Genomic DNA, 140,193 nt, shown 5'->3' with positions numbered 1-140,193 from the left:
TCTCATATGTTTACCTTTTACGGGAAACCACAGTCTGCATTTGCAAATCCTTTTACTTGCCAAACTAACAAATATATATAATAATGTTGGAGATATTCCTCCCCTTTATGCTAATCAGGATTGTCCACTGCAAGAAGATTTTTGCAGCTGTGTTTATCTATGTTGCAGAGTTGAGGGAATTTCCTGCAAGTACCTGATAAAAGACTTATAATATATACATATAATTGTATCAAAGTAGGGGGAAAAAACTCATTCAAGAGATGTTTGCCCTCTGCATGTTTCTTACCAGCCCTCTTACTATTCCTGATCATATCACCGTGGTTAGTAAAAGATTATATCAGTTGGTTTAATAATTATTTTAAGGTACTTGATGACTTTTGCAGCCTCCTGAATCATGATGGCTGATTCTCCCTCCTTAGCTGCAGTTTTGTCATTTTTCACTGCAAGAACCAAACTGACTGGTGACCTTTTAAGGGACAGAACTGTTCCTTTAAACAAGGTGTGGATAGTGCATATTAAAAAAAAGACTGTACAGATCAGAACACCAATCCCTTGAAAAAAAACTTTGTAACATAAAACATGGAAAATGGATTTCTTTGCCAGTGTTCAGAGGATGTAAGCTGCTCCTGCAGGTGCTTGTTAAACAGAAGTGATTTTGGTGCTTCTATTCTGTCAGGTGTTTATTAAAACACATTTCAACATGTAAAAAATAAAATAATCAGTCAATAAGTTTTTATAAATTGTAGTCATGTATGATTACTGAAGGAGTGTGCAGCATTTTGTTTCATTTTTAGAGAGTGCTTTGTCATTATTATTAAATTCTAGCATCAGGTCCTGCTGCGGACTCAGGTCAAGTGGGATACTAACAAAGTATAGGAAAAGCTACAACTTCCGTTTTTGACTTCCAAAATAAAACTATTGGCAAGCCGGTGGCTTTATAAACCAAAGTACAAAAGACAGGGCTCCAGCGTCCATGGAGAACACGTGTCATGTCCATTGAGGGAGATGAATACATTTAACAAGAAAAAAAGCTGAAATGTACGTTTTGTTTGTTTGCTTGCTTGTTTTTATTTTGGGGGGTGTCCAGTGAAACTTTTAGTGGTTTTACTGGGGAAATTTGGCTTCAGTACCTTTTAAATTACAACAATAATATGATTACTGCTCTGACAAAGGAGATGTTCTAGTCTCTTCAGCTTTATGTGGCTTCAGCATATCACCATATTTTTGCATACAGCAGATTATAGAAGAACTGACTGAGCCAATTAGAAATCATATGGGTATAAGTACTATATGAAGTCGGTACATAAAATCCCAAACCAGTTAACTAGGAATTTGAACCTGGGATGTAGGAAAGGATGATACTGATGATGCCAAAGTCTTTGAGCTCTTAGCAATTAGACTAAGTAACTGTATGTAAGATCTGTGTTTTACCTGGTTTCCCATCAGGCACTTAGTGCACTTTGGCTGGTCTGAAGGGCAGAGTTTCCACAGAAATGCATTGAACAATGGGTTTATTGATTAATTGATGTTGTGTATTGTACGTGATGAGTAAAAGAGACGTGAATGTGGCTTTTTCAAGAATGGGCAAGGAGGTGGAGAACGTGCTGATAGAGATCAAATAGCTCCAAGAGACCAGATAAGAGACACAGTGAGGCTTAATATGAGTGTGTGTGTTTGTGTGTGTGTGTAAGTTTGTTGATAAGTGCAGTATTTATGATGTGCGTTGATAGCATACATATTTGAATTTCTTTATTATTTAAAAATAATTATAGTGTCTATAAGACTCAACATCAAACTATTATTTTAAACGTGTGTGACCTGTTTGTATTAAAGGAGCTACTCTAGCAATTAAGAATTGCACTTCAATTAAATTGGGAGACAAAAAAGAGATATTACAAAAAGAATGGTCAAAATTGAAGGAGCAGAGGGTGAGACAGGTCTATCCTTATTTCAAGTTCCTATGATGATTCAAGCTTCAGAATCACTGAATCCTACATTTCCCATAATGCCACCGATGGCATTGTTTTGTTTGACCCTCCCTGTCCGGAAATTGCCCACGTGTTTCAAACTCCACACCCTCAATTTGTGACACAGGCTTTGTTATGATGTGTATTCTCCTTACCAAAACTGAAACAGGATGAAAACATCACAATTATTTTTCCTCAGACGTTTGAAAGCTTCCACCAGAGCCCCAGAGGACATTTTACTACTTTTTTCATAGGATGAGTAGGCCTAGTACTCCTAGTGACAACTAAACTGACCTTTTAATGTGTAAAAATGTTCCTTTTTAGTTATCATATTTGAGATTAAAGGAATGTGTCATTTAATGTCAGTGTTTATCAGTATTTACCCTATCATAAAATTCAAGTTTCTGGCTTTACTTTGAAATCGTGACGCCGACTTCCGGTATGGTCTGTCTGACTTGACGCAGTGAGGCCGCTTGCTCAATGCAGACGGTGTGACGTCAGCCAGAGTCGGTCAGCTGGCTCCTCCATCTGAACAGCAGGGAGAGCCTCTCCCATAGGGAGACATCACCATCAACGCCCGAGCCTGGCCAGCAGCATCGGCGGCCCGCCGGAGAGGGGAACGAAACATGGGACAAACGATATTATAGTGGCGGATCGGGCGTCGGCGGGGATCGGGAGCGTTAGATTATTTATTTACCTATTTATTTATTAATTTATTTATTTCCCCTGCCAGTAATGGCTGGGGTCCATGGCTGCGGCTGCTGCTGAGAGGCAGGTGCAATATCATCGACGAAGGCATTTCGTTCCTCGGCATGGACTCAACGAGGGCCGATCCACAGGCCGGCCCGCTGCTCATCCACTGCTCCCCGGATCAGATGCTCCCCGCGGGAGGAGAGCACTAGCTGGGCCGCGTCTGGAGGCGATACATCGGGCTGGTGGTGGAAGAGGAGGGGGCCCTCTTTACATCAAAACATTAGAGTCTATATTCGAGCTCAAGGTTACACCCACAGCAACAGCCTGTTTTACTTAAGTGCATCGGCGCTGCTGCAAAATGGCATAAGTTTTCTTTATTAGAGGAAAGACTGATTAAATGTCCCCCTTTTTCTGCTGCTGAGGATCCAGACCTTGTGACAGTCTCGCCTTACAGGCCTGAAAACTGTGTGAGCGCAGCCTCCTCATCTGGAAAACACAAGCCGGCTCCAGCTGCCAAGATGATGGAGCTGCAGATAGACGAGGTGGTCTACCAGGACGACTACGGCTCCGGCTCCGTGATGTCGGAGCGGGTGTCGGGCTTGGCCAACAGCATCTACCGGGAGTTCGAGCGGCTCATCCGCAGCTACGACGAGGAGGTGGTGAAGGAGCTGATGCCGCTGGTGGTGAACGTCCTGGAGAACCTGGACGCGGTGCTGACGGAGAACCAGGAGCACGAAGTGGAGCTGGAGCTGCTGAAGGAGGACAACGAGCAGCTCATCACCCAGTACGAAAGGGAGAAAGCGCTGCGCAAGCAGGCGGAGGAGGTGAGTGATCCACCCGGCTCTGCCCGGGCCTCTAATCATCACAGCCAGCTTCATGGTGCTTCCTTCACAGTCACGGTCTGAACGGGAGGTTTCATCAGACATGTGACTCATGTTTTAGGCCTGTGACATGAGACTGCTGAGCTTATTTTAGCCTCACTGTGCTGCTGACACATTGTCCACACTGTTTTCTAACAAGCTGTTAAAAATAGTGTAACCCTAATAAAAAACAATAACTCTGAAGTGAATCATACAACAATAGTAGAGCTGCTTGTGAAGTACCCAAATAAAGATGTCCTCATTATGGCTCCACTGATGACCGGCCTTGGCCAATTATTTGATCCAATATTCAGCATTTTTCTGATTATTGGAATCTGACGCAGCATGCAGTCTGCAAAGTAACTAATAACTAAAGTTGCTAAATAGATATAGTGGTTAAAAAGTACAATATGTGACTCCAAAATGTAGCGGAGTAGAAGTTTGAAGCTGTAGAAAATGGAAATACTCAAGTGAATTACAAGCAGTGTTTCCTCTACATTCATCCAGGAGAGGTGGACCACCACAGCTGGATAGAATAGGATATTGAATTTTGTAATCTAGATAATAAAATGAAACAAAAAACGAAACACAAACAAGCAGAAGGCCCAGTGGCCTTTAGTTATAATCAAATAACTAAATACAAACAAAAGTGCTGCAATCAATTATAGCAAACCAAAACCAAAACTAAGACAGACAGGGATGGACATGGACCAAATACGATGATGTACCCCCTGCCACCACTGAACACAACTACAGATAACACGGACAAGTATCCCAGTAGCTTGAGTAAATCTACTTAGTTACATTTCATCACTGGAAGAACGTAGGTCTAGTTCCGACATCAGTACAAAGTAAAAGCATGAAGTAAAATACCTCACAGCTGGAGGAGCAGCAGAGTTTATCTAATGTGGTTTCATGGACATTGACCTGATAACGTACCGTTTCAGCCGAGACCTCGAGGTCAATATACAGTCACGATGTCACAGACAAAGGAATGTTTCTTTAGGAACTAGAGTAAATATCTACAGCACGAGGGCTGTCAAACACAAGTACATGCAAGGGAACAGTACTGAAGGGTTAAACTAAGGTTAGTCCAGACTGTCACAGCAACACAGTTATATGCCTGAATAACAGCATGAAGCTTTTCCACTACAACAACTGCTCATACTACTACAAAGTCTGCTTCCACTTCTATTAAATTACTGGACCTATCTCAGTTTTCACAATTACAGGTGTTACTGTCACAACTGCTACTTCTACCACCATTATTACCACAACTAACTGTGCTTCCTACACCCTAAATACTGATGCTAGAGCTAACAACAGTGACAAACACATTTCTGTTTTCACAGTAAGAAGATGTTAGTTTATGTTTTTCTGTTATAACACCCGAGCTTCCACACAGCACAGCTGTAGTCTCATGCAAATACATAACCATACAATATGCAAAGGACATGATAGCGTATATGCAGTATGTGGTGACAGTCAGCGAGGCTTTGACAGATGAAGGGTGTTGTAAGCATGAGTCTCAGTGGGCGTTTTCACTCGAAAACGCAGCGAGAACGAGGACACAAACAACAAGTGGACATCAATATGGAGCTATCACGTTACGGGCCAGACTCCACCTCCGGCAAATCTTTTTTTTTCACCCCTCTGTCTTTCTCTGACCTGTGTCACAGCAGCCGTGGGATCCAGCAGGCGACCATAAAGCAACTTTAATCCTCCTCCCATCCAAAGAGGCCTCAGCATATCACTGGCAGCCCTGCTAGTATCAGCTTAGCTCAGCTTTTAGTCTGTTTCATCATCTGTTCGCTCCGCTGTGTTTTCTCCCCATGACGCTTTTCTAGTTTGTTTTCACTGTAAGCTGTTAATTGAGAGAAGACTCGCTGGTTCATAGTAAAACGTCAGTGTTGTCATATTTAAGCCTATAACAAAAAACTACATCATTTATCGTAAAGATGTGGTTGCATTGTGAGTATTGGTACTTGAACAGGTACTGCAGGTAACAGGAGGCACTGAGCCAGCTGAGGCCATTGTTTTAATTGAAAGATGGAAACAAGTCCAGTCACATTTTTTCATTTATTTTTTTCACATTGATACCAAAACTGAAACTTAAAGTATTTGTATGATTACTTAACAATGAAGAGAAAATAGAAAACAAAACCATGCACCTTCAAGTGCTGCACAAAAAACAGCAGTATATCCGTAGTGAATGTATCTCAATACATCAAAACTCTTAATTATAAAACATGCATTTGCATTTTTCCACATAGTCTTAAAAACAAAATTTTTCATTCCAGTTAGACGCTGCAACACATTTCATTGTCTGATCCAGCAACTCTTTTCACGAGACAAGTGTAAATCTGTTAACTAGAGCTGCAATGATTAGTTAATTAATGAATTAGTCGATTGAAGAAAATTAGTTCTGTTTCGGTCATTTTCAAGTGAAAATAATCAATATTGAAAACAGCTGTTAGCTGCAGCACTTCTTTTTGGTATCCCTGCCCACTTTATCCAATCAGGACAGAGAAGTCCATTAAGAGGCGGTCCTGTCTGCTCGGGTGACACACAGAGATCAGGGGATTGCTAACTGCAAAACAATAAACAGGAAGTTAGCTAAAATTGATGACAACATCTACAGCAGCTTTCATTTTCTGTATCCAGGGAAGGTTTCGGAAAGTGTGCCAGCACACTGACGCAGGGGAGCGGCTGGCTTTTCTTCTGCTGACTGTCAAACAGTTCACTGAAGCAGTACTTTGCTCAGTAGTCTAACAAGCGTACATGTAGTGGTATTCTTCACTTCGAGACATTGTCAGGGATATTACGACAAAGTCCAGGACTTATTTCCATAGAGGTCCCAGATGTTCCATCAGGCCATCCTCAATATAACTAAGGAGACAGCCGTACAGCATCCGAGGTGGGAAACACACAACCACAATGTGTTACATCCCGACATAACAATCTACTAACAGATAACACATGCCAGTAAAAATGAAATAATGATACATGGATATTTAAAAAAAAAAAAAAAGATTTCAGTGTATCAAATTTACCATGACCTTATATGGAGATGTTATCTCGTAGTTTCTGTAAAAAGCTATCTTCCATAACAATCCTACACCTATTAATTGTTAAGCATCAGCCTTATTTATAGTATTTTTCAAAGTAGTTATTAACCAATTCAGACTGATACAGTCATCCACAGGACTGAAAGATCATTTGCAGCAAGCCGAAGAAGCCGATTTACGTTTGTGTTCAAATGAGGTGACACATTTGATTGGAACAAATAAACAGACTATTTTCTGACTATCAGAGGGGTGTAATGGGGGATGGGATGACGTGCGGTGGGTGGGAGATCACAGAAAATCAATAGTGCACAGAGCACACTGAGGGAGCCTGGCACTGTAACCTGATTTGTGCTTATGAGGAGCAGAGACAGAACAACAATAGAGAGAAAGACACAGACTGGGGTTTAGAAAGCTGCAGAATGAGAGAGTAAACGCACAGTCCCGATCGGACAGAGGCAAAGGCTAATAAGAAGAAAAGGCAGCGAGAGAGAGAATATCAGAGCCTGAGGAAAACAATAACACAGCCTCTCTCTGCAAGACACAGCAAAAAGCAGCTCAGATTACAAGGTTATTAGGCTCTGGCTAATGGTAAACAAAGCCACAACTCCCTGTCTGCTTGTATAGCCCTCACCAAGACATCCAAGATTACAGCTCTTAAGGTGAAGTTAACAAATTCAGCCATTTTGTAGCATAGGAATGATCCGTCACTGTGTATCACTACTGTGTGATCACAGTAAAAGATTGATCATCTTTGCGTTACCAGACCAAACACTTATCACCTTCTGTTTGCTTTAGTCGGTTAAAGACAAAAGCAATGATCGCAGATTGGACATCTCAAATCAACCTTTCCTCAAGGTTTTATACTAATCACAAGCAAATACAGAGTTCATATTGTGCTGCATGCTATTGTTTTCATGCTACTGTCAGTGTTTGCTTAGAAAGTGTAAATGGTTGGAAGTGTGACCACATTGCAGTCAAACGCACTTAGCTACAGTTTGTCAGGAAAGCGAACTAATGTATTAAAACACAACATTCCTGCCCATAAATCCATACGCTGTCCTTTTATAAAGCAGCACTATGTTTTCTAAGTCTCCGGTCACCAAACCACTACATACTGCATTTTAATAGCAAATACTCTGGAGATTGGAGAGGTTAGGTGTCAGTAGTGGATAGACGAGTGTGCTTGAAGGGCGTTACTGTCGTGCTGTTCCCAATCCAAGGAGAGAGGAGGAAGGATATTATTTCGTGACGCTGTAGTCTGCTGCTCTGAAAGTAGAACCACTGTTCTTCAATGCAAAACTACTATCAAACAGTGATACCACAGCAAAAGGATAAAAAGTACCAAGCACAAAAAAAAGGATAGTGCACATGAGATTTTATATTCTTATATTTGTAGCAAAGGTTATTAAAAAAAAGGCGTTCATTCAGCTTGGTAGTTGATATATTCACCTTTACTGAGTCACATTTTTTGTTATTATTTTGAAGCTTGTCTTTTTAAATGATCTCGCAAGAAGCGTAGCGTCTCTGCAGCATTTCAGTTCTCTCCTCTGCTCTGTAGCTGAAATGACTAATTGGTTCATTTTCCTGCTAAAATCCACTCTGCATCCGACAAACAAGTCAGAATTGTTGTTCTTCACAGTGTTAGATATCAGTAGTAGCTGTCGTATCAAGCTGTAGGTCACATACTGTAGCAGCTGCTTTCTGTTATGTGTGTATCTGCTGCATACTCCTGGCTCAGTGGTCTCCCGGCAGTCGGAGGGATTACAGTATTAAGACTTTGTGAACTTGCTGCACTGAAAAAAGGACGTCATTGTGAACAGCTTTAGAAAAAAAATACCCAAACAGGAAGTGTATTGGAGAAGCAGGCAACTCTGTGTTTGCCTGTTCTAGTTCCTCAGTAACGAGTTTATGTGTACATTGTCAGACCAACAGAGGTATTTTAAAGAGCTGCTGACAAACTGCAACCTTTTTGTAAAAGACAGAGCCTTTGAATACAACATGTTTCTCACCTAAACACTGTTTTTGATTTATGCAGGAGACTGCAAATTCAAAACAGTCACTGAAAGGTGATAAAAAATAATCACAGGACAACATTGTGTATTGACCACATGCAGAGTTATCTGAGTCTCAGTTGAATGTATTTCCAGCTGTGTTAAAACCAGATTTTTGTCTATGTGTCTTCCATCAGAAATTCATTGAATTCGAGGATGCGTTGGAAGCGGAGAAGAAGGACCTGCAGGTGCAGGTGGACTTCCTGGAGCTGCAGGGGAAACAGCTGGAGCTCAAGACAAAGAACTATTCTGACCAGAGTGAGTGGACAACCTTATCAAGAGCTTAACATGTTGAACATGCAGCTTTCCAGCTGTTTTCCTTCAGATACAAGATAAAGAAACAATAAAGCTCAGGAGCTGAAACCCTGGCTTGCTTTTGTTACTTGTCAGTACCTTTTGAATCTTGGCGCACATGTTTGATTGGCTGTTTGGTTTTGTATTCTTGCCATCTGCACTTGGCCTTTTTCTTGATGTTTATTTTTGTCAGGATTTACAGTGGAGTTTAGACCCAAATAGCTAAATAACTAATGTTTAATCCAGTATTTTAGCGAGCAACAAAACCTCTTGGCGTTGCTATACCTCATTCAACTGTCGGGAAATTATATTTCATTGTCAAAGCCCTCGTGTTTAATTGGTGACAAGTTATATAGTGAATTAGTCATTTGTAAAGGATTACAGCATTTGAATCCATTACTTTTTTTCTCCTTGCTCCAACAATTTTAACTTCTCTCTCTCTGTCTCTCAGTCACTCGGTTGGAGGAGCGAGAATCCGACATGAAGAAAGAATACAACGCTCTGCACCAGCGTCACACTGAGGTAAGATCAGCCCAACAGTTTTTCAACTGGAGTCCCAAAACCTTTAATTTGTAAAATCATTTCTTACAGTTCAAATCTATACCTCCAACATCTGACACACCGACTAGATTGTTGACATTATCACTCTCGAATGCTCCAGGCATGACCTCAATGCAGTATCATTGTAACGTGGCAGTTATAGTGCAAAAGAGACTTTAGGTAGGAGCAGAAATGTGGTAAAGGAGCATAACGCTTTGCTTTTGGCCCATTTCTTTACTGATTTTACATAGATTTTACATCGGGGCCACCGCAGACTATTTCATCAAATCCATGCAATGTTGTTTTACATGCTAATGTTTTATCCTACCTCTCTGTCAGCTGTTGGTTTCTGCAAAAACAATGGCTGCCTGGAATGTAGAGAAACACAATTGAACACAAGGCGTGTGCATTAAAAAGTGGGCAGCATTCAAATAAGTCTTATGTGATTTGTAGTAAATAAACAACAATATGCAAAAGCCCCAGCATGGTCCTTTGAGCATTTTAATCTCACAATCTGATTTTGGTTCACAGAATATTTTCCAACAGTTATCCAACATTTGGTAGATTATAGATTTTGTAATTAAATCACTCTAATCCTTACATGCACCTCATTTACTCTCATGTTTTAACGACAAGTGACAAGTTTTTTCTCACATCTTTTCTTGTCCTCGTGGTTCACAGATGATTCAGACGTACGTCGAGCACATAGAGCGGTCCAAAATGCAGCAGGCTGGGAGCAACAGCCAATCAGAAGGCCCCGGCTGTGGACGAACGTGAGTCGTTGTGTGCGTGTGTCCGTGTGTCAGGGGTCGCGCGTTTATCTTTAATCCTAACATTCATCCAATCCATCGTCTTGTTGCTGATGTTTTGTGTTTTGTCCTGAACATGTTAGGCTTTTCACGTGTCGACACGCTCATTGTGTTGACGCTGGTACTTGTTTGTCAGCAGCCATGATGAACAGCTGGTACTTCCCACTGACAGGAGAGGACAGGAAGTGTACAAGGAAGCCTGGCAGCCATTATGAGTCTTGTGGGAAATTAGAAAAAAAGAGAGTTTGGAGATATTTTGCCAGTTGAGCATGAAGCGAGACGAGGAGTGGGACATCTGGTGCCGCTTCTGTAGCTGAACTGCAGATTAGTCGCCTCCTGCAACATGTACAATATACCACAGTATCTTAAATATATAGTGAGCTACACTGTTGATACAAAGACATCCTAGTCCTACACATCTTCCTGAATGAGTCCAGTGTTAGCTCTCGATGGTTTGTGTTAGGATAGATTAACAAACTGTTGAAGTGGTTGTAAATTAAGACAATCCCCAAAAGTGCAGAATGTGAGTTTTGTGTGTTTTCATGTGTCATGGCATGTTTCTGTCTTCTGTCTTTCTCTAATCGGTGTCTGTCTGTCTTGCTGGCTTGCTCTCTGTGCTGCTGTTTGCACAGTCATCGCCACACATGGAGGAAAAGGTAAATCCAACAAGGTCCCACAGCTGCCTCCACACCTCCTCCCTCCCTCAGCTCCGCCGTCTAAACCGGCCTGCTTTGACTTCATAGTATTCCCTTACGCGTGTACTTTATCAATTATTGATGCCTGTGACAATATATTATCTTGAATGCATCAATAATGTTGCGTTTAACAATGAAGAATGATATAAGGAATGGTTCAGAGCTCATGATGAACAGTTTGCTCCATCTACCTTCTCCTCTTTCTCCCTCATGAGTTGCCAGTGTCTGTCTGCTTGCTCTGCTTGTGTTGCCTGTCTCTCTTCCAAACGTGAAACCATTATAATATGCAAAGTGGAGTCAGTTATATAGATTAAAATTAAGCAAAGAAGAAACTGGAGAAATTCTGCAGTTCTTTTTTTTGTAGGAATTAAGTCTGTACATGTCTGATGTTTCGTAGAGTAGCAGATATAAGTAGATGTGGATGCCTGCAGAGACAGTTACAGTCTCTGTTGTTCATATGGTCCAAAGTCTTCGCTTAGCTAATCAGGCTTACAAGGAACTAATTCCTGTACAGTACATTAAATGAATACCTTGTATATGATCCTGATTGGGCTGTACTGAAGGCCATTATTTCTGTTGCTTTATTATACGACATCATCTCCCTAAAAAAATGTCAAAATACTTTGAAAACTAATATTGGTAGAGCCGGAATAGGTCTTTTTTGTTATTATGGCTATTATTCAAATATAATTCATGGTTTCCCTTTGTGTGCAGCGAGTGGGAGCACACAGTTCTTTGACTGCAGTGAAAAAGGGTTTTTTTATAGGCGAAATGCCAACAAATATGGATTGAAGTTGAATATTTCCTCAGATAAATAATAAGTTGTACATTTTGGAAATGATTTTGTCTATCTTTTGTTACTGGAAATGTTTGGATTGCACAAGAATCACGCTAGAATCTAATTCTAGAAATAGTTTAATGCTAATAACGTTAGTGTAGGCTCATCTTTAATCGAATGTCACCGCTATGAATGAAGCTTCAGAGCTTTGAATCGTTGGGTGCAGCCCTAAATCAGATAGTTGTGGTTTTCCTTATAATGTAACCCTGTGTTGAGTTTTCTACCTGTTGTTGCCTATGTTAATGCTTTGAATGACTTGCATCAGTTTTCCTTTTAAATTAAGAAAAGCTTTTGAGAAAAATGTGTGTGGACTGGACTGCATGCCTTCAAAGCCCTTGTTGCTTCTAGTTGTCAGGCTTGTTAATGAGCAGTTTTGCCTTTACCCTAATATCCCTATCCCTGTCGTGTTTTATTTCCTTACTACTCAATTTTAATATGTCAGGATGTGGGTTTCATCGCAAGCATTCGCTGTTTCTTTGTGGAGTCATGTATGTATTTGTTTCTTCTGGGTGCTTGAGTAAAAACATACAGTTTTTTTCACTTTTGCTAAGAGTTAGATAAGAAGATTGACACCACGCTCATGTCTGCACACTAAATATCTCCTGGGCTAGGATGAGCTAGCCAGCTGCTGGTTGTAGCTTCATATTTACTGTGCAGACATAAGAGTGGCGTCAATCTTCTCATCTAACCCTCAGCAAGAAAGCAAAGAAGAGACATGTTGAACTGTTATTCAACCTGTAGTGGAATGTAATAAAGTACATTTACTCTAGTACTGTACCATTCCATGATACTTTATACTTCTACTCCATTACATTTCTGGGGGAAATGTATTGTTTACTCCAGTTCATTTATTTTACACTTACAGTTACTAGTTACTTTTAACATAAAAAAACATGATATTCCTATATGACATAATGTAGTACTGTACTACCCAGTAGTATACAAAGTATGTAAAATGAGCTCCACATTGATGAAACTCAACATTAAATTGTATTTGTTAGTGATAAAAGCAGAATAATGATACAATAATTTATGACACTTTAAAGGAGCCATTCTGTATAATAAGTACTTTTACTTTTGATTTTTCAGCTTTTACCTGTAATGGAGTATTTTCAGACCATGGTATTTCTACTTTTAAAGGAGTAAAGGATTTGAAAACTTGTTCCACCACTGGTTTCAACATTATGTTGAAATATCGACCAGGTTGTTTTGCACCTTGCATCTAATGCATGCCAGGTTGCCTGGACAAGAAAACTGTACTAAATACAATAAATGAGTAATCAATAATCAGTCTCACCTAAGAATCCACTTTTCTCTGTGTCCTTTCTGCCAGCAGCAAAGCGGAGCGGCCGCCGTCATTGAGCCTCTACCCCAACGTCGAGGGCATGGTACGTGGGGGTCTCGGGGGGGCTAGGATGATGCCCGGGAAGGACATCTGGCAGGTCAGCGAGCTCGGCCAGTCTACCTTCTGCTCCGCCTATCAGGTGGGACGGACAGTGGATCTGTCCTCCTCCACGACCACAACCGCAACCTGGGGTGTGGAAGGAGGGAGGGGCAGCCTTACTGCTGCCCGTCCCGCTAGCCACGCCCACATGGACCACCTACCCCCTCACGCCTGCTTGTGTCGCTCTAGAGGAAACTAGTTTTATTACACTGTAAATCTTAAAAGTCCAATTTGTTAGGTGTAAATGTTGACTCAAGCAAGCAGGGGTCCATATTGTTTTTCCATGGAGTTTTCTTTATAACTGTGATTATTTTACTGTGAGATCATGGAGCTTCTACCATACGTCCTCATCTTTTAGTTTAATTGTGCATTAAGTGTTTCCAAATGTCCCTTTAAAGAAAAAGTATGCTACTCATAATTTCATAGCATCAGTGAAAGAAACAGCAAAGGTAAGAGGGAACAGAGGACAGTGTTTTGATTCTTGTTGTGGCATCTGCTGTTGTTCAGCTCCTGAGAGCATACATGCAGGTTAAAGTGCACATTTTAGGAGTTATAGCCTAAATGTTATGTGATATTACATCATGTGTTAATTATAATGAGAATATGAAGACAAAAATAACTAAAGTTGTACCACAAAACATGGAGCTGCTTTTAAGAAAGTAAAGTCATAGTTGACTCTATCTGACTAGCAGAAATACAACGAGTTGTGCAGGTGTTATAGGTAAAAAGTCTGCCTCCACTATGTGACGCTCGTATAATGCTGATTGTCTCTTGTTCCCATGTTCTCGTCTCATGTCACCACTAAACATTAAGGAGGATGGATCAGAGTCCGACTCAGTGGCGGCCACACCCAGCAGCACGGGAAGCAAGTCCAACACACCCACCTCCTCCGTCCCCTCCGCCACGGTCACCCCCATCAACGAGGGCTTCCTCCCAAACGCTGAGTTTGATGCCGTGCGGCCCGGGAACCGCAGGAAAAGTGCCAAGCGGCTCAGCCGGAATATGGAGGTGCAGGTTTGCCAGGAGACCAGGAATGTCAGCATTGGTAAGAAGATGTTACTGAAATGTTTTCAGTCTTCTAAAGGTACAGCTGAAATGTAACTCTATGGTGTCTCCGTCATGTTTTCATAGGAATGGGAAGTAGTGATGAGTGGTCAGAGTTTCAGGAGATCATCGATTCTACTCCTGAGCTGGACATGTGTGTGGACCCCCGAGTGTATGGAGGAGGAAACAGGTACAAATACAAAGCGGCTGCATTACATGTACAGCAAAAGCAACTCAAAAGACTCTTAATTTACTATTAGGAATGACAAAGAAAAGCAGCAAATACTATTGTTGCAGCTCTGGTGTAATAAACAACCTGCAAAGACTTGATTGAGGTAATTCAACATCATGTTGTTTTTCTTTGCTGAAGGGATGTCGGGTTTTGTTGAGTACCCCTTTAACCCTTTCAAAGCTGTTTTTAGATGCATATAGTTTGCTGCTGTTTACCTGGTGAAAGTCACAATTGAACTTTTTATTTTGCCTCTTTCACTGCTGTTGTCTGACTATATCTAATGTGTGTTTCAGCCCCTCGCAGGGCATAGTGAACGAGGCCTTTGGCATCAACACCGACTCTCTCTACCACGAGATCAAAGACGCCAAGTCGGACATCATCGGAGATGTGGATGCAGGTGCCGAGCTGCTAGGTATGAACAGAACATAGATTCATCGACCCAAATACTTTTTTTTGGAGCCCTGAAGCTTGGCAGTGAAGTTGAAGCTAATTTTGCCGTCAACTCACTTTAGTGGTATCCTGAAACTGCAGCTTATCATCTTCCTGGTGGAAGTGAAGCTTCTTCTTCTTCTACTGCCAATCTGTGATATTACTCAGTAATATCAGATTAAGTGTAGATCCAAAGTAAGGGTGGATGCATGTGCCTGTTGCACAGAGCCAGCATTTGTATTTACTTTGCGTTACGGCAGGGCAGGAGCTCCATGTGAAGCTGTTTGACTGTTTTTGTTTTTATTTTACCCTGCATGGCTGAGGCTGCAGTACACGTCATGCCAGCAGCTCCATACAATCCCTCAGTGGCTGCACGCCCAACCTCAGCTGCCCATTCATGCAGTGTTATACAATGTTATTATTTCTTTTCTTTTCTACCATTTTTTTTTCTCTTTTCAAAGGTTGTGATCTTATTTTTAAAAGTTGAATTTGTTATTTTAAGAGATTTCTTTACACTTCTTCTAATTTTTTTATAATATGTAATATGTCCATTGTCAGTGTCTGTTTTGGGCCAACACAACTAGGTTGATTTGGGGTTTTGATACATTTTCCCCAATTTTTTTTACAACGGAAAAAAAAGGGACAAATGACCCCACTTCTTGGCCACCTGTTAACCTCTCACCGATTTTCTTTTTTCCCCTTTTTATGTGCTTCTGCTGGTGACATCCATAGGCGAGTTCTCAGGTGTGTATCTGAGCATGCATTGTTTTTTTTTCTTTTACTCTCTCGACTCCTCTCCACTCCCCAAAGTCCACAGCTAAAGTCTAAAGCATAAATCTCAACCAGTGTGAACAGAATAGACAAAAGTGGCATATCTGTTAGTTTAATTATTGATAAATATAGTGATTCATTTATTGCTTGGAAATCTACTTAATATCCATTCACACAGAGTAAACCTGTTGCATTCGTATTCCTTTAAAGTCACAGTGAAATTATCTAATTAGCTTTACCAGAATACACATCTCTTACAGACTGCCCAGTATATCCTAATGGTTCACAATGACCCTGCCAGCCTCATAGTCAAACAGGAAAAATATAATTTCACTATTTCACTGAGACTTTAAAATCAAACTGATGATGTTTGAATATATCAGGCCAGATAGCAGCTTTTATGTTTAGTTCTTTATCCCTGCTGCTCGTCTTCGAACCCACATTAATAAATGCTTATCAGCATCCTCTCTCTCCTCTCTTCCCTTCCTGCCCCTCTCTTTCTTCTTCTCTGATCTGTGGCTTCTCCATTCTTCTTCTTTTGCCTCCAGTCCGCGATGATTTCTTCGGTAAGGCACGCCCTGCCTTCGCTTACGGTCACATTTGCTTGTTATGTCATTCCCTGGCCTCCAGCTTTCATGTCCCTCTGGTTCCTCCTTTGTGTCTGTTTTTCTTGTGGCTTTATATTTACCTTTGCATCTCACCTACCGAAGATCTCCCTATTTATAGAGCATTAAAATAAAAATGTCTCTTTGTTCAGAAGGAAAACACTACTAGAGAGTAATGTAATGGTAAAGCGACTGTGAAGGAATCTGAATCAAGATCAACAGCCTTTGTGGTGAACATGATTCAACAGGAGTCAACGTCAGCTGGCTTTAAAAGTCCCTGAAGAAAATAAAGATAAATCTTCAGGCTGCTTTACTCACCACGTTTAAAGGTATAATTTGTAGAATATGGCAAGATATTTAGTTTGAAACATTCAATAAATGAACTAATTGTTAACAGAATGTTAAGCTGTGTCTTGTCATCCATAAAGTCATAGCCTTGATCAGAGCCCCTGTAAATCGCCTCCTTACTGTATCCTCTGTTGTCAAACTGACCTCAGTCGGTCTCGGAGGCTGTGTTCAGTCCCAGTTCAGTGTCCAGCTGTGTTCACTCTGACGTCAGACTGCCAAATCCAGTTGAACTGAGCCCCGTCATCCGTTTGGGCTCCCCCCTGTGATCTGAGGTCCCAGTCCAGACCACTGACTCCATGGTTTACAGAGCCATGAGCTAATTAGCTAGCCCGAGCCAAGGATAGCTAGCAAAGAGCAGCAGTTTTTGGTACTCTGGTTATTTGCTGCCCTTTATGTTTTTAAGCTACCTTCGAAATTCTGACCATATTCTACAAATGACACCTTTAAAGTCCAAGATATGAGTTATTTATCAAAAGAGATATAGATTTTAGGTAAAAGGTGGAAATTAGCAGTTTGTCATCCAGAGTGTTGCAGTTAAAATGGCCAGACCGAGTTACCTGAAGTAGACACAAGTTTTTTTTTCACATTTGCAGTCAGATTACATATCACTACACAAAACATTGCAGTGTTTTTCAATCCAGTGTTCACTGAGGATAATTTTCTCTGTAAAACAAAAAACACACACAAACCATCACCAGTCTTTTGTAATTAACAGTTGCCTTTTGCTGTTGTTTTGTTTGTTGCTATGTGTGTGCTTGGCTTAATGTTGCACAGTGCTTGCTGCTTGCACCTAAATATTTCAATTAATGTCTGGCAGTAATTAAGAGAATTAACTGAGAATTAACGGATTAAGATTTGATAACAAAATTAACAGGTTGAGCATGATATTGACACTGTTGTGGTTAAGGGATCAACTGACTATAATTCTGACTATAATGTGCACTTGTGGAGCTGGATATTGATTGATATCGATATTGATGTGATATTTAATGTTATGGTTGTACTGTGTCTACATGTTCTCATCAGTTAGCTGTGTAAGATACTCCAGAACTCCTCCTGGCTGTCTCTGTTTCTCACAAGACAAAAATGTTCAAAGGAGTCAACCATTTTTACAAATTTAACAACAAACCTTCCTTTTCAACCTGATTAGGCTTCCTTGTTAACATGCGTGCTTAAATCAATAATCTGTTTATTGGTTTTCATTTTATTTATCAAACCGGCCATTTGTGTAGGCTTTCTATCATTTGTTTATAACAGGCACTTACTGTAACCTGGCTGGTCTGACAGGCAGAGATGCCTCAGAATTGTATCGATCAATGGGTTTATTGATTATTGGATGCGGTGTATTGTGTGTGTAGAGTAACAGATGCGAATGTGGCTGTTTCAGGGATGGGCAAGGAGGTGGAGAACCTGCTGACAGAGAACAAACAGCTCCTAGAGACCAAGTAAGAGACAGAGATTAATGTGTGTGTATGTGTGTGTGTGTGTGTGTGCGTCTGTGTGGTCTTTAAAGCTACACTTGTAGTTTCCTGAAGATAGTTCTGATGTCTTACCTCCTGCTCTCTCTGCTCTTTGCTCGACAGAAATGCTCTAAACATTGTGAAAAATGACCTCATTGCCAAAGTGGATGAGCTGTCAGGGGAGCAGGAGGTGCTGAGGGAGGAGCTGGAAGCTGTGAGGCAGTCCAAGAACAAGGTGGACGCCAGAGTCAAGGAGCTGGAGGAAGAGCTCAAGAGGTGAAAATAACAGCAAGCTGATGGGAGTATGATGAGAAGGAAGACAATATGCTCCTTTAGATTGGTGATATAAAGAGAAATACATTTACAGACAACAATAAACAGGCCAAACACAGGTTAAATAAACAGCAATAAGGACAAGAAGTCTCATGCTCTACTAGCTTTAACTGTTGAGCTGTAATCCAAACCTTAGTGACCCAAACAAATGAATACGTCCTGAAAACAGACACAGAGGAACAGTAACGTGATCGTAAAAAACGGTCACTGTTGACTTGTCTGTGTATTAAAACAGAGTCTGAAAATAGACCAGGGTTTTTCTATTACGCAGACAGCATCTTGGCCACTTTTAACTTCTCTAATTTCCTGTATTGATCCTTCAGTAATCTTAGCTGAGTCAGTGGCGGGAGGATCTCTGTGTTCTGCTGAGTGTGCCCCTTTTTTTTTTCCTTGAAGGAGAATACATTTTAAATTAGCTCGCTGTCATAATGTCCTTTTTTAGTACTTTCTCACTATTTTCTGTGGATACAATAATGTCACCAGTTCACCCAACTTTCACCAGTGTGTTACAGCTGAGCAAATCATTTCATAGTATAATCGTACATCACTGTTGCAGCTTTATGGAGGAAGCTGCTCACGTTGGAAGAGGATGCATTTTGCCTGCAGTTAAAGCTGATGTGAGACTAACTTCTGCTGCAATAAAGTGCTAAATTGAGATTGTAAAACTCAACAGGACACAGCTCCTGCGGCCCAACAGCATCTTTACAACAGCCAATAAATCTTAAGGTACTTCAGATACACTTGAGGGTTTTGAGGCAAGACAGTTTTAAGTCGGAGAAGAGATCGACAGTAGTACATCTGGGATGGATGGGTGGAAAGAAGAGAAGATCAAAATACCTCTTCCACTCTTCCACAGAGTTCAAAGACCAAAACACAAGATGTTATTCTGGTTTCTTGATATAGTTTTTGTTGGTTTTTTTTTGCCAAGACTGCAAAGATAATCAAAAACGATCTGCAAGAGACCATGCAACTATCAAGTGATTATACAGTTAATTGAATATAGTGACGGCAGTTTGATTTCTGTCAGCTTCAAAGTTGTTTAGGATAAAAAAATCCTGACATGATAAGAAACACTGTGGGTCACTTGCTCTTCCTTTATTCATAAACATAATAAGCACTTAGTGAGTTTAATTGATAGACAGTCTGCAGGATTCATCTCTTTCGATTAAAAAGCACAAAACAAGACACATTCAGAACATCATTAATCTGACTTTTGAGATCAATATCACAGGTGAGGATATTAAATAAATTATTATTGAATTCCTTCTAGCTGCTTCAGTTTCAGGGTCATGGTATTGTGCATGCTGGCTCACTGTGACCTGATTAGAAATTATCCATTCTTGATTTTATTAATTATTAACACCTGTGCTTTGCCTCCTATGACAGCTCAAAATATTTGCAGCTCAAAGGCCCACTGCAGCTCCAGCACTATAAAGATCCCTCAGTGACTCACAGTCTTGGTTACCCTTTCTGTCCAGATGTTCACAAGCCACAGGCAGAAATAAAGGTTGTGTAACACTGCATTTTGTTTTTGTGATGAAGGTTACGAGCAGAAGCTCTCGGTGCATCTCGGGACTCTAAGGATGAAGGAGGAGATGATGTGAGTAAAACTGTTTCTGACGCACATTGTGAGAATCTCACACTGCAAAAAGACTTTTAACACATTTGCTGCACATCTTTGTCTCTAAATGTGTGCTTGCAGACCTTGTGTAATCAAAAGTATGTCTCTATGCTCTCCTCCAGTTTTCATCACCCATGCAGGACGGCGACATGACAATGACACAGCGGCGGCGGTTCACCCGGGTGGAGATGGCCCGAGTGCTGATGGAGAGGAATCAGTACAAAGAGAGACTGATGGAGCTGCAGGAGGCCGTCCGGTGGACAGAAATGATCAGGTACACACAGATTTACAGTTGAGATGGAGAACTGTAATGCCAAACTGTCTTTTTCTTATTTATTGCTTTTATACTTTTTATTTTTATTTATTTGCTATTATGTGATGTTGTACTTTTTCTTGGTTTTATTCTTTCAGTGACATTTTTGGATTCTTGTTTTAACTTCAACTTAACTTTTACTCAATCTGGTCTGTCTCCTGTTTGGCCTTTTTTAAGGGTTTTAAAGATAACCAGGTTTAAACCCAGCATACTAAAATGATTGGTGTGATTAAGGCCTAAATCGAGCTCAAAGTTCAACTAAAAAAGATCTGTATTAAGCTGAATATTGTGTTTGTAAACTTATTATCTCACAGAATAAGAATACTATGTTTGCAGTGTAATTACACAGAAATGCCCGACACAGTGGCTAAATTCATTAAAAGGTACTGAACCACAAAAGAAAAGCACTTCAGTCTCATTTTCCTTCGACTCACACCTCTCCTTGCTCTCAGGGCGTCCCGAGAGAGTCCTCCAATCCAGGAGAAGAAGAAGTCCACCATCTGGCAGTTGTGAGATTCTGCTTTTATTAAACTTTTCTACTACAGTACAAAAAAAACCCAGTTAATTTGGTCAAATGAAACCTCTTCCTTCTCCTCCTCCCTCTGTCCACCAGCTTTGCACGTCTCTTCAGCACATCGTCCAGCCCTCCGCCTGTCAAGCGGCCGTACTACAGCGTCAACATCCACTACAAGTCTCCCTCGCCGGCTGGTTTCTCCCAGCGACGCAGCCACACCATGTGTCAGATCTCCACCTCTAACCGCACACTGGAGTTCTTCCCTGAAGAGTGAGCAGCAGCAGCAGCCAGCTTACATCCCTTCACTTAACACTAAACCTGCACCCTTACCTGCCCTCACTCTGCCGGCCTGGTTGCTTGCTCGCTTGTGGCAGCTTGCAGAGTAGAAAGCTTCCAGTAGTTTTCCAGTATGCAGCATTTGGGATTGGTTGTTAATACCTTCATTTCCCTTGCAGACAAATCTCTTCATGCATATATTAAAGCAGATATCTTATCTTATCTAAATCATTGGGACATAACTGTAAAGCCTTTTTATGGCTATTGCACAATTAAAGAGATGATTTGGAAAGATAAGGTTATTTTAAATTCTAACTGCACAAACTTTTTCTTCCGTTTTTCTTCTCTTGTACATCTGCAGGCACAAACGCTAAAGATATTTAAAAACGTTTCATAATCTTTAATTTGGTGCGATCAAACACATCGCTTGGCTTGAGCAAGAAAAAATCTTAGTTCAACTTATGCTGGTAACAGCGGCTGTTGCTTTATTTTCCTTCCTCTCCTCTCATCTTTTCATCTCTTCCTCTCTTGCTGCTGGCTGGCCAGGCTGCTAACGCTTCGCTCTTTCTCTCTTCCCCTCCGTCCCTCCCCGTTGCTTTCAGACTGGCCAGTAATGGTGTTGCGTCTCTCCTCAGTGACTCGGCACTGTTGGCCCGCCGAGAGCAGCGGCGTGAACAGTACCGGCAGGTCCGTGAGCACATGCGCCGCGATGACGGCATCATGCAGGCCTGTGGCTGGAGCGTGCCGTCTCGCTTAAAACAGGTACACACACACACACAACCCCAACCTACCAAGGGCTGCACCTGGCAATTTATTTAATTATCGATTAATCGACCCGTTATTTTCACAATTAGTCGATTAATCGTTTTTTTAATGTCCAAAAAAAATGTGAAGAATGCTGGGGATGTTTTTCCAAAGCCTTAAGTGACGTCTTCGTATACTCGCTGACTTCTTCACAGGTTAACAAAGTGTGATATATGACCGACTTGTTTCTAAACATCATTTTCAGTTCAAAATCTTACATTCTTACATGTGAAAGTAAAGGGGATTAAACATTATCCTAGCAAATAACAAGCTATCGTACTCTTTCATGATGTTTTGATCTTTTTTTCTGTTTATGTTGTGAGAAGACTTGCAGGATTTTTGCTCATTGTCCACCAATTAATTTTCGATATGACAGCTAGAACTGAGCGGAGGGACAGCACACCTAAGACAATAAGAAAAATGTGCCTTAACCTTAAACAAACACCTGTAAGAATAGCAGCTCTCAGTCTTTCCAACGTTGGTTTCAAGCATAAACATAATTTAACAGCATGGCTGGCAGACCCTGTGCAGCTGGATCAGTCCAGATGGGCAGAGTGTGTCAGCAGGCAGGTGGTTCTAACTTTGGTCTCCCACAGACTGGAGGTCAGACGGAGACCGCTCAGGACAGCCCGCTGAAGAGACAACAGGCAAGTGAGACCGACAGAGCGCCAGCATGCGCCTTTATGGCTTCCCCTCCCTTTAAACCTCCCCCTAAAATCCTCGACCCCTAGATAGCAGTGGATGTCTAATACCAGACAAAACACTGAATACATGTTCAGATAATCAAGATGGCATTTTCTGTACTCTGCACTGTCAGCTCCATGTGAAAGTTCTTAATAAAATTAGATTTTTTGTAAATAAAAGATGATCTGAGTACAACTTTGCCGTGAAACGCAACTCTGGAAATGCATGAAATTTTTCATTTTGAGGCATGACATGACAAAACGTTTCTCACAGACACACACGAACACACACAGACCTTCTGACTGCGTCTCTCTGATAAACTCCCGTCTCTGTGGAGTTGATTTTATCTAATCCTCTCTCCCTCTGCCAATGTTGTTACAACGTTTTTAACCCTTTAACCTCTGTCTGTCTCAACCTGCCTCAACCTCAACACTGATGCCCTCATCATTTACTGACTCCTGCTTTGATCTCAGAGTTTCTTTAAAGGAAAAAATCCACTCTCTAGCGCTTAAAAGTTGCTGAGTAATGACATAAATTAGTCTTTTCTTTTTCTGGTGACAGCGTGATGTTGCATCAGGATATTTCCAGTACAGCTAAGATGGAGTTTAATAGGTGAAATCGGAAATAAGGATCAAATATTGGTGCCAAAATCAAAGAGTGGATTCTTTCTTGAAGCAGCAATCAGCAAAGATAAATCTAGTATAGAAGAGGCAGAGATGGTCTTTGGTCCAGTGGCATCCTGGGAAAAAATAGAAGTTATAACATCACAGCTTACTGTTTCCAGTGGATTTTCTCCGTTAATGCCTGCTGTGTATGTGCTGTACATGTATACAGTACATACACATTCTCTGAATGTTCCTGCTTTTCATTAGTGAACAGTAATTTAGGGGATTTTGATGGAACCAGACAATAATTCACCTCTTTGCTCACCTCCTGACCTCTTATCACCTCTGCTTTTAGGCCAATAATGAGAAGGAGGACAACCGCATGAAGAATGTGCCCGTCCCGGTGTACTGCCGTCCTCTGGTGGAGAAGGACCCCAATAGGAAGGTGACGACCGTTTTCTGTCATATGAACAACCGTAACTGTGCAGTTGGGCAATTTTACCTGATCTGCTGCTGCCTTTTAAGTTAGATTGAGTGACCTCTGTGTTTTAAAGGATTAGTTCAGATTCATTGAAAACTCACAATTACACAAACTAACCGATTTAGGCAGCTGTAGACCAGAAACTACCGTATATTCTGAATACTTCAGTACCTCAACAGCCAGTCCTCTACAGCGTTGGATGAGTCTTTGAGCCACACTGAGTTTAAAGAGCATTCTTGACCTAAGGACATGTCATAGTAGGAATTAAGCACTTAGTCCATCAAAGGGCACTTACAGGGACGGCTAGTGAAAGCAGAGGGTCAGTCAGGCTGCTTTGGGGTGACATTAGGCCAAAAATTCAGCATAAATGTGTCCCAAATAAGATTGCAAAGTCTCTTTGAGGCCTAATGCTTCATCACCCAACGTGTAGGGTAAACTGGTTCAGAACATGGTCTTTGTTTGTGAGAAACTCACAAGTGTCCGGGTGGCACTTCAATCCCTGATTACATATTTTTAAATTATTTGTGTGTGTGTGTGTGTGTGTGTGTGTGTGTGTGTGTGTGTGTGTGTGTGTGTGTGTGTTTGTGTGCGCACATGCTTGTAGTTGTGGTGTGCAGCTGGGGTGGACCTGACAGGATGGAGAGTCAGCAGTCAGGAGTCAGTACCGGCCAAAGCACTGTCAGGCAGCAGCGACCCCCTGCACGCTGAGGAGGATGGAGCGGGCAGGAAGAGCAGCCACAGCTCCCCAGAGAAGAGGAAGGTAGGCAGACTCGGCTAAAATGTATCACAGATGTGGAAGAATCACATGTCAGGGATACATTTTTAAAAAAGTTTCCATGGAGCATAATTCATTAAACCCCTCAGAAATACGATTTCTGTCCTTTCTCAGTTAGTCGTGATTGTGTTAAAACCCTGTTGCCTCCTCTCTCCCTCCCTCCCCTGCTCACCCAGTCGAAGGAGCTCCAGGAAACAGACACGATGAGCAGTCGAGTGTGGATCCTCACCAGCACCCACTCTGCCAGCAAGGTGGTCATCATCGACGCCAACCAGCCAGGCTCACTGGTTGACCAGTTCAACGTCTGCAACGCTCACGTGCTCTGCATCTCCAGTGTGCCAGGTGAAAGTTCCCGTCAAACCCCCCATAGTTCTTCTGAATCTGTATGTTGAAGGGAATTACTTTTTACTCAAAGTCTCTTATATTAATATTATCTCTGAACTATACAAAATAAAAATGCAAATTGTCATTTCTTATTTACCAGTGTTTAATATCCAGTTATCAGATTGTAAATCAACAGCTGTATCTGTAAATCGTCATCAGGTTGTTGTTATTAATTCAGAAATGTGTGTTAATATGTGTGTGTGTGTTTGTATCCAGCGGCCAGCGAGAGCGACTATCCAGCGGGAGAGATCGTGTTGGATCCAGGTGACGGTGGAGCAGGTGGAGGAGAGGACACCGGCAGCGTGGAGGGCATGCTGGCTGGTATCACTCTCGTAGGCTGTGCCACCAACTGCAGCGTTGCCCGTAGCAACTGTTCCTCACGTACCGACACTCCCATAATGGACAAAGGACAAGGTGGGCACATCCTTAACACTCCCTTCATCTTTTTGTTATCATAGAAATGCGTCAAACCCACCAGTTTGTTTATTTATTTCAATGCCGGTTGTGCTTCAGCCCCCACTGCTCCCCCCATGAACGGGAAGATTCACCCCGCCCAGTCAGCGGAGGAGGCCACCGAGGCCACCGAGGTTCCTGAATCGACGGCAGGCCAAACAGAGCTGGGACCTCCAGGACCGTTCACCGAGCATGTCTTCACCGATCCCCAGCCTCGTCCAGCAGACGGCTCTGACAGGTAGGAGCTACAAGCCCTGTCCTTATGAAGTCAGTCATGAGGAACGCATGGCTAAATAACTGTGTTTGTCGTCCGTCCACACAGGAGCACAGGTCAGTCCAAAGAGGAAACTTCTCACACTACAGAGTCAGAGGACGGAGGCGAAGACACCAAGAACTACACCAGCGTGGCCCCCACTATGTGGCTCGGGGCCCAGAACGGCTGGTAAGTCTTTCAGCAGAACTCCGCACAACTTCTGGAGACACACAATACATAAAACCCCACAGTGCAATCATTTCCGTACCTTGCTCACAGTGCAAACTTATATTTTGAGACCTCTTTAATTTTACAAGAAAAGATCCCACTCTGGATGGGAAGATTTCCAGAAAGAGTGCTTGTACCTTCCATCTAAGATGCACATATGACGATATATAAATATCATGACAATGCTTCTTTTGAACTCTGTATGCAGTCTGGTTTTGCTCTGGAGTATCTTGCCTCTGTTCTCCCTCAAGGCTCTACGTCCACTCAGCGGTTGGAAACTGGAAGAAGTGTCTCCACTCCATCAAACTCAAAGACTCTGTGCTCAGTCTGGTGTAAGTGCCGACGACGGTCAAAAAGCTAAAATTTTTCTTTGTGGATTTCAGTCACTCCAACAGTTTCTGTCTACATTCTTAATTGCAGGCATGTGAAAGGTCGTGTGCTGGTTGCCCTCGCTGACGGGACCCTCGCCATATTCCACAGATCAGAAGGTATTTTGTTTGTTTTTTAATATTTGTTTTGACAGAGCTAACATACAGCAAACTTCTAGTTGGTCCCAGGAACTAAGAAAAACAGCCTTGAGTTTCAGCGTTGCCATTATTTAGAACGAAATCACCAAAACTGTCTCCAGATGTCTTTTGTTTAGACTATATTAATTATTATTCTGTGTGTGTGTCTGGTTTTGACAACAGACGGCCAGTGGGATTTGTCTAACTACCACCTTATGGACCTCGGTCGACCTCATCACTCCATCCGCTGCATGGCTGTGGTCCATGATAAAGTCTGGTGCGGCTACAAGAACAAGATCCACGTCATCCAGCCTAAGAGCATGCAGATCGAGGTGAGTTTGAATCCAACAATCAGCCTTGGTCTTTCGTGTAGCAGCAATTTCCACTGACTATTTTTTAAGTGAAATAATGAGCTGATTTCCTGCTCTGTAGAAGTCCTTCGATGCCCATCCCCGTAGGGAGAGTCAGGTGCGGCAGCTGGCGTGGATCGGCGACGGTGTGTGGGTGTCGATCCGGCTAGACTCAACCCTGCGTCTCTACCATGCACACACACACCAGCACCTCCAGGATGTGGACATTGAGCCATACGTCAGCAAGATGCTGGGTGAGAGTGTGATATTAGGATATATTAGCGTTTAACTTGATTGTTTATGTGACATATCTGAATTTTTATTTTGTGTTTTGTGAATATTTTTGGTCCCCCTCTGTATTGTGTCAATTCACAATATAAGTTACACTTGTGAATTAGAGAAGGTCTAAACTGTACTCCTTAATTTACAGAGACCCAACAGTCCCCCATTAGCAAGAACTTGGAAACAGTGGCGAGAAAAAACTGGCAAAACAACAGAATCAGTGTTATTTTCTACATAACCCTAACCCTTTGTAATCACCAGCATTTTGATCGGTGACTTTAATTTAATTGAATAATTTTGACTCTAACAGACTCTGGTTGTACTTCACAGGCACTGGCAAGCTGGGCTTCTCTTTTGTGCGAATCACAGCACTCCTGATTGGTGGAAATCGTCTCTGGGTTGGAACTGGAAACGGTGTGATCATCTCCATCCCACTGACAGAGAGTGAGTTTCTTTTATTCAGCTTGCAACAATAGTGAGCGCCGTTTAAAATAAAAATCCAAACAGTGTCTGCCTGATGGTAACGCGTTTCTCCGTGGATTGAGCGTTTTGATACTTTAATAGTATTTATGTAGCAACTAGACCTGCTTTATAATCAAAGATCCAAGATCCCCTTGAGGCAAAGTTAATTATTTTGGAGCTTATAACCTTTATTGAGGTAGGACAGCAGTGACACTTAGACAGTAGGGGGGAGAGAGCGAGAGGAAGACATGCAGCAAAGGGTCGCAGGCCGAAATCAAACCCAGGCTGCTGCTGAGGACTCTGTACATGGGGCCCTTGTGCTACCAGGTGAGCCATCAGGTTGTTCCTTGTTTGTCTGTTTTGATGTAATTCAGCAGGATATCTCAAAAACTTTTCAACAGAAGTAATACGTTTTAGGCGTGGATCTGAATCCAGGAGCACCACCATGTGGTTACTCCACATTTTGTATTTAGATCACTAAATCATGACGTGTAGGACGAGGTTCTATTCCTGGATTCCTGAATTTGAGGCAAATGAGACATACCTCTGCACATTTTTTACTATTTAGATCTGAAAATGAGCTAATACTGTAGAAACTAACAGCAGCTTCAAACACAGCCTCACATACTGCGGTGCTGTTTATATGTATCCTTCTTTAGTGTACATCCTCTTCTTCCCTTAAACTCCCCGTCTTTCTTTCCACCTTCCTGTCTCCCCTCAGTGGTTTCACCTCTTTAATGACAATCTCAGTCATAACTGTTACTGTTACTCTCCTCTTTCTCCTCCACTCTCCTCCAAACCTCCTCCTCCTCCTCCTCCTCCTCTGATAGCGGTGGTCCTTCACCGGGGACAGCTCCTTGGTGTGAGGGGTAAGTGGGAGCGCTCCCTCCCTCCTGCTGTTGTGATCTACCTTTTCTCACCCAGTCAGACCTTTATGTCCTAAGACTAAAGTGTTCTGTTTCTTTAAGTAGTTAAGATGTGAATGGAGACACAAATCAGGCACTCAGTTAGTCCTCTTTTATCTGTGAACATGAAGCTGAAGGCCACTGAAAGCATTCTGTGTGCAATGATTTAATGTTTTACTGTTTACTCATTGGTTGCTTTGCATGCTATTTATAAATCAACAGTCATTGATGCAATAAATGACTAAAAGATCATTTTGTATGTAAGCAGATCCATTGCATGCAGGAGGTGTGCTTCAGCTGTCTTTGAAATGTTCTGAAAACACTTCTTATTTTCAGTTCATCTGTGGAAATACTGTATGTGGATTTTGTGGGTGTTTTTTCTGGATTTTTTTTTTTTTTTTCCTGCACCATGCTTCCAAATATGATTTGCAAAGGAAAAAATCCTGGTTGGTTAGTGTCTTACCGCTGGGTTTCTCCCCTCTCAGCCAATAAGGTTTCTCCTACATCGTCCAGTGGAGTGATCCACGTGTACGGTGACGACGGCTCTGAGAAGAGCACCGGCAGCTTCATCCCCTACTGCTCCATGGCACAGGCCCAGCTCTGCTTCCATGGACACCGCGATGCTGTCAAGTTCTTCGTCTCTGTCCCCGGTAGGCACAAAGCCCGTCTGCCTGTCTGCTGATATTACAGACTGTTCACATTTTCTAGTCTTTAACCTCTTTTGTTTTTTGATGTGTGTGTGTGACAGGCAATGTTCTGGCCACCCTGAACGGCAGCGTGCTAGACAGTCCGTCAGAGGGTCAGGGCTCAACAGCGCCACAAGAGACGGAGGCCCAGAGTGTTCATAATGTGTTGGTGCTGAGTGGAGGAGAGGGCTACATCGACTTCCGCATAGGTGAGCAATCGCACAAACTTGACACCGCACACACAGATTAGGTAAAGCTGTGTAGCGCTGAAAACACCCAAGCTGTGTCATTAGGGACACAGGGTGTAAAAAAGATAAATATCTGTATATTTAGCAAAATCTATTAAGACTTCCCATAAAATTTCAAAATACAATAATGAAAAGTTGATGTTTGTTGATAGCAGTGCTGATGTTGCTGTACTGGCTCAGTTGACATAATAAAAGCAAAATTCTATGTAAAACAAAACAAATACAATGTATGAAGTTGAAGTGTTGGTCTAGAAAATACAGAAAAGACAAAAATATACTTTAACATAATATCATCACAATAAAGCTTATCATTGGTAGAACAACTCTTAACTTGTGTGTTTCCCCAGGAGATGGAGAGGATGATGAGACGGAGGAAGGAGAGACCGCCGTCGTAGCTTCGCAGATGAAACCTGCCGTTTGCAAAGCTGAGCGGAGCCACATCATCGTCTGGCAGGTGTCTTACATACCCGAGTGACACCTGGATCTGCTTTAACACCTCACCCACTCATCTCCTTAAAGAAATCTCCCTCCTTCTCCCCCGAAAAGCTTCCAGCCACCCAAAACCTTGTAATTATCCTCCGGTCATGTAAAAGTTCCCCCTCTTGGCTCTAAAACGACCCTCGAAGCCGTATATCGTCCCCTTGTAACTATTATATCCCCTCCTGCCCCGTCACCTTGTAACTTTAATGCCTTGTAAGTACCTCCTCTGATCTAGTAATCTGCCTGCCATCCTGTTTCTGTCCCACCCAGGGCATTGTAACTATCTTCATGAGCCTTGTAACCCAGCCTCATAACTACCTCCCTCCTCTGTATCGATCTTATATTCACCCTGTAAGCACACTGTATCTGCTCCTATATTTACCTCAATTGTCCTGCATCTGCCCCAGAGTTACTCCTCCTCCTCTTCTTCTTCCTCCACTTAGTTTGTCATCTGTGAAACCTCCACCTCGTCTTAAAGCAAAGCCCCAACGTGCATCAATTGTACCAAAAGTAAAAAAGAACAGCAGGTACAGAAATTATGAATGACAACACTGACTTGCATTTCCACCAGAAATCTGTCTGATTTTTCTAACAGCCAATCAGCAATGCATATCCATTTGTGCCATGATGTGGAGCCTGTCTAAATGGAGTTAATGGATGCAGATGTCAGGTGTTTATGGATCAATCTTTGACTGTTTGTGAGAGAATTTAAATCCAATGAGAGCATACAGTACAGAAGTCTTGTTTTGGCTTTCAGATTGTAGTGGATGGTAATTGGGTTTGTGAAACACTTTAGGGTAAGTGAAGGTACGACGACGTGGAATAAATGTAAAGTTGCATCGAATTCAGCATAGAAATCTGAGCTTTTTGAGCCGTTACTTGAAATATTTTGCATCCAGTCCTGCAGTCACGTCATTTAAAGCGGTTCGATTATTGATGTTTGCTCATTTTCTACCCTGATTTAAGAAAAACCCTCTTGACTTAGTGTGCGGCAACAGACCCCAAAAGACAGGAAATATCTGGTGCAGCTGCCTGATGTAAAAGAGACATGCTGGAGTCGTGTGAACAAGGTTATTAAAGCAGTCGAAGGGGGTCAAGTGTAATGTGTCGAGGGTTCAGTCCGAGACTCCTCTCTCTCGTCTGACTGGCTGTTGATCAGACGGTTCGGTGTAAAGCAGGTGACCAGTGAAGTGTCGTCATCATGTGTACAGGGATTATTGTAAATCTCCAGACACACTGAAGCCCATCCTCTTTGTTCAGTATGGAAATTCATGCATTGATCTCTATCTGTGTGGATTAAATATTAAACATATTTGTGTGCTGAAAAAACGTACACTTGGTGTGTGGATGTCTTATTTTACAAAAAAGAAACATAACTGATTAAAGTTTATAATTTATTGTTTTGGACAATTTTCATATAATTTCGTACAGCATCATGGTATTTTAGAAAAGCCTGAATGTGACAAAAGTGGCAACTGGTAAAGTGACACTTTTGTCGAACAAAAGAAGACATTTCAGCGCCGTTCCTCTTTGATTTGAGCCTGAAATGACGTTTCAACACCATAATCAGAGCGATGTGCGTCTTAAGCTTTAGTTAATCATATTTCAAAACTTCTACCCTTTACATTCAAGTAGTCCCAAGTGATTTGCTTTAAACCAATACAGAATTTGAATAAAAAAAAAATTTAAAAAAAGGTACAGGAAACTGAACATCATGACTGTAACAAGGCAATAATTGTGTTAGTGTTGTTGGTTAATTCTTCCCATGTTGTTGGGTTTTCATTGCAAGGACTATTACAGGGGAAACATGCACATTTTGGCTGATCTTTCACGATCATGAAAACTGCAAAGAGTTTTGCAAGTGACAAAAAACAGGATATTTGCATGATGTGCAAAATTCAGTGAGAACTGCATCCAAAACAAGATGAGCTGGTAAACAATTTATGACATTCGGTGATTTGTGTAAACTTAAATACCTTACACACACGTTTCCTGTACTCTTAAATAGAAATGAGTGTGGGTTTAAATTCAACTATTCAACCTTATGAAAAATATGAATCGTGACCTTTTATTGCTCCACATTCCAAGCTTATTGCTCAAAAACTGTAAACATGATCTAGTGTTCTGCACTAAACAAAAACTACAATGGAAGAGAACTGTCAGTTTACTGATCAAGTTATTGCTCACTTAGTGCACGTCTGCTTTTTAAAGACATCTCACCTCAGTTAAAAAAAATGCATTTTATGAAAACAGCAGCAGCAAGACAGCAATGAAACGTCCTCTCCTGTGTGGCTACAAGCTACTAAAGCCAAAACAAAAATATTCATCAGAGGTATGATGTCATCCGTCTTGTAATGACACATATAAAAGAACACAGGATGGTGTGGTGCAGCACACGCAGACCTTCAGTTGTAGATCCAGTGGCTGCTGTTGTCCTCCCAGCAGTGAAGCTCGTTCTGACGAAACCACAGAGGGATTTCCTTCTGGGCGCTCTCCACCGAGTCGCTGCCGTGGATCACATTCCTGCAACGTCCACACAACCATGTTCAGGACAGGATCGACAGAAACTAAACATAACAAAAGCTGATCGACGCATAACAGAAAGGAATAAAAAAAACAATCCATTTATGATGATGATGGCTACAGTGACATTACTTTGACACTTTTATCTGCAAGTTTTCGAGTCGGAGAATTAATGAGACTAGTAAATTATTAGGAGAGAAGAAGAGGGATCTGAATCTTACCTGCCCACTTCCACACAGTAGTCTCCTCGGATGGTTCCAGGCAGAGAGTCTGCAGGGTTCGTCTCTCCCAACATCATACGTGCTGTCTTGACCACGTCCAAACCCTCCCACACCTGAACAAACACAGAAAATGGACATGACCAGAGCATGCAGAACAATACTGTCTCAACATGAGCTTCTTTGCTTCAGTCTTTTCATTTATAGATCTATAAAACAACAAGTGATTAGTCAAAAGACATCCAAATCTCTGAAAGCCTGTAATGTCATGTGGTCACGCGTGCAGTAGGGAGAATCTCACCATTGCTACGATTGGTCCAGAGCTCATGTAGCTGATCAGATCCCTGAAGAAAGGCTTACCCCTCAGGTCCCAGTAGTGATCCCTGAGAAGACTCTCAGATGCCTGACACACAAGAGAGACGTATTAAATTAAAATGTCAAAAATATAATTAATGTATTATATTAGCCACGATTATATATTTGGACCGTTTTGGAGTATGAAGGGAGAATAACAAGACAGACAACCCAAATACCTGCACAAGTTTGAGGCCCACCAGCTTGAACCCTCTCCTCTCAAAGCGGCGCATGATTTCGCCCACCAGTTTCCGCTGCACGCCATCTGGTTTGACAGCGATGAAGGTGCGCTCATTCACACCAGTCCAGCCTAGAACACACGGTGAAAATGAAGGTAAAGCCAACAACAATGGCCACCACACACGACCCAGAACAGCTTGCATGCACCTTGGTACAGACTAGGGATGCAACTAACGATTATTTTCACCGTCAATTAATCTGTTTATTATTTTCTCGATTAATACATTTTGTTGTTTGGTCCGTGAAATGTCAGAAAATGGTGAATAAAGTCAGCGTTTCCTAAAGCCCAACATGGAGTACTCAAATGTCTTGTTATGTCCACAACCCAAATATATTCAATTTACTGTCACAGAGGAAGAAACCAGAAAATAGTCACATATAAGAAGATGGGATTAGAGAATTCTCATGTTTTCCCAAACTGATTAATAAGTCATCATAATAGTTGGTGATTAATCTGATAGTTGACAATGTATGTATGTTGTATGTAGCTGACAGGTGAGTTGTGCATGCCTGTGTCACACTCTTCACCCTGTGGATACACACATCGAAACCATCCCATGCAGCAGAGCAAACACAGGTTTGAACTATACATGCGTCACCACAAATGTTGCCTGCTATCTGTTAGTTTTACGAGCCACTGATCGATTCACACATATCACTTTCAGGCCTCTGCCAGAAGACTTGCGTTGGAAAAATCTAGTCCCCTCACCCAGCAGGGAGTATGTATGAACCCTACACTTTCACAACACTTTTTTGCCACAAACCTCTCACTCTTAGCAGGCTGGATCTCACTCATTTTTTGCCTTTATTTCATCTCACCAGATTCTTCAATCCTCGCATGTTTAACCACCAAATCTCCAAGTTCTTGCAGATCTCTGCGTGACCTTTTTCTCGGCCCCATTGCAGCTCTCCTCCTGCAGGCAGCAGCCTATCAGCGCTCACAGGCTCCACATGAATCCTGGAGGCACCAATGGCAGCGCACTACCACAGGAGCTATTAATAGGACGATGAATCAACTTATTTCACAGTGAGGAGGACATATGCTGGTAGCTACATAAAGTAACGTTAGCCACGTCAAATGTAACGCTAGGGGAGTCACACGCAGACAGTTTGAGTATTAATAGTCACACTTCAAAGCCGAACGACTCTACTCTGCCTCTTTTTAGCATTAAATTAGTTATGAGCCCACTCAAAGTTACCGGAGGCTGACAGACAACATTGTTTCACCGGTTGACTCTGCTCCTCTTCTAGCTAGCCGAGGTCCGGTGAGTCTCCTGCTCACACATGGTGGAAACTGTGAGCATAAAATCCAGAGAGACACTCAAACTGAATGATACGTGAAGTACAAACAGATAAAACACCAACCTGACTGAAAGAAGTAGGCGAATATAGACAGAAACAGGCAGATCATTGTGGCCGGTGGACGGAGCACACTTGAGCAGGGAGGGAAGGAGGACGTACGCACGCACGTCAGCACGCACGTTGCTTAGGAACGCTCCAAAGCGCGGGCACGTGGCGCGAATCATGTGCAAAATGTGTGGAAGCCGAGAAAAGACAAAAAGTTAGAAACGATTAAATGAAACTTTGATTTATTATTTTGCAGAGTGTTGGTGATTGCCATATTTACTTTTGACATAGTGCTGCTTTGTGGCTAAGTCATTCATATGTATTTTAAAAATTAAAATACATATTTACATATTTCATTTCTATTCTTGTTTTTATTTCATAAACTGATTTTTCTTTTTTCCCCATCTCTATCTGCAGTTATTAATTTATATATTTTATATTTACACTCTTTGTGCTGTTGAACCACTTGAATTTTCTCTATGGACACCAATAAACGCTTATCTTTTCTTATTTTGTCTCAACTGTTTCATTAAATAATGATGCTCTGTTCTAGTAGCTAAGCCTTAACTTGCTGTAATACAATTTAGGCTACAGCTGTGCTGTGCTCCCAAATTAAAATGCAGACTGTAGACAGGTTTTGTCAGGCTTATATTTAGCACAGTAGTTAAGTGAGCTGTCCTTTGTAAAATCACGATAGGTGCCAGTTACGCTTTGATTCAAGTCTAATTTGGGTGATTAGCTAGATGTTAGCACTTATTAGAAAATTATTAAGTGCAGGAGACATTCCTTGCTCAATTTGTTGGGAAATTTGACAAGCCTGCATTCATTAAAATAGTTTGCCAGCTACTGTAGGACCAGAAAATGAACCACGGTGACATAACATTCCCTATAGACTAAATACATAGGTCACCCTGTGTCAGGGATGCAGCTTTGTAATTGTTTTGAGTGTTTAATCTGAGACCCGAACCCTGAGCATGGACATCAAGAACACTGTAGAAATATGAATGTAGAATCTTTAGTGACTCCTACAGTATTTAAAATGGTAGTACAACATTTAGCAACAAATGTAGGCTACTGCAGATTATTACAAGCTGACAAGCAGGTCCTTTTTTCTGGTGGAACAAAAAAGTTGATTTCAAAGTGTTAAAATATCAGTCTGCAGTCATATCTGTTAAGTGTTTACTGTTCATTCCCAGTGCTATAAGGCTGTAATTACCTCAAAGAAGTAGTCTATAAAGTACTCAATAAGGCAGGCACAAAGAATGACAATCCAGTGATCACAGCTATATTTGATCCCAAATTTTATATTTACCACATCACACAGATACATTTACATAGAGAGGCCTGCTTCAGATGAAAATAGCAGAGAACTGATTATCCAGTATTTAGCCAGACATTTAGGCGAGGGCTTCCAGTGTACTTGGACAGAAGAAGTTATGACTTCTGTTAACACTGATTTTGTCCAAAGTGTCCAAGATTTTCGTCTTCTGAACCAGGAGTATCACACCGCTGTCCCCTCTGTCCTCTGCCTCTGCCTCTCTTGTTCCTGCTTGTTGAAATAGTCTTTGTTGAGCAGGGTGTCCCTCATTAAAGGCAAAGCCGGCTCCTCGGCCAATACGCGGCCAAATGCTTTCTTGTGTTCGGCCAGCATCATGGCGCGGAGCAGGGGAGGGAAGGGGACGTACTGTACGGGCGGCTCAGGGAGTGGTTTAAAGTCCTTCAACTGCTGCTCCATGTATTTGGGAACCTGGCGCCAGTCATGGTACATCACCTTGTCCACCTCTTTGACCTCACTCTCCTTTTTTCCTGTGAAAGAAAAAAATGCAATATGTCAGAATGTTGTTTCAAAGTGTTTTTCACTCTAAATTTCCATTATATGTTTCACTCTTTTTGAACCCCAAAAAGGACACACAACATCAGTGTTGCGTTATAAACCAATAAACAAGGTCCAGGCTTACCTTTGTAGGTGAGGACCCCCCATGCTTTGCCATGATCCATGTTCTAGAAATCACAAGAATCAGGTGTCATTTGATTACAGATGCCAAACCAGTCATGTTTATCACTCAGGTCTGCACTTAGACTGACATCTCTCTCACCTGTGCCGTGTAGTCCACCTTGACCTTGGTGATCTCCCAGTAGCTGGGCTCTGGGTGGTCCTCCAGCCAGGACTTGCGGGTAAAGAGGCGACCGACCCCGAACATCCTCATGCCTGCCAACACAGAGAAGAGGCGACTCTCCCTGCGGACATCCTGCCAGGTCAGAACAGGCAGCATCTTCCCTGTTAGAGGCCGCCTCATCGTCTCATAGTCCAGGGCGAACTTCTGGGACTCCCGCGGCCGGGACTTGAGCTCCCGGTACGCCCGGATCTTCCGGGCCATTTCTGCTATGAGGCGAAGTCGCTTTTTCTTCGCCATGTTTGATGTATAGGAGCTGCTCCTCAGTCCACACTGGTCAGTGTTTGTTCTGCAAGAGAATACAATGATTCATGGAAGTTTTATCTTAAATTAATAATTGATAATTCACGTAAAGCTGCCATCATGGATTGTCAGTGGAGAGCATAAAACATGTTCTGGCCATGGACCCATTACTGGTCCTGATGGAACGAGGCTACCAACCTGTTAGCTACCGTTGATGCTAACAACACATTATACAGTCGCTTCGTACAATTATGCCAACAAATGTCTTTTAATTTACTTTAGATGAGATATCGACAATGCTGAAACTCCGCAAACACCTGAAATTAAAAATACCTCAATGTCCCACTTCCACTTGACCTCCGCAAGCAACGAACACTACTTCCGCTCACTTGGTCCGACCGCGAAGAATTCCGGGTGAATACGCCAGTGCCTTCTTTTGTTCCGCATGAGGTAAATTCAGTAGAAAACTGAAAACACATCAATAATTATAGCTACAGGTGCCGAGTAATTACATAAAATTGCTATTTAATAATCTTTAAATAATTTCTGCATAATTTCCAAATACGTGTTAAATCAAAGGCTAGTGCTTTGCGTTTGATGTAGTCTCCAAAATTGTCATTACTTTAATAAATTACAGTGTTGGCCTTTGTACTGATTTATATTATTAGTGAGGATTTTTGAGGTAAAATAAAAACATCTGGATAAATAGAAATAAAAGTGAAAAGGCATAAAACAAACAAACAAACAAAAACAGATAGTAAAATGTTAATAAAAAAATAAAAACACAAAATCCTGAGTTCAAGTCACTCCATAGCAGCACCATCGCCAAAACCCTCTAAAATGTTCCTATCAATTGGATTTTTTGATGTTAGATTTATTCTGCTAACTGTTCAATATAGCAGTTATATTTCTGTACATTTTATGAAGGTACAAGTGTTTCAGAGCATTCTCCACTCTGCTATGAATACAATAAAAATATAATTTTATATTGATTACATGTGATTTTTGACACACAAAAAAAGAATGTTACTTGTGTTTCAGTTGCTCATTTCACTCAGGAAATGTTGTACTCAAAAAGAAAAATATCATATTCCAAGTATTTCTAAGCTTTTTTCATTTTTCTACTGATTTAAAGTGCTGCTGCAATATTTTATGTCGAATGAAAAGTTTAAAAAAGCAATTCAAACTTAAAGCATTGAAGCTGACCCCTAAAGAATTTGACATTTTGAAATTTCCTTGGTACCAGTTTCCGTAGTAATTAATAACACATCCAGTCCTTTGTGCATATTTAGCATTCATTTATTTTCAGCTGAAAATCATGCTGATAAGTTATACAGAAAAAGGCGAGTAAAGGGCTTCACATACAGTATTATTAATATGACATGTTATAGAAGAGACACTTAGATTTTTTTTTCTATTTACAGTATAACAGTAAGAAAAAGTGCTTGGATGCATCGATGTGAAGACAAATACTGTGAAATAAGACAGAGAATTCATCTGCTGTACTACGGCTAACCTCTTGGTGGCTACATTACAAGATCTATAGGGATCAATCTGAGTGATCATTACACAACTGGACAGAATTAAGTGTGTCGTGTCACACTGACACTACTCAGGACTAATGAGCATGGTCCTCTGGTGCCTTCACCACTGTCGTCGTGTCTGCGCCTCCATCATAATATCCTAAAACACCCGTTACTTCTGAAAACCATCATCACATAAGATGCTTGTGTTGCATAGTACCTTAAGTCTTTGTGTGCATCTACTTAAACCAAGACCGTGAGGAGAGAAAGTGATCAAACACCGGTGACTGAGGCAGCAGTTGGCATACTGTTTAACTTCAACACCTGGGTCAAACACTACTTTAATATCTGTATAATTATGGTTTGTTACTCCAAAGAAACTAAAAACTAAAATTATTTACATATCTGACCCACGGGTATGATCCCCTCCTCAGTCATTCAAGATTAGTTAATACTTAAACTGATCTTAACACCACTCAGCCCATGTTGACTTGAAAGGTGACTGTAAAAATGTTTTTTTAAATGAGGTTCAGTACATCCACAGAACTGTGTCAAACCACTCCTGCAGCATAATCCACATTTTAACTGTCCTTTCATGTACTTGATATATTCTTAAATATGTAGTCATGACAAAATATGGCTGAATCTGCAGCTTCAGGCTATAGTGCAACATGTAAACTGTGATTTTAGCCATGTTTAAAAGAATATTGTTAGAAACACACCAAGCATATGCACAGAGAGCTGAGAGGTAAGCCATGCTGCAGGAGCAGTGTGAGAAGTTACAATAACTATATTGAAACTAATTTTCTGCTGTGAATAATTTCATGGGGAAACAAGGAACTTTTTACAGCAATCTATTTGGCCAACGGGCTGAGCGTTTGATACTAAAAGGTTTTTCTTAGAGGAAGAGATGGAAAAAAGGCCTTGGAAACACCAAAAGAACACCCTTGCATAAAGTACAAATGAGTTTAACATTAAAACTGTTCATAATCTCATATTTTTTCCAAGAAACTAGGAATTTAAAAAGTATTACATAATGATAAGGTGTAACAGCGATGGCAATTTACTGTGTGACAATGTGTGGCAGTCTCTTCTGAGTGACATACTGTCTCGTGATGAGATTTAAAAAGAGCTACACTAAATAACAATGTATACTGCCTTACTTACATCTTTTAGAAAATAGGAAATCCATACTTTAGTTCATAAGGATTCAAAAAGAGATTTTGAAAAGCTGGTGACAGATGGATGTTGCCATAAATATAACATATTCAACTTTTTTCTTTTTCTCAAGAAACAGGAATAATCTGATGAAAAATCATAGGTGCATTAGTTGTTCGGAGTATTTTCATTTTTGGAGGACTAAAAGTACATTCAGGTTCATCCCACCACCTTCTAACATTTCTTAAGTTTTTGATCTGTCTTTGCTTTACAGCTGTAACCTGTGTGTAAGAAATAAAGACTATGACCTATGGCGTGTCACTTCCTGTCTGTCCCACTCATGGGACACTCTTCAACTGATTCTCACTTTGGCAACCTAACAGAAAATAGCAGATGCCAGTAAAACAGGTAAAAGATTACTTTGATAATGCACTGATATCATTTAGATTGAGAACAATATACAATATCTGCATACAAGATGAAAACACAGAAAAAATCCAGTCTCTCATTTTTTTTTTTTAAAACCCCCTTTTTGTAAATATGCCACGATGACCATCAGAATTTGGCCACACATGACTTCAGTGTTAGACTGTACAGGCTGTCCCTGCATCTGCTCACTAATCCCCATAGACGCATGGCAACAAGTTATGCTTGCTAACAAAACAACACCACTTTTTTTCACTTATTACCGAAGCTGGTTTGGATACTGAATGTATGATGAGCATGAAGACATCTGAATGGCATGAGAGAAGATCACAGTAAAGACGTGCAGGCAGTAATACCGCCATCACAGTTTTCCTCCTACGTACCACTCCGTTACTTTCTTCACTACTGGACAACACGGATGTTGAGGAAAGTTTGCGGCAGGTAGGAAACACTAGATTAGATGCCTTAGGACAGTAACGTCTACCAGTGTTTAAGAGGAGGTAGGATTGGAGCCGTCCAGTCATGTCCAGCGGCATCTCTTCCTCTGACAGGCTTCGGGGTCAGACGTACAACCCTCTGAGTCACTCTCAGAGGACGACGGTCCAGCCAATGGGGGGACGGACAAGCATGAGGGGCGCTCAGGCTCTTCCGGGGTTTCCTCTGTGGCACCACCATTGAGACTGAGCACCCAACCCAGTTTGTTGTGGAGCAACTGACGAAGGCCTGGTGGCAGTGGCAACACGTCCAGGGTGTCTATACAGTCCGGCAGCAGCTGGCGAAGGCGAGCACAGCAGAGGTAGAGCAGGGAGGTGGGTGCAGAGCAAGATCTGATCACCTTCATGCTGCTCTTTGCTGCCGTGGAGCACGCCATCGGATAAAACCTCTTATTCTGTAGCTCTGTGGCAGCAACACCTAGATCAAGAAAACATAAACAGAGTGTTTATGTTCATGTGTGATATCTTACTACAATGACTTTCTGTGGGGTAGTTTGTACAGTCCCCACTAACAGATGTGTACACAGATATGCTTCATACATATGGCCATATGGGTCAGGTTCTCCACTTTGTTTTTATATAAATAAATAAATAAATAAATAAATAAATATCAAAGACATGATTCAGGCAAATTTTTAAGGTTCGTAAACGATCCAATATGCCAGACCAGTATCAGTCAGATGTGACAGATTCATGTCAAATACTTTCTTTGTCAATGTAATAAAATTCACATGCACTCATTCAAATCACACCACTCATGTTTAGTGTTGCAGTATTCTTGGCTTGCCCTCACATGAAAACAATGTTGACAGCGGGGTACAGACCGTTGCCATATTGGGCAATATTATCAGTAACAACCGTGTCAACATTGTTTTAATCCATCTTGTTAAAGGCTCATTGCAATTCAATTCAATACTAACCTATACACTTGCGATTCTTGAAGAAAGTGAGTGTGCCGTGCCACGTGTCCAGATGGACTCCGATGATGGATCCCTGTCCAAACCGGGAGGAGAAGTTCATCTTGTCTCCTTTATGATGCAACAAGCCTGTCAAAAAGAAGTCAAATATTGACTAGAAGTCTAACTTTTACAGTAACTATTGTGAGAAGTTACTGCTACATCATAGCATGTTGTGCTAAGCTTACCAGTGTAAGACAGACCCCAGCTGTCTGTATCTTTTCCCAACAGGCTGCAGAATGTGTGTCTGTATTTGTCTAGATTGACATCAGAAGTGCCGATGCCAACCATCTGTGAAGAAGTTAACAACACTTTAGAGACAAGAAACCCTTTCTCAGCATGAATTCATCTTTTGTCTCACACAAAACATTTGCTCTACCTTTGTATGCCTTTAGAAAAGTTCATTTACATAATAAGAGCAGGTCAACAGAGCTGAGGTTTACCATGTCTGTTCCATACACTGGGGACGTCATCTTGATTTCCCAGAAGTGCTGCCCTTCGGCCAGCTCCTTGGAGCCACGGATTGCTGCTGTACCACAGCTGTATTCAGAGTGGAAGTTCACTTTGCGATTGTCGCAGCTCAGTAATGTTGCTGTTGATCGGCTGTTGGCATCCCACACCCAATCAAACTCTGAAACAACAGAAGTCATTCCATTATCTCTTTATTCAAGGCTAACGATAAAAGAAACTGACATTTTACCTTCAGTCAACTAGCAAAGAAAAAACTTTATTCATATAATCTGTATGTGAACAAATCACAGAGCTCGGTTAAAGATAACAAAATTGTTGTTGTAACTGAAATAAGATCATTTAACATATCAGCTTATAATGAAATGCAGCAGTTGCCTTGTACCTTGGTCATCTTCCCCACAGTGGCAGTCTTTCACTTGGTGAAAACCTCGCAGGCGAGGGTTGTAGCTGGTGTCTGCCTGTGAATCGCAGCCACAGTAGGACTCTCCGGTGACAGGCACTGCACTGGGGACTGGAGGGACCATTACTGCTGAAAAGTCTGCCTCGGAGTCTGAATCACTGTACTGGAGAGCAACAATATAGATAGAAAGACCAAATGCAAATGTCAGCCGCACTTCTTATGTAACAAGACGGCGCTGCCTCTCATGTCAGGCTGCTAGAATTGGGCACTGGATTGGAAAATATATGCATCTCTGAAATTTGATAGTAAAACGCAGGCATTATGTTGAATTCCTTTCTGTAGAAACAATATTTGTGTTGATACAACGCATGCAAACAGCAGACATTAGTATCAACAAACACACACTGTTTATTATGGCCGTAGGCAAATAAGAGGCTGTTAGTTTGACTTGGCTTTCTGAGGTGAATTTTGCCTCCTCATGATGACACATCCAATCTCCTCCCTGGAGTGTAAACAAGTGGCATCATGTGACACCAACAAATCTTATCTGCTCAGAGCTGTAGGTCCGTGGAAGACAACAGCCACTGTATGCTTACCTCTAGGCGGTCGTAGCTCCATTCTTCACTTTCAGAGGCCAGCACAAGCGCCCGGGCATCAGCATCCCGCCGTATCCCACCCCAAACATATCGCCATGCACGACTGTTCCTGCTTCGCCTGGACATGGCAGCAACAGAGTCTCACCAGCAGAAGAGCCTGACAGTCGGATCAGGTTTCAATCCAGACGTTGGAAGACCAGCATCTGTCTAGTTGCTGAAATACAAAAAGACTACATATATACACATATACACACACACACATATGTTGAGAGGCATGGACACTGAAGACTTATGTGGCACATATAACCTGGATTGTTTTTTGTTGTATTTCTGGTTGTTGCTTCATGCAATCCGTGTCCTCTGAATCTAATAAGGTGTATGACATAATTTAGGGATTTCTTCATATTGTTAATCTCACCATTAACATTTGGCACATCCTTATGAGAAATATTGCCAAATGCAGTTTAGCCCACTGAGACACTTTTTGGGGCAACATTTTACCTTAACATCCCACGGACACCGACTCTCTGTAGGATGACAGTCACTTACACATCATGTAACTACTTAACTTAACAATAACTAGCAGTTAGAAGTCTAGTCCTGGCCTGTAGATCATTTCCATCATCAGTACAATTATTATTATCCTCTAATGTGCGATGCTGTTTTCCTACCTCGCTTCAGTTAGCCACCTAGCCTAGCTAACAGGGGCAGCCAGCGCTCGCACCATGGTTGAACGGCGCTGCATTAACATGTTAGCAGGCTATAACAAGGTCAGACTGCTGGTTACACATGTGTATACACCTCAACACACTGGGAGGTGTCACTGGCTATCTTGCGTTCACGGTTTATTACCCATGTCGTAAAAAAACGGTTGCCAGAGGCAGAACAACTTGGGCTAGCGATGCAGATTCAGACCTAGCATGAAGTAGCTAGTTAGCTTCGTTAGCTGCGTGCAGCTATCAGCGCTGGATTAAAGGATAGCGTTAACATTACCTGCCTGTTGTTCACAACCAGCATTCACGGGAAAGCATCGACAACACCGCAGAGACGTTGTTGCTTGAGGACACCTGCTGCTGGATCGTTTTCACACGACAACTGACTGAGTAGCTAGCGGAGCTTCCCCTTTTCCATGACCTACTTTACATTAGTCCGACCGTAAACAATAACAGGCAGGCAGTCTCTCTGCAGGAGCTCACAGCAAAGCCTCCTTCACAGCCAGGAAGTTTTCACTACACTTCAAACACTCCTGTCATCACAGCTACGGGATACTTACATGTTTTACTTAAGTAGAAGTACCAGTACAATGTCAACTCCATTACCAGTAGCAACAAAGTATTAAAGGATAGGTTCACATTTTTTCAAGTCTGTCTAGACACAATTGATCAGGTTCCTTTATGAATATTAAAACTGGTTTATCTTCCTCCTGTTCATATTGTGCCTATTAAATATCACCTCCTCAAGGACTTACACACTTGTGCACACACAAAAAAGAAAAGAAAGAAAAGTGTTCAAATGTCTGTGTGAAGCTAAGATGAGGCAGCAGGGTTAGACAAATGAAGTGGATATCTTCCAAAATATTAATTTGTCTTTTTGGTTTGAAATTGCCACTTTTTTGTTTTTGCAGTGGAGTGTTGAGGATGAGTTCAGGAGTCTTTGGGAATTAAGCTGCTCTTTAGTCTGGTGGTACAGCAGCAGATACTTCTGTATCTTTTGCCCGGTGGCAGCATGGTGAACAGACTTTGGCTGTCACATGTTATAACAGCCTTTATCGTACAATCTCATTGAAATGTAATACAAAAATGTTTATGTTTTTTCAATGTACATGTGGGCAACTGACTAATGTTTTAAGACAGACTGGAAAAATGACAAACCTATCCTTTAAAGTATTTCTAAAAGTAGAAATATTCATTATGCTGCATGCTTCTTTTCAGTTTTCTATAGTTATATTTGTGGTTGTACTGTATGTACATTACGTGTGTTTGATAGGTTCATCTATTATCATCTATTTTATAAACTTTTCATATATTTTGTGGGTAAGATCCTAAACTGAACAGTGAGTAGGAACTGTAGCTATAGTTAAATTGATGTAGCGGAGTAAAAAGTATGATACTGAAATGTTGCTAATGTAGAAGTATAAAACAAAACAAAACAAAATACATATACTTAATATCTCAAAATTGTACTTTAGTACTTGAGTAAATGTACTTGGTTACTTTCCACTACTGAATGTATTATATTCAATCATTATTACTGATATATTGTACACACTGAACACAAAGTTAGCTTGTACATGTGGGTATCTTTGTTTTAAAGGCATTTTATCATAAAACATTCTCCTCGCTTGCTTCAGCAGTAGCAGCAACAGATATTTGTAGCTCAGAGGATCTACAGGCTTGTTTTACATTTACATCATCACAAAGGTGCACAGTATCAGTCAAATTCATCCTCATTTGTCCTCAATGACATTTCAGATTCTGTGTTGGGCCGGCTAGTCAATTTTTCAGTTTGTGATGTGTCACTGGGCAAAATGTGCTCTTGGTGACACCTTTTGTATTGATACCGAATGAGTGAAGTGATTTTGAGTACTTGAATCACATCCAAGTTGAAGTCTTATATTGAGTGCTATTTATGAATTAAAAGGTAACAAGAAGTCTGTTGTGGAAGCTGGTCCAGGTACTCCGAAGTCCTGTTTCTTGGTGTTGCACACAGCTAGAAATTAAAGTATTTTATATACCTGTACACCATATAACGATTGTGTCTTTAGTTCACATTTTGACCACTGTAGCATGAGTTAATTAACTCAACATAAAGCAAGAAAATCTTTTATATCATTAGATTTCAATAGCTTAATGTCCACCTCAGGATGAACTGTGATAACTTTTATGATCTTGACTTTTCATCTAGCGCCATCAGTTCAATACTGAGCAGACTACTAAACTGATCCATAGGAAACAGTCATTGCTCTGTATTTAATCTCCGAACGTAATTAACCATTAATCACCCATTTTTCCATTAAAAAGAAATGCTTGAAACTGAAGAGAATAAATCTTGTTGCTGTGCAAGTTCAGTCATAGTATTAATATCATACAAAGAAATTCTCGACAGCGATGTTCTGGAGGAAGTTGAGTTTTATTTGGAAATCTGACAGGCATGGCTGAACAGTGAGCTCTCACCTTAAACAGAACAAACAAACAAAAACCAAGACAGCAGCACTACAGGTAAACGATACTAGTGTTTGAGAATGTCATATTAAACATAAACTGACTTGCACACATTATGCACTCAGGTCATTCACACGCACTCACGCACGCACACGCACGCACACACACACACACACACACACACGCACACACACACTGTCAACTCCATGTCATCATGTGGACATCCTCCATTAATAATCACACTACATCCAGAGGAATTCCAAGCACTTTGAACAATTACCCACAGTGCAATTAATCTAACTATACACAGATAATTTATATATTTTGATGTATATAGGGTATTCAATAAACATTATTCCATTTAGACAGCTTCAGTAAGTCAAAATCTTCATAACTTTCCATAAATAGTGAAAAAAAATATGTTTTGTCAGTTCCTCACCACTGTGATCAAAATATGGTCCCAGAAAAGAACATGAAAAAATAAAACACTAATGTGCACGATTCTTCAGCGGTCTCAAAACGGAGAATGATCAAAACCACCAACGAAAAACAAAACTCAAGGAGGGGGAGTGGGCAGAGGGATAAACGTTGATACTCACACTCACAGCACAGACTGGTTACTACATTTACAGAGGGGGTGGAGGGACTCTGGATCACTGTACAGGTTAAGATCAGACAACAAATTCAAGCAGACTGTCCACACATCATCCCACAACAACCAATACATCTTCATGCCCGTTCTGTACGCACGAGACCTGACACAACTGGATGGCTTTAAACAATATGGATAGATCACATCTACTGAGGGCACAGCTGTCAAGTCGACCGCCAACATGTTTCTGTTGCCATCCCATCCTGTCAGACCCACGGGGTGTAATGGAAGTAGGTGAAAATCTCCTATTTGTTCTTGCTGCTTTGCTGTGGAATGAATGAGATGGTGTTTGATGCAGACACTTATTTTGTAGATAGGATGAGGGCCACGATAAGCCCGTAAAGCCCCAACACCTCGGCAAAGATCAGGATCAGGATCATGCCCACGAAAAGCCGAGGCTGCTGGGCGGTGCCCCTCACACCTGCATCGCCCACGATGCCGATGGCGAACCCGGCTGCCAGACCACTCAGGCCCACGCTCAGGCCGGCACCGAGATGCAGGAAGCTCCTGTTGGAGGGGAACAAAGAAAATCTATTTAGTCATATCTTGGCAAGGATGCATTATGAATGTCTGAGTGTACAGATGGACAGCAGAGAAGTAGATTATAACGCATGAGTGGTTTGAGGCCACCTGCCTTCATAAATAACTTATGTCCATAATTTGTGCACAGGTTATCTTATTATCTCTTATTACATGCCAAATTCATGTCAAAACAATCATCAAAAACCGTCCCGTCTCTTCATGTAAAGTTTGAGTATCTTTGATGATTCGTCTACACTTCATTTTTCCAATCGATCAAGTCAGTTGGCAACAACCCCTCATCCTTGTCTTCTAGGTAAGGGAAGTGTGGGCCAACAATCCTCTGTAACTTGGTATCAACATGTGCATGCTAAACCACGCATGCGAACAAATCAAATCTCAAGGCTTTTATCAAATCCTGCTCCCTAAACTGAAAAAGACGTAACTGCTTACCCATCAAATTTTGTTGGAAGCAAACAGGACCACTTTTAAGTCTGAGGTAGGGCTGAATTATATGCAAAGAAAATCATATTTTGAGTATTCACATTTCCTGTCTGTATCTCTATTGTCCCTGTAAAATGAAGGTAAAATGTGAAAGAAAATAAAAACCTTAATATATAGGACTCAATTGCGTAAAGAAGTTTTGACTTAAATGTACCCAACAGTTTGAGACATAGATCAAGGTTGATTACTCTTCCAACACTGAGAATTTTTACAATGAGAACTAGATTTTACAGAAGCTCACAGAAGACGATTATAACGAGAGAGGCGTGAACGTGTGAACACTTCTCAGTTTTGCTGCGGTGTTAAACAAAAGCAGAAAACTGCCAGAGACACACTTGCAGACAGCGGAATGCAGCCTTTTTACTCGCCCTCTCAAAATATATCATTTCAATGACCCATTTCCATTTGCCTTTTTTTACAAAAACTTTCAAGATCTTGAAATGTTCCCCTCAAATTCACAAGCTTTCATGGATTTCAAGGACGTGACTTCCCTCACCAGACCTCCATATAAAACAGTTTACTACATTACCAGCAAAACTCAGCCAATAGCCTGAGATAGCAAATTTACCATTTAGAGGGTAATCAAACATTAAGCAAGAATAAACCATGTTTTTCTTTGTAAATGATCAAAACAGAGATAAAAGGCCAGTGAATATTGGTCTCCAGGTCATTGGGCAGCCTGAATTTAGCTTTACTTTTTTAAAATCCTGGCAGTTAAGGAGGTTCACAGTTAAGTGTATACATGTGCTTCGACTCATTAGCATACCAACTATGTAGCATAGCATACTTTTTTCTTCTCAATATACACAAAAAACCCATGAGCAGATATAACGAGTAGATGTAAAATCCATATTAATAAACTACTGTGTCAGAAGTTCATCTTACTTGTAGAGGGTGACTCTCTCAGAGATGTTGTTTGCTATCAGCACAGCCACCACCAGCCCGTAGATGGCGATGATGCCAGCCATGACCACGGGGATGATGGACTTCATGATGAGCTCTGGCCTCATCACAGACATGGCAGCGATGCCTGTGCCGCTCTTCGCTGTCCCATACGCTGCTCCTAATGCTGAGTAAGAGAGGAGAGAGTTAGTTCATCTGTCCAGTTGACTCAGTGTCAACTCCTTACTTACAAACGACTCCTGGCAAACCAGTCAGACCAGACAAGATGTGGATTCAGATGGAGCCGTGTGAGGACGATTAATCAAGTTGATCGATTTTAGCTCTCACAGCCGACACGCTCGATCAGAGACATGTAATAGACAGGATGTAACAGCAAAACACATTTGACTTCCTGCAATAAATAACTGAGAAATGAAAGCGATATATCACTAAAAAGAGCCGTACTTGTGAATCACACTAGTGTCTATTTTTAAGGACTCCTAACAAACCATTTCAGAAAAACATTTTAAAAAGTGATGCACTATGGAGGCCACCACACCCTGACCACTTCAATACTCTATTATCTGACTATTTTCATGACTAATGTCACAAATGGTAGCTTCTCGTAGGTTTCCCTTTCTGCTCCACTGTCACCTCATGTTTCACTGATGTCCCATCTGCTTAGTTGTCACATAGCCAGGTGTATGTCTGCCAGTAAATCACTTGTCTCATGTCTATTATTTGTCACCTGGAGCGTATCAACCTGTGCAGGCCGATTACTGATTATCATACATGGCTTTGATGGAAATAATAAATAAATTACACAACACGAATCCACCACTTCTCACTTGCTGCTGTGGGTGTGTTGATGCCGCTGAGAGTTATGTTTTTAGTGTATAGGCAATTGTTAGAGTGTTTTGTGTAAATAAGCAGCACAGCATTTTCTCCAATAATTTTAACAGCTGTGCACCACACAGCACTTTTCTTTATATTCTGGGAGGGAAAGGCTACACAAAAGAGCAATCCCTGAAAACGCAATAACCATTTTTTATCTTCCTATATTTTATGTAGCTCTTATTTGCATAAAAATGTAACTTTTGAATCCTCAAATTGCCAGTGCATCACAGACTCATTCTGCACAGCATTTGCATCCAATAGATTATGAAGGGGGTGGACATCGCATTTCTTTGCACTGGGTCTTCAGCCTCACCCAGATGTCAGATATTAGATGACTAATTGAGTTGCCCTGAGTGTTTATTAAGGATCGGCTTTCATATCTCGTTTCCTAAACGTTACATCACTGTTTCTACTTCATGCTGGGCAGACTCCACTGTGAACAAACAAACATCTGTAATGACACTATTACAGCACCCGGGAGGATTTTACTGAAAGCCACAATAATTTCTGACTAGTTTTGTAAATACCACTTTATACTGCTGTATCAAAGGGTCTCTGTAGGTGTGGGAAATTATTCCTAACATAACCTGACCAATCTTCCAATCGAGATGGTAACCCCAGACCCATTAAAGATCTCTAGACTGATCATTTTAACACATACTATGATCTTTCACCAGGCATTTTTGTTCCTAAGCCTGAATGGATCTTAACCACAGTACTGTCACATTACGAAATATAAGAAGTTTGTACAATGTGCACGATATCAAGGTTCAGAATCAAAAGGTTGAAATCTTGCAAATCTATTGTTACTATCTAGCACCGACCAAAACATTTAAAGAGAACAAGAAACTGCAGTATAGGAATGCTAGTGAGAACAGGAAAGTTTATTTTTCAACAATTACTCATCAACCAAATGTTTGCCATTTAAATTTGAAAACAATTATTAGCCAATATTAAAATACTGGATCATTTTAAAATCTCCAACATCAGTATTGCTATTAGTCACAGAAATCCAGGTTCGGTCAAACTTTTAGTTCTCTAGGCATTAAAACCTGGACTATAGTGGATCTTACCAGCTGCACGTAGTGAGAATACTGCAAAACTAGATGTCAATGTCAAACATTGAGTATGTATATTGCAAAACAAATTGCAGTGATGGTTTACTGAATTATTATTTTAATTATTTAGCTGGATTATCTTCTTCAGCCTGCTTTATGTTGCCTTTACACTAACGAAATCATCAAATACCCCTAAACTGAGCCCAGCCCCTCTTTTGATAAGATTTTAACTTTGAGATGTTTTACTACAGAAAGCTAATAAAACTGATGACCAATATTGTCACACAATCTGTCATTGTGCTACTTATTAATGAAAATGATTTATTCCTCTTTTTGCTGGGTACCCCATGGATGTTTGAAACACTTCAAATGGGCCAAAGTCTTTGTGCCGGATAGTCAAAACTTATATGTTTGTTTTAGTATACATTAATTTGGGTTTTAGCCAATGCCGATAACCAATAATTACCTGCATCTCATGGCCTATACCAATAAAATAACTGAAAATTTAACATTTTTGTGTTTTAAAAAAAAGTTTCTAACCTGAAGTTTACGCACTCCTGAGGGTAAAATAGGCTCAGATGTAAAGATGGATGATTTAATATTCTTTAGCTCCAATAAGATTTGTTGTGTTAAAACTCAAGTCTCACTGCCTCCACAGCTCAAGAACCCGTGCAGAACTTAAATTGAAAATTGCAAATGTGTTGTCATCCTCTTCATCTTCTCTGTTTTTTTAATGGTGGATCAGAACCAATACGAAAGCAATTTAGCTTATCATTATCTGCTCTATTTACCAGCTATAATTTCACTGATATAAACAGCCAATTATATAAATCCCCATTATCTGGCCAATCATTTATTTGCTCTCTATATATTGTGCATCCCTAGTATACATTAGGTACAAAACAGACACCTCTGACATAGACCATAACTGAAGAATAAAATAAAACCCATTTAGATTTAATTACAGATGCACTGATCCAGTTGGGTGGGTCCAGGAGGCAACCTCTTCACATTAAATTTCAAGCAGTGTAGTATACAGACTTTAAATCTAGGAAGGATAAAAAAGGGTGCTGGTATTGGATCGGTACTCCTCACAGCAGCCTTGAATCAGGACATATATAGTTGAAACATTGACTTTTTGTGTGCATCTCTGGATTAACTATCTTATTAATTAACATTTATGAAACAACTCTGGCACTGACTCAATGGACTTAACTCCACAAAAGGAAGAGGATTTGCACATCATGGAGAAAATAATCTGTATCTGCAGGAACATGCATAACCTGATTGACTTAACTTCACTACTGTTTGGATGTATTATCCTATTTCCCCTCTGACAGACTGGGTGGATCCTGCCTCCTGCCTCGCGTGCACGCTGACAGGCGGTGGTACATGAATGAATGGATGGATTTTCCCTTTAAATCCCCACACTGATCTTAAGGCCTTGATGCTGGCCCTCCGGTAAAACACTTCAATACAACTAATGGGGAAACATGCGCTGGATCCAATCTCAGGAAGAATCGCGCCGATGTTATAATTCATACGGATCTGGACCTTCTTGTCCTGTAAGATGACTTCATTATGACAGATTAGTGTCGGCCTGAGCGGGGCAGCTGCCACCTAAGTGAGGGTCTGCGTCACCAACCAGAAGCTACTAGCAAACAGCATTACAGCTATAATATGACAAGATACAACCTGGCTCAATCGGGAGGTAGCTAGCTATAGTGTTAGCAATGTGAAGAGCTGGTGGTCAGCAGCTTAGATGTCGATGCAAACCTCCCCCACCACCACCCCCCCGCGCCTTTGCCTCGCATCCTTGGCAGGTGTGTGTATGAGCCGTGACCGACTCAGCTAACACCAACACACTGTTTTTTCTCAACACAGTCCTGTGTTATCGTCTCTAACATCGTCGCAGGAATGTATCATCTGGCTAAGCTAGCGTGTCGTAAGCGCTATAATTACGCCAAAGGCTGAAATGTCAGATGAAGGAGCTGGTGTAGTTACCGCTGAAGACCATGGCCGCAGAGGCTCCCATCACAGCGAAGAAAGGCGAGTACTCGGGGCTCTCCTCAGAAGACATTCTCGCTCTTTTCTCGGGGCGATACAGCTACGAAGCAGACTATCTTCTTTTTATTCTTAGGTTTTCCCCTTTCCTACCGTCAGCTCTGGACAGGTTAAAACACTGGGAGGGGGCGACAACGTAGCTGCCAGCAAGAGCACCGGTGTAGAAGAGGAAAATGGCGAAACGGAAAAAGTCACATGATCAACCATGTCGGAAGGATCCATTTCTGTGGACACGGGGGTGCGCGACACAAATAGGCTTAAAACATCGACCCCTTGTCGTTTATTGCACCGTGAAATAATTTGTAGAAATTCTCCTAATTTGATTGTGATTTTCACAGAAAGTATGTATAACAGGGGTGTGTAACAGGCTGTGTAAGATTTAAGCAGTTTATAGTGTGTGTATTGTGGTATGTTCTGCTGCAAGTGCACTGACTGCAGTTGAAACGCTAGTTGTCACTACACGCTGGCGTATTAATTATAAGCTATTAAATAGTACAATCAAACATAAACATTGTTTTGCTCTGTAACTTCAAAAATACATCAACAAGCAAACAGATCAGAGTAGAGACGACCTGAGAGAGAGCTCAGGGACATAATGTCTACATCCACCATACATCCACCCTCCTAGCCACACAGCATGTGGGCCTGTCTGGTGTATGTTGTTTTCTCAGCATGAAATAACCTGACGGGGAGAGGTTAAGTTAAGACTACGTTAGGTTCCCCTCAGGAGTCAAACAAACTAAGATTATCCTGATTAAGTAACCTGGAGGCAAATCCTGGAGCTTCCTTTGTCAAGGTGACACTGTAAAATGGGTGTTTAAATGTCAGCTTAAAGGACATTTCACCTGATAATCACCCTCAGAACATTTTATGTTTCTTTTTGGCAGATTATATTTATAAATTGCATTTTACAAGATAATATTTGACGACTCAATTTTTAATACAGGTTAGTTCACTGAAATGTATATTTCTGTCACAGCATCAGCGAGTCCTTGTGGATGGAAGCCAAAAAGGATAATTCATATTTTGATCTTGTGAAATTATGATGATAAACAAATGATTTCACTGCTCTGTTGTTTATTTTATTTTGTGTGCATGTATAAAAATGCATGCGTACATCTGAATATGTAAACACAAATCTTACACATTCAAAGTTTGGGAATGTGCAATCAAGTTTTGTGCATGTATGAAAAAGTTTTGTGCACACAGATATAACTCACACAGACTTGCTAGAAATATTTTTTGTGTGTGTTATTAATATTTGTGCTGGAATATTTTCAACAGTGACCCTTATTTGCTTCCATATTCTTGATGGTAATCAAAGTTTTACATAATCTATTTCTTAGCCTTTAATAATCTATCTCCTTGAAAACGATCATGTCCAGTTTGCATTTTCACGCTCATATAGATTTGTTGATCCAACCTTTTTTTTCACTGTAGCATATAATTACATTGAAAGATTGGAGCAATAAAGGAAATGACGTATACAGTTGCATCACTTATCCTTCAGAATATTTAACCAGAGATCTGTTTATTGTGCAGCACAACACTGCTGACATTTTGCATGCTGAGGAAGGGCGTCTGCCCCAAGTATCCATGCATAAATAAACAATTTAATTGGAGTCCTGTCTTGCTCCACTGCAGCCACATGTCTTGTCTAAGTGTCCTGGAGCAAGGCACCGCAGCCTCAAACATTATTAATGAATGTAAATCAAAAACAGATACATACATTGTAAAATAAATAATTATCCCACAAGACTTACAATACATTAGATACAAACTGTACTATGTACTTAGTCTAAATCAAAAAATCTAGGCACATTATTGCAGTAAATGAATATTCTACCAAGATTACAAGCTTTATTTACATTCATTTGTCCCATAGGTTTGAGTTCTCTCCTCTTCTTTATGGTTTAAATCACTCCTCAGCTACAGTAGATTTATTCCCTGACTTTAAAAGCCTTGACAACAATACTAATTATTAGTTAACTCAGCACAATTTTAAATGAGAAGGATTTGCCTTGGTGAGTTGTTCTCCTAATACTTGACTGACGGGGAAATCTAAGTTTTAATTTCACCCCAAGCTCCACCTCCTGCAGAGGGCTTTTGAGGAATTGTACAAATTATCTTGGCGTCATCTCCACCATTTAATTTATTATGTTTTTTCCCAGTTGATGTTGATGTCTACACCTTGAGCCCCGAACTAGGACAGTACTCTGATACTTATGCAAGCATTTATATTCAGTACACTGGGGAAAAACATCTCATGTACTGTACCATGCAGTGTATTGGACCTTCTGCTATTACAGAGGATTAAAGAAGAAAAAATTAAAGCTAATATCCCTGAGTGCTACTTGTGTAAAGTTTCCCACTGCTTGTCACTCAGTAATGCTTTTAACTAGTACAATTGTGTCATGAGAATGGACTTAAAAATACATTCTCATACATTACAGATTTTTCAGGGATGAAGAGTGAGAGCAGAGCGAACAGCTACTGCAAACACACATGACTGTCAGCAGCCTCTCATTCATGTGACCTTCTCCTGCTCTGCAAGTGTAATAATCGTTTCTTTACAGTTAAAGGAACATATGCATTAACTTTAAATTTGAGAGAAGATACAGAAAATTGATTTATTGCTTAACTTTCTAGCTTTCATTGACAAAACTGATTTAATTTTCCATGGCTGTATATTCTTTATGTAGTGTTATTTTTACATTATTAGTTTCTAGGAGAAGGAGCCCTTATGGAAATGGTATTGTCATGCTATATTTAAGTTTTATAAACAGAATAATACATTTTAATACATTTATAAACTGTTTGCATTGGCCTAATGTAACCATCTAGCACTTTGATATAAATTATATACATACACTAGTTGGTTTTTTTGGTACACCTAAATAAAACAAAATAAGTGTAAAACAGAAGTTCTGCAATATATCCTACCATCATGAAGGTTGTAATGTTCACTTTATATTTAAACTTTTTTATAAAGGTTTACAGTTTCGTGGCGCAGTTGAACTGTAGTGAGTTGTAATAACAGCTTTTTTTTTTACTATTTTGTCGACCCCATGTATGTCAGTCAGGATAATAGAGTCGTTAAATCAACAGTTTCAACAAAGCTTTCACCAAATACTGAGCAATGCAACCTTTGTGATTGGACTCATCTGTTATAGTAGACTGTATTAGTTTATAAGCTATGCATACCTGATGAACTGGCAACTGAGAGTATAGTTAATTTAACATTTTATTTTTTCAGGAAAAAGCTTTTGGAATCAGATCCTCACAACCAAGTCACAACCAGTTAATGCAGTCCAGCTGCATGTATGGTTTGTGGCCACCTAATGTAAACATGGGTAATGAACACATTGACATACGATATATTTTAAGTAATAGATTTTTTATATACATGTTTTTATGTATATTTTGTGTACTCACCTGTATATAGGTTTTTGTAACAGCAAAAGTTCTTCTGTTTACGTACATTTTGTTGTCGTTTTAATTGTATTTCAAACTTGCTTTGGCAATGTACACATTGTTTCCTATGCCAAGGAAGGAACTTTGAATTGAATTTGGTTGAGTATACTGCACATTTACAGTTATCACAAAGTACAAATATACCTACAATCTAACAGTGCCCACATCTCCATCTGCTGGCCGATTTACTGACCAGTCAGGGCATCCTGTTGGAATTCTTCCTCTCTGTGAACAAGAGCTCTGCCAACATGCTTAAACTACACTGTCTGTAAATTACAAACTGAAACTGTGACCATGAGGACAGCTCATTACACCTTGTGCACCAGCAAGTGGTCATGGAAAGGAAGTTTAAATGCTGATTAAAAAAAAGTCTAAGTGACAGGATGGTCACTTCTCAAGTGGTGGAGATCAGACTTGAATGTTGCATTTGACCTTTGAGGGTAAATTAATTATCTCATTCTCAAGTATCTATATTTCTTTTGAAGTGGTTTTAGCGTTTATACAATAAAATATCACAAGCAAATGAAAACTGAACTACACAGTTTACATACACACTGTATTTTAATGAAAGATTAGGTTAAAATAATACACTTTTAATGGAAGAAGCAGACATTAAAATCACCATAAATATGCTACATAGTCCTAATCACACTTTAACACGATAGAGTAAATGTATCTGTAAGGGCAGCTCAGTGTTAGGTTAAACACAAACACATGTAGGATAGATCTCATCAGCATGAAGTGAAAGTCAAGATATCCTGGCTGTGCAGTGAAAACTCTAGATGTGAACCCCAGACATATCCAGCTCAGCATACGCTGCACAGACTCACAGACACACACACCCACCCACACACACACACACCCACACAGTAAAATGTATACCTGCAAGCATACAACACTCATACTCCAGATTTAAGAATTCTTGCAGAAGACTTGTGCGGCAGTCCACATTACTAATTCAACATCCTGATTGCCTTTGGCAAAATATGAACAAGTGTTACTGATCTTACATTAAAAAACATGAATTTCACTGATAAAAAACAAGCCCTCCCACTGCTAGAAGTATTCCCATACCCTTGCATCACTCATAGATGATCTATGGTTCAAACAGGCCTAAATACATTACTCATTTTGGGCCAGATATGTCTAAATGTGCACCTTAAAATCAAAAGGAAAACCAAATACCTTAGTCTGATGTATAATAAGGACAATATTTGACTTGCTCTGGCCTCGCCCCCACAGAGCGTGCTTCGTGGTCGCTGATAAGGGTTTCATCACTCAAACACACGCTTCAAAATCCAACATGCACACGTGCCTGTGTGACTACGTCTCCCAGTCGTTCACACACACAAACCCTGCACCCATTCAGTCCATGTCCCAGCACAACTAGCAATTGGGATAGTGATATCAGCAAATGTGTTGTTGTGGTCGCTGGAAAAACATGAAGAACAGAAAAAGATAAGGCATCACATGCTATTCTTGGCAAAGCCGTACAAAGTGAAAGTGTGGCACAGCGATGGCTCGTACGCGGGATGAGGAGGCTACATTGGAACCCTTTTAAGTCGAGGGGATGCAACTTTTGAAAGAGTCATGAAGAAAAGATGAAGATTTCCCTCTCAGTCCCAGCCGTTGTCCTTTATCATGTGGGACAGCTCGATGATAAACTTCCCCTCCTTGTACTTCTGACTCAGCTCAAAGGCTTGTTCCTGCAGAGGGAAGATGCAAAGGAGTTAATAGAGAATAGATTAAAGTTTTGTTCAAATCAGACTCCTACTATGGTTATTTACAACAGTTTTATAAAAAATTTATGCAGACACTCCAAAGGTGTCATTTTCTTCAACTAAAACAAAATGTAAAATTTCAAGGTAGTGTTTAAACTTGATACTATGTTGACTTTCTGGCTACATGATCACTCTTCATTGTGATGTGTAGCGTTTGCCAAATAAATACATTTTTCTTCTACAAAAAAATAGTAGCTTATTATAGTTTGAGAATAAGAGTGAATGAGTCTGTGGTTCCACGTGTGCTTAATCAGAAAAGAAACGCAATTTTAAAAATAATGTTGAAAACGTTGAATGCACAACAATGTCACCAAATATTGAAAGCTATATTTATACTTGTGCATTAAAGGATATGGCGTAGCTTCAGATTGTTGTTGTGAACGAAAGTAAACAAAGCAACTGCACAGCGGTGACCCAGCCACTCACTTATGAAACCAGGCTGTAACTCCGGTTTTATGGGTGTAGCTTACCAACGCTCGATATGAAAAAATGTAAACACAATTAGGGAATACAAGCAAAGCAGGACGTGGTTGGATCACATGTGGCACTTCCCGCTACTGTTATCAAAATACCATCAACCGCTGAAATCTGATGCTGAACTGTGAATCAAAACCTACACCATAGTTATGCACGGTGGGAACCACGTTGACCTATTTCATCGAGCATTGCACTGGTTTAACGGTGAATGAGCCAGCTGTTTATTTGCAGGTGGACGCACTTACATATTTCCAGCCCAGTGTGGTGTGACAGTTTTCACAGTAGATGTCGGCTACTGCGTGAAGTCCCGTGAGCAGCAGCCTCTCCTCTGCAGGACCACAGCCGACGTTCACCCTGAAAACAAAGGCAGTGTTGTTGAACAGCAGATTCACAGTTATTACTCTCCTTAACATGAAACTACTGTGACCCTAGACAGCAAAGGAACCACTTTCCTGTGTAGCCATAACTTATTTTAGGGGGGACAAAAGGCTAGAGCTCATGAAACAGTCATAGAGATAACACATTTGAAACCATTTAGAACAGAGCTTCACCTGAAGAGATTGAGGCTGGAATCTACTAGATGCAGATGAAGTTAGATGTGCTAAAGTTATTTAATGGGCTCAAATCTTCAGCTCACAGAGAGGCTGTGTATTTCTGCCCTACTAACCCGGGAACAGTGCGACTAAAGTGAACTCACCTCATTTCAAGGTCCATTCTCAAGCAAATCAAATTATCTGTTGACAATGTGGTTCGTGCAAACACACCTAATACTGGGAATTTCCTTTCCGAGATAACTAGAAGCAGACTATTTATAGACTGCTAGAGCACAGATTCAGCAGCTTTCTTGTGTCTAACACCCATTTAAGGGGCCATTAAACTTATCTGAAAAGATGTTGCTACAAAGTCAATACAAAGGAACATTTAAGGAAAGTGGTGTTTAAAACTGGGGCACGTATAAACGAATTGTAACACTTACTGATGCCACTTCTTTCCCATCTACACTGTAATTATGGTCGGACTGGAAACCTACGACAAGCACAGCCACAGCCACTTTGCACATTCAATGACCTAACAAGTAGTAATATTTAAAAATAAAATACTCACACAGAGTTGAAGAGGTAAGCTCGGCCCTGACTGCCTTGGAACGACTAGGAGACATGAAAGAAAAATAACATTAGAGAAAAAAAAGCTACATTTAAATATCAAATACAACATGACATCCATTATAATTCTTCCAGCTTTACAAAGTATTTCAGTTCTCCAATTTGTTTTATGTCAGTCCAATTTTTCCAGTGCAGCTACTTGTACAACTGTGTGAGAGCCATGAAGTGTTGTGAGTTACCTGAAATGATTATTAACAACAAACGGTGGCAGCATACACACCTTGGAGATAAGATCATCATGATTGGCCAGGTGGGCGCGGCAGTGCACACAGCTGTAGCGACGGTGGCAGGAGTCCAGGTAAGCCTGGAATGTCTTGGCTTTTGTTAGCTTCACCATGTCTGAGGAGGATGAGGGCAGAGGGAAGCAGAGTGGTAGTACATTGTTGTGCATGGATCAGTGATTCGGGCCATACAGGCTGACACCGAAGAACCACTGATTAAAGATTCATTTTGATAACATTTATAGCAGGGAGGAAGTTGAGGACTTTAGACACAGACAGGTTAACAGCAATAAAAGATTGCAAGGCAAATGCTTTTTTAATGCTTATATTTATGTGAACTGAATATTAAGGGTGGCAAGACATCTTAAGACAAAAGTCTGGGCTCAGGTAGAATAAATCAAAATTAACATTTAATTGATCAAGCTGATTTCAAGCTGTCACTACTTCATAATTATGACTTAGGAAAACAAATCTTTGACTAAATATCTCATAATCTGAAGACGTCTATATCTAATAAATTGTATTACTTTTCATGGATATATAAATGTCTTTATTTATAAGAAATGGACTTCCCCAGATTCAGACATATTCATCTTTATTGATAACTAAATTGCAGCTCAATGTGCTGCTACCTTCTCAGTATGCAGAGGCTGACCTGTAGTCAAGCTAACATTCGCCCATACTGTGTTGTTATTAATTACATAATTAGTTGAGACTAACGCAGGCAAACAGGTTAGGGCACAGCTTAACCAGCTTGCTTCCTGGTTCATAATAGTTTGCACAAACAATCCTCGCTTCATTAGATGCAATCTGTTAGCGTCAACCGATATACAAGCCCCTGCAGCATGTGCTGCGCTATTTATGCACTGTCCAACACTGGTGACCGTCTGTCAGTCGCTAAATCATCACACACATGGCCTCACACGGCCTGATACATCTGTCAGCTGCGAGAGAAATGGACCACTAGCTCTGACCTAGCTTGCGTGTTAGCTAGCGGGCTAGCTTGGCTGTCACAACACACAGCAGCTAACAGCAGCTCAGATGCGCATTGCAGGATATTTTCCAGCGTCCGACGACTTACCTGATAAAACCGAAACTCTTCACAGTCTACACAGCGGACCAATGCGACTGACGGATGGAAATCATCCGACGGTGAGAGCAGGTATGTGGTCGGCAGGTCGGCTCGGTCCAACAGTCGACCACGCGCTGACGGCTCGGACAATAAAGACAAACAGACAGCCTCTGGTTGTTGCAGCGGAGCCCGTTTACCCGCGTCCCTCGTTTGAATCCCTAACAGCCTTCAAAGTTCCTCCACTGCCTTCGCTAAAACGGGAGCTGAATTTCGACAATGCTGGCAGGCAGTCAAGATGACCGTGCTGCGGCCCCGGTGGAAGAAAAATGTGGTTTGTTTATGAAAACACGCAGTAGGAGGAAGTCTGGAGAGTGCAAAACAAATCCCCGTCGACCAATGGGAGGCTGCGGGTGACGTTTAGAATGTGGGTCAACCAATCAGATTGGACTTCACACGAGCCCTTTGTGGCTATCAGTTTGATAGTTAGTGGTGCTGTTAGTGTGTTATTATCACTCTGTGTGGGTTTAGGATGAATGTCCTTTAGATGTGGTGCACACGAACACACTGCAGGGAACAAAGTGTTTGTGGCTACGTGACGAGATTCAGGAAGGAAGTGGAGGTGGTGTGGTTGTTGTGGTTTCTTGATTTATTTGTGTTAGTGACTTGATGTTTGTATGTTGAACCCTGGAGCCAAAAGGCTACATTTTACTAACCCTTATTGATTCTTGCTATCACCCCCAGCATTTGATTATTGATTAATCAACTGTTCAATTTATAGTGATAGTGTGACATCTTCTTACTACATGTCTTGGTTTGTCTGGCCAACAGTCCAAAACCCCAAACATAATTCAGTTTACATTTATATAAAATGAAGACAAATAGCAACTATTGCATTTGAGAATATGTTAAAATTATTTAAGAAGAAGACACACTTTACTCATCCTCCCAGTTAAATTCAGTTATTTTAAATGAGAAATCGATTATCAAATAGATCAGATTAATTATCTATCCACATGTACATATGCCCAAAGATCCCAAATTGATTTGAAAAGACGTTATCCACCCTTGACACGTGGTCGAGCTCTTTTTTTGGTTGTTATTTTTTTGTTTTTAAACAAGTCCCCCATCTGCTTGAGTTGTTTCTGAGGAATGCTGCAATGCTGTTTTGCTGTGAAGCTCCAGAAATGTTGTTGTGGACTAGAAACGTCACTTTAAATTTCCATTGGCTTGAAGATGAGTAGATAACGACTGGATTTTCACTTTTGGGTGGACTTATCCTTTAAGGTTTTCAGTCCAAACATGTGTAATGTGAATTTAAATCCCCACCTAATGCCAAAAAACTCTTTGGAGCTCCAAAAACATTACTGATGACATTCCCTTTGTGTCTTCAATGCTGCAGGCCTGGTTTTAAGATCACAAGAGCTTAATCTCTGCTGGGTCACTTATTCAAACCTTTGCTCTTTGCATCTACTGTATTACAGACTGATCTACTTATAGTCCATTAACTTATTTGTCACACGGCAAGTCACAGCCGAGCAGGTCAGAAAAATACAGGCTTTGTTTCAGCAACATACTGGTTGATTATTTTCACAGCGGTGTGGCCGGACTTTGACCACAGCCTGGGAAAACGAGGACACAGGTGAGGCTTGCTGCACATGTAAACCCTCTGTTAATACTTACATGTGTAGTAGACTAGTTACTGTTTTTATACACAGATGCAAAACCTTACCTAGATTTGGCACTGATATGAATATAGATATGTTTATAGTTGTCATTAGGTGTATTTTTCATGTGTTATACCACAAAAAAGAAATTTAAAATCATAAACCGGTGTGAATTGTCACAGATCATTTATTTCTTAAGCCCAGCACTTAATCAAAGCATTCAAATAATGTCAGAAAATAACAGCAGACACAGTCAAAACAAAGTCATGCTTACGGTCTTATCAGGAGAAATGTGATGTCAGGTGACGAGGTCCCGCTGGTTAAATATAAACTCCAGCTACAAACACTAGACCGTCCTAGCACCATGTTTTCCCACATTCCCATCTGAAATCAAGCAAAACTACCAACAAACATCAATATCTGCACAATCTCACTTCTTTTGAAAACCAAACAAAGACCTCATTCAACCAGCTACCATCTCATTTCACTCAACACACACTTAAATCAAGTGTGGCTCCAGTTCACAGATTATAAAAGGATGGATTCCTTCCATAATACATCCTGATCAAATCAGTTTTATAGACACTCATCCAGTAATACATTCAAACTGTTCGGTTTAATACATTTTTCACCTCAATAATACATAGATAATAGAAATTAGAGAAGTTTGGCTCTGGAAAATCATCAAAACCAGTTACACTATCAATGCACCCATACACCTCCTATTCCTCTTTGCATGGGTCACAGCACATATCTTGGGATTCGCATTTCCCCCACGCTGTCAGAGCGGTTCAATCTAAACTTCACCCTAAAGACCATATTGACGCGGCAGCCATTTTCATCTGATGTCAAACTCAGGGTGGAAAGCTGAAATGTTGTATAGAAACATAGTGAACTGATGATTAACAACTGAAAACTCAACTTGCATTGAGGCATATTTCAAGGTGAAACAACATATTTGATAATCCATTAGCATATTATCAAATATGTTGTTTTACCTTACCTTGAAATGTAGCCCAAATGTTCACTATCATTCATCTTTTCTGTTGCTGACCAATTAGGAAGCACTGAATTAATCATAATTTGCCTCATTATGTTTATACAACTTGTAACTTGGAAGATGGCTGTATAACTTTTGAGCTCCCACCTTAAACGTTATAAACAATAAACATATTGGTTACAGGCATAATTCAATCAACAGTGATTAAGGATTGAGTTTAAATAGGTGAATGATTTGTTTTTTTGCATGGTGTCTAATATGATGACTAACAACTCTAACAGATGAAGAAATGAGTCGCTTCTTGTGTTCACTCCTCTTTCACAGTCTGTCATGTCATATCATGTGTGGATGTGTCTGGGGTCAATCCTGACTTCTGTTTCTGCTGAGGTAGCTTGACAGAAGAGTCGGATAGTCACTCATCACCCCCGTGGCCCCGACATCAAATGCAGTCTTAATGTCTTCCTCTTCGTTGCACACAAATAAATGCACCTGCAATTACAGATATAATAGTCAACTGTAATCATCTGGTCCTCTTCAACAGCTCAAAACACACACTCAGAACAGGTTTATCACCTTCATCCCTCAAGATGTGACCTAGTTTTAACAGAACTGCACATAAACAGGATTTTGTTCCCTACAGAAAAGGACATTTCATTTCTGTTTTGGGTCTCAGAGCAGTAAAACAGGGATAAACACAATTAATTGTTAGCTCTATATCTGTGATTGTTGTTGAGAGGACCTTTAAATGCATCACTGCCTCTCCCAAATCCAGAATAAGTCTTTTTGGATTTCTATTATTGGAGTTTTATAACAGTATCTTCAGCGAGTTACACCTCTCTGGAAACTAATGACCTCAACATACAAGTATTGATAAGTACTTCAGAATACAGTGATATTACTCAGTGTTACTATATTATTGAAATATACAGCTTACTCTAGTGGATTTATGTGCTCATTATCCATCATTATATGAAGGATTCCTTGTTATTAGAGAAAAACGTTCCATCTAGTTTAGGTTATTATTATTACACATACACCATGGCACAGACGACTGTCTCACACAATGTATTACATCAAGCTGAATTTTGGTGAAAGTACAGCTGTTTTGAGTTTGAGCCTTACTCCTAATATTGACATAATAGGACACAGGAAATCTCCACCCTCTGTTTGAATGTGGATAATGAGGGGAAGAGCTTTTCTTAGTCACAAGCGTTCAAATGCGGTGATGCCCTCAGCAGCTGACACGGCTACGGCATATGACTTCAATTGTTTTCATGCTCAAGCTATTCGGTGACCACTCACGGTCTGACGATGGGGGTGACCTCATCCCAGTAGAGATTACTCACATCAGGACAGAGGTGATGCATTCAAGAGGCTCTTAGTGGCCTTGTGAGCATTACTGTTTATCTCAGCTGAAATACTGAAGTGTGCATTTAACCATTAAGTGCTTCGGTTATATTACGTCCTACAGTTGATATAATGGGCAGTAACAAGAAACAAAAGAAAGTCCTTGTTCTCTCTCTCTCTCTCTCTCACTCTTCTTTCTGCATATTATTTGATGTTTTTTTCCTTTTACTGACAGATCCATGTCTTTTTGCAGTGCTCATTTTTATGTTTTATTACCATATTCATTGCTGTACACCAAAATAAAAGGCAAATTCCTTGTACTGTATTTGGAAACCTACTTGGCAATAAAGCTGATTCTGATTCATACCTGAATTCCACGGGCTGCAAGGTGGTTAAAAAGACTCTTCCTCATTGTAACTCTGTAATGAAAGCACAAATGAATACATGAATAATTCAGTTTTTACACAGACATCAGTAAAAATAACCCAGAATTAGATCTTTCTGCTACATAAACATCATTGTACCCCAAAAATGTCGGAATTCTGCATAAAAAGCACCAATCTGTGGATGTTACGTCCTCAGTAATGTTTTGAGTTTTTTGTTGACATGTTAGGTAATGCTGCTCTCATATTTCTACATACAACAAGTCAGTTGTAAGAGACACTCCACTCACTTTTCCAACAAACAGATGACCAGCCTGTTCCTCAGGATGCGCTTCTCAGGGATGAACTTCCTTCAACGCACAAAAAAAGATACAACAGACGCTGTGACACACTCATCTCACACCACACATAAGATTAGAGAAGAAGACTTGGTCACACTTTCTGTGAAGCCTGTGTCTGTTATGCATTATTATAACGCATTGCAAGTATCTTTATAAGCATGATAGACATCTGCATCATAATGAGCGAGAGCTTTTAACTATGATTATACAACGCGACAGGTCCATTATAATGCATGTAATGTAATGATACATTGTGTGCATATAGTTGTAAGCAATCATACATATTCAGAATACTTCATAACAATATTCATATCACATTATTAAAACTTTTATAATTACTGATGAGGTCAAGTGTCAATACTTTCTCATTGCTGCTCACTTACATTTTTGCAAGGATCAAAATGTATGAAAATTGTATGAAAATAGTTGTAATACGTTATAATCATTTTATAACACATTATAATCACTATTATAATGTGTTATAATGTGATTGCAAGTTACTGTAATTGGCTGTTGGATGCTTTAAATGAAGTTATGAAATTCCAGAGGAATAGGCAGATGTCATACATTATGAGCTGATTTTAAGTCACTATAAGTGGTATAAGTAATTATAAGTACAGTCATAATGCATTATATTTTATTATAGGCATGGGCTTCATAGAAAGTGCTACTGAACAAGCTGAGAAGGTACGTAAGACCTGTAAAAAATACACATAACACTTAGCAAAGACGTGAGGACAGCTGTGGTATCATCTCATCTGAGATGAAGAGCATCTACCTATCTGTATAATGACACATGCATGAACACACACATGAACTCAACATGCACACGCTCCTGCAGACACACCTGTTGATGATGCTCGGCAGGTAGAACTGCAGTAAACTCTCTCCCAGCGGTACAAAGGGCAGCAGGCCGGTGTAGAAGAGAAGCAGCAGCAGCACACCTCGGTTCACAGTGAAGCTGTACGGCATGGAGTCGTTCTACGAGTTTTTAAGACAAAGTTAACAGTTTAATTTCACCTGTTTAGATCAAGCAATCACTGCGTTAGAGGGGATGAAAATGTCACATAGCCTGTGAATCAATAGTTAAATGATGCAAAAGAGACTCTGTCTCCCTCAGGTGGTTCATGTACCATTGTGCGGCATTTCTTCATGATCCTGGAGTTCACAGAGGCCCAGACTGTTATCCCGTCCCTGTTGTAGCTTTTCACCAAGTCTGACACCTTCACGAGGACAAGAGAGGGTCAGGGGTGAAATGATGAGACATGAATGTGTGTCAAATCAAAAGCAGAAAGTACAGGAACCGAGATAGAGACATAGACACGTTGCAGGAATTGCTGTTTTAGAGTGCAAGACATGGACTGCATCATTATTACACCGGAGGAGGACTAAATATTGGAAATATCTTGAGTTGAAGATTAAAAAAATGCTCACAGGCAGGATGCATTTCCTTAAAAACTGACAAACTGCAAAGACAACAACTGAAACTGCTGTGGCAGGAGTTTGTTTGTTTTTATGTGTAATGTACTTTTTCTATCAGCTGGCTGTTGTTCTCTTTGATCTCGATGCTGACAGGCATCTCAGGGAACTTCCTGAACACGTCCTCCAGCAGAGCGAACTTCCTGTCAGCACCGCTGCTGTAGCGACCTGTAGGAGGGAGAGGTGAAAATGAAGAACATACACACACACATACACACACACACGCGCTCGTGTACACACACTCCCACTGACCTACTTCTTTATTCAGTGTCCTTTTGTTAATGATAGAGAATTAGAGAATGAGAGGAGGATCTCACCTGCATAAAATGTCACCTCCAGTCTCTCCTTATACAGGGGCAAATCCTAAAAGAGTTGACAAGTAGAGAAAAAGGTTTGTTATTTATGAAGTATTGAATGAAAATGATACTGATTATGATAACCGTGACAAAAAATGTGCATCCACCTTGGCATATTCTAATTGTCAGCCTCACTCAGTTTCTGATATTTTGGCTTTGCATGCAAATCTTTTGCACATTTGACGACATTTAACAATTAAACCTGAGCAGATGATTAACCTGAAAAAGTTTGACCCTAAGATGAGAATCTCGTCTGAAGAAATAACCAAGTCAACCATCACTACTGTCGCAGCATGACCTTGTGACCTTTGTCCTCCCACCTGTAGGTTGAGTGAGGAGAGGGTGACATCGTGGCCCGTCTGCCTCCGCAGATTTTCGTCATGTGACACCACCACGTGTCCGTCGTGTGTCAAGTGACAGTCCAGCTCCAGCATCTGTGTGCCCTGGTCCACCGCACTGGAGACAGGTGGAGAAAGGTTTTTTTTTGTTTTTTTTTAAATGAAGATACACACATTCGTTACTTGTACAGTGAGAAAGCATTTGTCCACGTCTCTTTAAACCGTGAGACAACATGTGCAAATCTCTTAAAATACTTGGTGTGGTGTAATCATAAGCACGCAATAAGGGACTGAGCAGTGTTGCTTAGTTACTATTCTGCACATATTTTGTGTCATTCACTGCATTTTTAGACAGCCCTGACATCCAGCCTCTTTGATACCTCAAATACTAGGATTCACATTTTCATATTAAAGGTATATCTTTGCAGATTTGTTAACTACAAATTCATTGTCCTGGCAAAACTAGTTTAGCTTTCGCAATAATCTCAAAGAGACAGTTTATCAGACAACATCCAAGGCTTGCAAGTGGGAACATGCTAATTCCAAGTTGCCGCTCTGTTATCGTATATAGTGAGAGACATTTCACGAAGTTGGATATTAAATTCCCTCTTAGTCCCAGTTGAACACCAGCTTCCTGATTGCTCTATCTCACTGTCAGTCAACATATCAAGATCTCTGGTCTGTATGGAGCAAAATGAGCAATCAAATCATGTTTTTATATGTGAAATGCTCTTATGTTTAATGATAAGTAATGTGTTTACCTTAAGTTGCCTTTAGATATTTGAAATCTATGAATATTATGTGTTACTCTTTGTCCTGTTTTCTGACATCAGGGACGATGGAAACAACTCCCTTGTCTTCTCATTCTCTTCTTCTCTTCTCTTTTTTCTCTTTTACAGTTTAAAAACAAATTATCAAAATTGAAGCCAGAGACAGAACCTTTTTTATTCCACGCATTCTTCCTCCTTTTCCAGACGTGCCGCCTACTACACCCATATTGCAACTTAGGCCACTGAGTGACATCACTGGAGGTAATTTATCAAATGACATGCAGCTTCCTCTGGAGCCACAAACTGCCTAATACTTCTTTTTTCAACATATGCCATAGTACTCGTCAAGACCTGCAAACACACTTTAATGGGTACAATTAGTGGAGTTACCCTTTTTGAGACAGGAGTGGCACACAGAAGAGAAAGTGAAAGGGTTTCATCCAAATGCAAGCTGTCTTTTTCATAGCTGGTCCGAGAACAGCAGTTTGGTACTCACTGTGTGAACGCCTCCATCGTGCTTTCTATCCTCTCTCCACATCCTGGTGGTAATAAACAGAGGGTTGATGACAGCAGCAGAGTCACAAGTGAACAAAAAAAAATATAGGGAAAAAAAGGCACACATGGCTACATCTCTTGGCTTTTTGATCAAAAACAGGGAAAACACACAGATCCAACAGCATACAGTAAGCTCCTCACCGTAGTCACATTATTTAAGATTTTGCCAGATCACAGTAAGTCTCACTACTCTGCAGCACACAGTGAGGTTAGTGATCAGAAATCTGCATTCTCATTAGTTTTTGTTGACTTTTTACATCTTCATTTGAGGAATTAGCTGCAGGTTAATATTGAGAAAACCGACTAAAATAAAATGAGATTCCAGTTGGAAAGAATTCAGCTTCACCTCCTAATCAAACATCTGTGCAGTCATGAGTCATGGGAGAGCTTTTGTGTTGTTTCATTAACTAGCAGGGTGCAACTAGGGAATAAAATGATCCTTTAAAATGTGGTTACACAAAAACACTTCAATAGCAAACATCCTTCTATCCCCATTGCTACTCTCGACAACCTGCAGGACATCATGGCTCCCCTCCCTCCAAGGCAGACCGCCAGTCGTCCCCTTACCTCCTCTGTGTGAGATCTGTGTGCAGTAGAAGGCTGTGCGTTTCCTCCTGTGCAGAATGAGTGGATTCTTCAGGAGGTACACCGAGGTGAGAGTGTACCCACCCAGAGCTGGGAGGATGAAGTACAGAAAACTGCTCATCCTGCCCCGCAAACACGTTCTGTGAGTCCTGACTGAGTCTGCAAGGTCCCAACGCAAAAGCAGTGACCAAATACAACCTGCGTCAGATAATAAAGCTCTGACAACAATCCCCCTTTGTGAACGGCTTCAAAAATTTGACTGAAGACAATCTGCTCTCTGTCTTTCATAGAAGATAAGAAACTGGAAAGACTGGTGTGACTTCAGAAAGCCTCCTTCTTGCTCACTCTTCAGAGCAGTAAAAATGAGTTAATGAAGCACCAGCTCATAACCCAGAGCTCACCTCACCTCTCTCTCTCTCTCTCACTGGCCTCTCCCCTGCCTGTGGCAATAATATTTCACTCTCTTCAGAGGACTTTTGTTAAGCTGGGATAGTGGTGGCTTTTTGTTGTTCTACCTGGGAGCTGCATGTTTGCCAACACCTGTTCAAGGATTTCTTTTATTCTGCTTCATTGTTTGCATTTTGAGAGGAATGCATCACTGGGAGTGCAGCCGGATTATTAGCCTGTGTGTGTTTGACAAAGGGGACGTGGTGTGTGAAGATATGTAAACTCAACTCTGACCCATAAGGCCAAAAAATATCATAACAACCGCATGTCTAGAGGCATGTATGCTCACTATACGTACAGTACACAGTCAGCAGAGTGTAGGTCTGTATTGTTCAGCTTCAATAGCAAAACTGGAATGTGACAAACAATGGTGCGTCATGTCGAGCCGCCTCTGAAATGTTACAACAAGCCTGGTTTTGACCAGAACAGAGAAATCTATTCACGGCAGTGTGACGTGACTTTCCAGCATTTTCTCACTTTTGCAGGTGTCTCCTTTGGACATACAAAGAATGTGGAAATCCCGGTCGCTCTGACACACAGATCGTGTTCAATGTTTGGATGCATCCCTGTTTTAAGATAAGCAGCAGATACTGCTGCTGTCATTCATGCAATCATGGGCACAGACTGTGGGAATGTCTGGGACCGAGGGGGAAGCCGTGCTCAGACATGTTATGAAGGACGATGTAAAGTTGTACAGCAAGAAAAGCAAGTTCATGGTGGGATGTCACACACTTGCGTGCATTCCCACGACTCTCAGACTTAAATTTTTACTTCTGGGTCCATTTCAAGAACATATTTAAACACTGGCCTGTAGTGTGAGTAGTGTCTAGATTTAGTTAGTTAGTCTATAGTAAGTTAGACAGTTTCACAAAAATAAAGAGGGACTGAATTATGAGACATCGTGCAATGTTTTGCATTAATTTGGTCCTTTTGTAGTTTTTATGAGTTATTTTTTGTTTGTGCATCACTTTGAGGTCACTTTGTATGACTGGTCATTTTGCATCTCTTAGTGGTAGTTTTGCATCTCTGTATTTGTCTTGCAGTGTTTTGTAGTAGTTTTGCATCTCTGTGGTTGTGTTGTATCATTTTGAGGTCGTTTTGCATCATTTAGTGGTTGTTTTGTGTCTCTGTGGTAGTTTTGTGTTTCTGTCAGTGTTTTTTTAACTTTTGCCTTGCATCATTTTTTGGGGTTTATTTGTATCATTTCGTGGTCGTTTTATGTCTCTTTGTAGTTATCTTGCCTCATTCTATCGTACTTTTGTGTGACTTTATAATCATTTTGTAGTTTGTTGCATTACTGTGTGTTCTTCTTGTCACATTCTAGTAATTTTTTGTCTGTCGGGTGCTTCGTGTCGTAATGTGTAATCGTCTAGCATCATTTTGTGACCATTTAAGGTGTTTGTAGTAGTTTTCCTTTTCTTTGCAGTTGTCTTGTGTCTCTCTGTAACCATTTACATATATAGAAATGTTTACAGTCACTTCATACAAAGGCTGTGATACTACCAAGCCAACTACCTATCATCTACTTACTATGGTCATGGTGGTACTACCAGGGCCATGTGCCACCCTTTGCCTGTGGGGGTCAGTAAAGCTAAGCAATTTAATGGGGTTGCCCAGGCAGCCATTTATCTTGGTGATGAAAGTACCAGAATCCATGGCGAACTAGTTCTACATGCGGACTTACTTAGCCAAGGACGAGACAGTTTGGTTCATCTTTCCGAAGTCTATTAGTTAGATCTAAGCCAGAGTCAAAGTGAAGCCTGGCCCTGTATTTCAATAAGAGTGTAAAAGGACAGAAAAGTACCAGAAGGAAGAAAAAAAAAAGACTCCACAAACAGTTGCAACAGTATCAGGAAATTTTATTTAATTATATGTATATAATTCTGTTTCTTTGTTAATCGTTTAATTCATAATACCCATGAATATACAGACTATAACCCTCAATAACTCATATCTCTTTGACAATCTACTTATATCTTCTTTTAAAATAATTCCTTATAAGATCTTGGAGGGGAAATCAAAGAAAAAAAAGAAAGAGAAAAGTTTCAGAAAGATTGAAAACACTGCCAATAATGATCACGCCCATAAGAGAAAAAAGGAAGAAAAGAAATACAAATAAAAACATCCTAATAATAAAAAAAATGATACAACTTTAACTCCCTTTTATGTAAAAAAAAAAAAAAAAAAGAAAGAAAGAAAATACAACAACTCACCAATATAACAACAATAGCAATAATAAGAACAGCCATTTAAAAACAACAATATCTGGAAACAGGCCTCGTGACGGACAGGCCTTTAGACTTGCCGATACTGTGTGAATGTATATGGTGTGTTTAAGTGCAACTTTTCACAAACACACGGATACACTCCTCAGAAAGAGAAGAGGACATGTGTGTGTGTGTGTGTGTGTGTGTGAGTGTGACAGGAGGATTGCAAAATGTGGTCCTCTTGGTTCGTTCCCATGGTTAGCCGGTGAGATGTTTGGCCTGGTGGCAGGTCGGAGAGAAAAACCAAAACAAAGCAAGCAGGGCCTGGTTGACTGCTGACCAAATATACATATGAAATACATACAAAATGTCTGTGCGACTGTTTTTGTGTTGGTCTCACAGATGTAAAAAGCACAGGTAACTGCAGGGGAGAGGGCCCAAGCTGTGAGGAAACAATACACACTTACAAAACACACGCGCGCACACACATACAGGACAAAAAGAGTCTTGGCTTTATGTTACTGAGGAGCACATAAACACTTGTACAAAGACATAAATTACTGCAGATTCATGACGCTTAACATACACTTAAACTTAAAGCTGAACAAGGAGGATGCAAGACAGGGAGGGAACCAAAACATCAACCTTAAAGGGGAGAGAGCGTGGCTGGAAAGACAAAGTGCAGGCGTGCTGATTGAGTTATGATTGGAGTCAGTTTCCTGCGTGTGTGACCATCCATGATCAATGATCCAGGCAATGATTTTCTGAGGAGGGAAAGTGGCAGCAAAGTCAGTCCCACTGTGAAGAAGCAGACAAAGGGAGCGGGGAGAGGAGGAGGCGGGGAGAGGCAGCCCTTTTGAGTAAAGCGTGGTGAGAGTTAGGGGAGGTTGAACAAAAAAAAAAAAAAAAAAAGGATGAAAATCACCACATGCACCAAAAAGCCTCACACCGATCCCCAGAGTGCTGCTGGCTATGGCTTCGAAGGAAAAACAGCCTATGACGCGGCTCGAGCCCAAGAAAAACAACATCGATAACCGGTGAGTCTGTAAGCATCACAGTCCCGCCCTGACAGACAGACAGAGAGGATCCAGTGCATGTGTTAGTCCATTCAGAGGGAGGGGGAGGGGGGCTCCTCTACTGGTCCCAGTGCAACAGGCAAAAGTTAGTGCAGGCTGAGCTGGTGACTGAGCTGGACTCCAACAAGCAGCGATTAGTACAGTCACATCCAGAGCAAAGAGAGGAGGGGAGCAGACGCCGACAACTGACGGGAACACGGATAATAAACACACATGCACACACTCAAAGAAAAATCACATTGAAGAATAAACACCCAGGATGTTAACAGGAAAGCTCACAGGCAAAGAGGAGAGCAGACAAGAGCGCAGAAACTGGGATATGTACTGTACAACCGTGAAGGGGGGATGGTCGCTTGGCTATGCATGAGCAGGAATAACTGTACATCAGTCTGACGGTATTATGCTGTTGATTATGCCACGTTCATGTCATATCGGAGGTATCATGATAAGTCTGAAATCTTTGATGTATCCATCTTAGCACTGAAGGGTTGGGAAAACAAACCAAATATAGACGCCTAACATCCACCAAAGACTGAACTCTAATGGATACGGCGTTATATTTTCATCCAACCGTCATAAATGCTCTACCATCCATCACCGAATGACTCAAACGCAGCAATTTTCAGCAACACGGCACAGTCTTCTCAGTAGTACTTGTAAAAGGATCTCTAAGCTGCCGCGACAGACAAGTTTTTAGTCCATTTACATTCAGCACTCACATCGATGAGCCAAATAACAAAATGCTTTGTTGGAAAGTGCATTTGCTCTTCTGGAGACTTTCATTCAAGTGTGGCCACTTTGAGTTGATTTTAGGTTTGGGCCTTCGCCGTCAGCTAGGCCCCAGCCTGCATTCACGTTCGACTCCATACAGGGTCAAACAGTAGAAGACAGGGACACGGTACATAAACAGCACGGTGAGGTGGAAAAGCTGATGTCAACCAGGCCCGATTTTCCAGAATACTGTTCGTGTTCCCTGACAACAACAGAGATCCTTCAGTCGGCTGCTACGCGTCTGTAGCAGAAATGTAATTTGATATAGGAATGTTATACTGACACTGGATCAGCTACTTGATGTTGGTTGTATTTCATAGAAAAAGGGGATGTTAGGGGACGATACAGTCATGTTATACCAGCGTCGCGCATCAGTATTCTGGCAGTACTTTCCTTCTAAACACTGTAAAACTTACATTAATTTAAGTAGTTCCTGTGCATTAAATTTCAAATGTTTCAAGTCACGTATGCCGCTAATTTGGGCAAAAGAAAAATGTTTTTACAGAGCACTGTGTATGTTCTGGAAAATGGGGCTTAGTTAGCACTGTTGTAAAATCCGAATGAGAGAAACTATATTTTATGCCGTTTGATTCCATCCGCTTGGTCGAAATCACCTCCTAAATACAACAAACTTTCCACAAATGAAGGGGGGAGTTAAGTTTCGTCTGCCCTTGGTAAAAGATGTAGGTCGAGAAATGCGTTTAAGGTAGAAATCATAAACCACGACAGATATTCCTTAGTCGCTCCCCAGCCAAGTTTCTCACATCTCTCTGCCACTTTGGTTAATTTCAGGAATGCATGCATTCATATGAACATCATACACAGTTTTTTGTTTTGGAAAGGAAAAAGAAAAAGAGCGACGACAAAGAAATCTATAAACCTGCTAACATGCCGGTAAAAACATTGAATGTTTGTCTCAAAATCAAATGTTCAAGAAAAAAAACAAAAAAACAAAACACAAGACTAGCAGATATAAACCCCAAAACATACAAATACGACTCTGAACTGATCCGAAAACACTTGAACGACAGTGTACAAACAAGAACTGCGACAAGCACACTTAAAAAGAAAAAAACAAAGCTTTTATCTTTTTGTATATACATACACACAGCCGATTAGCATCCCCCGATCTTTTAGCCCTCAATTTTTCCCGGTAATGTCATTTACATAGAGCAAGACAAGAGAAGTTATGGTGTTGGTTAATACAGTAGTATGTGTTTACATGAGAGGGAGCGACAGAGAGAGAAACAGGAGAGCTCAGACAGACAGACTGGCAACAGGTGCAGGAGAGGAGAAGGAAGAAAAAAATAGTTGGATGAGGACGGGGACGGGAGAGGAGAGGAGAGTCACTGAAGATGGGACAGGATGAGACAGGATGTTCAAACAGGGTAAACAAACGCGAGGTGAGAGGGGGGAAGAGTCCAACATGGACAAAACTGAAACAGTATGAGTACGCCAGACCCTACCACCCAACCACAGAAATCAAAGTCAAACTTAGCTCTCTTGCAGTAGAAATGGAAAGATAAGCAGTTAAATGTTCATATTTCTTGTTTTTCTCTTTTTGTTGGTTGCTTGAAGATGCATTTTTCTTTTGTTTTAGCATGTCGTTGGGGGTCTTCTTGTTCCAAGCCTCGATGTGGCTTTATCACTCTTTAGGGCTAAACAAAAAAAGAAAAGAAAAGAAAAAGAGATGTACTTAGGCCCTCTTTGGAAACTTCCATTACTTCCTGTAAGATAGGTTGTGACTCACTCACTCACGGTTTGCTAAGAGGATGTGGCAGACGTGAGAACTGAGATGAGTGACTCACATATTATAGTGGATAACTTCAGCCAAACAAATTTGTTAGACTTTAGTAAGTCTGTCATAACTTCAGGGTAATAACTTTCACTTTCTTTCTTTCAATAATTTTCAAGTTCTGAGTGAGATGATCAACATTTATAAAGCAATATATGGTTTTAGATTAAATAAACACCTGTGCAGAACCACTTTATGAAAAAAAACCAAACACCTATTAAATCAATACGTTTATGAAAATAAACGTTAGTAAAGTAAAATGTTATCTCACTTGACAGGAATAAGTGTCAGATTGGAGTCCACAGTCAGAGTCAATTTTCCAGACTAATTCCCCCCACTGGGTATAAAACTCTGGCATTGAATATCATCCCTGATGATAGCAGCAGGACATGAAGACTTTATCACTCTGTAGTTGGTTAGGTAGGTTGGGGTGTGTTTGATCAAATGCATTTGCTCCACTGACATCTAGTGGTCTCAGATCACCACGAACTTTACTTAGAGCTCTCAGATTTTACAGAAAAAAATATCAGGAATGGGCTGAAACAGCTTTGACGGCAGCTTTTTAGTAGAAGTGGTTGATTTTTGACTGATGTTGTACAGGTTTGCCGATTTGCATCAATCTCACCCTCCAAATCAATCAGTAGTTGCAACTATTGAAGATGAAAGCTGAAAAACAAAGTGGTTCTTTTTACTTTCCTTTCCATTAAACTGGACAAAGCGTTCAGCCACACAAAATATAATCTAAAATATATTTTTGCGACCTATACTAGCAGAACACCGTGTTTCTGGGACTGTGTGCGTGTTGGCCGAGTACCTGTGTGTCTCAGGAGCCCTGGTAGGTTGCCTGGAAACGAGCAGTTTCCTCGTAGATCAGTTCCTTCAGCTTCTCCTTGGGAAGGTCATCCAGCTCCATGGAGAAAGTAAAAGGCTCCTCTGCTACTGGCTACACACAAACACATTGAACAAATCTTTAACTACAAGGTAAATCATAGCTTCAACAACAAGGTCTTAGTGGCATAAATTGAAAAGTGTTTGCGCAGTATCTTTAAAAAGGTAACTAAACCAACATTTTCCAGACTCTGAGCCTTTATCATTGCATCTTAATTGTTATAAATGAAATAGGGAAAAATTAAGTTTACAGGAGTCCCTTACACCTACAGCAATCAATGTATATTGTCACTTTTTTATTTTACCGGCTGTTAATATTAACTTTAATTTTATGTTTAAATCATGAATCATGATTATTTAATATTTACTCATTTCAATCGCAGGAGACAAAAAACAAATCTGATGACCGGGTCCTTTCATTCCAAATATTTAAAGATATTTGATTTGCATGATTAAACCACATTATGTTGTAAATTAAGTTTTTTTCAAGAGGTATATTAGAATCCAAGCACGTTCCTAACCTCAGAGCATTTTCCAAAATTTCAAGACTATTCAAACCCTGAAGTTAGGCTTTAAGACCACGTGGGGTTATGTAACCTGAACTGCGCAGTATAATTTCTAAAATGTGACCAGGACACAACAAGAGTGAAAGTGGAAGTGCAAATAAATGGAAGCTGGCAGCCACGCAACAACTACGGTTAAAAATATCCCCATAGTACAGTACACTCTGAGGATTCGGTCTACGCTGGCGTAAGATTTGATATGATTAGCGATTGCATTCTTTAACTTCTAGCAAGCTGAACCACGGAGCAAAACTTTACACTAATTGCATTCCTAACAAGCTAAGAGGATTCCCAGCACAAAGCAGAAAGGCTCACAATTAAATCCTAAACAATGACAAACATGTTTGAATGAATGAGCCCTTCTGCCTCCAACATTTGTGCAAATCTGAAAACTTAGCCCACTTGAGGCGTGTTGTTGTCGTTCTTCAGTCAGCACAAATTTCTCTGTAGAGTACAGTGTTAATATTGATTCTTACTACTGAAATCTGTAGCCTTGAGAAAACTGTCATCAACACAGTCCTTCGTGTCATTTCTTGGCAGCTTTGGCATCCTGTAAGTCGTTTCCTTGCGCTGCAGCAATAATTTGCAATCAGCTTAAATGGCTGTGCGTACCTCATCTGTGGGGTCGTAGTACTGCTCCAGGTAAGGGTGAGCCAGGGCCTCCTCCACGCTGATGCGCTTGATGGGGTTAAAGGTCAACATGCGGCCCAGCAGGTCCAGAGCTGCGTGAGATTAATCAGCTCAGTCAGTGACATGAAATACATTTTATTAATTTTTACTGACCCACACAGCTAAATAACCATGATGTGTTGTAATAATAGACATAGAACAGCTTTGTACAGAGCATCTGACAAATAATAATCACATTAAAATCATGTAATACAGAAATATTCTTTTGGTTTATAGGTGGGTGACAGAAATCTGCTTTAGCCTCCACCTACGTCTTCATATGAGTCCAAAGGTTTTCTTATTTGACACACAACTTTACATTCCAGCATTAGAAATGAGTACGTGCTGCCGTACCTTTTGAGTCGGCCTTGCTGTAGAGCTTCTCCCAGGGCACCTTGGGTTTGTCAGGCAGGGCCTGCAGGTAGTTCCTGGCCTTCAGGTTGATGATGCAGTTCAGATCGTCTTGAGATGGAGAGCCAAGGACGCCTGCACGAAGAGGAGGGTGAGGGACTTTTTAAAAATATGGCTACTCGACAGTGTCTGGAGGGCAGATATGACTTATTTTGCTTTCAGGAACTATGGAAGTTAAGCTTTCAAAACATTGAGTGACTTGAGGGAAAAATACTGTAAAGCTAATAAGTACACGCTGTTTAAATTGGTTGTGATTGAAAGGATAACTCGGCAAACAAAGACTGAAAGAAAATGCACCAAAATCAGGGCTGAGTGATCGTCTTACGAATAAAAATAGCTGATGAACAAATCTGGTGCTTCAGATGACTTCATAGCCATGACATTTTTTAGAAATTAGTCAAAAGTCATACCCAGTATATGGTTGAGCTGGTCCAAGTAGTGTTTCCCTGGGAAGATGGGCCTGTTGGACACCATCTCAGCCAAGATGCAGCCCACTGACCAGATGTCAATGGACTTGGAGTAGCCCTGAGACACAAACACACATGTAGTACATTCAGACAACGAACTGCGAAGCTGACCTGTCCACTACAGAATCCACATCACTTCCCCAGACACCTACCTTTGAGTTGAGCATGATTTCTGGAGCCCTGTACCAACGCGTGGCCACGTACTCGGTCAAGAAACCTGTGTGGTCGTGCTCGGGGTCAGCTATCCGCGCCAAGCCAAAGTCACAGATCTGAGGATGACACAGAGGGTCAGAGGTCAGAAACATCAGTCTTCCGGTTGATATTTACAAGTCAAGCCCCCATGCTCACAGATGATTTAATCTGAACAACTGACAAGACTTTGAGAGTGGGGAGGAAGCTAGAGGAGCCACTCTTGATAGCTCTACAGCTCCACCAGTTCACACTTTTATGCTTCTTTCATGCTTCACTCCTGCCTTTCTCTCTAATCTTCAGCTTGTTTTAACATCTTCTAAATTACCTTTATTTACAGGAAACCTGGGACAGGGGGGTTTGGGATCATGTCATTTTGTATGTCATGTTTATTTTCACTCTTGAAAATGTTCTCAGTTCTTCTGGCCTTTGTATTAGTGCACATCATGACTCATTGATGCTCAAACTCTTTGCTCTCAACTTGGATACTGTTTACTTTAATGTGTGGTTTCCTGCATTTCAGCAACCCTCAATGATTTGATCAGGCGTAAAGCAGTTCCATTTAGCTTAATATTCTGTGGGTACATTTTCTCAAACATAAAAAGCAGTGGATGTAAGTGCCGACCGATCGGCCAGTGAAAGGAATGGGTTGTTTTTCGGAGCGACCTGGTTCTGTGCCAGTCACATTTCCCATATTTTATGTTGTTTACCTAATTGATGTGCACTTGTTCAATTTCAGCTCAGTTTTAGAGTCTTTACAACATTTACGGTCGCACTTTTTAAGAGCTTTTCTCTCCTCTCCTCGGCTGCCCGTCTGTGACTTTTGGAAATTGCACTTGGGGCATCTATATTCTTCATCCACCAGATACATTGATCAGCTACAAGTTATTCAGCATGAAAACATGAATATTCAGCCCTGTGGAGGTGGAAAAAGAAGCAACGACACAACAGGGCAGCTGTTGCCAGCTAAGGAGAGGCCAGGGCCACGCCCTTTACACATGTAGCATCCTGCAGCTGTATTCAGCTACCGACAAGGCCTTTAGAAAAACTCCTTCCCTCCAACCTACATTAGACCAAACTGGATACTTAATATTATCAACTTAGATCAACATGAATAAACCTATGTGTATACATTCCAGCAGTATTTCTGCCAACATGTCAAGTCAATTTCAGTTTTATACAGCGAAACAAATCATAACAGAGGTAATCTTAGGGCACATAGGAAACGTACACACTTGAGAGTAGAGTGGAATGAGGAAAGGGAAATGCCTTCAGAGAACATTTTACAGGGTCCCAAACAAACTGTGAGTCATTTAATACGAGGTATCTGCAAATACCAAATTTGATTCAGTGTTTGCTGCACAGAGAACAGTTAGCCTGGAGGAGCTTAAACTTAGATTAAAAATAGTAAAGCCAGTTTCATTTAGACGAGACATGAGAGGCACACAGGCCAACGGGACACCAGAGTAGGTGACCAAGGCTCTTCTGTGTCATTATAAAACTCTTAAAAGGCCTAAGAAAAGCATATTTTCAAGGCTGAAAGTACGTGTTATTTTAAAGAGAAACAACCCTTTGGCAGAGTCAACGGCATGCAAGGAAGGGCTTGGGTCAATCAGTCAGTCGTATCCTACATTCCTGAGATGCCTTTTCAACTTGCTACGGTTACCAATGCTTTAAGAAGCAACTTAATAATAAGCATTTGACTTGAATGCACCATGTGAGAATATGAACATATGCTGTTTCAACTTTTGTCCCTCATAAATAAACCAGTTAACACATAACTTTGAATCACAGGGAAAATACTTTCAGCAGGCCATCAACTAATGATTATTTCATCGACAATTAGTTATTTTCTGTATTAATCGATTACTTGTTTGCTCTATAAAATGTCAGAAAATGCTGAAAAATGTTGATCAGTGTTTCTGAAAGCCCGAGATATTCAGTTTACTGTGATAGAGGTGTAAAATAAAAACAGAAAATATTCACATTTAAGATGCTGGAATCTGAGAATTTTGGCTTATTTTCTTTAATAAAGTATATAATTGTAGGATTCTCACATATATTATATAAAAAGTGCAGAAGATATATGCAGTATTCTTGTAATGCGGGTGCATGTGAAACAAACCAATCACTAAAATAGCTAAATGATATTTTTTCCTGTTTGGGGTAAAGGGTGCAGACAAAGTAGATGCAGTAGCCTAGTTGTCATCAGTGATGATGGTTTGTGTGTACGTGTGAGCTAACCTTGAGGTCGCAGGTGGTATTGATGAGCAGGTTGGAGGGCTTGAGGTCACGGTGCAACACGTTGGCTGAGTGAATGTACTTGAGGCCTCGCAGGATCTGATAGAGGAAGTAGCAGACGTGGTCGTTGCTCAGCTTCTGGCTCTTCAGCAGCTTGTACAGGTCCGTCTCCATCAGAGTCTGCACGATGTAGCTGGATGGACGCACGGGTCAAGGAGGACAACAACAGTATCCCCTGACACCTGGAGAGTCATGAGGACTGCTCTGAAAATAATTTTGTTATAATAACTTTCTTCCAAATTATTCAGCAAGTTAAGTTTATGAATAAAATCAAACCAGGAGTAGCTGAACCATACTCACATACATACATATTTTCTACCACTTTTATTTAAACCCATAGTTGATTCGAACCTTTAGCTTCCAGCACAATGATTTCTCCGTCATGTTTTCTCGACTTCTATCTTGTAGGGTAAACTGAGATCTTAAACTTGAATTTAGAGAGGTTGGTCATACAGGAGCAAGAGTTGTGATGCAATCATTTTGTTACTTATTTTAAACAACTAACTACAGCAACTAGTGTGTCATTTTAGAGCTACTCAATTATGAAAACACAGAGCACACGGTCACAAGAGCCGGAGTCCTGGGGAGTTGTACGTCCTGTGCAGCACTAAACAAAAAGTCAGTCGATTGGTCGGTCCACCACTTTGGTCGAGACTGAAATATCTCAACAATTATTGGAAGAAATGGCACAAAATTTTGTACAGACTCAAACGGTTCCCAGAGGATGAATGCTGAGTACAGCCTCACAGAGCTGCTGACATGACGGTACATTTTGAGGCCCCAAACGTGGTCAACACAAGTACACCAATGCAAATGACAATGTGTGGCCCGGCGGGCACAAATGTGCAACTCCGGTGAACATATGCCGTGTGCTTTCTAATGGAACAAACAAAGAACATCAGTCGTTAAGAGCTAATCAGAGGGTTTCCATCGCCACAGTATGTATGTTTTATTAATGTGTTCCTGTCTAAATAAAGAGGCGATAAAGAGCTCTGACTAACTGGTCAGCCATTGTTGCTTTCAGTGGAAGTGAAACCAAATGGGCGGGGTCGGCTTTCTCTATTTTTCCATCCTATAGCACCTCCTAGCTACACTGCTAACCCTTCTGTTCCACCAGGTGCGGCTCTATGACGTCATGTCTGCAACGCAGTTTTGTTCCATCCACACCCTGGCTTCAACATTTCATAAGATGTTGTGTTTTTCCACTTCTAAGATTAACCTCTTGTTGTTAGTGGTGTAACAATATACTGGTTGACTCCTGGCCTGGTGCCACTGGTTATGATGTAATGTTGGTGTAGTGATGTAATATTAGATCGGGAGTCTGCAGGGGATGTTTTATTTTGAAAACTGACGAGATGCTCTCTGCCGTTCCTGTGTCTTACTTCCTGCCGACTCAATTTGTGCAACTTGACGCCCTTCCGTCAAAAATAGACATTTTTTCAGCAGAGCATAGAGGGCCGCCTTTGGTGCAATCAGTGGCTGCAAACAGCTCCGACGGCTAAGTTGCAGCCAGAGCGCGAGGCAGCTTTGTCAGGTGGAATCAAGCCATCAGACTACAGCAAGTGCACACGTTAAGATTTTTCAGGTGACACACTCCAGGATGCAACTACACATGAATCGCTAACTGGTGCTGCCATCCCACCATTTGGTTTCATCCGCCCGAATCAGAATTCAGCACAAGTCAACAGCAACACAAAACAACAAAGTGGAGCAACTAAAAAGATCAAACGAGAAAAACAGACACAAAAATACAAGGACATCACACATTTCCTTTGCGTCTTTCAGTGGACAAAGCAGCTTTTCACAGAGAAAGCAGCAACTCACTGACCGGCTGTCGCTACAGTACTGTCCACTGCTAGCTCCTGTACAAATGGTCACTACTGTCCGAGAGGTCTGACCCGAGTAATGTCAGGGGGCAGCAGACATGTTGAGTCTAACCTAGTCAAAATACTCAAATGATCTTCCTGCATCCAGGAGTTCTTCTTACATCTGATCTCCAGAATATAGACACATATCTACATTACTTTATGTCTTTATCATGAAATTTGATTCAACGTCTATTAAACAAATGGCAAAAACTCTTATTTATATTTCATATTCAGCCTTTTAGTTGAGCTCGGGCAGCCATAAACATCAAAAGGAACATAACTTAATAATTACAGTTCCACTGAACGTTGATCACCCCGATCTTGAAGCTCTGTGGAAAGAGTACAGTGCCGGAAAGCTGGATTAATAACTCCTTGTTTTTTTGTTTGGTTTAGCCTCACCACACAGACACATTGCCTCAATAACTTTTAAGTCAGGTGCAGTCACAGCAGAATGCTCAAAGCCACACAGCTAACAGGCAGACACAAAGCAATAAAGAGAAAAATACCCTTAAAAAGTCACTGCACAGTTTTGTTACAGGTTACTGAATGCATCATCACCACATGTTTAAATTAACACCATTAAAAAATAAACCTGCTGCTATTTAAGTGCTTTTTTCAAAAAGGATTTAATAGGATTTGAAAAGAAAACTTAACTTTTTGATCATAAGCACTGATTTGAAAAACTGTTTATATAATAGTTTGATTCAATCCAAGTTTGGGAAATAAGCGAGACCGTTCCTACGAAGCATTAAAGGATACACATCCCTCATGTTGTCAATGTGCCGTGCCCTGAGAATGTCGTTGATGCCGATGATATTCTCATGGTGGAAACGCAGCAGGATCTTGATTTCTCTCAGCGTGCGCTGGCAGTACGTCTGGTGCTCAAACGGGCTGATTTTCTTGATGGCTACGCGCTGGTTTGTCATGTTGTCCAGAGCAGAGCTGCATTGTGGATGAGGAGAGAAGCACAAAACAGGTCTCATGTTACATATTACACACACACACACACACACACACACACACACACACACACACACACACAGACGGTATCAGAAAATGGGCTAAAACTAAGCTCCACAAAGGGCGTTGCAGACTGCCAAGATGCACATGTGACACTTTTGTTTTTGCAGTGTTATGTGGTGAAGTACTGTAGGTGTAGGCCTGAGTGTAGGTGCAGTGTCAGTGTGGTGTAGGTGTAGAGTAGATGGAGAACAGGCAGTGCTGAGAGCAACCGTGAATGGTGCGTTTCTGGGGCGCTTGAATTTAGTGTTTGGGGTGCAACCTATGAAGAACAATCAAACCCTTACCCCACAAAAAACTGTCCACGGCTGATTTTTTTTACACTCACCCTGAACAGGAACAACAGTTACATCACATGTTTCCTATTGGTGAGAGCGCGCTCTCTTATTGCACAACACGCTGAATAAACTGGGCATGTTCGCGGCATGTGAACCTTCTTCAGTGGTTGAAATGTGGTAAGATGAACACACGGCAGAGGATGCTTGGACTGGTTAACATCACATTTGCAACAAAACGTCTGTGCACCCAGATGAGCTGCTGTAAGCATTATGATTGAACTCTAATTAGCCTTCTTTCACTGTGCCAACCAGTGGGTGTTGACAATGTTTACAAACACCAAATGCTGCAACAGTGAGATCACATGACCGTGATGACACAAACAAAATAGCAGTGTGCTGTCCCACTTGTGTTGGTCCTGTTCAAATGGATGTGTGGGCCCAGCTCTCATGCTGCCATCCTCTCTGCACTGACACGCAGCGCTGTCACTTCTGATCGTGTTCACAGTTCAGCCACAGATAGCAATGACTAGGCATTGATGTCAAGTGCAACAGGGTTGCTTAACACGTCCACACAAAGCTGTAGATCACATAAAGCGATAACACGAGGAAAGGCCTCGCCACAACTGACAAATCCCACTCACATCCTCTGCAGCAGCTTTGCTGCAAGGCTCAATGTTCAGCAATTCAGGTAGAGATGAATGTGACTGAGACACTTATGCCGGACGTGTAAAACGACCAAAGTGGTAACCAACTAAAATTATGCGGTCAAGTGCAGTCTGCAAAGGATTTCTCATCGATGAGAACAATCTACGTCCTGCGCAATCACTCCCAATCTTGTTTCCTGTGAGGCTCATAGCCACGCCTGTAGCTAGTCAGCTAACCTGCTCCAACACAACATGAGCTGCACTGAGATTAAAATCATGTCTAAATGACAGGCAGCTGTTTAAACACACACATCGTGACAGCACTTGAATTCACTGGACAGCGCTTGTTGAATACAGCCGCTCGGGTTAGCTGGCTAACAGTATTTGCTAACAAACAGCTTATGTTAGCTAGCACTTTTGATTTAGACACTACTACGATGGCCCGACAGAGACGACAAGCACAACTCACCAAACCATCCCGTAAGCACCCTCCCCGATGTAAGACAGGTTCGTGTAGCGGGGGCCCACGTCGAACATTTGGCCCTTCACGGACTCGCACCCGGGTTTGGGTCCCGCTGCGGGCGCTCCATCATGCGCAACCGTGCCTGCCGCCTCGGCAGCAGCAGCGCCGTCGGTGCCTGCGGCCCCGACCGCTGCGGTGCTGCTCGAATCCGCCATTCTTCCGCTCCGAACCGCTCCTGCTCTGTCAGTGTGTTTCACCGAGGGACCGCCGCCGCTCTCAGCACCGTGTAACGTTCGTCCGAGGATTTAACCGAGCGGATTGTCTGATTGACGGAGCAGAGCGACTCGATCAGGGCCCTCTCTACTACTGACGAGTAAATGGATTTGGTGCGCGAGCGCGGATTTGGTCTCAGCACCGAGCGTAAATGCGCGTGCCAAACTACGGTAATACAGGTGCGTTAGATATGCTCACTGGGCTGGCTTGTTTGGGCGGAGTCGCCTCAGTTGGCTACAGGCGCCGCCTATTCAGCCCCATTGTGACAGCGAAACAAGCGCAGTCTGCAAAATAAACATGCAGCAGCAGCGAGTGGGCGTGCCGAAATATGTTGCATGCTGTCAGTTGTGACAAGAAAAATAGACTTTATGAACATATTGTTATGTTTATAGGCTTTTTCCCGATTATCCAGCCCCTTGAACCCGATGGTGTCATTAATGGATGTGTACACTTATGGCACTCTTAACACTGAAGCTTTTTTGTTTTCACGTATGACTTACTGTATGTCACAAATAAGAAAAACAGGATGAAAGAGATAATTTTCCTCTTTACTTTTATTTAATTATTTGTAAGAGATTCAGCAAATAAATACTGGAATCTTATCTCCATGGAAACGAGTGCGAAGAGCTGCAACATGGCTTTTAATAACGTCATAATAGATACAAAATTATGGGATATTAATTTAAATATCCAGCTTATTTTTCCTCTTTACATTTATTTAATTATTTGAAAGAGATTCAGCAAATAAATACTGGGATCTAATCGCCATGGAAACGAGTGCGACTGCTGTAACCACACCCCTTCCCTGACGTCATCGCGTCGGGCGGTGTACTTCCTGGTTACCTTGCGCCGCACTGCATGTTGTGGTAGGACTATTGACTGATTTGTTGTAGGGTATGGTACATTTTCTTCTTCGGCGAGACTGGATCGGCCGGCTTCGTCTAGCGCTCACTCTCTTCGGACTTCCGTATACCGTCTGCACCCCCGGAGTTAGGTACGTTATAGAACATTACGTTAAATACAAGGATTGAACTGGGAGCTACATTAAAGGACAGTTTCGGTTTTAAACTAACACTGTAATCGAAAGTGGACATAGTTATAGGCTGTAGCAGAGCCAGGCGATATGACTGAAGTCAATATATATAGACATAACCATTAGCTAACTGTTGATATCAATGTACAGTATATTAACGTGGCTTACGAGCAGAATATAGTCAAACTGTATTTAGAAATACAGTTTGACTATTAGACATTACATTTCATATTGATATGATAAATAGAACTATTATTATATCTATCATAGATATCATATCAATATGAAATGTAATGTCAAACAAAATTCAACAAATAATCATTCAGAATTAAAGTGAGTCAACAGATGTGTATTGCAGTATAACCGCATACATGTGTTTAAGTGACAAGCAGTCAAGAGTCTGCTTTCCTCCTGAATATGTGTTGTCAGTGAGTGACAGAAGATGCTGTTAGCACTTCATTTGCTGGATACCAGGAGGTCAAGGAGTCCAAGCTGCTGCAGGGAAAGCAGAGCAATGCTAATTTACTGGATTTCCACATCTCACATTTCCTCTCCTGCAGGCCTGCCGCTGTCTGCTCGGCGTCCCATCTCTTAAGTCAATCCATCAGATCCATCAGTACCAGTTGCTGTAACCTTTACGTGATGATGCCATCCTCAACGGTGCCTCACGTCAAGTCCAGATGCCCTCAGTATCCAGGTTCCAAAATCAAGCGCTTTGCCGTGCCTGATGACAAGGTGGACTGGAGTCAGAACTGGCCGCAGTATAGTCCGGTCAGCTACACAGACCAAGCAGTGTTAAAGAAGCCAGTGTGGGCGGATCCTGAAATTGGGTGAGCAACACTTGCCTGTTTTAAAGTGCATCAAGTCAATCAAAGTTGACATGAGGCATTATTACTGTTAAACATACTGTTAACAGAGTTTATTCATAGCAGTTTTGATGAGTTTTGCTTGTTTTGCAGCTCTTTCTCTCCAAAGTTCAACACTGTGGATGGTGGTGTGGACAGGACGAGCTTTGAGGGCCCCTACAAAGAGGATAAGGGAAAGCCACTGTAAGTTATCGGGCACTAAGAGAAATGGTTCCAACAAAATTTCCCCTGACATTGAGTTGGTTTAGCTCAAATGCTGGTTGTCCACATCTGCATTTAGTAATCTGAAAGCACTGAAGGCTAGAGAGCAGACCCCAAAAGACAGTGATATTAACAAGAGTGCTTAATGTGAGAGCAAACACTTACCTAATGTTGCTCTCACATATAGCAGCAGCAACCCTTTCATATTACAAGTGTGGGGCGGCTGTAGCTCAGGAGGTAGAGCGGGCCGTCCAGTAATTGGAAGGTCGCTGGTTTGAATCCCCGGCTCCCCCAGCTGCATGCCGAAGTATCCTTGAGCAAGATATTGAACCCCAGATTGCTCCTGACGAGCAGTTTGCACCTCTGCCATCAGTGTGTAAATGGGTGAATGTGAAACGTGTTGTAAAGTGCTTTGAGCGGTCAGTAGACTGGAAATGCTATAGAAATGCAAGTCCATTTACCATTGCAGGGAGTAATTCCATTAAATTTTAAAGCGACTACTTAATGAAGCTATAATACTGACATACAATAACGTCAGGCTGAGTACCCAAACCAGGGCTGTCAGTACAAATGTAAAGCCTGTAATTTGAAGTTTTACAACAGGCAAGATTAGTTGGTATATTAATTTTGATTTAGATTTTTTAATTTTGGCAAACAAATCTTCTTAGAACTGCTTCGAATTTACTTTCTGCTCATTTAGAAATCCTCGTGGACGCACAGGGGTGACTGGTAGAGGTTTGCTCGGAAGATGGGGACCCAATCACGCAGCAGATCCCATTGTCACCAGGTAGCTCCTTCTTTACTTTACATCCCAGTATTATCCAGATACTTGCTAACTGTAGTATATAGTTCATTACTCAACTCATTTACATAAGGAATTAATCAATGAAAAGTTGATTTTTTTTTATAAATCCATGATGTGTGGCACTGTCTGGCAGATGGAAAGTAGATGCCAAAGGAGCAAAGGTGAATCACTCTCTCACCAAGCGGCCTATCCTGCAGTTTGTGTCCATCAAGAGGAAAGACTGTGGGGAGTGGGCCATCCCTGGGGTTAGTGGCTTTTACATTTTTTTTTCAATCATTATTGATGAGCACTGTTATTCTTCCTTGTGTTTCTCTGCTACTTTGTGTCATTGTGCCTTGCTTTTTGCCTACCATAGGCTCACAGCTATTCAATAATATTGATCGACAACAGCCAAAAAGAAGCCACAGGCAGTGGTTTCAGGTATCTAAGACATTCCTGTGACTTGCTTGTTTTGTAGGGGATGGTAGATCCAGGGGAGCAGGTCTCTCTTACACTGCAGCGGGAGTTCTCGGAGGAGGCGTTGAACTCGTTGGCAGTCCCGACAGCGGAGAGAGCAAAAATTCAAGAACGCATCACTAATCTTTTCAAATCACCAGGGTTTCAGGTCAGCAACTGTCATCCTCTCACTTGTTTACTGTCACGTTTTAGTCAGCAAATGCCTCTATGAGGAAAACTAAGGCTCTGTTTACACCTTGGACTAACATTTATCTTTGGTGATCCAATCAAATTTGACAGCGCCAAGTACATCAGTTTACACCTGGAATTAAGTGACCACTTGTGATTGGATCTCACTTCCCCTCTCTATATGCAAATAATCACATACATCATTTCTGTTTGCAAGACAAAGAGCTTTGTCGTTTCGAATGACGAGAGACAGCGGTGAACCTCCTCTGCCAAAAAATTTAAAGAAGAATAAGAAAAAAACACTTGATAAACGTTAAATAAACTTTGTGAAACACTGTCTACAAAACATTCTTAACTAGTTGGGTTACACGTGGAGATTTTCTTTCTTTGTGTAAAAAAATAACCGTTTGTTCCAGTGACGTAGGTATACAGTGTATTTGCATATAGAGCGGAGAAGCGAGATCCGATCACATGAAGTCACTCGAGACACATTTGATGCCAGGCGTGAACTGACACGTATAAAGCTGTCCACTTGTGAGCGGATCACGAAGGAGGGATGATACTACCAAATGTTAACAGGCTAAATGTGTCTTGGGTGCATTCACACCTGTTGCGGACCTGCTGTTCACTTATGATCAGTTCAGCCGTGATGCATGTTAATGCCAGGTGTAAACGGGGCCCAAACTATCTTTTTTTCTCCTTCAGGTTTTCAAAGGCTACGTGGATGATCCTAGAAACACTGACAACGCTTGGATGGAGACAGTTGCTGTCAACCTCCACGATGAATCAGGTATCAGTGATGTGGAATCATGTATTTTTTTCCCATTTTAAAACGTGCTACATTGTCTCTCTTTGGACAACAAATAGTATGTTTTGTAGGGCCCTGACACGTCTTTGTTGTTACCACAGGCAACAGTGTGAGCGAGCTGCCGCTGCAAGCTGGAGATGATGCAGGACAAGTCCAGTGGGTTGATGTAGACTCGTCCTTCCCGCTCTACGCGAATCATTCCCATTTCCTGGAGCTGGTCGCCAAAGAGAGGAAAGCACACTGGTAACCAAGGACAAAAGACGATTTGTAACAATGAAGGAAACATTGAGAGTGTTACTGCTCTCAGTGTGCTGCGAGTCCTTGTGCATTTAGGATGTATAACACCCAACCTCATGTAAATCTTCCCTCACTAATTTAAACATAATTATCAGTAGTTATAAAAGTGAAAGCCTGAAGTGCATCTCATTAGTTTGACGCTCATGTATGTCCACGATACAGTTTACAGGAACATTGTGACAAATGTAGCAGAACTTATACAATTAATGAAACTAGCAGGTTGAAAGCTTGGCTGCAATTTCTGTTTCCCCACTTGGAAGAAACTTAGCATGAGCCTGTAAAACGCAAGATGCTGCTGAGTGGCACCCCGCATTATTTCTGTTGGCACGAATTATGCAAATGTATTCACTGTTAACAAGGATCACATTAACACAGCGTGATCATGGAAGAACAAACACAATGAGCTGCAATGAACATAGCACGTACTACATTAGCTTGAGTGTGATAAGGGGGGCAATCAAAATGAAACAAAGTGTAGACTCACTTTGATCTTTAAATATGAATGGACAATGAAGACGTGCTGGAGCTTCCCACACAGCCCAGCAGTGCGCCGAAGCTGAGCTCAGACCGGCTGAGGCTAGAGGACGAACATGTTCTCGAGTGGTAACAGACGGTGGGAAGCAAAGGCCGTTTCACACTCAACAGCCGGGCTTTATGAAACACATCAGTACGTGTCATCTCACTGCTGGGCATAGTTTGTGACGAGGCAGGGATGGAGGATTAAATGGCTCGTATCTGTTAGGACTGATGATGCAAACACTAACACATGGACACTTCTGTCAACAACAGACAAACAAGCTTGAATTAGTTTGAATAAGAGAAAGCTGCATGATTTTATGTTTCTTACTGTGAAATAACAAGAAGTCTTCTGGCTGAATTAACAGATTTCAAAAGATGTGATATGAATATTCTGTATGCTGTGTCCACTGGGTACTACTGGGAAAGGGAGAAGACGGCTGCTGCTGTAATTGGCTTTATCAAGTGGGAACCTCTTCCAAGAAAAACTTAATTGAATTAGGTCCACAATAGGTTTAGGAGGCACCACAGATCCTATAAGCCATTGCTCAGACCACAACATCTGTCTGCATGACGTGATATTAAATTCTATAAAGGCATGATACCAGCAGGTGTGTGTTACATTATATAGCACAATCTTAAAAATCTTCACATCTATGCTGATTCACTGTACATTCAGCTCTGGTGGACTCCCAGTTCTGCCAGGCCACCTACCAGCTCCACTGGAGCATTTACAGTAGAAGCACTTGATGCATTTGTTGTTGCAGGAAGGGTGAGTGTTTCCCATTCAGATTTCCCAACTTGTACCATTCAAATAGGCAAAATCCTCCGTTATTATGACCAGTGTTACATAAGGCTCTGCTGATTGGATGGTCTTTATATGCTATAATATGAAAATGAACCCAATACAAAAATTGCACTGAAAGTGTCTGAAACCCAAGTGTCTTATCTTATGTTTGTTGTTGGCTCACTTGAAATTGTAACTCATTGTGAATTTTTGACTTGATTTGTGCATTTTTCCTCAAAATATATGTGTCTTGAAAGTGATCACACTGTCTGTGGTGTTTTACATCTGTGTGTTTGTGTGAGTTGTGTGTTGCATCACAGCCTCCGCCATCCGTGTGTGAATGTTTGTGTGTGTGTGTGTGGATGGGTGAATATGGCAAGTGTTGTAAAGTGCTCTGAGCACTATATAAATGCAAGTCCAAAGACCACTTACTTCTTTATAATGGGTGTTCACATCTGTAATAATTGATGAAAGTCAGCATAATGTTTTCCTCAGTGGCGTCAAACCTGATAGATACCCTCCTCTCATACAGTATTATTACTGCAGCTATGGATATGTAAGGTCAATTCAGTAAGACGTGTGGTGGACAGTAGGTGAAAAAAGTATTTTAAAGCTGAGAACTACAAATTTTACAATTATAATTGTATTTGCACAGGTAGAATTGTGAGTTGTGTAACTGAGAGGTAAATGTGTTGGTCATTAAGACAAGGCCAAAAGAGCAGATGTCAAGGTGTCCTCACTTATTAATGGTTGTAAGCATTAATCTTTATCAACTGTGTAAACTTATTTGTTTCCAAACTGAGAAACACTATTTCATTCTCACCCTTCCCTGTTTATACATTTCTTAAAAATGTTTACAGTTTCTCTTATAATTGGAATTTTCTTATCTGCATCAGACATTTTTTTTCCAGTAAGACATAGAGGCAAACATGTATTCTGCTTTTTAGCTTTATAAACTGTCCATCTATACAAAACAATATTTAAAATATTTATTTATTAGCGGGTTTTTTCCCCCATTGAGTGTTTGTATCGGAAGAAAAATGGGTGTAATGTCCATGTGTGACACTCACGATTCAACGCTAGAACTACATTACCCAAAAGCCTGTGCGTCAAAAGCCGCCCTAGCTGACGACGTGGCCGAGGTGCTTCAACGGACCGGGGTGATTCAAACAAGGCAAACCGGCTTTGTTCAGTGCAAGTTCAGGGAGTCGTGAACTTCAGATGCTCTGACGAGTCTCTCCAGAAGTTTGATATCGTCACTGTGCAACAATGTCTGGGAAAATCAAGAACCGAAGTGCCGCGAACGCAGAATCGATTACTGGCGGCGTGTCCTGCGACGAGCGCATCTTGCGGGACTGTCATCAACTGTACACGGATACGGATAGCGGTGAGTTGGCTGACATATCATCTGCTGGACTCGAGCCTCGCCTGGGAATCGCTCCAGCATTCACTTAATTGATAAAACAGTTAAGCTAGCACGCTGTTTGCTGACTGAGGATTAGCTAGCTAACTTAAGTGACGTTAGCTCTGATGCAGGCAGCTAACCGTTAGCTAGCTGATGTTAATAGGCAAGGATTTAATTTGTAGTTTGGCTGACGTCGCACTAACCTGCGTTAATGCTAGTAAAATTAGCCACGCACAGTTGTAGCAGCATTGGCTTCAGTAAATAAGTAATTCTGAGTGAGGTACGTTTACAATGTTTGTGTAGCATTGCTCTGAATATACTGAGTTTTGGTACAGTTCAGGTCAGCTCACATGACACCGGTCAGCCAGGAGTGTCACTAAGATGTCCAGGTCCCTATAACATGGTACACCATTTCTTAAAATGCCAGCAATGCTTTTCCAAAAAAAATTTAAAAAATACTGACTGTTTGACTTAGTCCAACAGGTGCAACCTCCAGCACCATGATGGCTCAGTTTGATGGATGCATCCACTGAAGCCAGTCCACCAGTTGTAAAAATGGTTGTCAGTGATTGTTCAAGCTTCTTGGTTTTGTTCAGGATTGATCTCAGTAGCTGAATCCGTTGGTCTGAAACTGCTGCCACCCAGGAAAAAGATCACTGTGTTCCTGATGGGCAACCACTCTGCTGGGAAAAGCTCCTTCATCAACTGGTAAATATATTTTACATGTCCTAGAGGACTTCGCAGAGAGTCCGCAATGTCTGTCCACCCAAAAATCAAGCAATTCAACAACTAGGCAAACAAAGTGAAACAATAAAACAAAGAAAATAGAAATTGGCACACAACGGACAAGACATACAAGAGGTACTGCCTCCTTGGCACAGTTTGGACAGTAGACAAAAGTATTCACTACTACATCACTAAAGTATTTTGTGATTGGTTCCTTTTTTGTTATGCTTTGTTTTGTGTTTTGTCAGGTATGTGGAAGAGCACATCCAGCGCACTGGAGTGGCTATTGAGACCCAAGGCTTCAGCTTTGTTACAAGTGGGCGCAAGAGAGAATCTCTCACAGTGAGTGCAACAATGCGTTTATTGTTAAAACTTGTTAGTCATTCCTCATGATAACGACTTTTTATTGTAACTTAACGTAGTTCCTCTCTACTGCTTTCAATACGATTCTAAAACCTGGTTCACAAACTGACTGATCTTGTCTTTTTTTTTTTGTAGGGAAATGCCACCCTCCATCTATATCCACACTTCAAGCCTCTGCAGGAGTTCAAAGGTGAGATTTCAGCTCGGATCACAATCCTTCCCTGTTTTAGAGTCTTGCCACAATGATGCACTTTGTCTCCCCTCAGGCTGCCGCCTCACTGATCCATTCCCAAGTTCCCAGCATAGCATTTTGCTTTGTTGTTGTTCCTCCATTTGACAGATCATTGAGTGTTGTTTGTCTCTAGCCGGTTGAGGATGCAAAAACAACACAAATCGATCAGTGTGGCAGCATCCTCACACATCTTGTCCTTTTGAAATCACTGATGCAGCCATGACCCCCACAATCACTAGTACTGTGGAAAATAAACAGGGATGTTTATAACGTGTTACTCAAACAATCATTCAGGTTATTGTGCCGTCCAATAGATTAACTAATTTTAAAGTATACAGCTATGTGGCTTCAGTATAATGTCTCATCAGTATCAAACATCTGTAGTTAGAGTATCAACATCTGTAGTCCTTCCTGTTTTTCACCACAGTTCTGACCTTCTTGAATTTATTTCTAGGTGTTTCCGAGTACTTGGGTACAGAGATCTGCACGTCGAGACAGAAACGGTTCAGCCTGGTGACATTTGTGGATTCCCCGGGGTTGGTGGACGGTGATATGAAGTATCCCTTCGATGTGGATGAAGTTATTCTGTGGCTTGGTGGGTTGCCACTACTTGACCGTGTCTGTTTTTTGTTTTTTTTACTGTAGCTGTCAGTGGTCCCCTAAATCTTTTGCGGGAGCAGGTGTTGTGACACCAAGTTATTTTTAAATGGCATGAAGTAGCTCTGTAGAGATTTCTTGAATCTATGATTTCTCAAGTTAATGTGGAATATTGACCCCGCATTTTGGATTTTAGTTTCATCATGACTAGCTCTAGTCATGATGAGACTAAATCTAAAATTCTGGGTCCTGTTTCTTACTGGCTTTTCTTATTAGCTAAACTGAGATAGGTCCCTAAAAATAGAAATGGTCAATAGCTGGGAAACAAAACTGAAAACGGAGCCATTCTTGAAACGTTACGGAGAGTAGAGCTATTTTGGAGAACTAGAACTGAAACAACCTTTCTTCACAAACACTTTATTTCATTATCTGTCATCTTGACCAGACTGTTCTTTCCCACATGCCACCGGTGAGCTTTTTCCAGATTAACTGCTGGTCTCACCACTTTCTTCGTACTTCGTATTTGTCACTGTATGATGACACTGTGACATGATACTTAATTCTGTGTAAACACGAGAAACAAATATAAAGAAATAAGATCTATTCCATGCAATTTAATACAATAAGAATATATTGCACAATAGACATTTTGTGGAAAATAATGGTTCCTCCCACTGTCACTCTCAGGTGATCTCTGTGACCTGATCCTGGTCTTCTTTGACCCCATGGGTCAGGCTCTCTGCAAGCGCACCCTCAACATTGTGGAAAGCCTGAATGAGAAACACGGAGACAGACTGCGTTTTTACCTGAGCAAGGCTGACGAGGCCGGGGGAGAGTCTGACAGACAGGTATGAACAGCAGCAGCTCAGTTTGAAAGTTTGTGCTTTGAGAATGTCACCACTCTTCAGTGTTTGGGTTGAACAAAGCTGTTGTCAAGTCTCTTTGCTGATGCAGGTTTGGAAGTATGGACAATCACTTTAATAAAATGTAGTCCTTTTTAACCAAACTACCGGACTTTCTCTACATGATACTTCACAGGAGGAAGTGACACCTGTACCTGCTCTTTCTTCCTAATTTATTTCTTTGTCTTTCTGTGATTGGCTGTCTCAGAGAGTAATGATGCAGATTGTTCAGGAGCTCTGTAAGCGACCGGGACTCAACAAATGTGGTTTTGACATGCCCACCATCTACATTCCTAATCCAAATAAGGTACGGGTTGTACTCTCAGTGAGTTCTAGGTGATTGCCTACTTTTTCATTCCTTTGCCCCCTTAACCTATTCATTACTTATAATTGTATCTTCCGTCTGTGTTCCTCTTAGCCAAGTCGCTGCGTCAACCAGATTGAGGAGGTGTGTCGCACCATTGAGAAAACTATTAACCAAACAGTCCAGAATACACTCAACTCCCTGGAGAAGGACTGTGAGCTCATCAGCGAGGCCATCACTGATACGCTCATAAATGACAGGTAACATACAGAAACACTTTGTGCTACAGACTGTAAAAACTGCTGCTATATAGGTTACTTGCTAAAGACAGTTTCATTGATAGCTATTCATTTTAAGCAGATATTTCAGACTAGTGGGACACACAGTAGCCTTCAGAGAATAACCCTGACCTTTACTCTCACAGGCAGACCAGTTCTGGGAACCGACGGGCACGTTGTAAGAGCTGCTTCCTGACTCTGCTGGGCTTCACCGTCCCCATGGCTCTGATGGCCTTACTGGTACTGGGCGCTCTGTCCAAGGAGCTGCTGGAGATGGCTCTGGGCCCCGAGGGCAGAGACACACTCTCACTCTACATGGTGAGTGTTAAAGTGACCGTTAACCGGTGTGTTGAAATTGTTGCTTAGGCAACTTATAAAGAAGTCTAATTTAGCTTCTCTTTTTATGCACAGATTCCCGTAGTGAAAGTATTTGACTCGCTCTCTGTGGAGCAGAAGATGTACGGCGGTGTCGGGATGGTCCTTCTCTCCTTCCTCCTGCTCATCATAGCGCGTTTTGCCTTCAGGTACGAGAGTGAGAGCTCAGCACTTTCGCAGCTTTTAGTCTGATTTGTTTCATTTAATGTAAACACTTAGTCTTAATTTCACCTTTTTTTAATTGTAGCTCTGCCGCTTTAATTTTCCCTTGTGTAATGAACATAATCTATATTAATTGGCTGCATGTGATTTTTATTTTCTCACTCACATATCTTAACGTCAGCTTGTGTGTTAATAACAAATCTTATCAAGTTCTTTGAGGCGTTTCCATTGAATTCTTTGCAGGACTAAACCAACTCTGTCGGGCAAACAGAAAAGGCAACTGCAGGAGAAGCTTGAGTACGTTCAGGAGGTGGTCAAGACCAAAAAGGTATTGGTATTATTATTATTATTATTATTATTATTATCAAGTTCTGAAATCTCCTCAAAAGCACTTCATAAATGCTCTATATTGCAACAGTATTGTATGAATGACTGTTGATACTTGAGATTTATGACAGATAATGATCAGTAATGTGGTTATAATGACTTGGTAAAGGCAAGTAGTGTAACAAGTTCAAATCAGCCATTAAAATAAGCATAAGACAACACTCATGCCATAAACTCATGTTGTCGTTGCTATTTATTATCTCAGGATTTATTATATATTGCACACGTCATGTACACACACTCACATTTTCTGTATATAGTATGTTTATCTTTATTCTAATAGTTTTTTATTATATTTTCTATTCAAATTGTTATTTTATTCTTTCCAATATCTCTTTATTATTGTCTCTATTTTTTGAGACTGCTGCTACTTATTTCCCTCTGTACTGCTGTGTTAGCTGCAAATTTCTCCCAAGCGGGATCAATAAAGTAACATCTTATCTTATCTTATATAAAACGATATCCAAAATCTAGGACGATATGTAGCCTCATATATCACAATATTGATACAATATCGATATATTGCCCAGCCCTAGTACTGCCAATACAAAAGCAGTATTATTTGGGTGTGTTTTAACCGTCTTATTCTTTCCCTCTAGAAAAAGCTGTATGAAGAATACCTTCGCCAGAGTGTCAGCGATCATGATATGGACTTGTAAAGAAAGACGGAGATGTACACAAAGATTCAGCATCCCCACACTGATGTAGGACCATATGAAATCAAAGTATTGCCACAGTTTCCAATCTGCCATCACGAGACTCTGACCACTCACTGCGGATGTAAAGATATAAGCACTTGGTACTCTCCTAGAAACTCATCCAAGATGTGGTGCTTTGGTTACTGTGTAAAGTCGGTTTACCTGTTAGATGATGTTACCTCTGCAAACATTCTTAAACCACACTACCTGCAGATAAGTAGAGATAGTTAAATGGCAAATTAGCTTTTGTTACTGATCACTTATTTGTTGTTGTGAGCATTTATAAACATGTATTCTGTGCCTCTGCTCCACTCAAAGGATTTCAGGCTTATACCACTTTAAGATATTTAAGAATTTTCAAACTATTTATAATATTTCTTTATCAGAGAAACTGTATTTTGGTTAAACGGCTTAGAGCACTGTTTGACATGAGTCACTTTGTATGAGTTACTGTTTTTGAAGACTTTCACCAGCATTTTATACAGTACTTTTGAAGGGTTGCTATCACGAAGTCACAGTTTTGGTATTATATCAGGAATGTCTGTGGTATTAGCTTATATATATATATATATAGAGTATTCAATTATCAGCACAACTCCTGTTATGGAAGTAAATGAAGATTGTGAGCCAGCAGTCGAACATTTTATCATGGACCAGTTCCACTTTTTGTATTTTCTTGTTCTACATTGTGACCATGTTTTTAATTACAACTGAATTAAATAAAAAAAAAAACAATGTCCAGTATCGGAGGTGTTGAGGTTTTTTCTAGACTTTAAGCTTTGAACTTGCTCTGAACAAATCTTCACCTTTTTAAAATTGTGCATCAACTCTTGATTTCCCCTTCGAAAGGTAGTCAAGACGTGATGCTCCGCCTGTGTTTTGAACGCCTGGGTGACTCCTTTTTTGAAAAATGATGTAACTAATACGACCGTCATACATTTTGCTTCTCCACATTTCTTCTCTGCTTCAGACATTTGTTCTTGCCACACCCTGTTTGACTGTAAATAGACTAGGCAGAGGCATTGATGCATGAATTCCAAGATATCAGATTACTAAAAGAAGAGATGAAAATCGAAGAGAGGCATGGAAGAGTATGAGGGCTGGAAACACGAGTGGAGTCACTACTATTGATAGGTCCACAGTTTTTGGCCATATATATGGCCATATTTATGGCCAAGGATTCTGCTGTAATCACAGATTGATAACCGAAGCTAAAAAAAAACCATGTGCCTTCGCCATTTCAAGTGGTTTCCACAGAGTCCAGTGGTCTTTATTGAAAACCAAACACAGGAAACCATGAACCTTGTGTAGTTATGCCTTTGTTACGCAGAGGAAGCAGGTGCAGAAGGAATGAACTGCAAAGCTGCTGCTAGCAGAATACAGTTTCCTCCTTTCAAGGGTAACATTTAGCTTGGATTTTGACATCTCTCATAATAATATCACTTTTTGTTTATTAATTAGAGTTTTGCTCTTATACTAGGAAGAGGGGAAATGAAGTACTTAGTATTTAGTTGATAATTTGGCATGACTGTATCATGCACATGCACTACATAATAACATAACCTTCGACCTTCTCTGTGCAGTGTAACAGAGGACATCATATCATATCAGCACACTGTATGAAAAGTGACCTGCCTGCCACAGAGGAGACATTATTCTGCGAGATGTGACAGCCAGAGCTGATAACACTCAGCCAAAGCTCATTTTGCACTTTGCACTTGCAGACAGCACTGTGAGAAGGACACACTTCAGTGAGCACGGTTCTGTGATGAGTTAAATTTGGTTGGTTGGAGGAATTGGACACAGCAGCATCTTTCATGACACAAGAGGCCAAGTGACACCATTTATGAGCAGCAGGTCCCTCGTCCTGTGCAGAACAAAAACACAAGCTGTGCAGAGACGATTACAGCCTGTTAAAAAATGTTGATCCGCATTACACCCTTCAAGATACAGAAGTGTACACTGACCCCTTCACTTTAAATAACAAAAACTCAAGAATCAGCCAAACCGCAAAGGAGGCAATACCTCAAATGCAAGTGAATTTAGAAAAAGGAGATGTGATTTGCTGCCTTTATTTTGAAAATGATTTTTCCAGACTCCAGATAGGCAACAGGGTTGAGTACTTCCACAGCTTCAGGGTCATGTAATAATATTAAAAGCTTTTAAAAGCAATTAAAATCTCCAATATATATATATATATATATATATATATCTTGGAGAGTTAAAGGACCAGTTTCAAAAATATTGTATCTAATTTGAATAGGAAGAGGAAAATCAGTCATTCCTGTATCTCAATGCAATGAAGAATATGTTCAATAAATACATATTATACATTATTTGGTGTCATTACTGTGATAGGCAGCACACAGTGTTGCTCTCAATGTGGTTCAGTGACCTCCAGTGGTCACCACACAGTGGACATGGCCGGATAGTTGATGTCCAGGGTGTGGCAGTCACTAAATGCAAACATGTCACCGCTTTTATTGTCATTTAACCACCTTTAAAAACAGCTAAATTAAACGCAGGCTAACACTGCAGGCGGACAGGGAAAGGTATTTGCGAACAGGAAGCCGGTTGACGTGATTTCCGCAGGCTTACAGACCGGGGAAAGTTGTTTCCTGAAGTTGACACCACTGATATTCTCCTCCACACCAGCAGCCCCGGTGCTCTGGCACAAAATGACTGGGACAGCTTTCTGGGACTCTTTTTTGTAGGACGGTTCGTGTCGACAGGCGGCCGCGGCCGGTGAACGCTGTCTGACGGGAAGATGAGCTCCAAGAGTGAAGACACAGGTAATAAAAACTGCAAAGTTCAACTTTAATCTGCCCCACGTCTAACGGGACTGGTCGTGAGGGTTTAATGGCCTCGTTACGACATGTGGTTTAGTAAACATTAACGTTGATTTGCTGCTTGTTGTCACCGTGAGTACAACCTGTTGAAGCGGCTCGGGTCACATAACCGTTAAACGGCCTGTTAGCATCGCTGACCGTAGAAATGAACGGGCGATGCTAGCTGCTAGCTAACACTTTAGCCGATTAACTGTATGCAGACTGGGGTCGGGGGACTTCTGTAACCACCGAGGACAGCTCAGCCCACAGTGAGTTTAAGCTAACTTAACCCAGCTCAGTATGAATACACTAAGTCAGTGATATTACTACTGCACATAGTCATGTTTTCTTAAAATAAATGCACCTCTGATGTTAGCTAACGGGAGATATGCAGCCTCTGACAGCTAGCTTCTGTAGCAAGTTTTCACCAGGTTGTTGAAAAAGGAGCAACAAGTGTCCAACATAAGAAGACAGGACCTTTAGCAACAAATGACAATGACAGCAATAATTGATAAAGCATCAGTTTGTGTTTGTCTGGGGTCTGGAGCTCTGACAACTTAATAATCACTGTCATATACAATCACACTTATTACTTACTAATGTGTTTTCCATTGAAGAGGGGGGTAACTTCTTTATCTCTTCCTCTTTATTTCACTTGTCTTACAAAGCAGTGATAGAAATAATCACAGTAATCACAGCTGATAAGAAATATGAAAAAGTGTACAACTATTACATGAATCAAGATAATAACAGTAGTACTCACAATAACAATAATAATAATAATTATAACAATGCAAAAAAATAAATAAGATAAAACATGACAGGGGTCAGTATGTATGTATGTCAAAGTAACTTAGGTTAAAACCAACTTTATACTGTTTATTTGTTCGTCTATATAACATATAAAACACAAGATATCTACTTATTTGCCGCAACAACAATACTTGTCACAATGGGTAATATTAGTTTGCAGCAAACTAACACCGTTTTTACACTTACTTTAGTAACAATGAAGATATAAAGGCAACTATTTTTTTTTTTAGTTTTTGTTTATTTACCAGTCAGTCATTTAAATAATCAGATAGGTTCAGTTTCCTTATTGATCTCCTGGGGCACTAAAACAATGTAAACAATTGGTTGTGTGTAAGAATGTGGTCAGGTGCTGTCATTCAGGGTTGAATCCTTGTTCATGAAAATGTTTGTCAAAGTACACATGCACACTATGACATAAGTGGCATACCCGTACAATTAAATGATTTGTAAGCAACTTTCAGACAGCACTAACAAGGATGACATAAACATGCTTTGAAGCTTTACAAAACTGAACAATGCCAGGAATTTAGAGTTTCTTCCTGCAGAGTTCTCAGTGTATAGATCGAGCACACAAGTCCAGCTGTCTTCTTATCTTATTGTAAGGTATTTACAGATCTTTTAATCACGTCACCTCACTGTTTCCCATATTTGTGTGATTCCAGCCAGACTGATACAAACATTCTCAAGCCAACACAATGAAGGCAAAGCACAGCAACCTGTTTTATCATTTTCAGAGACGAGCCTGTGGGCCCAGCTAGCCGAGTGCCGAGCTCAGGTCGAACACTGGCAGGGCGTGGCGACGATCTGTGAGCTGAGCAAACAGGAGGAACTGGCAGAGCTGCAAAAACAATGTGATCAAGAGATCCAGTCTCTGCAGGAGGCTCTCAGAGGTCAGTACGTATGTTTGTCTGTTTGTGTTTGTGTTTGTGTGACTGTCCTTGTGTACAAATGATCGAATTTCACACAATAACACAGTATCTTGTTTGGTGTTTTTGTAAGGAGAAAGATGTGTGTCAAAGCTGCAATGATTAGTCGATTAATCGTAGAAAAGTAGATCAAACGAAAATGAATAAACTATTTTGATGACTTATTAATCGTTTCAATCATTTTTCAAGTAAAAATGTGAAACATTTGCTGGTTCCAGCTTCTTAAATCAAAGGATTTGCTGCTTTTTATGTCATTTATGATAATAAAATGAAGAGTCTTTGGGTTTTGGATTGTTGGTTGGATTCAAACACTCTGTATTCAGTAAGTCCTCAAGGTAATGCAAATAGTTGTAAGTAAGACCGAGTTAGAGTTTAACATTGTGTCGACAAACACAAGAGAAACAAATAGAGTAACAGCATATCATAAATAAAATTATACAGTTCAAACAAGAAAAATACACTTGTGTATGTGTCACTATTTTGAGATAAGTTGTAATCCTGCTTTGGTAAGAGGTTTAGCAGGATATACAAGTATCAGCAACTGTGACAGCTTTTGTTGTCATTCAACAAATAAGAGGTCTGTAAGGATCGCCTGAGAGAGCTTGACTTTCGTTTTTAATCCAGTAGGATATGTGTTGACATGCTGCACCTTCACAATTTCTAAGAAAAAGTAAAATATGCAATTCAACTGTTGTTTGTTTGAGCATATTTAGTGTAAAGAGGGCATTATTACAGAAGGACCTCCATCGCATATCATCTTTTAATCTTTTTTTAGACAATGGTAATTCTTTTTTTTTTAAAAAAGGAACAGCTGAAGGCTTTTTCGTTTTCAATTTTATTTCCTGTTTTTGCCATTTCCAATTGAAGCCAGACTACTAAAATAATATGAACTTCACTGTTGACAAAGCGGAGAAAGAGCAAATATTGGTATGTGGCCAAGGTATTCCATAAAGTAAAAGGTCATGAGAGGACAGGGAAAAGGTTACATGTCTGGTAAGTTATGCTCCTTTTTAAAAACAATGAAAGTTTGCTATATTTTTATAACTTTAAAGTTAAAATGTAATCTTAAATGCAGCAGGTATGTTGTGGCCTTATAAATAGCTTTTTTGTAGTCTCCACAATTGAGGCAAACCGTATATCGTTCATCTGGAGGATTGTATGGTTTCATCATTATTTCGTTATGCTCTTGTGTTTACAGAGACAGCAGCGCAGTATGAGGCCAGGATATCTGTTCTCCAGTCTCAGCCTGTGGAGTGGAGGAGAGCCAGCGGACAGAACGTGGTCAGTGTTAAACTTTATCTTCTCTCTACAATTGTTTCAAAATGTTCTGGACTTGATCCCAACAGTTGTTTATCTCTCCTTGTTAGATCAGTGGAAGGAAAGCCAGGATGGACGCAGAAGGCGGCATTAACGAATCGGCAACACCGATCACCAACAGCCAGTCAGAGGCCGAGTCTATGGCATCGCCAGACAGGACGCACAACCAACCAGCGGAGCTCGAAGCGGTGGCGGAGGGAGAAGGGGCGGCGCTCACAGCAGACGGGTATTTTTCGCTGCGACACTGCGACTCTGCCTCGTTGTCCTCCTTCTCCTTAGACACGCCCTCTCTGCCCAGAAAACTCCACGCTCAGGACGACACCGATTCTCTGGTCTCCACGGGAACTCTGGTGCCTGAAGCCATCTACCTGCCGCCGGCTGGACACCGGCTGGTCACGCACAGCGACTGGGATTCACTCAACGCTCAGGTACAGATTTTAAATGAACGCTTTTATTAAATCACTTCATCTTATATCACACAAATCCACCGGGCGGAATTCAGTTTTAGGCTGCAAAGATCATTCACACTTATGTATATCCATAGAAAGAGCAACCTTCCCAAGGCACATGACCTTCTGGGGTAATAAGGGGGTGTGGTGTGTTGAACAGGTGTCAGAGCTGCGAGGGGAGGTGAGTCGGTTGGAGGCTGAGAAGGAGGAGCTTGAGAAAGAACTGGATACACAGACCAAGCACACGCACAAACAGGTGAGTGTGTATACAGTGAGCCCCAGTCACACACACACACACACACACACACACACACACACACACACACACACACACATAGACATGCTAATTTGTTTGTGTGTGTGTTCAGGTATCAATGCTCCAGTGTCAGGTCCATACTTCAGAGGCCCTCCTCCAGGATTTGCAGAAATCTTTTAGCCAATCACAGAATGCAGTCCAGAGTCGGCTGGTAAGTGATATGATGTCGATCCTACAAAGTGTGTGTGTCTGTGTCAGTTGAAGTATATTTTAGAATTTTGGGAAATCCACTTATTTGTTCTTGCTGAGAGTTATGTCACGGCTGTACATTAAATATAAAGCTACAGCCAGTTAGCTTAGCTTATCTCGCCTTGGCTTAGTGTAAGAGTGGAAACGAGTGGGAAGCAATAACCTGTCTAAAGCTACAGTAACACAATCTGCTTTCAAGCACCTCTAAAGATCTCTGGTTAACATATTATATCATCTATCCTCTGTTAAATCTAAGTGTAAAAATGACAAGTTGTGGCTTGAGGGGTGCTAGACTATTTCTTGGAGGGGCACAGTGGCTATGAGTGTCATCACCTTGAAGTTGCTAGGCAACCAGAACCTTACCAAGAAAAAGTCTGGCACATCACCCCCGTAAAAACACGAATATGTTGTTTTTACATTTCAGTTAGGGTTAGGACAGACTACACGAACAGAGCAGATTAAACAAATGAAACACAAAATGTTAATTAGTGAGCTTTAGAGGTACTTTTTGGTTGATTTTGTTACCTTTTGACAGAGCCACTGTCTGTATAGTTTACCCATAAGGTAGTTGTGAGTTGGTGCTTACATGTCATTCAGTAGGAGTAGGTGTTCAAATTTGAATTTTGTGTCCAGGCAGAGTTATCCTTTTCCCAGAGGAAGATGTGCAGTGAGCTGTCCAGACTGAAAGGAGAGGAGGTTGAGGATGAGGCGCCAGAGTCCAGCTCATCATTCCCAGCAACTCTGCAGGTACGATTACTCTTCTATAATTTAATTCACAGTTGATCTGCCCTCTGAGGACTGCTGGAAAGAAGAATAGTTTCACATGGCATTGTAACAAGGAACAGAAACCTGTGAGATGCTTGGTTATGGGACTTTCCTTTCGTTAGGTGCAACTGCTCTGTTTCGATAGCTGCTAGGGTGACATTTTGAATATCTGCTGTTGGTTTAAAATGTTAAAAGCAGTCACTGTGTGAGTCTCCTGCTTATAGTGTCAGTGTCAGTATCTGACTGTTGTTGTGTAACCTGCAGGGGGCTCACTGTGAGGAGCGTCTCCGCATCGAGATCGTCAACCTGAGGGAGCAGCTGGACACCCGGACGGAGGAGAATGGTCTGTGGATTATATTATTATCATTTAGGGAAGGATTTCAACACTGATGTCTTGACACTTAAACATTTTTTTATTCTGTCTCTCTCTTCCTGGATGCTCCCATTCCTAAACTGTCAACAGAAGTTTTAGAAGGTGAGTAAACAACTCACGCTTTATTGTTAGTTAGGGCCGTTAGTAGGTATTGTGACTGGTGTAGGGTTACATTTCATGCAGATTCATTTCACCTTTAACCTTTGTATCATCTTTGTTGAGTACATTGTCATCTTAAGCAACAGAACTGATGATTAAAATGAAGAAAACTGGAATTGTTCTTCAACAATCAAAGGGCCTTTTTGTTCATGGTTTCTTGTTTGTGATTGTGAGCGCAGTTCAGCTGTCCAGTCTGAAGACGGAGACGGAGAGGATCCAGGCTCAAAAGGACCAGTTGCAGGCTGACCTTGTGGCCTGCCGCACTGAACTGGAAGCCCTGCGGGTGGCGCTCTCTCATCTTCAGAACACCAGCAAGGCCGTCAGTAATGATAAAGTAAGTCCAGCCTGCTCTTTAAGCAATGTTGTGACTGTTGATGCTCGCTAGTATTTAAATAATGAGAAAACAAGCGTGACACATAGTCCATTGTTGTTTGATCCACTAGGAGTTGCAAAAGCGACACATTTTCACATGTCAAACTGATTTTTCTGTGGCTTTCAGGCGGCCCTGCAGCAGCAGTGTCTGGAGCTGCGTAGCCAAGTGATTAGTATGCGCTCCCAGGTGGACACCAGCCAGACTGTACAGAGGGACTTTGTGCAGCTCTCCCAGTCGCTGCAGGTAAGAAGCAAGTTTTAGAAGTTAGACTGTGTGGAGGAGTGATGGTAAAAAAAACCTGAATAAATGAAATTGGTCAAACTTTTTCTTGCACTTGCAGAAATGTTAATCAGTTCAAACAACTTGATATTTCACTTGCCCTTCAGGTGAAGCTGGAGTTAATTCGACAGGCTGAGAGTCTGGAACAAGTCAAGGAAATCCTGGAAGAGGGAGTCAGTGAAGCTGGTTCCTCCCCTGCAGATGCCTCATGAGTCAGAGAGAGTCACGTTGGAACCAAAGAGCAAAGACCAAGAGAAAACATTCCACGAGGGACTGATGGAGACCGGTCACCATCATGAAACATGAAATACTGTCGTGACTACTGGGATTATCACAGCTGGTGCTGCTAGTACTTGTAACACTGGATGGATTCTCCTGAACAGACATTTTTTGTATTTTTCAGAGATGATGGTTTGGTGTCAGGGACCAAAGTGATTTTTGATGAACCGTGATAGCTCTGGGGACACTGTAGAAATGTTTTCCTACATCCAGTTACACATTTATTTCCATACTAACATATATGTAAATGCATTATGTAGATAACACTGACATGACTCCAGTGAAACACTCAACAGTCCAACAGTTATTTTGCACTGTAAAAAAACTACACGATCATTTTCTCCAGGCAAACTTTTCTGTGAAGAAGGACCTCTAAAAGCAATGCATCACCATGCAATAACGACGTGATACAAAGTAGAAAAAGTCTCCTAAATGAACTGCGTTTCAGACAGGATCTTTTAATTATATGCATTTATTTGTTGTCTTTGTTTTCAGATAAACATTGTTAACTGTTCTTGTTCTTACTACGACCATACTAGCTTTTAGACTCAAGCAAATTTATGATTGTGGATGAGGAAAGAAGCGGAGTAAAAATCAATGAAGAAATGTGAATATCCAACACTTTGTCAGCTTGTTTTGTGTTCAAACAAATTAAAGGGAGGCTGTCACATTCTTTCCTTTAACCTTTGAGTTCATTATCAGTATGCTATGATAAAGTTTCTCTACCGCGGGCATAAAACTCCATGCAAATTTGCTTAATATGCTCACAGGATCACAGGAAATTAATAAGACTGATATGCGTGATATATTTCTTAGACTGAATTATTTAATAACACAGTAAATGAGGGTTTCATATACTGCCTTTAAACATTTCGTAATACATACAGCAACTTGAAAAAACTCTCTTAAACCAAACTCCAGTCATAAATTTACTTCTTTTGTCAATGTGTTGACGAAGGCTTCTGTTTGAGCAGAGCAGAGACCTCTTGGGAAATGGTGTGAAACGTATTATAAGAGCAGATTTAATATTATAATAATTAACACTGAAGTCAATCATTTGTAATACATATCTTTATTCTTTAAGAATAGAATCAACACAGTAGTTTTAATAACTCTCACCTATATATTAACCTCAGTACATACACAGAAAAAAATATTTTGCAGCTTTTTTTTGGTGTATTTTCAGATGGCTTATGTGTTTTCTTTTGTATTCAAGCCACATGATGTTTCGATGACATCAGGTGTCTGTTGGCAGCTCTCTCTCAGTGGGAGCGCTCAGCCATTTCTCTCCATCCTCTGTGTCCTCGCCGTCGGCTTCAGCCTCTGTCGGCCTCTGCCTCTAGACTTTACCTGGAGAGGAAAACAGCCCGTCAGTTGTAAGGTAATGTGCTCAGGTTAAGTGAATGCACTAAGAGTTCATAGTCTGTTTGTGAAAGGTAAATTATGCTAATTTGATTAATGCTAATTCAGCTAGCATAAACGTTTGGACAACCAACAGGTTAGCTCAAACAATACATGCCTCCCAGCACCCTTAAAACTCAACATTTCTCAAAATAATAATTAAGTTGTACAAAAAAAAACGAAATGTACAATTTTTTTTACTGGGGAAATGTATTTGGGGCAGTTTTTGGCTTGACCAGTAACCGTTAGCTAACTTCTGGAGTTTCCTAGCTAAGCTAACTGCTAAGAGCCAAGTGATAGCAACACTGGCAAAACAATGAATTGTCATTTTACTCTTCAGTTTTTGTACAAAATAATACAAACCTAGATTAAACAAACACCAAACTGTATAACAAGTTAATGAGTGAGCTTTACAGGTGGTGGCAGGCAGGTTGGATAGAGCGAGACAGAGCTTGTTGTTTCTAGCATGGATGGCAAGAAAGCTAAAAAGCATATTTCCAATATCATCTAATATCTAATTTTAGCATATCAGTGTCACATGTTGGGGAGATACATTGCGCATTTCAAATTAATTTGCCAAAGTATAAAGTTAAGCAAAAAGAAAATTAGTAAGATTATGGTACACGCATAGTCAAAACTACTTCACTATTTCTTTTTTAAAAGGATCTACATGCTATCTAAGCATATTGCTGCCATGCCAGAAACAGGAAAATGGATTATTATCACATTACAACGTGAAGATTATTGTTATAACCAGATGTTTTCACGATATTACAAGATATTTTAACATTATATTATCACGCTATAACTGGAAACGATTCATGGTATAACAGGAAAAGTTTCTTGTTGTAATGTGATAAGTTTATAATAATCATAATTAAAAAAAAATTGTGTTAGAACAATAAACTTTTCATCTTATAACATGATACTGATCCGTTTTTTTGTTTTTCCGGCATGGCGGCTATACACTGCCATAGAAAGCTACTTGAAGCAATAAGCTAAAGTCAAATTTCAAAGTTTCCAATGATAATACAATTAAAATACAAATTTTGCAAAACAATATATGATGAAGAGACCAATTATTAGATTTCTACTGGCAGTTCATGACAGATAAAAAGTCAACAAGCATATACACACACCCATGATGGACATTATGCCTTTGACACAGTAACTTAAACACGTAAAATACCCAGCAAGAAACTTGCAAGAGGTGCAAGATGCAGAGTGCTTAACCCTTTAGTATGGGTCAGGGGAATACCTTGTTGTGTTACAGGGGTATGGAGGAGGGGGAACAGGTTTAGACTGGATTGTCAGAGAGGGAACGGAGGAAAAAGAGCATCCAAGGAGAGGAAAAATTAGATTAATGTCATCAGAGTCAACAGAGATTAGAGGAAAGAGGGTGGGAAAGAATTAAAACTGTCAGGAATTAAGAAAGAAGGAAGAGAGGTTAAAATAACAAACATTAAAAGGCATTTATTTAGGAGGTAAATTATTCCATAACATTCCATTAATCAATTATGTTTTCCTTAAAATTCAACAAAGAGGAGAATTGTTAAAGGAGGATGGAGCCATGTGTTCTTACATGTTATTCCAATAAAGTATGCATATTTAAAAAGGAGGTCTAGGATCTTGTATATATATCTGAATAGAAAGGAGTACACTGTAGCTACATTATCTAGAATATAAAATAAAAAACAGAATCTCACATGTACGCAGTTTACAACTTATACACTTGTTTTCATAGTGTACACAATGAACTTTCTCACTGTTAGAATAAAGGAAACGTGGTAAACAGATCACATGTATAACTTACCCTCCAGATATGTGCGAGCCACAAACTTGAGAACCTCATCGATGAGGATGACGGGGAAGGAAAGCTTCAGCACCATCAACCACTGCTCAACATTCAAGTGAGTGAGCTTGAAGATCATCTGTGGACGAGAGCAGCTGTGTTATAGCTGGCAAACCACAGTAAGAAACAGCAGCAGAACAATTATGGAGAGACTAAAACATTAGTGCTCACATGACCACGAAATACCCTTTTTGATACATCTAAAGAATAATAAAAATCAGTATAAATGTGTGTATTATTCCCACTGAGGTATTAGTTGTAGTTTCAAACTGTGACCACCAGAGATCAATGAACATTTGATTGAATTCATGATCATTTCTGTGGATTTGTATTTCACAGCCTCAGTTTTCTGATTCATGAGATAGATTTATTTTAAAACACACTTCAAGTATTCACCTTGAAAGAAATTGGAAAGAAATAAAGAAATATGGGTTAAAAAAAAATGGAAAAGTTATCCATCTACCAAGGCTGTGCAGCTGGTTTGATTGTGTGGGACCTTAAATGCCACCTCTGTTAGTAATTAGAGGCAACTGAGCGGTGCATCATCTGTAAGTATTTAAGCAATGAGACTGTGAGAGGTTGCAGAGGCAGTGTGTAAAGGTATGTGTGAGGGAGCAGCAGAGGAAGATGGATGTTTGTTTTGGTGAAGAGGGCTGTGGTGCAGGAGGCCAGACTCACGGGCAGGGGGTCGACGTAGATGATCATGAAGTGAAGGGACATGGAGAGGCTCATGGCGGCCACCAGCCAGAGGTTGCTCCAGGGGGGCATGCGCACCAGGGACTGGTTCTCAGACAAGCTGGGGGGGAGGGAGGAGGAGGAAGGTGGGGTTGGATGGGGAGGTGGAAGGGTACGTTAAGGCAGACTGAACATGTGTGAGGGCATATGTACGAGTGTGTCTGTGTACAATTTAAGTACATTGCAGTTAATGTATTTTGTTATATCCCACCACTGGGTAAATATATAGGGCTGCACAATATCATAACAAAACAAAACATATCATATCATATTATGCATGATTTGTGATAGAGGGATTGATCATTTTCCATATTGCAATTTTCATTTATTTTTTCATTTTTACTTTTAATATTGTTGGGTTTTTGTTCTCAGGTGAAAGTACCCATAATGCCCATGAGTTGACAGTGTAGTCAGACCTGTTCAGAGCGTTGCACATCTCGATGGTGACCAGCACAGACAGAGCCATGGTCATTGGAGGAGCAGCCTCAAACACCTCGCAGTGGATGCCATCAAAGTCCTCGTTGTCCTCGCTGCACTGCATAAAGTGTGACTGAGAGGGGAGACGGAAACATTAATACTGATTCTTAGTCCCTAAGAAATTAAGATCCCGTCCTGAAGTGTGTTTGTAAAGAGGTGTGTAACTTTAGTGAGTGTTAAATACTTACCAGCTGGTGGAAGGTGACCATTGGGCCGTCGTCACTGTACAGGAACCACCAGGCAGCAGCTGCCACGGTTGCAGCACCAACATAACCTGGAAGAAATATTATCGTGTGAATAAGTCCAGTGAAACTTTCATTTGGTACATGATTTGTGACCATAGCGACAGCATCATTTATCAAAAGTTGCTGGAGGTCATTTTAGACTAACTAAAGGACGTGCAATACACAAGTGCTTCAACCACGATGAGGGATGAGGGATTTATCTACAGTATCAGTCAGCCAAATTAAGGGCTAAAGCTAAAAGTCAGTGAAGTATGAAGACAAGATATAAAGATTATTTTTATATTGCACTGAAATCATTTATTGGATGAGAACATAGAAGTGTTGTACCTCCAATGGCCAAATATCTGAAGAAGAGCCAGCCAGAGATGAGGGGCTCTTTGGGAGAGCGGGGGGCTTTGCCCATGATGTCCAGGTCAGGGGGATTGAAGCCCAGCGCAGTGGCAGGCAGACCGTCAGTCACAAGGTTGACCCACAGCAGCTGGACAGGGATCAGAGCCTCAGGCAGACCCAGGGCGGCGGTCAGGAAGATACTGAAAGAGTGAGTGTTGGAGATATTTTGGACTTGCGCAGACTGATACTTTTTCTTATGTTACCTTTCAATCTCACAAAAGATATGGTTCTTATCAGACCTAATCTCCATTTAAAGTATCAGGTACTCACCAGACGACCTCGCCTACGTTGGAGGAGATGAGGTAGCGGATGAACTGCTTCATGTTGTTGTAAATGGCTCTGCCTTCCTCAACAGCGGACACAATGGAAGAGAAGTTGTCGTCAGCCAGGACCATCTCAGAGGCAGACTTGGCAACGGCAGTGCCAGAGCCCATGGCGATGCCAATCTCCGCCTTCTTCAAGGCGGGGGCATCGTTCACTCCGTCACCAGTCTTTGTAAAGAGTAGAGGGAAAATGGAGAGGAAAAATTGCTTATTTCAAATCAAAGGTATTTTAAGGAGAGGACATACATCAATATGTAAGTTCCTTCCTTCCTCTCACCATGGCAGTAATCTCATCGAAGCCTTGCAGGAACTCCACAATCTTAGACTTGTGGGACGGTTCTACTCTGGCAAAGCAGCAAGCCTTTCGGACAGCATTCTTCTGATCATATGGAGCAAGGTCATCAAACTCACGACCGGTGAAGGCCCTGCTAGTGACATCCTCATCCTCGCTGAAGATACCAATACGACGGCAGATGGCCACAGCTGTGCCTTTGTTGTCACCTGGGGGGGGACGGAAATCAAGATTTCATCATTTCTATGAAGTCTTTGCTTGATTTATTTTACAATGGGTTTAAAATATTGATTAGTTTACTGACCAGTGATCATGATGACACGGATTCCAGCAGCCCTGCACAGCTCAATGGAGCTCATGACCTCCTTACGAGGAGGGTCGAGCATGCCAACACAGCCCACAAAGGTCAAGTCAGTCTGGAGAAACAAAGAAAGCAATAAGTTTAGTTTCCCTTGGAGCTTGAACTTTGAACTATAAATACAACATTTGAACACCTCTGATATACACCGCCACCAGGGTGACACTGTATGTTTGTACAACATCATATCATTATTGGTCCTGTGATGCTCACCTCATAGTCTACAAACTTGGTGGAGTCCTCCAGGTTCATCTCCTCCTTCCTCAGAGGTGAGTCACAGGTGGCCAGTGCCAAACAGCGGAGGGTGTCGCGCCCAGTGCCCCACTCCTTAATGACGGACAGGATGTGGTCTTTGACCGGCTCGGTCAGGGGCACGCGGTTGGTGCCCACACGAACGTATGTGCAACGGTCAATGACACCCTCTGGAGCACCCTGATGACGCAGTTACAACATACAACATCATTATCAACATACAGTATAGCCCTTTTACAATATGATATAATATGACTTGATTAACTTTAACTCCATTGAGGTGCTTTTTTTTTTTTTTGAGACTTTTAAAGAGAACGTTTGCCAATGGAAAACTAAACAAAGAACAGTTTAAAGCTATTGGAGTCGAGCCAGACCATGCAGTGGAAATGTCTGTCTTGGGTCACACACTTACTTTGACAAACATCTTGCTTCCCACAGGGGCTTTGGCGGACTTAGCAGGAGAGCAGTACACTGACATGGACTTCCTGTCTCTGGAGAACTCCAGGGTGAACTCCTTCTTCATCAGCTGCTTGATCACCTGTTAGAAAATGAAGGAAGAGAAGGTCAACTGGAGCAAAAGGATCCATCAAGGTAGTGCCTAGTACCTCTATTAAGCTATTGTTTATATTTGTACCTTTTTGCACTGATTAAACATGCAGTAACTATTTTAACCACTTTTGTGTACAGTTAAGCTGATATGCTAAACTGGTAGCAAACATATGCGTATATACACATCTAGCAATTACAGAGCAACATTATCACTCAGCGAGTGTTTCTGGCCACCTGATGACCTTAAGTCCTATATTCACCATCTTTTTAGCTGTCTTTTTGGTCTCCACCAACTCCTGAGAATAATATCTGTCCCGCAAGCTACTAAATGCTCCACTATGTTCACCAGCTAGTCACGCACGTAAGGGGGAGTTGGTTTTTTTAGAGCATTTTCACTGAAAACAGTTGTTTGCTGGCACTGGTAACCATGCCATGTGAACTGCCAAACATTAATTTAAAAACTATATAAGCTAAAGTAACACTCATTTGGAGATAAATGGATAAACTAGAATATGAATGTAATGACACACTACATGCTGCATGCAATATTTTGTAGACTTACAGAACAGCAAGTGTTTGCCCTTTCCACCTTGGACAGGCCACGCACTTCAGTGTTGAACACGTTCATCTTCTCCACCAAACAGCACAGGGCTGTTTCAGTGGCCTCACCCACTTTCTCATAAATACCCTTGGACTGTATCAGGGAGAAATAAGAAATGGCAAAAATACATCTTAAGCTGGTATTGTGTTATATGTTAACATAAGTGAGTCGAACACAAAATTCCCTGGATGCTCTACAAACCTCATTGTAGTCCAGAGAAGAGTCGTTGCACAGAGCGCAGATGGTAGCCAGCTCAACCAGTCCGTCATACTGTCCGCACTTCACTGACCCGCCATTCTTTGTACTAGTAGAGATGATTGACAAACAAGGATTAATGTGTTTCTGTGTGTGCATGGTCTTATAACATTAACTTTGAACTCTTTTGATACTTACACTTCACCCTCTGGGGTGTACTTTGAGCCTGAGATGTCAAACTGACCGAGGGCAACACTGTCACCATCGACTTTATCAATGACGAACATCTGCAGGGAAACATGACAAAAAACAGTTTTTTGCATTAGATCTGCTCTATTTTTAGTCATGAACAGACTTTTTGGATTGAAAATGAATCTGAGCATACTGAGCATGAATGTTTGACCTCACACCTGTGAGTATGAGCCTACCTTAGTTACACACATCTGGTTGGTAGTGAGGGTACCGGTCTTGTCCGAGCAGATGACTGAGGTGCAGCCCAGGGTCTCCACAGAGGGCAGGCTTCTGACGATGGCGTTCTTCTTGGCCATACGACGAGTTCCCAGAGCCAGGCAGGTGGTGATGACAGCAGGCAGGCCTGCAATGGACGGAAAAAGAGATTAGGCCAAGAGTTATTTTTTTAGTCATTGCTTTATTACTGCAAGGACAAGTCGGTAGGTGGAAAAAACATTAAGAGGAACCTCTTAAGCCAAAGAGACAAGAAAGGATGATCCGACATGTCTGTTCAAAACCACCTGGACTGTAGGGACTGTCTCTGGGCAGGCTGACAATAGTGGTGGTCCCTTGAAAGCCCTTAACACATCAGCTGGAGCACACCCAGACTACTGTGTTCTCCAAGGTATTTCTGTGGGAGGGGGCTGCTGCAAGCCATTCAGTCTGATCTGTGTTCAGATTCTTGGCAAATATCATCTCTGACAATGGTGTCGAGAAGGTCTGGAGTGTGTCCAGTTTAGTGACATTATGGTGGCATCTGTGTTTGCAGATGATGTTGTCCTTTTGGTATCATCAGACTGTGGTCTCTGATGAACATTGGCACAGTTTGCAGCTGACTGCTGTGTTATGAGGTGGAGAGCACCTCCAAAAAGCCAGGCTGTTTCTGTCCCAGAACAGGTGGCAAAAAAGTTGCTGTTTCAATTGGAGGAGTAAAACAGTTAAAGACAGAGCTGAGTGATATGCAAGTTCTTGATTTATTGACCAAATGTCTTTCCAATTTTCGTCTAGTCTTGGGGTTGGGTAGGGACCAAAACAATCAGATCAAGAAAATAATGATTGTTTGGCTTTCTGTCTGTGACAAACAGCTGCCTCTTTGGCTAAGAGGAACCGGATAAGCTGCTATAGCCACCTGCTAAAGATGACTGATAGAGGATGACTTGGCAGAGATCCTAGGCCAGACCAGGACACAGTACATATCCCAGCTGGCCTGAGAGCACTTTGGTACCCTTTTCCACCAACATGGAATGGGTTCTGTTCTGGTTTGCATCCCTAAACCAAAAACAAAAAGGTTTTTGAACCCAAAAAGTTGGTTCCCAGCAAGTTTTCTTGAAGTGGGCACTGTATTGGGCATGTCAAACAATACAGGTTGAAAAGTCAAGTGAGGACTTGCTTGTTTTTTTGGATTAAAAACAAATATCTGTTGTAACAGAACAAGAGCTTGCAGATAATCAATGTGATCCGCCCTCCCCCTCAATTACTATTTACCTCCATTGTGCAATGTGCAGCCCCCTCCATTGATGACACATCCTTGAATGGATTGAATGTTGCCATTCCTCTTTAATAAACTGTATAGCGCTGTATAATATTGTAAAGATCAATTGTAAGCCAATGTAATCTTTAATGGGCTGGTAGCTGCAGGGTCATATAGATGAGCTACATGAAATGAATCTTAGATATGTTAATCTTCTTGGCCAACCAAATGGAAGTTAATCCCAGGGGTTTACCTTCAGGGATGGCAGCCACAGCGAGAGCCACAGCAATCTTGAAATAGTAGATAGCACCGCGGAACCAGGAGCCTCCATGGACGGGGTCATTGAAATGGCCAATGTTGATTATCCATACGGCCACACAAATGAGGGAGATGACCTGGAGGACAGGCAGTCATAGAGATGTGTAAGCTTTAGCTCTGGCTTTGTTTTATCAACATATTTTCTTATGTTATGACAAACAGTATAGGCATTACAGTTGAATGAATGAATAAAAACTGTCACTGTGGTAATGCAGTTTCAGAGAGGCTTTTTGTCTCTGTCTCACCCACCTTGGAGAGTTGCTCGCCAAACTCGTCCAGTTTCTGCTGCAGAGGAGTCTTCTCCTGCTCAGTGGCAGCCATCTGGTCACGAATCTTACCGATCTCAGTGGTGACGCCAGTTGCAACAGCAATACCAGTGGCCTTTCCAGCTGCGATATTGGTGCCCTGTGTTTAGAGCGAGAGAGAGAAAACCATTAGGAAGTTAATTAGTCAGTCTGAACCAAACAGAGTTAAACATCTCAACAACTGTTGGATAGATTGGCATGAAAAAAAACTGAAATTCATGGTACCCAGAGGGTGAATCATACTGAATTTGGTGATCTCCTGACCCACTTTTTAGTGCCATGAAGTTCCAATTTATGGTTTTGACGGAAATGTCTCAAGAAATTTTAGCTGGATTGCTATTTAATTTGGTGATGATGGAAAAATTAAGGTTTGAAACAAAGAGCTGAGCAAGACGCAGAAAAAGACTCACAGAGAACAGCATGTTCTTCTTGTCCTGGTTGACGGCTCGGGGGTCTGGGACGGAGTCAGTGTGCTTGATCACACTGACAGACTCACCTTTAAGAGAGACAAGTTTTGGTGAGGTGTTGGTCAGGGAAGGAAGTAGACATCAAAAATATATAATTTTTTGCCTGTCTGTCTTTCTGTCTTGTAACACCTACCAGTGAGAATGGACTGGTCCACACGCAGGGTTGTAGATTTGATGGAGATGATCCTGATGTCAGCGGGCACTTTGTCTCCAACTAGTGTCCACACAAAAGAAAGACACAGAGAAGTTCAAAATACTATTAAATTAAGCCCTTTTACACTAAACAACTGATTTATTTATATTTTTTTGCTGCTTGTGCTGGACGACAGTACAAACTGCTTCATTAACTTGTATCAATCTGACTGCAGCATTACAGCAGGATGGATGGCGGGAGGAGGGAGGGGTTGCAGGGTTGATTGACTGGTTTTAGCACTCTGGATGGATCGTGTTGTTGTTGAAAACTGATACCACAGTCAGAGACAGAGGGAGAGGGAGACCTTGGGGAGATCATGAAATGAAATGAACAGGTGTACAGCAAACAGACAGAGGAGCGAGTCCGCCTGTCGATATTAAGTGTATTTATACTCAAGCTTGTTTTTTTCTTCCCGCAGCAAGTTCCTTCAGTTCCCCTCCACCCCTTTTTTCTGTCACTGCCTTAAAAGGGCTCATGTTCATTCTCAAGGACATCAGGAGCCGTGTAATCACACACACACGCACTAAACACACGTGCATGTAACTCTTTTGACATATATACGATATGAGCTGAGAGGCTACTGACTCCCAACTGTCCAACTCCCTTTTGCTATTTAAACAGTGCATAATCTTGGCGTAGAGGTGAAAGGCCCAAAGAAGTTGTGTTTAGTCTCTTTATAAATCATAGGTGTGTTTTGGGCGTAACATAATTTAAAATCGCAGATTGGGCAAGTTGGAGAAACATTTTCTGCTGAGGAAACGGTTCACCTATGGGATCGACCAAAGCTCTCTGAGGTGAAACAGGTGTGAGCGTGTCCTCGTCTTCTTGTATCATCAGATTGAGCACACTATGTCGAAAGTGTTATAATGATGTCAGGAAACAGGGAAAACACTCTTGAAATAGCGGGAAAAATACAGAGCCATTGACTTTATAGCAGATTGTTGTTGGTCTATGTTGCAATCGCTTTTTGCTGCCTCAAGATAGCAATGTGCAAACAATGCACCTGACCACACGTCATTTTAAGACCAACACGCCCATGGGCACACAGATGAGTACTTAGACATCATTGGTGCTGGGCATGACAATGGCAACAGCATTGGTAGGAAACTAGCACCAACACTTGCACTGCACTGTGCACCGCTTTGTGCAAGGTGTAAGATAGAGCCCTTGGTGTGAAGAATCCACTGTAGCAAGCATTACATACATCATTTGACCTCCAGATAGAACAGAAGCAATCATTTGCAACATTGGATGAACGTTGTTGTTGTTTTCTGTGCTGAAGACTTTATCATTAATGACTTTATCTTTCTACTGCTGCTTATTTTGCTTACTCGTCTTCTGTCAAGAAAAGCCACCAACCAGTGGCTCCATTTTTTACATTTTCATATAGCTTTGTTGCATGTGTGATCGTGGCTTTTACATGCTACTTGTGTATTTAATATAGAAACTTTCTTCTCTCCTTTGAACATTTAACACTGTCTGGCTAAAGTCTGCACTTGTGGATTGCTTTTTACCAAATACAGGATTTCCTGTGCATTGTCTGTCCTAATTTTAACCAGCTCGGAAGCTTTTAACTTTGAGCTGAGACTCTTCTTCAAGAGTTTACACAATGATGCTCCACCAAATATAGAAGCTCTGTGACTCTGATGATCTCTTCTGCAGCCAGTTACAATTTTTGTGACTTTTCCTTAACAGTGGCTAAATGGACTTTGAGATCATTCGGCAGGTAGAGCAGTGGAAAGAAAGCCTTCAGTTTTGGGAATCTTACCGGAAACCTCCACCACATCACCGGGGACAATCTCCCTGGCCTTGATTCTCTGAACACTCTTCCTGTCCGCCCGGTAAACCTTTCCCATCTCAGGCTCATACTCCTTCAGAGCCTCAATGGCACTCTCTGCATTGCGCTCCTGTTGTAGAAATACACACAGAGCAAAACATAAAATATGGTCAGTTTAGTGCCATGATCTCCTTGATCATACCAACTGCAGACAAACTCTGCCTTCTTATGCAAAATGCTATATGTACCAATTAGTCTGTTATGACAGGCTAACAATCTAATCATCAATCATGTACAAACAATAAACAATTCAAGTAGTATAGAACTTGAGCCAATCTGAAGGACAAACATCTCAAAAATAGGAGTACAGATACAACAATACATCGCTTGAGTAATGGTATGTTGAATTATAGTTTTAAAAAGTTTTGTTTGTCATTAACAAATCTTCAGTAAACACCACACGTGTCTGCAGTCTGTCTGTCTGTCTGTCTGTCTCAAGCTTGAACAACAGGTCGATGAGAGAAGTCCAACAGGCTGATGTTCAGTTCACTCTGTGCTTTTCTTCCAAGGCTGCCCTCGACCGCCTCAAAGTGTAAAGCCCAACTTATGCCAGCCGCCCTCCCTCTCTCCATTCTCCCCCAAACCCCCCATGTGTGAATCCTTGTGCATAGTTTCCAAATGACTGCCACAGGATTGATATGAACCCCCTACCACGCACAAAGACACACACACACACACACCCCAGGCCAGTGGTAACCCGATCGTCCCTCTGTATTTTTACTGTGGATTGCACAGTGTGATCGTAACAAAGCAGGCTGCAGTTTGAGCCTTGAAGGCAGCACGGGTCCCGGTTCGCCATCCCCTCCCTCTCCGCCCCTGTTGGCTTAACCTTTCACCTTTTCACCTCCTGCTGACGTCAGGCTTCTCGTTCTGGATTCCCTTGAACTCTGAGCTCTGGAAGGAGCGTGTGCTCTCCGTAAAGGACACGGGCTGCGACCTGAATAGGCCGCCATCGTGTGTGATTTATTGTGTGTGACTGTTACTAAGTATAAGAGTCTATTTAGGTGTGTGTAAAAGACAGCATTCAGGGGCAGGTATGTGTCCTTGTGATCGCAATTGTTCCTGTGTGTGTGTGCACGTGTGCTCACTGACCTGCCACACTCCAACAACAGCATTTGCAATGAGAATGAGGAGGATGACGAAGGGCTCGACAAAAGCAGTGACAGATTCCTCTCCTTCCTCAAACATGGCCAGAACCTGAGAGAGACAGAAAGTACATATCAGTATGCAAATCTGAATGAAAATATCATTTTTACTTTATGTTGTTTATGGCTTTATCACGTCAAATTAAATTTTTTTCCTTATGTTAAAACAAAACCACAGGTTGAACATTAGAACTGTAACCAAGGATTGTTTTCATAATTAATCTGTCAGTTATTTATTTATAAGTAATAACATTTAACACAATTCCCAGAGTTCATGGTGACATCTTTAAACTGCCTGTTTTGTCTGGCCAAGAGTCTAAAATCCAAACATTTTCAATTCACTGTCATATAAACAGAGAAAAGCATCAAATCTTCTCATCTAAGAGGCGCCTAACAACAAACGTTTAGCATTTTTTAGGAATAAGTGACTTAAACAACAAATAAATTATCAAATTGTGAAATTCACAAATTGTCAATTTCAGTTGGTTCAGTGCTATACTACTTATTGGAAGGCAACTTTTAAATGAGAGCCATTTTGACCAATCAAACTATTCCCCGAAATGTGCATGTGTTGAAACCATTAGTCGATCAACGGAAAATCAATCAAGTACAATTTTGATCGATTAATTGTTTATCACAGTCATTTATCAATCAAAATTGACACGTGTTGTATGGTTACAGCTACTCAAATATGAGGATTTGCTGCCTTTGTTTACTTTTTATCAAATACTTTTTGGTTTTAGAATAAAACGATATCATTTTTGTCTCAGGGAACTTGCTACATCAATAAAAAAAAAGTTAGCGATACTGGCTGAGTGTAGCATTACTTACAGTATCAGTAAGCCTGTGATTCTCTGCTTGGTACAACAAGTGTCTTTAAGGCTGATGTGCACCTGTCGCTCCAGCATTAAACGTAAACATAAAATAGTCACGGCGAGGGGCTATTTCTGCCGGTTATGATACCATTACTGGATCAAGTGACATTTCACTTTGTCGCCGTTGTCTCTTATGTCATCCTATCTTTGAAATCTCGACATGTGACTCTTCTCCAAACCTATAGTCTTAACACGTGTGCGCCCCTGTGAGCGGGGGCTCCCATGTTACTAACACAGGTCTGTTTCGGAAAGGCTTTGTGTTGACATTGACACAGATTAGTTGCAGGGCAGCGGAGCACAGAGTGAACCACAGACACAGAGAGGGAGAGGAGAAGAAGCCCCATCCTTCTCTTGTAGCATTTTATTTTTCGCTCATCATCATGTCTGCCGTGTTTTTCATTTCATCTCACATCTTTTCTCACCCTTTCCCAAAAATAGGCTCTCTTGCTCGCTCTCTCCAGTCTGTCTTCACCCTGCTTCTCTTCAAAGACACAATCGATCTCCAGAATGAGAGTCAGAGCCTGTCAGCACATTGCAGTGGCAGGACATTCCTGTGTGTATGAATAGGGTGACCATGTATTTGCAGTATTTAGTGTTCTCTCTTTTAGAAACCGTATACGACTCCGAATCTATTGCTCTCGTTTGTCATTGTAACAAACAATGCCATTGTGCAACCCAATCCCAGACCCCCTCCCTCTCCCTCTCCTCCATGTCTTTCACTCTCTCCTCCTGCTGCAAGCCATCCCTCGTTCCTTCCATCCCTGACCTTTGTCCAAGGATACAGTTTCTCGTCCTGGCTTGAGGCTTTCTTAAAATAAAGCCCCTGCCATGCATATGTGCACACACCCACACACACAGCCACTCTCTTTTTGTCTTTCTCTTTATGTTGCTCTCTCTATTTCACACACACACACACACACACACACACACACACACACACACACACACACACACACACAGCCGTCAGGCCTTCTAAGGCCATAGTGACAGCTGTGCAGGGAGGCCAGAGGGCAGAGATGGAGGATTAAGACAATGTGTCCAGCCTACTCTCCTCCACAAAACTGTTTTGGAGAGAGCAACAGGGGCGGGAGAGAGAGAGAGGGATTCCTTGTGTAAATGAGAGTGAGGACATGGGTCCAAATGTAATCTAATAACCCAGCGATGTACACGCTCTGTTTGTCGGCCCCAAGTGTGTGAGAGTGCGTGTAATCACAAAGAAAACAGGCGAGGGCCTAGAGAAGACGCAGCTCAGAGTTTACACATTCTCATGTCACCATCAGGTTCTTTATTGTCCCTGGACATGCGCTTTTGTAATCGCCAATGTTGTTCTTTTTATCCCTGTCACTTTATGAAAGCACGGTTAGATGCAGTGACAAGAAGTGACCTCGTTTGCAACGACTTTGAGCAGCTAATGTTTACCTTTGTTGTCTCTCAAGTATATAGTATAATCTTGGCCCAAAAAAAACATATTCGTGGCTCAGGATTTCTACCAATTATCTTGAAAATAATAAGCTATGGTGCCTAAAATACAGGAAGGGGTTACAAAGGGTATCACGAATGCTTATTATCAAAATAAAATGGAAAGAAGTAATTATATGTAAGATACACAACTATTATAAACTGTTCAGCAACAAGCCTTGAGAGTTTTGGGGAAATGTGCTCTCTATATTTTCTTATTGTCTTAATTTATTTAATTTAATTTTTTTGCTTAGCCAATCACTTAATGCTTAGGGAGGGAACCTTGGATTTCTATCCTTTTGATTTAGGGATTCAGTTACTTCAACTCTTTGACGGCCAAATGTACGTAAAATAAATGTAAAGTAGGAAAAGAACAATCATTTAACAAATATCGTTGTTTTTTTTACCATAGGATCCTTAAATACATGACTCTTCAGGCTTCACGTGTGTACATACTGTCCATCTTTTACTCAGACGATATTTCAAATATGAATACGCTGTATCGTGTGAAGTTAGAAGTGAGCAAACTCACAAAAGAGATGCAGGCGGCCAGCAGTAAGATTCTGACCAACAGGTCCTCAAACTGTTCCACCACCAACTCCCAGATAGTCTTTCCTGTTCAAGAAAATAGATGAAATCACATACAGTGTACAAACATATGTGGTCAGTTGTGTAGTTGCTTGCTGTATATGTTAAATGTATTTATAAAGTTACCTGGTAAATGGTTAACATGTTAATGTTATGTCAATATAATCTCTATAATTCATGTGCTTTTGCATGCAAGATAGATTAGCCAACAAGGCGTGAATAGAAAAAAACACTGATTTGTGATGAAGTCAATGATAAATGTTTCGTAATTTCGTAACATCAGCCCCAATTATCTGTATGGTGTTTAAGCTCTCTTACTGTGTATGCACAACTCTAGCTGTGCTAAACAAAAATGCTAGTTATAAAAACCAAACATCCAGCCTCTCCCAAACCACAGAGGCTGTATTGTAACCTGTGTCTGTGTCAACTGATTTCATGAGTGCTGTGTGGTATGAGCATATTGTTAGCAGTTTGGGCCACTATAACTATCTCCAAGCCTTTGGCTCAGTGGTTGGGACAGAGCAAGGAGCCAGCAGGTGTTAAATAAATGACTTGTCATCACAGGAAGTGAGGGAACAGGTGTGTCTGGGTGGCACAAAGTTAAAAGGTTCACTCTGATCAACAGGGCATGTGGCTCAAACGTGAGTAATTAAAAGGGAAGGGGTTTAAAGTGGACTCACCCTCTTCTGCTGGCAGCTCTGTGGGCGAAGAGAGACAAATGATATTAATAAAGCAAAGCTGCACGCCACATTTGCTGCACTGCTTGTAATGTTTACAGCATAATCAATCAAAACACAACAAACTGAAGATAACATTACAGAAACTATAATCTAAGATCCATCTCTGAACCAAACAATTCATATTATGTAGCAGCTGGTTTGTTCTGGCCTCCTTGTCCTGCCAGTTTATGACACAAACAGTGTCTCTAGTAACTGACCTTTACAGTGACCCTAATTACTCTGTTATTTGAGTTTGCTGTTTCTCTGTCAACATCCATTTGTCAGCTGACAATATAGCATCACTGCAACCTGTTGAGCATGATGTAATGCAACAATAAGGTGGTAAAATGTAAAACAGTAAAACATTTGCTCAGTTTACTGTGTGTACGATGCACTAGTTTGGTAAATATTTGTCACAAATAGGCCTTTTTAACAGCAGACATTTTGATACGTCAGAAGGAAAAGCACAGGTGTAAATAATAACATTAACAATGTTACAGCTTCAGGGCCAATTAAATGGAACAGAACCAGCGTAAATGTTATTATTTACTATGTGACGAGGTTAAATGGCCCATTGGATGCAGATGTGTCATAAATTTCGGGATCAAGACTAAATTTACAAGATGGAGACAAAACAAATCTGAACTCAAGGTCCACTTAAAAGCTTTCAGCTGCATTTCACTACCTTCCTCAGTGGATTGAGTTGGTTGGCTGTGAGATGCAGCTGGACAAGAACTAAGCAAGTTGACCTTGAGAAGTTTCCAATGTCAAGACTGAACTGTCCTGCTTACATTTCAAAATAAAAGACAGATAAATAATCTTCAATCTAAAGTGAAGACAGTAGTCAGTAACCTGAATCTCTAATGCACCTGCTACACAAACGTCACTCTGTCTTTGTGTCTTTCAGATACTCTCCCTTAATTAGACTATCACCACGAAGCCGCACACTGTGCCAGTTCATCTGTCAGTCATCCCACTACTTCTCCTCCTCCACCTTCTGCCTGTTCCTGAAGTTTTATCTTGGTAAACCTCTCAGCCACACTGTGCTTCTGCCTCTGTGCCTTCCTCCCTCTCTAAATCCAAATGTACTGTCCTGGACCTCCTGCGATTTCTCAACAACTTCATTCATTACTACTCCTTCTTTCCACTCTCCAAAGCTCCATCCAACTCCATTCCTGCATCCACCCATCCATCCATCCATCCATCCATCCATCTTCCATCTCTTTTTTCTCCTCACCGTTGAAGCCATACTTGCTCAGGTTCTTGTTAACCTGATCAGGTGAGAGGCCGGTCTCTTCAGTGACGCCAAAGTAGGACAGGACCTCCCCTGACTCTTTCATGTGTGCGTTCTCCATCCTCGCTGAAACGGAGAGGCTTCAGGACAAAGGGATAGAAAACACAGAAACATTCAGATCAGTCTCAGCGGCCCAGCCGGCCTGATACTGAAAGTTAAAACAATCGAAGCCATGTTCACCCACCACTTTCTTGAAGTGTGGGATTGGGATTAGAAACTGGCAACCCCCCTGCGTTCACACTTGCTCTCTCTCTACCCCCTCTCTCTCTCTGGGCTGTTGCTCTCCTCTCGGAGCCCTGGACTGACAGAAAGTGCAACCCGGCAAACTGTCCTGAAAAGTTTTATACAGATGAAAAAGTCGCCTCATTGGTGCTTGTTCACCATGCACTCACCCCTCATTGGCTGAGAACGTCACAAATAGGTGGGCAGGGATGGCCCTGTGGTAAAGAATAGGCGGGGGTAGGGGGTGGGGGTGAGAGAGGGCAACAACTGCAGAGGGGTCTGCTGCCCGGCAAGCTGGAAATAAGATGTGCATAAGAGAACATGCGTGGTCAGGACAATGAGGAGGGGCAACATAAAGGCTTTCTGAATGAGAGGTAGGGGACACTGATGAGCACATGTCAGAGTACTACTTTGTGCATGTGTGTGCACGTTTGTGGACTCACAACATCATTTGGGACGATCAACAAGTGAATAAAGGAAATGTCAAAAACAAAGTACAGTTTAAAAAGGTCTCCGGTGTATCAAGGACAAAAGAAGTTCCTATGAAGGTCATGTCTATAATGCATCATAGCACATTCATAAGACATTATAATGCATTTATAAGGCTTTATTTAACTTTTATAAATGTTTATAATCATGCATGACAATTTATAACAAGATTTATAAAGTATTAAGACATAATCTGTTATATTAGGAAGAGTCTGGGTCCTGGCTCACACAACACATGATTATAACTTTAGCCAGAGAACAGCTTTAACGTATCACAAGGGAATATAAATTCAGAAAGGGAAAATTGTCTGGAGTATGGATAAGCATGTGCTTATGATACAGCATGAACTTTGATTAAAGTTAAAGTACAGTATAAGGTACAATACAGTAACATGATTATGATTAAGACTATGATTAAGACTTATGAGCATTATTTGCTGGCTGTGTAGTGTCAGACAAAAAATATTCACAATTATTATCAAAGACATTTCAAGTCTTTATTTTCCCAAAACACCTCACATTTTCATAAAATAAAAATAAAAATCTTAATAATAATAATAATAATAATAATAATAATAATAATAATAATTCATATAAAGCGTTACCGAAGATATCTTTAGAATATTTATTTATTCCTTAGTGGACGTACTCAAGAACTGTACTTGCTGTGATTACAAGTTTGAGTTTACCCCTTGTGTATTTCCATTTTATTCTACTTTATTCTTCTCCTGCTGTACTTTCTACAGGCAATTATTGTACTTTTTACTCCACTGCATTGTATACACTTAAAACTCTACTTCAACCGACTCCAACAGAAAAAAAAACTATGTAAGAGTTAAGCAGTTAGCAATAGCAATCTTAAAATGTGATATATAACACATCAGTCACAGGGTACTACATTTTTTGCATTAATACTTCTGTACTTTTCTGTACGGATTTTGAATGCACTGATTTTACTTGTACTGGAGTGTTGTTACATTTTTGCGTTGGTAGGTAAAGGATCTGAATATTTCTTTCACTTGTAGGACTGAGCAGTGGTGGGACAGCCATGTGTGTAACACATCTGTAAGCCACAAGAAAATAGAGAGGTCCAACTTCACTGTTTTTCCTATGCAGCACATGGAGGTAAAATAATTGTGCCGTTGCAGTTCCCTGAATGCCCGATGTTCATATAGAGAGAGTGATGAGCTCATAAGTACACATACACACATACAGACACAAGAAAAGCGTGAAAAGAAGATAGAGATAGGGAGACTTTTATGTACAACATGTGAGTTTACTTCACATAAGCCCCATTTATGGAAAACATGTTAACACTGCAAATTGTTTATAATATGTATAGTAAAAAAGCACATGTATTATAGCTGCCCAGTCTCTTATCGTCCCAGCCTTTAATGTCAGATCACATGAACCAAAGGTCTAAAGTGTGTATTTTCATGTTGAAGGCATAATGCTGGATCAAATGCGTTAAAAGGGAGCCCTGTCAGAACCTCTATCTCTCACAAACTAGAAAATTAGCATCTTAAAACCTGCAATAACTGATTTGTTTGGCCACTTGGGGGAAGCAGAAACAAGCTGTGAACACAGTGTTGACATATCATCACCTTTTAAGTTGATATAGTGAACTTTAAGGCAAACAGTTGTTTATTTACACATCCAGCAGTCATTGAGTTTTTGAATTGAAGTCTGTTTCTGGTCACCTGATGAATGTACGTCTAAAACCCCTTTCACACTGGACAAAAAAACCATCACAACCCACTAACATCTGCAATTGACATTCATTCTCGGGTCAAATAACTGCAGCAGTCACAGTTTTTGTTGGCTTCAGCCCCAATTGGCTGTAAAGCAAACATTAAAACACACATTTTTGTGATGTAAGGATGCGTGTTGAAGTTAAGCACGTTGGCGTGTAAATACATCTGTGTCCCTTCTAGCAGCCCTTGAACATTGTTCAGTCTGCGTTGAGTTTGAAGGAGACAGGCGTAAAGGATCTTAAATAGTAACCAACATAATGTTGTTCCTGGCCTCCATGCTGCTTTCTACTATTCCCTGTTTTCCAGCGTATTTGTGATATCGAATGTAATCAAAGAACAGAAAGGCAAACTTGTCTACTGGCAACGGGAAAGAGTGGATTGTCCATTATTAGTGGGTATACCAGTGTTTAAAAGAAGAAAGCCGTACACACTCTAATGTGGTCTTTCTCCCTGTTTTTTCTTCCCTCTATCTGCCCAAACGTTTGCCTCTTGCCTTCGTCCCCCTCCAGGCTAGCATCTGTCTTTAAAGCTGCTCCGCTGTGTGTTTCCCTTCTGACCTGCGGTGCTGTTGCAGGCCGTCTGTAGCAGTGCAAAGCTCAAGGTGGCTCACTGACATTTAGCTCAATCTCCCCTTGGCATCAGGTTACTGCGACTCATCCTAAGCGCTGTGCTCTAATGCTAATAAAACACAGCAGTGATAATGCTGCACCACTCGTGCAGAGGCACACACTCACACACACACACACACACACACACACACACACACACACTGGTTTGAGATCATTTCTTGGAAAGAATGATTAGGTGTGTATCATACGTTCGTGGAGTCATTTGCACTGTTTGTTCACAGACTATAACACGTCATTATTTTTCCTGAAAGCAATTTTCTAACAACATAAGTGACTTAAATTGCAAAATGACATAGAGTGGAATCATTTCACATCCCTAACCTTAATGTACTTGCTCTTATCCAGGTGTTTATTGGAAACTGACATTGTTATTAAAATAATTAGCTTAATCTTATTGTGACTTTGATGAGGTGATTGTTTCTTGTTTGCTGCCAAGTCAGCTGGTAAGAGTTGGCAGTCTTACCTATGACTTCCTGTTTTCAAGGCGCTATAGCTCACAGAGGGTTGACATGTCGTGTCTCCTGTTGTGATGGTTGACTTAAGGATATTTAAGTCCCAGGATATCATGGACATGAGAGAGGACACAGCACTCCTAAAACAGGACGTCCTCTACTGACGACCGCTCAGTGCTCTGCGCTCCGTTCAAAATCTCCTATCAAACCATAAAGTTAATAAATCAGACAATGTGAGACATTTCTTTGTCTTATCAAAAACTTAATTAGCTTCATCTCTCTCACTATTCATATGATTTTCATCGAAATCAAGTATGAAATGTAGTTTCTTTGAACTTTTGTGTTTGCCGTGGCCATATGGTGCCAAATGTTCAACTTCTCTAACAAATACAAGCAATAATATGGAAATAAATGCTTGACTCTGTTAATGTAAGTTGCCAGCAAAATTAATAACAACTATAATGCTGCAACTCTGTTACTTTTTGATATCAAGGCTTGGTCCATAAAACATCAGGAAACAATGATAAAAAAACACAGAAAAACATCACATCACATTAAACTGATTGATTAACCCTTTTTTTGCAATCTTTGCCTAAAAAATGACCTAATCCATTATGAAAATAGTTGGATCATCAATCAGCCATAGAAGAATGAATCAACATAAACACATTTTAAAATGATTACCTCAGTAAAACTTTATTACACATTGCAGATACATGTCTCTGCTGATGAAACATGCTTAAACAGAAAGAAGACAATAAGGCAAACAAATACATAGCAGTGCCTGTAACAATATTCTTCCATCTTGGAAGTTTTCATGTTTTTATTCCTTCAATCTAGCAATAATACTTTGACTTTTTATTTACCTTCTTTAACAGAGTATAATGAGTAAACATAAATCATCACTGGAGCAGCTACTTGGTTTGAGAAGTCACATAGTCAGTAGCGTGGAGTAAACCTGTGTGAAGTCAGGGGGTTTTAATTGCAGTATAAAAACAACTGTAACTGGAAGTTTTCACTGTGATATTAAAGAGCCTTTCTTTTGTTCAGTGACAAAAAGCCACAGTAAATGTTTTTTGTGATGCAATAAAAACATGAACACTTCCAAGGTGGTGAAGACATTTTACAGGCACTGTTATATATTTTTTTGCATTTGATTCCATTTTTCAAGGCATTAAAACATGGAAAAATATGGCACAACTTGTGTTTTGGGAAGCAGGAGGACCTGTGATGGCCAACATATTTTCGCTCATAAAAGTGGGTGTAACAAAAATCCGGGACTTCAATTTAAAAACTGTCACCTAATTATCTTCTTGCCTTTTTTGTTTGTTTGTCTCTTAGTGTTGACCATGGACTCTTTGCACCTGTCACAAACATCCTGCAGTTATAATCCACGTTGTCCTTACCCCTCAAATGATTATGTGAATAATGATTTGGAGCTGGGACGGGACAGGCTCAGTCGTGATGTAACTAACTATGGTGTGTGTGAGGGCTTGTTGGCAGGCGGAACGGTGTGGGAGGTGGGCACGTCAGGACTGCCTGCCTGTGGCTGCTCATCACTGCTGTGATAGATACAGGAAGTACTTTGAGGGCGGATGGTGAGGTCCAAAAGTAGCCAAAAGTGTGTGTGTGTGTGTGTGTGTGTGTGTGTGCGTGTTTGTTTGTGTGCGTGTAGGTAGTTAGTGCGTATACTGCACTGTATTATTAGCTGAGGCAGGGCAGCTGGGGTTTGAAGTGCCCCACTGTAACTGTACCTATAGCAGCAGTTGTGCTCATCTGGTATAAATAGTGCAGTGGGCATGTTGGCGGGCAGTTATGACACAATGGCAGAATTTCAGTGTTCTTTCAGGGCGGTTTGAGAATGTGACACCCTGCAGGCGAAGACCCCCCTAGATGCTACATGAAGCTTGAAGGTTACATCAAGTAACCTTCAAGCCAGTGTTTACATGCGCTGCAATAACAAGATTATTCTCCTTGTTTACCACGTAAACAAAAAACAGGATACAGGATTAAGTTGAAGGAAAAGTTCAGTTTTTTGGGGGGAAATAGTCTTATTCCCTTCCTTGCAGAGAAGACAGGAAACAGACTCGATCTCTCCTTAGATAACAACACCTGACTGCCAGCACATCTAAAGGAGTGTAATATGTAATATTTTTTATGTTTAAAACATTCAAAAAGTAACTCAAATTGTGAGAAATAAAAGTTTTAATGTTATCTCAATGACATCTTTGAATAGAGTTGCAGAGATATCTACTGAAGTTAGCATGCTAAACAGCTAGCCTCGATCCGTCCTGTGCTGCAATGCCACTTTGTACCACAAGAGGCAACATATCCTCATACAGCGGTTCGTATGACATCTTATGAAAAGTTACGTGCAATTTTGTATAATCCTACAAATGTCCAGCTACATGAGCTATCACTGTGCAGGGTAACAAGAGTTAATGTTGCTGTGGTTTTTCCACCGTTGGAGACAACTCTTGGCGAAAAGTTTGCTGTTGAACTTGCAACGTTTCTTCTAGACTGGTAGGTCGACAGCTGCTAACGTTGGCTTTTAGTGATAGCTTATACAGGAAGGCCTAGCCAATTATGTAGTCAGCTACTGACAGTGTTACTGACAGCGTTAATATGTTTGTTTAGTTAGCTGTTTCTTGAAAGAACAAAGCACCCTGGGAAGTAGGAAGTGTGCATTTCCTCATCCCACGACATGGGTGGACACCCCACCTTTCTGTTGTCACGCTGCCCCTGATTTGAGTTTGAATTTAACAGGTTCAGATTCTTACATACAGCACCTTTAATACATGCAAAAACCAAAAGTGTAAAAATGTCAATATTTATTTGTTAATATTTTCTAGTTATCAAGTTGTTTACTGGACTATTTCTTGGTTGGTCTAGGAGCGGTAACTTTGCGGAGTCACTATAAAGAAAAAACAATAACTTGGTCTCTTAAGGCATAGCTCGTAAGATTTCTTTAAGATTTCTTATCTGTGATAAGATTAATGAAGAGGTGGACTAACAAAATGTTGAAAATGTATGTTTTAAAAAGTAATGGGGCTCAAATAACTCTGTCTCTGCTTGGTCTGTCTTGTTTTAATGAATTCTGATTACTGACCAAAAAACATGCACACTGGAGGGTCATTATGAATGACATGTAAACACCTTATGTCTCTAACCTATAACTAAAAGTAATACATTTGTATGTACTGTACATGTAGATGTCGTCAGTGGTAGTCTATAGCTGAACGAAAAATAGGGTGTTTGAGTCACTCACACAGTTTTTCTCATTGTGAAACCGTGCTCTGGAAGATTTCACAATAGTAACTATTGTAATCCAGCTCATATGTGTGAATATTCTCCCGCCTTCTGCCATCCTAACAATCTCCTGCCTGAAATCTCCCTCTTCTCTGTTTCACCAGCTCATGATTCTTGTCCTCTCCTGCACCCACTTCATTACTTTGCTGCCACGTGCCTTGAAAACGGCCCCTGGAAGTAAACCAAGGCCAGGCGCTCTCTTAAGTAAGTGTGTCCCTGAGAACATAAAGTAAGGACACACTCCAGGCTCTCGTGTTGCTCTGTTATGTCACCAAATCTCAGTCCAGTCTCAGACTCTGTCACCAAATCCCCCCCCCCCCAAAGGTGATACTAGAGACTGATAAAGAGCCACTTCCTCCTCAGAAGATCTGTTTGGGCTTTGCAGTGAAGCAGAGCCAACACAACACACAAATACACCCAATAACCCATATATACACTCTCCACATGTGCCTCCAGGATCTGGTTTTGTTTACAGAGGCCTGTCCAGTCTTTTATAAAAGTAATGACATCAATAAATGGCTCTGTACCAGCCGTTCTCCTTGTATTACACATTTAAATCTCTTTGATTGATGTTTTCCCAAGAAGTGTTGAAACTATCTCAAATTGTAGCCAATTCAAATGACATCAACCTGTTGATATCAGGTTTGTGTGTTTCAAACGGGCATTCATTTTGATTCAGATGTTATTCCTGGCAGTATGGAGAGGGCTTTGAGCTTGTGTTGAAATTCATAAATAAAATAGGAAAACTCTAAATTATAAAAATAAGTTACCTCTTTTTGGTTTCTGGTCAAAATACATTGGTGTGACTGATGAAATCCTGGCTACAACTCAAAAAACAGGAGCTAATATGTCGAGTGAAGACAATACTACTTGGCTTTTGATTATTTTATTCTGTGTTTTCAGATGTCTGATTGTTGCGATGCAGTTTTAACATTCCTGAAAGCATCTCACAGTTAATTAGAACAATTGCAGAAAATGCTTACGCTAATGAGACAATGAGCACATGTGCCCATTGTTGTGTGTGTTAGTCCCCCTCCACTGCGTGGTGCATCTCTCTCTGGCAGGTTAGTTGGAGGAGTTTGACATTCTTGGAGCTTCAGAGTATATTTAACCCTGTGGCTCCCCTGCCGGATGGCCCCGCCATATACGGGCCGGAGCGCGGGCAGGCGGGGAATGACTGAGTGCACAGGGCTGGAGACACAGCAGTGATGACAGCATGATGGATGAGTGTTGAGCAAGATGAGGGAGTCCACTATGGAGAGAGACAGAGAGAGAGAGGTGGAGGACAGGAGAGCTCAGTGACGACCAGTGTCTACCCTCTTTGCTCGTGTTTTTATTGACCAGCTGTGACTGAGCAGTGCTGAAAGATGCTCCAGCTGCAGCTTTAGTTGACTTGCATTTTATCAACTGATATCTCTGTGGCCAGTGGTGGAAGAATCCTTTACTTTAGTAAATACTCATTACTCTTACTGTGAAAATAATCCACTGCAAGTAAAAGTCCTGCATTCAAAATCTTAAAGCTAAAACAGACAATTCTCCCCCCCAGCGTTCCCAAGTGGTATTATTGTTTCCGCCACTGTTGCAACGACGACTGGATTGCTTTTCCGTTTTCCAACAACATGGGACAAATAATGAGTTTATTCATTTACTTACAGGGCTCCAGATTACTGCATTAAACTGCATTTTGCAACCTTTTTTTCGAGAGAGTGCGACTATTTTTAATAACTAGGAACACCTAGTTATAAGTTTGCAAATATGCCAACTCTTTTTTTTTTTGTTTTTCTTCTTAGCCAGTATCCAGTAGCCAGTAAACACTATAGTTTTAACTCCATTTAAACTGTGTGTTAATGGTTTTTGATAATATCTGGTTTTAAGAGGTGCTGCAGTCCCCAACTACTTCGCTTTGTGACTTTTTCTTTAAAATTACAACAGAATTCTGTAAATTGCCAAACATTTATTGGTAAAATGGGAAAAAATATGAATATGGTGTGTAGCATTTATGGTACTCCTAAATTTGTGCCGATGCTCCTAAAATGTTCATTAGAGAGGACCAGCACAACTAATGGAAAAAGTTAGTCTGGAGTCCTGATTTAGTCTATAATGGAGATGTAAAAGCAGATAGAAATGGTGCCAGGCGCCAGTCGGTCTTTACCTTTCAGGGAGATTTCCTGTCCGACAGCAGACAATATGTCGCATATACAATATGTGTAGTGAACGCAAGGTTCACAGGGAACCAATCTAAACACCAATGGTGTCATAATTCTATAGGCCTTACATTGTGAAATCAACAGTAGCTTTATAACCATACGCTAAAAGCAAAAGATGTATCTATAGACAATTGGAAATACTCAAGTACCTTAAATTTGTAAATGTACATCCACCTGTAAGAAGCTGTTTGCAGTGTGGACGCAGGCTGCAATCAGACAAACAAGTGTAACAGCAGCCGTGTGAGAGAATATAGAAATGTGACCTTGCAGAGAACATTTCTGAGTATGTCACAGTATGTTCAAGTGTGAGTGTGAGACAGACAGACAGACAGACAGACAAGAGAGACAGACAGACAGAGTGTATGGTATGCATCAGACAGGTGTGTGTGTGTGTGGGCATGCGAGTGTGAGAGCACATGCAAGGGAGTGTACGTGCGTGTATGTGTGCGTGACAGGTGTTTAGCTGGAATGGTGCTAAGCTTTAAGTGCTGTCCCAACGCAAGCCCTATTCCTGGGGTACACGCACGAACGCACACACACACACACACACACACACACACACACACACACACACACACACACACGTCATCATAGTAATCATCAATAGGGGGATACAATTGTCTCTGTAGAAAAGATGAGAAATTACTGATTTAATAGTGGTAATCAATATTTGTCTCAATTTTTATTTTATTTTATTTCTTTAATTAATCCACACACACACACACACACACACACACACACACACACACACACACCATTATAGTAATCACAGAAGGATACAATTGTCCCTGTCATTTAAGATCCAATTTATTGTTCAGTAAACTCCTCCCTTGAACAGCGATTGTCCAATCACAGTCTGTCAAACACAGGACAGATGGGATTTCTCCCACTTCTCCACATACCAACATCAATGTTTGTGGGGCTGTATTAAAGGTCCAGTGCGTACGATTAAAGAGGATAGAGGAGGATATTGTTGCAGAAGTGGACTATTATATTCATGATTATGTTTTTTCATTATCAGCTGAAACTAAAAATCGTTGCGTCTTCATTACCTTAGAATGAAGATTTTATATCTACAGAGGATGCAGTCGACTCCAAGTAGCACTGTCATGAGAGAGAGAACCCGTATACAGTATAAAGAGTCAGGAGGGTGCTGACTTTTTTTATTCTGTCTTCAAGACCAAAATGAAAAGATAAAATGTAATGTAATTTTCGTTTGTCTGCTCTAATGTCAGATGCTAACGTGTCTAAGCTTTCTTGTTTCTCGCTTGTCCAAACATGTTACCTGAGCAGCGCAACATGGTTGCGTTAGAAAAAACAATCTTGGATTTTTCCTCATCATACTTAATAATACTGGGCTCTACACTGCAGCACAAGAACAAGCTGCACCTTTACTTCTGTGTCTTCTACATGAATCATCAACCGGTGAGGGTGCTAACTTTACATGTATTATTATTAGAGTGAGGGGGGGTGACATAGAGCAAAGGGCCCAGGCCGGACTCAAACCCGGGGCCCCTGCTGTGAGGGCAAAGCCTCTGCACATGGGACGCCCGCTCTACTAACTGAGCTAATGGGCGCCCCGAACCCATTATTTCTAAAATTATTAAGAATTTCAAGCGGTGACTCTGCCACCTTTATCACTATAAAAATAGGAATGCATGATGGGTATAGGAACTGGTACTAACGTTACGGCTATCTGCTTATGCAAAAAATTAAAACTACTCTATATGCATATCATTACCTCAGACCTGAAAACCTACAGCTGATTGATTCACACGTTCATAGGTTGAAATATTAAAATTCTTGAATGTAAAAGCAGTTTCAACAGGTCTCGTAAACCAATGACAAATGGCTCGAGTCGTAAGCTAACAAAATAGCTAACAACCACTGTAGGAGCTCACTTGTGCCACAGTGTGCATACATGCAGTCAGATTGTAGCAGTCGGGGGAATAGCTGAGGACAGGGCTACTGGATGCTGACCCCGAGGCCTATAAATCACCTGCAGTATGTGTGGAGCTCGATTACCGCTCCAGAGTTGGAACCAAACGAGCCCAGTGCTGAAAGAGGAGTCGAGTAAATAATATAACACTGAGTCCATCACTGCTACTCTGAAACAGGTCTCTGTGGGAGTCTGTGATGGGCACTTGGAGAGGAAAACAATGACCGTGGCCATTAAACATACTACATGTGAGGGGACCAAATACTTTAATGTTATGATATATCTGCATTTTTTGCTTCTAAATGTAAGACACAAAGTATTTCCGTGGTGAGTGTTTGAGATCTTTTTGAGACAACCTGAAGGATTTGATGTAGTATGAATTAAACCAGTATTTACTGTCTATAATAGTCTGGAAAATGAATGTAATTCACAGTGTGAGGGGTCATGGCTACAAAGGACCGCAAAAATAGTTAGCTGAACAGAAGGTCCCATTTCTCCAGAGCCAGTTGACAACACTTCCTATTAATAGTGAGGATTGTCCTTGGGTATTTTTATAAAAGGAGATGGGGTGTGTGTGTGTGAGTGTGTGCACGAGGAAAGTAAGGCAGAAGGGGATGAAGCTTTCTCGGAGAAGACGGATAGAAAAAAGCTCGTATTACAGCAGACTTACGCACTACTAATGCGTCAGACCTTGCCTTCACTCATTGGCCTGTTACCTCCCGAAGATTTTCTCCTCCATCCTTCTCCGTACACTTGATGTCACTTATTCCATGTATCTATGTTTATGTCTTTCATTTTCTCCACAGTCCTTTACACACACACACACACACACACACACACACACACACACACACACACACACACACACCCCTGGTCTATTTTTAGCATGCTGTGGGGTTTGAAGGTAGAGTTGTGTCGACCCCTTGTCTCACCCCAGCTCCAGGCCTTACAAGGACCCCCCGATGGACACGGTTGCCTCGCAACCGGTCGTGTTTGCACCTAAGCTGTGAAGGTCCAGCGCACGACCCGCACCTGCCCTTCATCGTCTTAATTATCACCATCCCCCATCCTCCTTCGTACAGTATCATCATCATTCTTTATCATGTGCCAGTGCACCAAATAGGACATGAAGCTCAATGTGTCTTTTGTTGTTGTGAGGAAACTGATAATGTGAGTGTGGAGTTATAAGTTACATCTGGTTAGAGTAGGATGTCAAAAAATGACATACCAGTTGTAAAATGTATGAGGAAAGTATGTTGTGTCCTTCCTTTCTGAAAGGATTTTTTAAAGACTTCACATTTCACTCTTGGCAGCATCACAGGCCTGAAGAAAACTGTTACAGATGGGTGATCAGATGTCACTAACACACTGCTTTTGAGTGCAATGAGTTGCTGACTATTTCCTTTTTCCCTCTCATCTATGAATCAAATTTTCCAGTGTTTGAACATAAAAGTACTGCGCTGATTTAGCATTGTACTGCTATTACATTGTCAGCCCATGCAGCAGAATCACAGGTAATCTTGTGCCTACATTACCCACAATGCGACTTGACTGGTGACGGATGTTTTATACTGCAAGCGGCTGATTGGCCCCGACCTGATCGGGCTGCAGAGGTCTTATAATCTCACCTATTTTTTAACTACACACATCCAATTGTTTTTGTTATTTTTCCAATTTCCACCTGATGCTGGCTCAAATTACAACATCAGAGTAAATAACTCAGACTTCACACAGCTCCCTCTGGAACCACAAAAGAAAATAACCCTAAAAAACATAACTCAAACATAAGCTGGAGCACTCAACAGACTTTGGTGAGTAAAATCGGTGCCCTTCAAGGTTATTTCATGGCGTCTTTGGCTTATAGGTTTGTCAAGTTAAAGGAAAAAAGGAAATCAAGACATTTATTTTGGACTAGCAGAGAGCGGGCTTTACAAATTGGGTGTGTGGAGTTGGAAAGACAAAGTATTTACCTGGCTGGGAGGGTCTGACAAGATGCTGTTGGTTGGCTATTATGAGAAATATAGGACCCAGTGTTTTTAGAGCTTGGTAGCTTTTGCCAAACTAGCAATTGGGGATTCAATTTGCCCATTCTGTTTTTCAAATCAGTCTCCTGTCTATAAACTATGATGTTTTAATGTAAATATGAAGCTACAGTTAGACGATGCTTGTCATATATGCATGTTGATAAAGATAATCACCTTATTTACAAAACAAATTGATATCCCCCAAAAGACCAACTGTTCTTTAATCTAACGATGAGTTTCATCATCATTATTTCCACAATCAGCCCTGAACACTCACAGTTTTGAACATCATCCTTATCATCATAATCACACTGCTGTACCATCTCTATTCTATTATTATTATCATTATTATTATTATCTTTCTATGCCAAGTCACCATTACACCCCATTCCTTTTGATGTCCATCAATGTCACAGAGTCCAATTATGTTAATTATCCCATCGAGAGTGAGCAGGGTGTGACAGTGAGCTGTGATAATGATGGCAAAGAGAGTGAAGGAGCAGAAAGGTCGTGGCCATTAGTAGGAGACAGCTGCTGGAGACAGAGTGACATGTTGGAGGGCAGAAGAGGAGCACAGACACCACTCAGTGTCCTGTAAAAAATAAATATTAACACAGTCTGAGGGCAGGCAGGAAGTGATTAAGTATGACAATGACACATTTGTGATGTCTTTAAAACAGTTTCCGTTAAAGGAACAGTGTGAGGAGGCCAATGTTTTGAATCATGTTTACAATAATGGGGTCAGATTTATGAAGCTGGAAATTACCTACATTTCGGCCCCCCTTCTGATTGTTCCTTTTTCACTTTTCCATCTTAAAATACCATAAAAAACTGCTTGAACAAACTATTTCTGGTGTTGTTTAAAATAAAAATCACTAGAGGCCAGAAAACATATGTTGTGCTGTTCTCTGTGTTACACTTTAAACCTGCAGTAGCTATTTTTTTCAGCACTTGGGGGCAGTGGAAACAAGCAACAGTTGTTTATTTCCACCTCCTTAAGGCTCTTCCGTGCTCCCTTTACATACAGTGTATGTCAATCTCAAACTATGTTACTGCCCACATACTTACAGTACATGTGTCCTTTATGTTGGCATGGATGTTAAGCAACACATCCAGTAGAGGGCAGCTCAGAGTCAAGACATTCTGACAACAAACATGCCAATGATTGAGGAGGTTGT

At 41.0% G+C, this 140,193-nt stretch overlaps 12 protein-coding genes across 30 annotated transcripts; 4 read left to right on the top strand and 8 right to left on the bottom strand.

Annotated features, from left to right (window-relative positions):
- Positions 1-2,466: 2,466 nt before the first annotated feature.
- Positions 2,467-31,124, top strand: mapk8ip3 (mitogen-activated protein kinase 8 interacting protein 3). Of its 13 annotated transcripts, none has more exons than XM_084371522.1 (34): positions 2,467-3,484; positions 8,777-8,897; positions 9,385-9,455; positions 10,155-10,246; positions 10,915-10,938; positions 13,152-13,203; positions 14,073-14,304; positions 14,391-14,493; positions 14,829-14,947; positions 15,697-15,708; positions 16,284-16,301; positions 18,076-18,133; positions 18,272-18,424; positions 20,024-20,081; positions 20,225-20,376; positions 20,868-20,924; positions 21,029-21,199; positions 21,841-21,967; positions 22,606-22,656; positions 23,654-23,743; positions 24,384-24,539; positions 24,731-24,896; positions 25,155-25,352; positions 25,452-25,629; positions 25,714-25,833; positions 26,124-26,204; positions 26,293-26,360; positions 26,562-26,710; positions 26,811-26,982; positions 27,341-27,454; positions 28,303-28,341; positions 28,863-29,027; positions 29,126-29,272; positions 29,659-31,124. In XM_084371522.1, the coding sequence occupies exons 1-34, from the start codon at positions 3,179-3,181 to the stop codon at positions 29,784-29,786; spliced, it is 3,948 nt and encodes a 1,315-aa protein (XP_084227648.1). In that variant the 5' UTR covers positions 2,467-3,178; the 3' UTR covers positions 29,787-31,124. The 13 variants fall into 13 exon arrangements, with proteins under 13 accessions (XP_084227648.1, XP_084227655.1, XP_084227650.1 ...); XM_084371529.1 differs by having other exon boundaries at positions 21,808-21,967; XM_084371524.1 differs by having other exon boundaries at positions 13,152-13,257; positions 21,808-21,967.
- Positions 31,125-31,171: 47 nt separating this feature from the next.
- Positions 31,172-34,604, bottom strand: nme3 (NME/NM23 nucleoside diphosphate kinase 3). Of its 3 annotated transcripts, XM_084370390.1 has the most exons (7): positions 34,492-34,576; positions 33,946-34,400; positions 33,066-33,196; positions 32,834-32,935; positions 32,536-32,648; positions 32,195-32,314; positions 31,172-31,332 (listed from the first exon to the last, which is right to left on the bottom strand). In XM_084370390.1, the coding sequence occupies exons 2-6, from the start codon at positions 34,025-34,027 to the stop codon at positions 32,197-32,199; spliced, it is 546 nt and encodes a 181-aa protein (XP_084226516.1). In that variant the 5' UTR covers positions 34,028-34,400; positions 34,492-34,576; the 3' UTR covers positions 31,172-31,332; positions 32,195-32,196. The 3 variants fall into 3 exon arrangements, with proteins under 3 accessions (XP_084226516.1, XP_084226515.1, XP_084226517.1); XM_084370389.1 differs by having other exon boundaries at positions 31,172-32,314; positions 34,492-34,574; XM_084370391.1 differs by lacking the exon at positions 33,946-34,400 and having other exon boundaries at positions 31,172-32,314; positions 34,492-34,604.
- Positions 34,605-35,757: 1,153 nt separating this feature from the next.
- mrps34 (mitochondrial ribosomal protein S34) lies at positions 35,758-37,298 on the bottom strand. Its single transcript, XM_084370556.1, has 4 exons — positions 37,224-37,298; positions 36,570-36,936; positions 36,432-36,474; positions 35,758-36,279 (listed from the first exon to the last, which is right to left on the bottom strand). The coding sequence occupies exons 2-4, from the start codon at positions 36,885-36,887 to the stop codon at positions 35,975-35,977; spliced, it is 666 nt and encodes a 221-aa protein (XP_084226682.1). The 5' UTR covers positions 36,888-36,936; positions 37,224-37,298; the 3' UTR covers positions 35,758-35,974.
- Positions 37,299-38,173: 875 nt separating this feature from the next.
- spsb3a (splA/ryanodine receptor domain and SOCS box containing 3a) lies at positions 38,174-44,245 on the bottom strand. 4 transcript variants are annotated; one of them, XM_084372374.1, is made up of 7 exons: positions 44,188-44,245; positions 42,915-43,128; positions 42,301-42,481; positions 41,891-42,078; positions 41,636-41,738; positions 41,412-41,537; positions 38,174-40,909 (listed from the first exon to the last, which is right to left on the bottom strand). In XM_084372374.1, the coding sequence occupies exons 2-7, from the start codon at positions 43,038-43,040 to the stop codon at positions 40,518-40,520; spliced, it is 1,116 nt and encodes a 371-aa protein (XP_084228500.1). In that variant the 5' UTR covers positions 43,041-43,128; positions 44,188-44,245; the 3' UTR covers positions 38,174-40,517. The 4 variants fall into 4 exon arrangements, with proteins under 4 accessions (XP_084228500.1, XP_084228498.1, XP_084228497.1 ...); XM_084372372.1 differs by lacking the exon at positions 44,188-44,245 and adding an exon at positions 43,908-44,167 and having other exon boundaries at positions 42,915-43,144; XM_084372371.1 differs by lacking the exon at positions 44,188-44,245 and adding an exon at positions 43,908-44,167.
- Positions 44,246-46,024: 1,779 nt separating this feature from the next.
- atp6v0ca (ATPase H+ transporting V0 subunit ca) lies at positions 46,025-52,834 on the bottom strand. Its single transcript, XM_084372658.1, has 3 exons — positions 52,592-52,834; positions 48,636-48,819; positions 46,025-47,234 (listed from the first exon to the last, which is right to left on the bottom strand). Exons 1-3 carry the CDS (start codon positions 52,665-52,667, stop codon positions 47,030-47,032), a joined length of 465 nt encoding a protein of 154 aa, XP_084228784.1. The 5' UTR covers positions 52,668-52,834; the 3' UTR covers positions 46,025-47,029.
- Positions 52,835-56,667: 3,833 nt separating this feature from the next.
- Positions 56,668-61,214, bottom strand: ypel3 (yippee-like 3). The gene is made up of 5 exons (XM_084372126.1): positions 60,849-61,214; positions 59,767-59,885; positions 59,488-59,531; positions 58,629-58,737; positions 56,668-57,831 (listed from the first exon to the last, which is right to left on the bottom strand). The coding sequence occupies exons 2-5, from the start codon at positions 59,881-59,883 to the stop codon at positions 57,742-57,744; spliced, it is 360 nt and encodes a 119-aa protein (XP_084228252.1). The 5' UTR covers positions 59,884-59,885; positions 60,849-61,214; the 3' UTR covers positions 56,668-57,741.
- Positions 61,215-62,672: 1,458 nt separating this feature from the next.
- Positions 62,673-69,984, bottom strand: gdpd3a (glycerophosphodiester phosphodiesterase domain containing 3a). 2 transcript variants are annotated; one of them, XM_084371045.1, is made up of 10 exons: positions 69,640-69,984; positions 69,014-69,056; positions 67,730-67,865; positions 67,371-67,416; positions 67,103-67,221; positions 66,708-66,797; positions 66,422-66,555; positions 65,524-65,583; positions 65,218-65,269; positions 62,673-63,992 (listed from the first exon to the last, which is right to left on the bottom strand). In XM_084371045.1, the coding sequence occupies exons 1-10, from the start codon at positions 69,776-69,778 to the stop codon at positions 63,864-63,866; spliced, it is 948 nt and encodes a 315-aa protein (XP_084227171.1). In that variant the 5' UTR covers positions 69,779-69,984; the 3' UTR covers positions 62,673-63,863. The 2 variants fall into 2 exon arrangements, with proteins under 2 accessions (XP_084227171.1, XP_084227172.1); XM_084371046.1 differs by lacking the exons at positions 69,014-69,056; positions 69,640-69,984 and adding an exon at positions 68,908-68,984.
- Positions 69,985-71,946: 1,962 nt separating this feature from the next.
- Positions 71,947-86,155, bottom strand: mapk3 (mitogen-activated protein kinase 3). Its single transcript, XM_084371546.1, has 9 exons — positions 85,721-86,155; positions 84,069-84,251; positions 81,385-81,574; positions 79,104-79,220; positions 78,895-79,009; positions 78,428-78,559; positions 78,017-78,126; positions 76,768-76,896; positions 71,947-75,816 (listed from the first exon to the last, which is right to left on the bottom strand). Exons 1-8 carry the CDS (start codon positions 85,927-85,929, stop codon positions 76,777-76,779), a joined length of 1,176 nt encoding a protein of 391 aa, XP_084227672.1. The 5' UTR covers positions 85,930-86,155; the 3' UTR covers positions 71,947-75,816; positions 76,768-76,776.
- A 642-nt stretch (positions 86,156-86,797) lies between these two features.
- On the top strand, positions 86,798-92,184 carry nudt9 (nudix (nucleoside diphosphate linked moiety X)-type motif 9). Its single transcript, XM_084371547.1, has 8 exons — positions 86,798-86,981; positions 87,581-87,850; positions 87,980-88,069; positions 88,788-88,874; positions 89,026-89,137; positions 89,350-89,496; positions 90,222-90,306; positions 90,426-92,184. Exons 1-8 carry the CDS (start codon positions 86,884-86,886, stop codon positions 90,569-90,571), a joined length of 1,035 nt encoding a protein of 344 aa, XP_084227673.1. The 5' UTR covers positions 86,798-86,883; the 3' UTR covers positions 90,572-92,184.
- Positions 92,185-93,039: 855 nt separating this feature from the next.
- On the top strand, positions 93,040-99,097 carry LOC311267972 (uncharacterized protein). The gene is made up of 12 exons (XM_084371246.1): positions 93,040-93,311; positions 93,926-94,037; positions 94,304-94,397; positions 94,554-94,608; positions 95,105-95,245; positions 95,935-96,095; positions 96,358-96,456; positions 96,568-96,713; positions 96,878-97,049; positions 97,143-97,255; positions 97,512-97,596; positions 98,255-99,097. The coding sequence occupies exons 1-12, from the start codon at positions 93,194-93,196 to the stop codon at positions 98,312-98,314; spliced, it is 1,356 nt and encodes a 451-aa protein (XP_084227372.1). The 5' UTR covers positions 93,040-93,193; the 3' UTR covers positions 98,315-99,097.
- A 1,687-nt stretch (positions 99,098-100,784) lies between these two features.
- On the top strand, positions 100,785-108,092 carry rabep2 (rabaptin, RAB GTPase binding effector protein 2). Its single transcript, XM_084370481.1, has 12 exons — positions 100,785-101,145; positions 102,729-102,884; positions 104,119-104,201; positions 104,288-104,665; positions 104,847-104,942; positions 105,055-105,153; positions 105,825-105,938; positions 106,221-106,299; positions 106,420-106,431; positions 106,668-106,822; positions 106,988-107,104; positions 107,248-108,092. The coding sequence occupies exons 1-12, from the start codon at positions 101,121-101,123 to the stop codon at positions 107,350-107,352; spliced, it is 1,419 nt and encodes a 472-aa protein (XP_084226607.1). The 5' UTR covers positions 100,785-101,120; the 3' UTR covers positions 107,353-108,092.
- Positions 108,093-108,467: 375 nt separating this feature from the next.
- atp2a1 (ATPase sarcoplasmic/endoplasmic reticulum Ca2+ transporting 1) lies at positions 108,468-126,296 on the bottom strand. The gene is made up of 25 exons (XM_084370480.1): positions 126,175-126,296; positions 125,934-126,070; positions 124,658-124,675; positions 123,922-124,004; positions 121,004-121,108; positions 119,843-119,981; positions 118,015-118,095; positions 117,825-117,910; positions 117,359-117,514; positions 117,045-117,186; positions 115,518-115,684; positions 115,288-115,376; positions 115,096-115,198; positions 114,856-114,987; positions 114,157-114,282; positions 113,706-113,924; positions 113,439-113,550; positions 113,120-113,343; positions 112,790-113,010; positions 112,457-112,659; positions 112,073-112,158; positions 111,824-111,957; positions 111,351-111,468; positions 110,634-110,751; positions 108,468-108,769 (listed from the first exon to the last, which is right to left on the bottom strand). Exons 2-25 carry the CDS (start codon positions 126,049-126,051, stop codon positions 108,759-108,761), a joined length of 2,991 nt encoding a protein of 996 aa, XP_084226606.1. The 5' UTR covers positions 126,052-126,070; positions 126,175-126,296; the 3' UTR covers positions 108,468-108,758.
- Between the last annotated feature and the right edge of the window lie 13,897 nt (positions 126,297-140,193).

This window comes from Pagrus pagrus, assembly GCF_965226575.1.
Source record: "Pagrus pagrus genome assembly, chromosome: 13".
Classification (NCBI taxonomy): Eukaryota; Metazoa; Chordata; class Actinopteri; order Spariformes; family Sparidae; genus Pagrus; species Pagrus pagrus.
This window is presented reverse-complemented; position numbering and strand designations above follow the sequence as displayed.

Coding starts and splice junctions, on each gene's coding strand:
- mapk8ip3 (XM_084371519.1), top strand. CDS start 3,179: ATGATGGAGCTGCAGATAGACGAGGTGGTCTACCAGGACGACTACGGC. Junction 14,305..14,390: donor GACCAGGAATGTCAGCATTG/GTAAGAAGATGT, acceptor ATGTTTTCATAG/GAATGGGAAGTAGTGATGAG. Junction 22,657..23,653: donor GCCCGCTGAAGAGACAACAG/GCAAGTGAGACC, acceptor CTCTGCTTTTAG/GCCAATAATGAGAAGGAGGA.
- nme3 (XM_084370390.1), bottom strand. CDS start 34,027: ATGGGGCCGAGAAAAAGGTCACGCAGAGATCTGCAAGAACTTGGAGAT. Junction 33,197..33,945: donor TGCGAGGATTGAAGAATCTG/GTGAGATGAAAT, acceptor CGTGTGTTCTAG/GCTGGACTGGTGTGAATGAG. Junction 32,936..33,065: donor TGGGCCTCAAACTTGTGCAG/GTATTTGGGTTG, acceptor CTTGTGTGTCAG/GCATCTGAGAGTCTTCTCAG.
- mrps34 (XM_084370556.1), bottom strand. CDS start 36,887: ATGGCGAAGAAAAAGCGACTTCGCCTCATAGCAGAAATGGCCCGGAAG. Junction 36,475..36,569: donor AGGTGGACTACACGGCACAG/GTGAGAGAGATG, acceptor TGTGATTTCTAG/AACATGGATCATGGCAAAGC. Junction 36,280..36,431: donor GGGGGTCCTCACCTACAAAG/GTAAGCCTGGAC, acceptor TTTCTTTCACAG/GAAAAAAGGAGAGTGAGGTC.
- spsb3a (XM_084372374.1), bottom strand. CDS start 43,040: ATGTCCAGGCGAAGCAGGAACAGTCGTGCATGGCGATATGTTTGGGGT. Junction 42,482..42,914: donor GGAGCTACGACCGCCTAGAG/GTAAGCATACAG, acceptor GTTGCTCTCCAG/TACAGTGATTCAGACTCCGA. Junction 40,910..41,411: donor CAAGAATCGCAAGTGTATAG/GTTAGTATTGAA, acceptor TTCTTGATCTAG/GTGTTGCTGCCACAGAGCTA.
- atp6v0ca (XM_084372658.1), bottom strand. CDS start 52,667: ATGTCTTCTGAGGAGAGCCCCGAGTACTCGCCTTTCTTCGCTGTGATG. Junction 48,820..52,591: donor TGCGGCCATGGTCTTCAGCG/GTAACTACACCA, acceptor TCTCTTACTCAG/CATTAGGAGCAGCGTATGGG. Junction 47,235..48,635: donor GAGAGAGTCACCCTCTACAA/GTAAGATGAACT, acceptor CCCCTCCAACAG/GAGCTTCCTGCATCTCGGTG.
- ypel3 (XM_084372126.1), bottom strand. CDS start 59,883: ATGGTGAAGCTAACAAAAGCCAAGACATTCCAGGCTTACCTGGACTCC. Junction 58,738..59,487: donor GCTTACCTCTTCAACTCTGT/GTGAGTATTTTA, acceptor CTTTGTTTTCAG/GGTGAACGTCGGCTGTGGTC. Junction 57,832..58,628: donor CCACACTGGGCTGGAAATAT/GTAAGTGCGTCC, acceptor TTCCCTCTGCAG/GAACAAGCCTTTGAGCTGAG.
- gdpd3a (XM_084371045.1), bottom strand. CDS start 69,778: ATGAGCAGTTTTCTGTACTTCATCCTCCCAGCTCTGGGTGGGTACACT. Junction 69,057..69,639: donor ACAGATCTCACACAGAGGAG/GTAAGGGGACGA, acceptor TATTACCACCAG/GATGTGGAGAGAGGATAGAA. Junction 66,798..67,102: donor ACAGCCAGCTGATAGAAAAA/GTACATTACACA, acceptor GTCCTCGTGAAG/GTGTCAGACTTGGTGAAAAG.
- mapk3 (XM_084371546.1), bottom strand. CDS start 85,929: ATGGCGGATTCGAGCAGCACCGCAGCGGTCGGGGCCGCAGGCACCGAC. Junction 81,575..84,068: donor ATTGACAACATGAGGGATGT/GTATCCTTTAAT, acceptor GCGTCCATCCAG/CTACATCGTGCAGACTCTGA. Junction 76,897..78,016: donor ACTACGACCCCACAGATGAG/GTACGCACAGCC, acceptor GTTTGTGTGTAG/CCAGTAGCAGAGGAGCCTTT.
- nudt9 (XM_084371547.1), top strand. CDS start 86,884: ATGGTACATTTTCTTCTTCGGCGAGACTGGATCGGCCGGCTTCGTCTA. Junction 87,851..87,979: donor TGGGCGGATCCTGAAATTGG/GTGAGCAACACT, acceptor CTTGTTTTGCAG/CTCTTTCTCTCCAAAGTTCA. Junction 90,307..90,425: donor CAACCTCCACGATGAATCAG/GTATCAGTGATG, acceptor TTGTTACCACAG/GCAACAGTGTGAGCGAGCTG.
- LOC311267972 (XM_084371246.1), top strand. CDS start 93,194: ATGTCTGGGAAAATCAAGAACCGAAGTGCCGCGAACGCAGAATCGATT. Junction 95,246..95,934: donor TGAAGTTATTCTGTGGCTTG/GTGGGTTGCCAC, acceptor TGTCACTCTCAG/GTGATCTCTGTGACCTGATC. Junction 97,256..97,511: donor ATAGCGCGTTTTGCCTTCAG/GTACGAGAGTGA, acceptor AATTCTTTGCAG/GACTAAACCAACTCTGTCGG.
- rabep2 (XM_084370481.1), top strand. CDS start 101,121: ATGAGCTCCAAGAGTGAAGACACAG. Junction 105,939..106,220: donor CATTCCCAGCAACTCTGCAG/GTACGATTACTC, acceptor TGTAACCTGCAG/GGGGCTCACTGTGAGGAGCG. Junction 107,105..107,247: donor AGCTCTCCCAGTCGCTGCAG/GTAAGAAGCAAG, acceptor CTTGCCCTTCAG/GTGAAGCTGGAGTTAATTCG.
- atp2a1 (XM_084370480.1), bottom strand. CDS start 126,051: ATGGAGAACGCACACATGAAAGAGTCAGGGGAGGTCCTGTCCTACTTT. Junction 117,515..117,824: donor AGAAGAACATGCTGTTCTCT/GTGAGTCTTTTT, acceptor CTCTAAACACAG/GGCACCAATATCGCAGCTGG. Junction 113,011..113,119: donor TCGATGAGATTACTGCCATG/GTGAGAGGAAGG, acceptor CTCTTTACAAAG/ACTGGTGACGGAGTGAACGA.